Source organism: Chlorocebus sabaeus, chromosome X (assembly GCF_047675955.1).
Source record: "Chlorocebus sabaeus isolate Y175 chromosome X, mChlSab1.0.hap1, whole genome shotgun sequence".
Classification (NCBI taxonomy): Eukaryota; Metazoa; Chordata; class Mammalia; order Primates; family Cercopithecidae; genus Chlorocebus; species Chlorocebus sabaeus.
The window spans coordinates 128,788,557-128,892,462 of NC_132933.1; the positions used below are offsets into that span (position 1 = coordinate 128,788,557).

The 103,906-nt window shown below is 43.5% G+C and overlaps 1 protein-coding gene across 4 annotated transcripts; it reads left to right on the plus strand.

Annotated features, from left to right (window-relative positions):
* Nucleotides 1-25,674: 25,674 nt before the first annotated feature.
* KLHL15 (kelch like family member 15) lies at nucleotides 25,675-73,085 on the plus strand. Of its 4 annotated transcripts, none has more exons than XM_037986412.2 (4): nucleotides 25,675-25,697; nucleotides 26,267-26,468; nucleotides 46,821-47,532; nucleotides 69,059-73,085. In XM_037986412.2, exons 3-4 carry the CDS (start codon nucleotides 46,828-46,830, stop codon nucleotides 70,166-70,168), a joined length of 1,815 nt encoding a protein of 604 aa, XP_037842340.1. In that variant the 5' UTR covers nucleotides 25,675-25,697; nucleotides 26,267-26,468; nucleotides 46,821-46,827; the 3' UTR covers nucleotides 70,169-73,085. The 4 variants fall into 4 exon arrangements, with proteins under 4 accessions (XP_037842340.1, XP_007989500.1, XP_037842339.1 ...); XM_007991309.3 differs by lacking the exon at nucleotides 25,675-25,697 and adding an exon at nucleotides 26,655-26,717 and having other exon boundaries at nucleotides 26,018-26,468; XM_037986411.2 differs by lacking the exon at nucleotides 25,675-25,697 and adding an exon at nucleotides 26,018-26,183.
* The last annotated feature ends 30,821 nt before the right edge of the window (nucleotides 73,086-103,906 follow it).

Genomic DNA, 103,906 nt, shown 5'->3' on the forward strand with positions numbered 1-103,906 from the left:
TGAATACCGATTTCTGTAATTTAATAAGGCGAGATCGGCTCGGGGTCCGCGCCCACCTATGACGGGGCTCTTGGCTGGGAAAAGGCCGCGTGCTGAGCCCCGGCGGGTGGCGGGGCGGGCGCCCCCTCGCGGAAGTTTGGTGAAGGGCCCAGAGGGGCAGGGCTAGCAAAATCAAAGTCCCTAGCTTGTTCCCAGAGAGTGATTTCTAGGGCCCGGGAGGTGGGCCTTGGTGACGTTAGACTGCGTTCCCAGTGAATTTAGCTAGGTGTCGTGAGAGCATCTAAAGTGCGCTGTTTTGTTTTGTTTTTTTTTTCTTAAAGAAGTAGGTCCAAAAAAACCTCGATTACCGATAAATCGGTATTTTAAAATTTAAAATTTTTTGACACCTTAACCCACTTTTCGTCGTGTTGAAAAGCAGTTGAGTGATTTTTTTTCTCTGTGCATTTCTATAGAAATTTTGTCATAAACAGCTATTTCCTTTTTTGTTTGCAATAAATTTATTTACATAAAAACGTGTGAGACAACTATTATGCAAAATTATAGTAAAGAGAAGTGAAAAGATAATATGAAAGCCACAATGACGAATACTGAGAAGCCAAGCTCACTTTACAATACTTGTAAGTAGTCATCAAGTTAGCTTTTAGGAAATAAATATTATTAATGAGGCCGGGCACGGTGGCTCACGCCTGTAATCCCACTACTTTGGGAGGCCGAGGCGGGCGGATCACGAGGTCAGGAGTTCGAGACCAGCCTGGCCAATATGAAACCCCGTCTCTACTAAAAATACAAAAAACACACACACACAAAAATTAGCCAGGCGTGGTGGTGGGTGCCCGTAGTCGCAGCTACTCGGGAGGCTGAGGCAGGAGAATGGCGTGAACCCAGGAGACGGAGCTTGCAGTGAGTGAGCTGAGATGGCGCCCCTGCACTCCAGCCTGGGTGACAGAGCGAGATTCCATCTCAAAAATTATATATATATATATATATAATAAATGAAATAAAAGGGAAATTGGGGGAAATGAGGGGCAATATGAGAAGTGAAGAAAGAAATTCATTAAGGTGATAATTTCTCTGCTACCTCTCTTTTTTTTTTTCCCGACTTTTAAGTTCAGGGGTGCATGCGCAGGATGTGGAGGTTTGTTACATAGGTAAACTGTGTGCCCATGGTGATTTGCTGCGCAGATCATCCCATCATCTAGCTGTTAAGCCCAGCATCCATTAGCTGTTCTTCCTGATGCTCTCCCTCCTCCCACCCCCAACCCTCGGACAGGCCTCAGTGTGTGTTGTTCCCCCGCATACGTCCACGTGTTCTCACCATTCAGCTCCCACTTATGAATGAGAATATGCGGTATTTGGTTTTCTGTTCCTGCGTTAGTTTGCTGAGAATAATGGCTTTTGGCTCCATCCATGTCCCTGCAAAGCATATGATCTTGTTCGTTTTTATGGCTGCATGGTATTTCATGGTGTATATGTACCACATTTTGTTTATCCAGTCTATCATTGATGGGCATTTGGGTTGATTCCATGTCTTTGCTATTGTGAATAGTGCTGCAGTGAACATATGCGTGCATGGATCTTTATAATAGAATGATTTATATTTTGGAGGCTATATACCTAGTAATGAGATTGCTTGGTCAAATGGTATTTCTTCCTCTAGGGCTTTGAGGAATTGCCACTCTGTCTTCCACAATGGTTGAACTAATTTACACCCCCACAAATAGTGTAAGAGCGTTCCATTTTCTCCACAACCTTACCAGTATCTTTTGTTTTTTGACTTTTTAATGATCACCATTCTGACTAGTCTGAGGTGGTATCTCATGTGGTTTTGATTTGCATTTCTCGAATTATCAGTGATATTGAGCTTTTTTTCCGTGTTTCTTGGCCGCATGTATGCCTTCTTTTGAGAAGTGTCTGTTTGTGTCCTTTCCCCAATTTTTAATGGAGTTGCTTTTTATAAACAGCTATTTCAAACCAGAAAAAAAATGTAAGGACAGGTGAATAAATAAGAATTTAGGTTTTCTGGGCCAGGTGCGGTGGTTCACTTCTGTAATCCCAGCACTTTGGGAGGCCGAGGTGTGCTGATCAGTTGAGGTCAGGAGTTCGAGACCGGCCTGACCAAAATCCTGACCTGGCGAAAACCCTTTCCTAAAACATAGAAAAATTACCTCGGCGTGGTGGCACGTACCTGTAATCCCAGCTACTCGGGAGGCTGAGACAGGAGAATCGCTTGAACCCGGGAGGGGGAGGTTGCAGTGGGCTGAGATTGAGACATTGCACTCTAGCCTGGGCAACAGAGCCAGACTCCATCTCAAAAAAACAAAAAACAAAAAAAATAGAATTTAGGTTATCTGTGTGTTCATTGAATACTTAAGTAAAATTTATATGAATACGTGTTTTATATCACATAAATTTTTAGTACAACAATTTACCTAAAATAGGAAGTTATGTTTCAATAAATGCATGCATTAGTTAAGTGATGGTGAAAACTGGAGGTATTCACTTTAATCTTACATTCTTTTTTTTCTTCTTCTTTTTTTTGAGACAGAGTTGTGCTCTGTCACCCAGGCTGGAGTGCAGTGGCACAATCTCAGCTCACTGCAACCTCTGCCTCCTGGGTTCAAGCAATTCCCGTGCCTCAGCCTGCTGAGTAACTGGGATTACAGGTGTATGCCACCACGTGCAGCTAATTTTTTTGTATTTTTACTAGAGACAAGGTTTCGCGTTGTTGGCTAGGTTGGTCTCAAACTCCTGACCTCAAATGATCTGCCTTCCTCCGCCTTCCAAAGTGCTGGGATTGCAGACCTGAGCCACCGTGCCCCACCTTAATCTTACATTCTAAATATTTATACCAGCCAATTACGAAAACCCACTGAGGTGATTAAAATGTTGGGGTATTATATAGTGGTGATGATTGCGCATCTTTGTAAATATGCTAAAAAACAGTGAATTGTACGGTTTAATGGGGCAAATCTTAGGACATGTGAACTTTATCTAAATAAAAAAAATCCGGACAGGCTTGGTGGCTCACGCCTGTAATCCCAGCACTTTGGGAAGCCAAGGCGGGCAGATCACGAGGTTAGGAGTTTGCGACCAGCCTGGCCAACATAGTGACACCCGTCTCTACTAAAAATACAAAAAAAAATTTGCCGGGCGTGGTAGTGTGCACCTGTAATCCCAGCTTCTTGGGAGGCTGAGGCAGGAGAATCTCATGAACCTGGAAGGCAGAGGATGCAGTGAGCCCAGATTGCACCATGGCACTCCATCCTAGGATACAGTGTGAGACTCCGTCTCAAAAAAAACCACAAAAAACAAAAACAAAAACAAAAACAAAACACTCCAGCGAGATCGTGCCACTGCGCTCCAGCCTGGCTGACAGAGACCCTATCTCAGAGAAAAAAAAAAAATTCAGGCCAGGCGTGGTGGTTCATGCCTGTAATCCTAACAATTTGGGAAGCCAAAGCCAGAGGATCTCTTGAGCCCAGGAGTTCCAGACCAGTCTGCGCAACATAGGGAGACCCCCATCTCTACAAAAAATACAAAGATTAGCTAAGCGCAGTGAATCACGCCTGTAGTCCAAGCTACTAGGGAGACTGAGGTGGAAGGATCGCTTGAGCCCAGGTTGTTGAGGCTGCAGTGAGCTGCGATCGAGCCACTGCACTCCAGCCTGGGCAACAGAGGAGACGCTGTCTCAAAAATAAAAATGAATAATAATAAAATCCATTGTTAATAGACAGAATAATAATATGCTTCATCGTCAGAAACATTTATTGGAAGTAGAAACGTCACAGGAAATAAAATGTTTATTAATAAAAATAATATAGTTAACAATTACTGGCACCAGCCAAACAAGTATTAACATTAATTCTCACAAAATCCAATGGGATAGATACTGTTATTCCCATTTTACAGGTGAGAAAACAGTCCTAGAAAGATTGAATAACGGCTAGGCACGATGGCTCACGCCTGTACTCTCAGCACTTTGGAAGGCAGAGGCAGGCAGATCACCTGAGATCAGGAGTTCGATACCAGCCTGGCTAAGATGGTGAAACCCCGTTTCTACTAAAAAATATCAAATATATATATATATATTAGCCAGGCATGGTGGTGGGCGCCCGTAATCCCAGCTACTGAGGAGGCTGAGATGGAGAATCGCTTGAACCCAGGAGGCAGGCAGAGGTTGCAGTGAGCCAGGATCCCACCACTGCACTCCAGCCTGGGTGACAAAGCGAGACTCTGTCTCAAAGGAAAAATAAATAAATAAAAGAAAGATTGAATAACACGCCCAAGATTCTACAGCTAGTAAGCAGCAGACCTGGGATTCATAGTCAAGTATGAGTATACTCTTAAAAAAAAAAAAAGAAAAGCTTTTTGAGATGAAATTTACATATTATAAAATTCACCAATTTTAGGCTGGGTGCAGTGGCTCACACATGTAATCCCAGCACTTTGGGAGGCTGAGGAGGGTAGATCACCTGAAGTCAAGAGTTTGAGACCAGCCTGACCAACATGTTGAAACCCCGTCTCTATTAAAACACTAAAGAAATTAGCCGGGTGTGAGGCGCGCCTGTAGTCCCAACTACTCAGGAGGTAGAGGCAGGAGAATTGCTTGAACCCAGGAGGCAGAGGTTGCAGTGAGCCGAGATCGAACCATTGAACTCCAGCCTGGGTGACAGAGCGAGACTCCGTCTCAAAATAACAAAAATAAAATAAAATAAAAATTAAAAAGACCGGGTGTGGTGGCTCAGGCCTGTAATCCCAACACTTTCGGAGGCTCAGGGGGGCGGATCACCTGAGGTTGGGAGTTCCAGACCAGCCTGACCAACATGGAGAAATCCCTCTCTACTAAAAATACAAAATTAACTGGGGGTGGTGGCACATGCCTGTAATCCCACCTATTCGGGAGGCTGAGGCAGGAGAATCACTTGAACCCGGGAGGCGGAGGTTGCCATGAGCCGAGATCCCGCCTTGCACTCCAGCCTGGGCAACAAGAGCGAAACTCCGTCTCAAAAGAAAAAAAAAAGGCATCCAAAGTTCGCTGTATTTTTTTTTAAAGAAGCAGATCCAAGAAAACCCCGATGGGCGGGCGCGGTGGCTCACGCCTGTAATCCCAGCACTTTGGGAGGCTGAGGCGGGCGGATCACGAGGTCAGAAGATCGAGACCATCCTGGCTAACACGGTGAAACCCCGTCTCTACTAAAAAATACAAAAAATTAGCCAGCGTGGTGGCGGGCGCCTGTAAGTCCCAACTACTCAGGAGGCTGAGGCAGGAGAATGGCGTGAACCCGAGAGGCGGAGCTTCCAATGAGCAGAGAGAGCACCACTGCACTCCTGCCTGGGCGAGAGCGAGACTCCGTCTCAAAATAAAAACAGAAACCAAACCAAAACAACAACTACAAAAAAAAAAACGATTACTGATCAATCGGTATTTTTAAATTTTTGAGACATTCTTAAACCACTTTTCGTCATGTTAAAAAGCAGTTGAGGCCGGGCTCGGTGACTCACGCCTGTAATCGCAGCACTTTGAGAGGCCGAGGCGGGTAGATCACGAGGTCAGGAGTTAAAGACCAGCATAGCCAAGATGGTGAAACCCCGTCTCTACTAAAAATACACAAATTAGCCAGGCCTGGTGGTGGGCGCCTGTAATCCCAGCTACTTAGGAGGCTGAGGCAGAGAATGGCTTGAACCCGGAAGGCGGAGGTCGCAGTGAGTCAAGATCATGCCACTGCACTCCAACCTGGGCGACAGAGCGAGACTCTATATATGTATATATATATAATTAAAATAAAAACAGCTTTATTGAGATTAAATTTACATACTATAAAATTCACCAATTTTAGGCCGGACGCGGTGACTCATACCTGTAATCCCAACACTTTGGGAGGCCCAGGCGGGCGGATCAGCTAAGGTTGGGAGTTAAGAGACCAGCCTGACCAACATGGAGAAACCCCGTCTCTACTAAAAATACAAAATTAGCCGGGCGTGGTGGCACATGCCTGCAATCCCAGCTACTCGGGAGGCTGAGGCAGGAGAATCACTTGAACTCGGGAGGCGGAGGTTGCTGTGAGCCGAGATCCCGCCATTGCACTCCAGCCTGGGCAACAAGAGCAAAACTCCATCTCAAAAAATAAATAAATAAAGCGTCCGAAGTTCCCTGTATTTTTTTTTTTTTAAGGAAGCACATCCGGTATATACCCAAAGGATTATAAATCATGCTGCTATAAAGATACATGCACACGTATGTTTATTGCAGCACTATTCACAATAGCAAAGACTTGGAATCAACCCAAATGTCCATCAGTGACAGACTGGATTAAGAAAATGTGGCACATATACACCATGGAATACTATGCAGCCATAAAAACGGATGAGTTCAGTCCTTTGCAGGGACATGGATGAAGCTGGAAACCATCATTCTCAGCAAACTATCGCAAGAACAGAAAACCAAACACTGCATGTTCTCACTCATAGGTAGGAATTGAACAATGAGATCAGCGGAAGGGGAACATCACACACCGGGGCCTATTATGGGGAGGGGGGAGGGGGGAGGGATGGCATTGGGAGTCATACTTGATGTAAATGACGAGTTGATGGGTGCAACACACCAACATGGCACAAGTATACATATGTAACAAACCAGCACATTGTGCACATGGACCCTAGAACTTAAAGTATAATTAAAAAAAAAAAAAAAAAGAAGCAGATCCAAGAAAACCCCGATTACTGATCAATCGGTATTTTCAAATTTAAAGATTTTTGAGACATTCTTAAACCACTTTTCGTCATGTTAAAAAGCAGTTGAGGCTGGGCTTGGTGACTCACGCCTGTAATTGCAGCACTTTGAGAGGCCGAGGCGGGTAGATCATATGGTCAGGAGTTAAAGACCAGCCTGGCCAAGATGGTGAAACCCGGTCTCTACTAAAAATACACAAATTAGCCAGGCGTGGTGGCGGGCGTCTGTAGTCCCAGCTACTCGGGAGGCTGAGGCAGAGAATTGCTTGAACCCAGGAGGCGGAGGTTGCAGTGAGCCAAGATCGCGCCACTGCACTCCAGCCTGGGTGACAGAGCGAGACTCCGTCTCAGAAAAAAAAAAACAAAACCAGTTGAGTGATTTTTTTTTTGTTTATCGCCATGCATTTCTGTAGATTTTATCATAAAGTGCTATTTCTTTTGTTTGCAATAAATTTATTTCCATAAACACTTATTAGACAACTATTATGCAAAAGTATAGTAAGGAGAAGTGAAAGGATAGTATGAAAGCCACAATGATGAATACTGAGAAGCCAAGCTCACTCACTTATAAATACTCATCAAGGTAGATTATTTAGGAAATAAATATTATAAACGAAAAAACGAGGAAAATTAGGGAAAGTGAGGCGCAACATGAGAAGTGAAGAAAGGAATTCATTAAGGTGATAATTTCTCTGCTACCTCTCTTTTTTTTCCCGACTTTTAAGTTCAGGGGTGCATGCGCAGGATGTGGAGGTTTGTTACATAGGTAAACTGTGTGCCATGGTGGTTTGCTGCACAGATCATCCCATCATCTAGCTATTAAGCCCAGCATCCATTAGCTGTTCTTCCTGATGCTCTCCCTCCTCCCACCCCCAACCCTCCGACAGGCCTCAGTGTGTGTTGTTCCCCCGCATGTGTCCACGTGTTCTCATTCAGCTCCCACTTATAAATGAGAACATGCAGTATTTGGTTTTCTGTTCCTGCGTTAGTTTGCTGAGAATAATGGCTTTCGGCTCCATCCATGTCCCTGCAAAGCATATGATCTTGTTCGTTTTTATGGCTGCATGGTATTTCATGGTGTATATGTGCCACATTTTCTTTATCCAGTCTACATTGATGGGCATTTGGGTTGATTCCATGTCTTTGCTATTGTGAATAGTGCTGCAGTGAACATATGTGTGCATGGATCTTTATAATAGAATGATTTATATTTTGGAGGGTATATACCCAGTAATGAGATTACTTGGTCTAATGGTATTTCTGCTGTAGGGCTTTGAGGAATTGCCACTCTGTCTTCCACAAAGGTTGAACTAATTTACACCCCCACAAATAGTGTAAGAGCATTCCTTTTTCTCCACAACTTTGCCAGCATGTGTGGTTTTTTTTCTTTTTCTTTTTCTTTTTCTTTCTTTCTTTCTTTTTTTTTTTTTTTTGTGACTGAGTCTTGCTCTTTCACCAGGCTGGAGTGCAGTGGCACCACCTCGGCTCACTGCAACCTCCACCTCCTGGGTTCAAGTGATTCTCCTGCCTCAGCCTCCCAAGTAGGTGGGACTACAGGCATAGGCCACCACGCCCAGCTAATTTTTGTATTTTTGGTAGAGACGGGGTTTCACCACGTTGGCCAGGATGGTCTCCATCTCTTGACCTCATGATTCGCCCGCCTTGGCCTCCCAAAGTGCTGTGCTTATAGGCATAAGCCACCACTCCCAGCTGTTTTTTGACTTTTTAATAATCACCATTCCGACTGGTGTGAGGTGGTATCTCACTGGGGTTTTGATTTGCATTTCTCAAATGATCAGTGATGTTCAGCTTTTTTCTATATGCTTGTTGGCTACATGTATGTCTTCTTTTGAGAAGTGTCTGTTCATGTTCTTTGCCCACTTTTTAATGGGGTTGTTTGTTTTTTATAAACAGCTATTTCACACCGGAAAAAAATATAAGGAGAAGTGAATAAATAAGAATTTAGGTTTTCTGGGCCGGATACAGTGGCTCGTGCTGTAATCCCAGCACTTTGGGAGGCCGAGGCCGGCCAATCACTCGAGGTCAGGAGTTTGAGACCAGGCTGGCCAACATGGCAAAATCCCGTCTCTACCAAAAAATACAAAAATTACCTGGGCGTAGTGGCACGTGCCTGTAATCCCAGCTACTCGGGAGGCTGAAGCAGGAGAATCACTTGAACCTGGGAGGCAGAGGTTGCAGTGAGCTAAGATTGCACCACTGCACTCCAGCCTGGGTGACAGAGCGAGACTCCATCTCAAAAAAGAAAAAGAAAAAGAATTTAGGTTATCTGTGTGTTCGTTGAATACTTAAGTAAAATTTAAATGAATATGTGTTTTATATCACGTAAATTTTAGGTACAACAATTTACCTAAAATAGGAAGTCATGTTTCAGTAAATGCATGCATTAGTTAAGTGATGGTGCAAACTGGAGGTATTCCGTTGAATCTTACATTCTTTTTTTTTTTTTTTTTTTTTTTTTTTTTGAGACAGAGTCGTGCTCTGTTGCCCAGGCTGGAGTGCAGTGGCACAATCTCAGCTCACTGCAACCTCTGCCTACTGGGTTCAAGCAATTCTCGTGCCTCAGCCTCCCAAGTAGCTGGGATGACAGGTGTGTGCCACCAGGCCCAGCTAATTTTTTTTTTTTATTTTATTTTTAGTAAAGACAAGGTTTCACATTGTTGGCCACGCTGGTCTCAAATTCCTGACCTTAAGTGATCCGCCTGCTTCAGCCTCACAAAGTGCTGGGATTATAGGCGTGAGCCACCGTGCCAGGCCTTAATCTTACATTCTATATATATATATTTTTTTTTGAAACGGAGTCTTGCTTTGTTACCCAGCTGGAGTGCAATGGTGCCATCTCGGCTCACTGCAACCTCCACCTCCAGGGTTCAAGCGATTCTCCTGCCTCAGCCTCCCGGGTAGCTGGGACTACAGGCGTGTGCCACCACGCCTGGCTAAATTTTTGTATTTTTAGTAGAGATGGGGTTTCGCTGTATTAACCAGGATGGTCTCGATCTCCTGACCTCGTGATCTGCCCGCCTCGTCCTCCCAAAGTGCTGGGATTACAGGCATGAGCTACCGTGCCCAGCCCCATTCTAAATATACCAGCCAATTACAAAAACCCATTGAGGTGATTAAAATGCTGGGGATTTATATAGTGGCGATGATTGTACATCTTTGTAAATATGCTAAAAACCAGCAAATTGTACAGTTTAACCGGGTGAATCTTACGACATGTGAATTTTATCTATATATATTAAAAAAAAAAAAAAAAAAAGTCCGGCGAGACCACGCCAGTGCACTCCAGGCTGGGTGACAGAGTGAGACCCTGTCTCAGAGAAGAAAAAAAAAAAAAAAATCTGGGCCAGGCATAGTGGCTCATGCCTGTAATCTTAGCAATTTGGGAAGCCAAAACCGGAGGATCGCTTGAGCCCAGGAGTTCCAGACCAGCCTGCGCAATATAGGGAGACCCCCATCTCTACAAAATATACAAAGATTAGCTGGGCGCAGTGTTTCACCCCTGTAGTTCCAGCTACTAGGAAGACTGAGGTGGAAGGATCGCTTGAGCCAGGTGGTTGAGGCTGCAGTGAGCTGTGGTCGAGCCACTGCACTCCAGCCTGGGCAACAGAGGAGACCCTGTCTCAAAAATAAAAATGAATAATAAATAATAAAATCCAGCTGGGTGCAGTGGCTCACGCCTGTAATCCTAGCACTTTGGGAGGCCGAGGCAGGCGGACTGTCTGAGCTCAGGAGTTCCAGACGAGCCTGGGCAACACGGTGAAACCCCAACTCTACTAAAATACAAAAGAAATGAGCCGGGCGTGGCGGTGTGCGCTTGTAGTCCCAGCTACTCGGGAGGCTAGGGCAGGAGAATTGCTTGAACCTGGGAGGCAGAGGTTGCAGGTAACCGAGATTGTGCCACTGCACTCCAGCCTGGGGGAGCGAGCGAGGCTCCGTCTCTACAAAGATAATAATAATAATAATTATAATAATAAAATCCGTTGTCAATAGGCAGAATAATAATATGCTTCATCGTCAGAAACATTTATTGGAAGTAGAAAAGTCATAGGAAATAAAATGTTTAGTAATTTAAAAAATGGTTAATTATTGGCACCACCCGAATAAGTATTAACTTGACTTCTCACAAAATCCAATGAGGTGGATATTGTTATTCCCATTTTACAGGTGAGAAAACAGTCCTAGAAAGTTTGAATAACATGCCCAAGATTCTTTTTTTTTTTTTTTTTTTTGAGACGGAGTCTTGCTCTGTAGCCCGGGCTGGACTGCAGTGGCCCGATCTCAGCTCACTGCAAGCTCCGCCTCCCAGGTTTACGCCATTCTCCTGCCTCAGTCTCCGGAGTAGCTGGGACTACAGGCGCCCGCCACCTCGCCCAGCTAGTTTTTTGTATTTTTAGTAGAGACGGGGTTTCACCGTGTTAGCCAGGATGGTCTCGATCTCCTGACCTCGTGATCCGCCCGTCTCGGCCTCCCAAAGTGCTGGGATTACAGGCTTGAGCCACCGCGCCCGGCCCCAAGATTCTATAGCTAGTAAGTAGCAGAGGTGGGATTCATAGTCAAGTATGAGTATACTCTTTTTCGTTTTTGTTTTTTTTTTTTTTAAACAGCTTTATTTAGATTAAATTTACGTATTATAAAATTCACCAATTTCAGGCCAGGTGGAGTGACTCACGCCTGTAATCCCAGCACTCTGGGATGCCGAGGTGAACAGATCACTTAAGGTCAGGAGTTGGAGACCAGCTTGGACCAACATGGTGAAACCCCATCTCTACTAAAAATACAAAAATTATCCAGGCAGAGTGTCAGGCGAGTGTAATCCCAGCTACTTGGGAGGCTGAGGCAGGAGAATCGCTTGAACCTGGGAGATGGGGGTTGTAGTGAGCTGAGATCGCCCCACTGCACTCTAGCCTGGGCAACAGAGTGAGACTGAGTCTCAGAAAATAAACAAAATAAAATTCACCAATTTTAAATACACAATTCCATGATTTTTAGTGAGTTTACAGAGTTGTGCAACCATCACAAAAATCCAGATTTGGAACATTTCCATCACCCCAAAGAAATCCTTTGCATCTATGTTCATTCAATTCCTGTTCCCACCTCCAGTCCTAGGCAATTACTAATGGACTTTCTTTCTCGAAAGATTTGCCTTTTCTAGACATTTTGTTTAAATGAAATCATATAATATGTGGTCTTTTGTGTCTGACTTCTTTCATTTAGCATAATGATTTTGAGGTTCATCCATGTTGTAGCATGTATGAACATGATGTTGAATAAAATTTCATATCACATTTTATTGATGCATTCACCAGTTGAATAGATATTTGGATTGTTTTCAGTTTTTGGCTACTGTGAATAATTCTGCGAATGAACATTTGTGTGCAAGTTTTTATGACAACATATTGTCATTTTTCTTGGTAAATATCTAGTTGTACAATTGCTAAGTCCTGTGTTAAATCTAGGTTTAATAGTTTGAGAAACAGGCTGGGAGCAATGGTTCACCCGTGTAATCCCAACAGGCAGGTGGATCACCGGAGATCAGGAGTTCAAGACCAGCCTGGCCAACATGGTAAAACCCTGTCTCTACTAAAAATGCAAAAATTAGCCAGGTGTGGCGGTGGGCATCTGTAGTCCCAGCTACTCTGGAGGCTGAGGCAGAAGAATTGCTTGAACCCTGGAAGTGGAGGTTGCAGTGAGCCAAGATCGCGCCATTATACTCCTGCCTACGAGACAGAGTGAGACTCCATCTCAAAAAAAAAAAAAAAAAAGAGTTTGAGAAACATTTCAATTGTTTCCCAAAATGGCTGTATCGTTTTACATTCCCACCAGCAGTATATGAAGAAGACTCAGTTTCTCCACATCCTCATTCACACTTGTTTTTTGTTTTGTTTTGTTTTTGAGACACAGCCTTGCTCTGTTGCCCAGGCGGCAGTGCAGTGGTGCAATCTCAGCATACTGCAACCTCGGCCTCCCAGGTTCAAGTGATTCTCCTGCCTCTCGAGTAGCTGAGATTACAGGTGTGCACCACCATGCCCTGCTGTTTTTTTTTTTTTTTAATATATATTTTTAGTACAGACGTGGTTTCACTATGTTGGCCGGGTTGGTCTTGAACTCCTGACTTCAGGTGATCCACCTGCTTTGGCCTCCCAAAGTGTTGGGATTACAGGCATGAGTCACTGCACCTGGCCCCTCACCAACATTTGTAATTGTCTCTTCGTTTACTATAGTCATTCTAGTGGCTTTTTTTTTTCTTTATTATTATTATTATTTTTTGAGACGGAGTCTTCACTCTGTCGCCCAGGCTGGAGTGCAGTGGCACGATCTCGGCTCACCGCAAACTCCGCCTCCTGGGTTCACGCCATTCTCCTGCCTCAGCCTCCCAAGTAGCTTGGAGTAGCTTGGATTACAGGCACCCACCACCACACCCGGCAAATTTTTTGTATTTTTTAGTAGAGACGGGGTTTCACTGTGTTAGCCAGGATGGTCTCGATCTCTTGACCTCATGATCCACCCACCTTGGCCTCCCAAAGTGTTGGGATTATAGGCGTGAGCCACCACCGTGCCAGGCTTTTTTTCTTTTTTAAAGGAAAGGTGGGGTCTTGCGGTGTTGCCTCCGCTGATCTCAAAATCCTGGCCTCAAGCAATCCTCCTGCCTTGGCCTCCCACAGTGCTGAGATTACAGGCATGAGCCACCATACCAGTTCAGTGTGGTTTCAATTTGCATTTCTTTAATAACTAATGCGTGTTCAGCATCTTTTCATGTACTCATTAAGCCATTCATATCTCTTCTTTGGTAAAATGGCTATTCAAACATTTCGCCTACTTTTATTTTTATTTGTTTTTTTTTTTTTTTTTAGAGAAAGGACCTTGCTCTGTCATCCAGGCTGGAATGCAGCAATCATAGTTCACGGCAGCCTTGAACTCTTGGGCTCAAATGATCCTCCTACTTCAGCCTCACAAGTAGCTGGGAGTTCTGTCATCCAGGCTGGAGTGCAGTGGTGCAATCATAGCTCACTGCAGCTTGAACTCCTGGGCTCAAATGATCCTCCCGCTTCAGCCTCACAAGTAGCTGGGAGTACAGAGGCATGCCACTATGCCCAGGCAATTTTTTTATTTGTTTTGTAGAGATGGGATCTTGCCATATTGCCCAGGCTAGTGCCCTTTTCTTTTTCGTTTTCTGGAGACAGAGTCTGGCTCTGTCACCCAGGCTGGAGTGCAGTGGCATAATCACGGCTCACTGCAGCCTCAACCACCTAGGCTCAAGTGATCCTCCTACCTCAGCCTCTCAAGTAATTGGGATCACAGGTGTGTGCCGCAATGCCTGGCTAATTTTTAAGTTTTTTTGTAGAGACAAGGTCTCGGTATGTTGCCCAGGCTGGTCTCAAACTCCTGGGCTCAAGTGATCCATCTGCCTCAGCCTCCCAAAGTGCTGGGATTACAGGTGTGAGCTACTGCACCCAGCTGGGTGCCGACTTTTTTTTTGAAAAATTTAAAAAATTTTTTGAAATAGAATCAGGGTCTCACTATATTGCCCGGGCTGGTCCTGAACTCCGGAGCTCAAGCAATCCTCCCGCTTCAGCCTCCCAAAATGTTGAAATTATAGGCATGAGTCACCGCACCAATCCCATTTTTAAATTGGGTTATTTGCCTCCTTAATATTGGCTTGCAAGAGATTTGTTGTTGTTTTTTTTTAATATTCTGGATACAAGTCCTTTATCAGCTATTTGATTTGTAAATGTTTTCTCTGTCTGTAGTTTGTCTTTTCATTTTCTTACTGGTGTCTTTGAAGAGTAAAAGTTTTTAACTTTCATGAAGTCAATTTATATATTTATATTCTTTTTTATGGATCATGCTTTTGGTATCATATATAAGAACACTTTGGGCCAGGCACGGTGGTTCACACCTATAATCCCAGCACTTCAGGAGGCCGAGGAGGGCGGATCACGAGGTCAGGAGTTCGAGACCAGCCTGGCCATCATAGTGAAACCCAGTCTCTATTAAAAATACAAAAAATTAGCCAGGCATGGTGGCAGGCACCTGTAATCTGAGCTACTTGGGAGGCTGAGGCAGGAGAATCTCTTGAATCCGGGGGAGGAGGTTGCAGTGCGCTGAGATTTTGCCACTGCACTCTAGCCTGGATGACAATGTGAGACTCCATCTCAAAAAAAAAAAAAAGGAACACTTTGCCTAACCCAAGGTCACAAAGATTTATTTTTATGTTTTCTTCTTAAAGGTTTGTAGTTTTAGCTCTTACATTTAGGTATGTGATCCATTTTGACTTAATTTTTGTGTATGGTTTGAGGTGAGGTTTTTTTTTTTTTCCTTTTCTTTTCTTTTGAGACGGAGTCTGGCTCTGTTGCCCAGGCTGCAGTGCAGTGGCGCAACCTCAGCTCACTGCAACCTCCACCTCCCGGTTTCAAGTGATTCTCCTGCCTCAGCCTCCCGAGTAGCTGGGATTACAGACGTGCATCATCACGCTCAGCTAATTTTTGTATTTTTTTTTAGTAGAGACGGGGTTTCACCATGTTGGTCAGGCTGATCTGGAACTCCTGACCTCAGGTGATCCGCCCACTTTGGCCTCCCAAAGTGCCTGGATTACAGGTGTGAGCCACTGCACCCGGCCAAGGTGAGGGTTTAAGTCCATCTCTCTTTTTGCCTGTGGATATCCAGTTGTCCCAGCACTATTTGTTGAAAAGACTACACTTTCTCTATTGAATTGCTTTGGCACCTTTGTCAAAAATAAATGGACCATTAAAAAAAGAGTTTATTTCTGGACTGTCAATTCTGTTCCATTGATCTGTAAGTCTATCCTTATACCAGTATCACATTGTTTTGATTTTTGTAATTTTATATCACATTTTGAAATGGGGAAGTATAAGTCCTTTAACTATGTTCTTTTTCAAAATTATTTGGTTATTTTTGGGGCCTTTGCATTTCCATATCTATTTTAGGATCAGCTTGTGAATTTCTATAAAAAAGCCTGCTGGAGGCAGTTGGGACAAAACTATAGAGCCCAGAAGCAGTCCCTGAATGACCAGGCCAGTGTTGCCCCTGGTGTCACTGAGTGGTCCCCTGCTGGTTTGCTGGGAGTGAAGGGAATCCAGGCTGGCAGAGCTGGAGCCAGTTGGGGAGCAGGGTTCTGGGAGCTCTGCAAAATCAGTAGCAAGTGCCGGGAAAGGCGCATGCTGGAGACACTTAGAGTTCCCAAGACTTGCTTGAGGCTAGCCCAGTGAAGAAAAACCCAGAGACTCATGTTTCCAGAGGTCAGTGTGTCAGGCAGGAAGGACCCAGGGTTTGAACCCAGCTTCAGTCTGCAGGCTCTGAGGCTGCTCAGGCCGGGAAAGTTCAAGGAAGGGACCTGGTGGTGCTCCACTTCCAGTTCTTTAAAGAATGTTGCTTTTTATTCTCTTAACCTCTTCAAGTGGGTGCAGACTTCTCATAAGGAGCTGGAAGACATTCCTCCCACACTACCCTTCCTGGCCCAACAGAGCATCCAGAAGGCAGTAGGACCTGGTTTTTCAGGTACTGGGAACAAGGGGCTTACTGCTTGGACTCTGCTTAGAGTAGGGATGGTAATTATCCTGCTTGCATGGCTTTACCTTCCCTCTAATCCCAAAGCAGGCATGTTCTGGTTGTCACAGAGTTTCATTGAGCCCAGCTGCAGCCACGTGGCCATCTGGAGCTGGTGCTGTAGGTGACCATCTGGTACATTGAGGGGACCAGTTTTCCTCCTTCACTCTATAAGCTGTCATCTTGGGAGACAGGGAAGAGAAGGTGGTGGGCCAGTCCTGTGTCTTCCTCCACTTCCCATGCCCCCACGTTACCCATCTGTGTCTCCTCTGCAAAAGGAGAGGAAGAGGCATTAAGGGATGAAGGGTGATTATGTATTACTTATACATTTCTGAATAAACATTTGTTATTCAAAAAAAAAAAGAAGAAAAAAGCCTGCTGGATTTTCTTTTATTGTGGTAAAAATTTACCATCGTAACCATTTTTAATTGTACAGTAGTGTTAGTTTTTGTTTTTTTTGGTTGTTTTTTTTTTTTTTTGATGGAGTCTAGCTCTGTCGTCCAGGCTGGAGTGCAGTGGCATGATCTAGGCTCACTGCAACTTCCGCTTCCCAGGTTCAAGCGATTCTCCTGCCTCAGCCTCCCAAGTAGCTGGAATTACAGGCATCTGGCACCATGCCCAACTAATTTTTGTATTTTTAGTAGAGACGGTTTCACTGTGTTGGCCAGGCTGGTGTCAAACTCCTGACCCCGTGATCCGCCTGCCTCAGCCTCCCAAAGTGCTGGGATACAAGCGTGAGCCATGGCACCCGGCCAGTAGTGTTAGTTACATGTGCATTGTTGTGCAATTGACCTCTAGAACCTTTTCGTCTTGCAAAATTGAAACCCTGTAGCCATTTAATTTTTAAGACAGGGTAACGCTATGTTCCCCCCAGGCTGGCCTTGAACTGGGGTTTAAGGGATCCTCCCGCCTTAGCCTTTTGAGTAGCTGGGACTACAGGCGTGTGCCATCAAACCCAACTAAGTTTTACCCTGCTCTCCTGCTGGATTTTTTTTGTTTGTTTGAGAGGGAGCCTCGCTCTGTCGCCCAGGCTGGAGTGCAGTGGCCGGATCTCAGCTCACTGCAAGCTCCGCCTCCCGGGTTCACGCCATTCTCCTGCCTCAGCCTCCCGAGTAGCTGGGACTACAGGCACCCGCCACCACACCCAGCTAATGTTTTGTATGTTTAGTAGAGTCTGGGTTTCACCGTGTTAGCCCGATGGTCTCGATCTCCTGACCTCGTGATTCGCCCGCCTCGGCCTCCCAAAGTGTTGGGATTACAGGCGTGAGCCACCGTACCCGGCCATCCTGCTGGATTTTTAATGGGAATTGTTTTGAATCTGTAGATCAATTGGGAAGAACCATCACTTGACAATATTGACACCTCTGACCAGGCGCGGTGGCTCACATCTGTAATCCGAGCACTTTGGGAGGCCCGAGGCGGGCGGATCACGAGGTCAGGAGATCCAGAGCATCCTGGCTAACACAGTGAAACTCTGTCTCTACTAAAAATAAAAAAAATTAAAAAATTAAAAAAAAAATCGGGGCGTAGTGGCGGGCGCCTGTAGTCCCAGCTACTGGGGAGGCTGAGGCAGGAGAATGGCGTGAACCCGGGAGGCGGAGCTTGCAGTGAGCCGAGATCGCACCACTGCACTCCAGCCTGGGCGACAGAGCAAGACTCTGTTTCAAAAACAACAACAACAACAAAAAACCTCCAATCACAGAGGGCTATCCTGCCTCACCTATGCTTAACATTCTCACCTCCCTCACCAAGACAGTGCTGCCTCTTCTCCCAAGTCCCTAAGACAGCATGAAATTCACCCCTCCTTTTGTCCAGGCCTGTGCCCAGACGTCTATGTGTGAAATCATACCCCTACTTTCTCTTCCGCTACCCACACACAAAGCTGAGGAGGCCAGAATTGACTTACCTAAAGTCCCTCTCTGCCCTGTATCTAGAAAGAAATTCTGTCTTAGAGATAGTTTTGCAATCACTAGGTTTTTATTTTTTTTGTTTTGTTTTGTTTTTTGAGACAGAGTCTCACTCTGTCACCCAGGCTGGAGTACAGTGGTGCAGTAACGGCTCACTGCAGCCTTGACCTCCCGGGCTCAAGCAATCCTCCCACTTCAGCCTCCTGAGTAGCTGGAACCACAACTTCACAGCATCACGCTGGGCTAATTTTTTTGTATTGCTTGTAGAGATGGAGTCTCCCTATGTTGCCAGGCTGGTCTCAAACTCCTGGGCTCAAGCCATTCGCCCCCCTCAGCCTCCCAAAGTACTAGGATTACAAGTGTGAGCCCCTGCACCCAGCCTCACTGTTTTTTAGTTTTTTAAATTTAAATTTAATTTTTTTGAGACGGAATCTCCCTCTGTCATCCAGGCTGGAGTGCAATGGTGTGATCTCGATTCACTGCAACCTCCGCTTCCTGGGTTCAAGCAATTCTCCTGCCTCAGTCTCCCGAGTAGCTGGGATTACAGGTGCCTGCCACCACGCCCAGCCAATTTTTTTGTAATTTTAGTAGAAACGGGATTTCACCATGTTTGCCAGGCTAGTCTTGAACTCCTGACCTCAAGTGATCCGTCCGCCTCTGCCTCCCAAAGTGCTGGGATTACAAGCATGAGCCACTGCGTTTTTGTTTTGTTTTTTAGATGGAGTCTCACTCTGTCGCCCAGGCTGGAGTGCAATGGCATGATCTCGGCTCACTGCAACCTCTGCCTCCCGGTTCAAACGATTCTCCTGCCCCAGCCTCTTGAGTAGCAGGGATTATAGGCGCTCGCCACCATGCCTGGCTAATTTTTGTATTTTTAGTAAAGACGAGGTTTCACCATGTTGGCCAGGCTGGTCTCGAACTGCTGACCTTGTGATCCTCCTGCTTTGGCCTTCCAAAATGCTGGGATTACAGGCGTGAGCCGCCGTGCCCGGCCATCACTGCATTTTTAAAATAACTTAGTTTTACAATCAATAAATAACCTAAGAGCCTACATTCAATCTTGTCTCTATCGTTAACCACAGTCCCCAAACCCTGAAGTTGTGCTGCCGGCAACAGTAATTACTGGAGTGAGTCCGTCCTTCCGTCCGTCCGTCCGTCCTTCCTTCCTTCCTTCCTTCCTTCCTTCCTTCCTTCCTCCCTCCCTCCCTCCCTCCCTCCTTCTTTCTTTCTTTCCTTTCTTTTTTCTTTCTCTCTCTCTTTTTCTTTCTTTCCTTCCTTCCTTTTCTTTCTTTCTTTTCTTTCCCTCCCTCCCTCCCTTCTTCCCTTCTTATTTTTCCACTTCTTTCGTCATACAACACCATGTAGCAGCTCTTTATTCCTGCTACTCACCTCAACTCTGGCACTCACACTTAGAATGTGTGTTTGGGTACACATCTACTGAAATGCAGTACTTAAGAACATTTAGCTTGGGCTGGGCATGGTGGCTCACGCCTGTAATCCCAACACTTTGGGAAGCTGAGGCAGGCAAATCACCTGAGGTCAGGAGTTCAAGACCAGCTTGGCCAACGTGGTGAAACCCCGTCTCTACTAAAAATACAAAAAATAAGCCGGGCGTGGTGGCGGGTGCCTGTAATCCCAGCTACTTGGGAGGCCGAGGCAAGAGAATCACTTGAACCCAGGAGGCGGAGGATGCAGTGAGCCAAGACTGCACCATTGCACTCCAGCCTGAGCAACAAGAGCGACACTCCATCTCATAAAACAAACAAACAAACAAAAAGAATATATGGCTCGTATCTTGAGGCTTCTAAACCATAGTGCTATTTTTCATTGGTTCATAACTTAAAAGTGATTAATTTTGCTGGGCACAGTGGCTCAAGCCTGTATTTTGAGCTACTCAGGAGACTGAGGCAGGAGGATCCCTCGAGCTCAGCAGTTCGAGGCTGCAGTGAGCTATGATCACTATGATCACACCATTGCACTCCAACCTGGGCTACAGAGGGATACCTCATCTCTTTTTTTAAAAAAACTTTTTTAATGATTAATTTTGGGAAAGGGGGTATGTTACTCCTTTTAACATTTTCATTTACTAAGAGGCATTGTGTACGTTGCATTTCAAAGTAAATAGATTTAGTTAAAATGGTGACATTCATTTCATCTTTCATTGATAGTGATAGTGGATGTTTAGCAATTACAGTATTTTTCTATCTGGCTTAGCATAACACAGTCTTTGTCTTACTCTTATCTCACTGGCTACTCCTTCTCTGTCTCCTTGACAGTCCCCTATCTTGTCCCAGATGACTCCCTCACATTGCTGTGCCCCAAAGCCCAGTCCTCGCTGTACACTCAGCCCCTTGATAATCTCATAACTGAAGCTGAAGCATAATGTTATTTTTCATTGGTTCATAAGGAGCACAAAGATTATTACTTTCTTTTTAAGGTTTTCATTTACAAGGGGGCATTGTCTACACCATGTTTCAAGGTAAATATATTCCATTAAAATGGCAATATTCATTGCATCTTTTATTGATAGTGGATGTTTAGCAACTTCCAGTAACTTTCTCTGTAGCTTGTAGCATTCCAAACTCTTGTCTGATCTCCTAGAACCAGTTCTCTCTGTTCTCCAGGATGGCTCCCTAGCCCAGGCATGCCTCTGGGCCCAGTCCTTGCAGCTTTTCCTTCCTCCCCACTCCCATCAAAACTGATCCTCCTGAGGTCTTTGCGATGTCAGGAAATGACAATTTCATCCTTCCAGTTGCTCAGGACGGAAAACCTTGATGTTATCCATGACTCTTCTCTTTCCCTTATCCCTACCTCCAGGAAATCCTGTTGGCTCTTCCTCCAGAATATTTGCAAAGTCTAAGCACTTCTTACCATCTCCACTCTTGCCTCCATCCCATTCCATTCCATTATCGTAATAGTCTCCTAACCCATTTCCCTGCTTCTGCCCTAGTCCACCTAAATTCTGTTATTTACATAGCAGTCTGAGTGTCAAATCATATTGGTCCTCTTCACAAAACCTTCCAGTGGTTCCCAATTTCTCACAGGCCAAAGACCTTACAATTGCCTACCAGGCTTTATACACTCTGGTCCCTAATTTCATTCAAGTCAAGGCTCAAATGATACCTCCTACTTTGATCATCCCAGTTAAAATTGGAACACCCTTCCCAAGCTCTGTTATTTTCCATAGCATTTATCACATTCTGATTGGGGGAATAGATGCCACAGAATTAGTCCAGGCTGACCACCACACAAACAACAAATCTAAAAATAGCAAACCCCACCACCACCTGGATTGGGAGTGGGTTAATGAAGAGTCCAGAGTTGCTACAACATATTATCTAAAAGAAACAGGATGTACAAAGAAACAGCAAAGTGTGACCCATACTCAGGAAAATAAGGAGTCAACAGAAAACTGCCTCTGAGGGGTCAGTGTTATTGCGATCAGTGCAATTACAGTTTTTTTTGTCCTGCATTTTCACATAAGATTATATTAGAAACAATTTCATAAGTCATTAAAACTTCTATGAAAATAATATATATATATTTTTTGAGGCAAAGTCTCCCTCTTTCGCCCAGTCTTCTGGGTTCAAGCACTTCTCCTGCTTCAGCCTCCTAAGTAGCTGGGATTACAGGCATGCGCCACCACGCCTGGCTAATTTCTTTGTATTTTTAGTAGAGATGGGGCTTCCCATGTTGGCCAGGCTGGTCTTGAACTCAAGTAATCCACCCACCTCAGCCTCTCAAAGTGCTGGGATTACAGACGTGAGCCACCGCACCCAGCCACATTTACCACATTCTAACAGGCCACATAATTTGCTTATTTATTTTGTTTATTGGCTGACACGTGTAATCCATACAAGGGCTAATTTTCATATGTTTTATTCACTGATGGATCCCCAGTGGGTAGAACAAGACTTGGCATGTACTAGGCACTCACAAATACTTATGGAATGAATAACTAAATAGTATAGTAGATTGCAAACCAACAGTTTATGGAATTAAGTAGGAATAAACATACAACGATGTGAAGATCATTTACTATGTTAATTAATATAATAACATGATACAGTGGAAAGATCATGGGGTGACTGGGTGCGGTGGCTCACACCTGTAATCCCAGCCATTTGGGAGGCCAAGGTGGATGGATTACTTGAGGTCAGGAGTTTGAGACCAGCCTGGCCAACATGGGAAAACCCATCTCCACTAAAGTGACAAAATTTAACCGGGTGTGGTGGTGTGTGCCTGTAGTCCCAGCTACTTGGGAGGCTGAGGCAGGAGAATCACTTGAACCTGGGAGGCAGAGGTTGCAGTGAGCCGATCATGCCACTGCACTCCAGCCTGGGTGATAGAGGGAGACTCCGTCTCAAAAAAATCAATAAATAATAAATAAATAATAATAATAAAAAGTAAAAAGAAAAGCGATTACCAAGACAACTACTGCAGACTGGGAATTTCTGAAAAGCCTCAACTTTATTTATTTATTTATTTTGAGACAGCTTCTAGCTCCGTTGCCCAGGCTGGAGTGCAGTGGTGCAATCTCCACTCACCGCAACCTCTGCCTCCTGGGCTCAAACCATACTCCTACCTCAGCCTCCTGAGTAGCTGGGACCGCAGGTCCGCGCCACCACGCCAGCTAATTTTTGTATTTTTAATAGAGATGGGGTTTCACTATGTTCGTCAGGCTGGTCTCCAATTCCTGACCTCTAATGACCCCCTGCTGCACCCTCCCCCGCCCCGCCCCGCCCGCCTCGGCCTCCCAAAGTGCTGGAATTACAGGCGTGAGCCACCACGCCCGGCCTGAATTTCTTAAAAAACAAAAACAGGAGGGAGGAGGAGGGTATGCAGTATCCTAAATCCTCAGAACCCCTGGGGAGGAACCTTATTCCAACTCCACCGGCACTCCCAGGCCCAAGCCTCTAGCATACTTCCGACCTCGCTGGCTGCTAGATAGCTATTGAGGAATGTGTATTCTCAAATACTTAGGCTACAGGGCTAAGAAAAGACTGCTTCCATCTGCCTCAGTGGGACTCTACCAGTGTGAAAGGATACTCTCAAGGTATCTAACGACTCCCATTACAGTCCAGAAATTGGTGGGGAAAGTTAAAATATCTTATCTTTTCTTTTTTTTTTGAGACGAAGTTTTTGCTCTGTTGCCCGAGCTGGAGTGCAGTGGCTCACGCTTGTAATCCCTGCACTTTGGGAGGCCAAGGCGGGCGGATCGTGAGGTCAGGGGTTTGAGACCAGCCTGGCCAACACAGTGAAACCCCGTCTTTACCAAAAATACAAAAATTAGCTGGGCGTGGTGGCGGACGCCTGTAATCCCAGCTACTCGGGAGGCTGAGGCAGGAGAATTGCTTGAACCCGGGAGGTGGAGGTTGCAGTGAGCCGAGATGTGCCACTGCACCCCAGCCTGGGCAACAGAGTTAGACTCCATCTCAGAAACAAACAAACAAAAACAAAAACAAACAAACAAACAAAAAACAAGAAAAGTTAGCCGAGCATGGTGGGACGCGCCTGTGGTCCTAGCTATTCGGGAGGCTGAGGCGGATGGATCACTTGGGCCCGGGAGGTCAAGGCTGCAGTGAGCTGTGATCATGCTTCTGCCCTCCACCCTGGCCGAGAGTGAGACCGTCTCAAAAAATAATAATAACAACATGAAAATAAGAAATAAGAGTGAAAGAGGCATCATTGATTGAAGATAACTTTGGGGGGGTGTTATATAGTAAACGTATAGATTGACTGAAAGACACAGCAGTTTTAGAAACTACAATAACTATCCAAAAAAGCACATTTGAAATTCCCCATATGAGACCTTGCAATGTCAAAATAAGGAGGGGTGGGGGGCACGGTGATCACACAATGGCTATGACATCACTCACTACATTTATACCTGGTACACAGAGCGCAGAAATGTTTCAGCTCTTGCTTGACTGAAGAACAGAAGCCTCTCTTTAGACAGGTCAGTGCCAGATAGTAATGTATAGCTTAAAATGTCTGTTAGTTAATGTACAAAAATCCAAATTCAGCGTTTAGATGTTCGGGAATACTGTATAAAAATTTAAATATTCAGAAGTGGGATGTATGCATTTTTAAAGTTTATGGTTTAATTTTAAAAATTTTGTTGTAATGTGATAAATTCTGGGGTAATTTGTCATGTAGTCACAGATGCAAATACAGCAAGCAGGGATTTTAAAATAATGAACAGAAATATCTTAAAGGAGCTATTGGAAAAGATGGAAAGAAAGTGTGAACAACTTGGGAATTTCTGTGTCTTAGTTTTTTTTAAGCTTGTAAGTTTAAATCGGAATAAGGAAGCTTATTTCCAAAAGATTGAGGTGATTCTGTTTATCTCTCCCACGAAGTAGTCTACTTCAGCAAAACAGTACACCGTGTGCTATTTTGGCCTCGGGAAAGATAGAATGTTCGAGTTTGCTAGAAAGAGATAATGATCGCTTTTAGCGACACCTCTCACGGAAAGTTCATCGGGATATTGGTCTAGAGAGAAAATGGCGGCGGGGGGTGGGGGTGGGGGAAGCCGAAATACCTCACTTTAGGATCTGCTATGGGCAATGGATGCCCTAATTTAAGGTTAATTGTAGAATCACGGGCTTCCAACTGTGTATTTCCGTCATCTACACTTTTCCCACAAAGAGATGCCATAATAAATTTACAAACCAGTCCTATAGTTTTATATTCTTAAGTCAAGAAAAGGTAATATTTAAAAAGTACTAGCTAGAATTCTACAGCTGATGTGTTAAAAATGAACAACAAAAATCACTGCCCTCTGAATGTTCGTTCTTATTTTGACGCCAAGTGGAGACAGAACAGCTTTTTTAAATCCGGCATTATCTCCGGGTGGTGCAGACATGCAATTTTTTATGAATTTTCCCACCCCTGGGAAATCTATTTCTGAAACGTGTAATTGTTGTGCAGCAAGCCAAGTGGACAGTGACGCAATAATCCACTGCAAGTTGCCTTACAAAAATGATGTCATTTGGCGCAGATCTAGTCACTTTTATAACAGGTAGCTATGGAAAAGCTCCCTCCACGTTGTTCCCGATTCCCCCACCCCCACCGTGGCCAAGATGCAAAAAGACACTTTCCTGGCTTCCTAGCCCTCAACTTGTCGAGGGTGGGCGCACCTCAGTGGCTCGGGGCCCATCGCTCGTGCAGGCGGAGAGGGACCAAGGAGACGAGGACAGCTGAGTGTCCTCAGCCCCGACGGCGGCGCCGCGGGGGAAGCTGCGTCGGGCCCAGTCCGGGGCCGCGACGCCCGGTCGCCTGTTTTCCTCGGTGGGAAACCGCTGGCGTGGCGGGCCGGCAGCCGGGACGCGAGGCGCCGCGGGCGCGGGCGCGGGACAGCCTTCCCCGCCAGCCCCCCACCCCCGTTCCCACACCCGCTCCCGCTCCCGTGGCGCCGGAAGTGACGCGCTTTAGGCTGAAAGATGGCGGCATTGGCGCTCGACCAGGGGGAAGGTAAACACCCGCCAGGCCACAGGCTGGCCCCCTCGGGGCGCCAGCAGGGGCCGAGGGGGGCCTCCTGGGCCAGCTCCCCGCCCCCAACGGCTTCCCACCCTCCGCCCTCTCTCCCAGCGTGGCGGGCTTCCGCATCAAGACGATGGCGCACGGGGCCCCGTGCCGGCCAGCCCCGCCTCCCTGGGCGGGCCCCGGGCGGCTCCCGCGGCCCGCAGGGGGCGCGCGGCCCGGAGCGGCCCCCGGCTCGTGGCCCCGCACGCCCCGCCCCTTCCCCGCCCCTTTCCCGCCTTCCTCCACCCCCGGCGTGGGTGATCCCGAGGCTCGGCGCGCTTCGGGGCAGAAGCCCGGAGACGCCGTCTTCGACGCTACGTTGTCTGGTGCTTCTGTCTCTGCCTGCTGCCCCCCAGCCCTTTCCCCCGCCCGCGGCCCCAGTCGGCCCTCCCGCCGAGCCCCGCCGGGTGCTGCGAGGCCCCCGGCGTTGGCAAGGTCGGTCCGGGCCCCGACGCCGCGCCGCCTCGTGCAGAGCCCGACTGTCTGGTTTCGCGACTCAGCGCTGTCTTCTTTCCCAGGACTTATCCAGAGGGTGCTGCAGGCGAGCACGCTCGTGCCCCGCCGGAGCGACCCGGCTCGTGCCGGCAGCGGCCGCTCTTAGACGTCCGAGGAGCCTGCCGAGTGCCGTCCCGGCGCCCGACCGCCCACCCATCGGCCCGCCGGCCCGGTTCTTCCTGATGCAGACTGCCGTCCACTAGAGGCTGGACAGGACCCCCCGAGGTACGTAGCCGCCCCTGGCCGCCGGCCTGCGGAGCCCGGGCTTCGCCCGCGGCCCCGAGCTAGGTACGAATTCGCCGGCCCTCTCTACACGGACCCAAGTCAAACATTGGGTAGACGCCGGGACCTCATTTGTCTTTGAGTTTACTTAAATTGTTTGAAATGTAATTTTTTTTTTTTTTTTCCCAGAGAGAGCGAGAAAGAAAAAGGAAGAAGCATAATTCAGCCATTTTTTGCAGCACACAGCTGCAGGTACCATGATTATTTTTTCCCTAACCCGTTCCTTCCCTTTAACAATTCAATTTATGCCTGAAATAGAACTATGCGAAATGCGAGGCATAAAACTAGGAATCGGAAGGTCTGGGTTCGACTTGGGTGACTCTGAGAAAAAATCGCGTACCGAGCCTCGGTTTCTTATCTATGAAATATAGTCGGTAGTACCAACATCGCAGGGTTGAGAGGACTATATGAGGTCATATATGTGAAAATAATCCTTAACTGTAGAGTGTTGTAAGAATTCAAGGCCGTTTTTTAAGTAACCTTTGCTAGAGTGGTTAATGTAGTGGCTAACTGTTGCTGCCTCTTTATTTCTATATTACAAATAAAAGCAAATAAGTACGGAATAATAGTAAAGCAGTGCTGTGAATCCATAGATCTATAATAGTCACGTTGCTTGGCCTTCCTCTACGAAGTGCTAACTGCTTATTTAAATAACGGTATTCTTTAATTCAAATGTAACGTTACTGTAGGCGCTTTGCTTTTCATCGTTCTAGGCCGCTTTAGGCCCCTTTTCTTACTCTGAATATTTAGTTAACACCTTACATTTGTTTAGTCTTTTCTGTTTTCCGAATTTATTTGCCTTTGTTGATCTGATTAAGTGGTAATTTAGAAAATGCCTTGCAGTCATATATACCCTAATTTTAATGCCTGTTTTTCATATCTAGGGAGCAGGATGCTCTAATAGTTCTACTAATTTGAAAATTGGTTAAGAGCTTATCAATGCATACATGTTTCAGTAATCCTTAATAGATCTAGAAATGTATAGAACATTTCAACTTTTTAGCACTTAATGTAATTATATAATTTGATTCTCATTTTTAATCATCGCAACATGTAGGTGCTTAGAGTCACAGTTTATCAGTGGTAGAGGATGTTAACTTGCACTCTTCATTGCTGATTAATTTGGGGAAAGAATAGGATAGTAAATATTTGTGGTTTGAAAATTGAATTTATTTTGCCAGAATTTATATGTGTAACAGATCAGTATGGATCATTTTTACTTGGCACATCAAAAATATAGTATGGTTTGGCTTAAATGGTCCACAAAAAGTGAAAAAGAAGCAATTTTGGGTACATTGTTATTTTTAGCTAACAAATGGTTTTGAGTAGTTAGGTGTTTTATTAAATTTATAATCGTCTAGTCCAATATCAGTTGTCTTTTCAGAGTATGCTTTTGTGTTTTGTAAAAAGGCAGAATAATAGAAGTTGGACAGGATTAACATAGTAAAAGGAAGAGCCTACCTCAAAGTGGTTGGTTTTATAGATTGGATTTATCACTTAACTTGAAGATAAAATTTTGACAAATCATTGCTTTATTGGGAATTTGAAGGTTTGACCTCTCTACCTCGAGTCGGGTTATCTCAGAAACCTAACCTTGACCAGGGCAGGCTTGCCTTCATGGATGTTCAGAAGGGCCCCACACTTGGTTTAATAATCTGCATGTAAAACTGGGATTGTACAGTATAAGGGTGAATGGTAAAAGTCATGCTAATTTAAATTTTTAATTTTCCTTTACTCAGAACGACATTAAACATAAAATTTAAAAAACACCCGGCCGGGCGCGGTGGCTCACGCCTGTAATCCCAGCACTTTGGGAGGCCGAGGCGGGCGGATCACAAGGTCAGGAGATCGAGACCATGGTGAAACCCCGTCTCTACTAAAAAATAGAAAAAAAAAATTAGCCGGGTGCAGTGGCGGGCGCCTGTAGTCCCAGCTACTCGGGAGGCTGAGGTAGGAGAATGGCGTGAACCCGGGAGGCGGAGCTTGCAGTGAGCCGAGATTGCGCCACTGCACTCCAGCCTGGGCGACAGAGCGAGACTCCGTCTCAAAAAAAAAAAAAAAAAAAAAAAACACCCGTGAGAGCCGGGAGCGGTGGCTCACGCCTGTAATCCCAGCACTTTGGGAGGCCGGGAGTTTGAGACTAGCCTGACCGACGTGGAGAAACCCCGTCTCTACTAAAAATACAAAATTAGCCGGGCGTGGTGGCACACGCCTGTAGTCCCAGCTACTCTAGTTCCAGCTACTCTGGAGGCTGAGGCAGTAGAATCTCTTGAACCTGGGAGGCGGAAGTTCTGGTGATCCAAGATGGCGGCATTGCACTCCAGCCTGGGGGACAAGAGCAAAACTCCGTCTCAAAAAAAACGCCATGAAATAGTCGAGAGATACAGAAGAAAGGAAAAAGCTTTATATTTTACTGCTTTTAACGACGTTTTTTTTTCTTTTTTTTTTTAAGACAGAGTCTTGCTCTGTCGCCCAGGCTGGAGTGGAGTGGCGCGATCCTCGCTCACTGGAACCTCCACCTCCTGGCCTCAAAGGATTCTTGGGCTTCAGCCTGCTAAGTAGCTGGGATTACAGGCATGCGCCACCACGCCCGGCTAATTTTTGTATTTTTGGTAGAGACGGGGTTTCACCACGTTGGCCAGGCTGGTCTCAAACTCCTGGACTCAAGTGATCCGCCCGCCTTGGCTTCCCAAAGTGCTAGAATTACAGGCGGGAGTCGCCGCACCCAGCTTTTTTTTTTTTTTTTTTCTCTTTTGAGACAGCCTTGTTCTGTCTCCCAGGCTGGAGTGCAGTGGCGCCATCTCGGTTCACTGCAACCTCCGCCTCCTGGGTTCAAGCTATTCTCCTGCCTCAGCCTCTCTGGTAGTTGGAATTACAGATGCGCGTCACCATGCTCAGCTAATTTTTGTATTTTTAGTAGAGACGGGGTTTCACCACATTAGCCAGGCTGGTCTCGAACCACTGACCTCAAGTGATCCGCCTGTCTCGGCCTCCCAAAGTGCTGGGATTGCAGACGTGAGCTACCGCGCCCGGCCATCGCCCAGCCTTTCGCCCAGCCTTTTTTTTTTTTTTTTTGAGACGGAGTCTCGCTTTGTCGCCCAGGCTGGAGTGCAGTGGCCGGATCTCAGCTCACTGCAAGCTCCACCTCCCAGGTTTACGCCATTCTCCTGCCTCAGCCTCCCGAGTAGCTGGGACTACAGGCGCCCGCCACCTCGCCCAGCTAGTTTTTTGTATTTTTTAGTAGAGACGGGGTTTCACCGTGTTAGCCAGGATGGTCTCGATCTCGTGACCTCGTGATCCGCCCGTCTCGGCCTCCCAAAGTGCTGGGATTACAGGCTTGAGCCACCGCGCCCGGCCTCGCCCAGCCTTTTAACGCCATTTTTCCCTGATTTTGAACAAGAGTCCCCGCAAATGATGTAGGTGGCCTGTTGTCAAGCCTGGCCTTTTCCAGTGCAAATGTTTTGAGAGTGAATAATGTTAACTGTGAGGAGAATGAATCTTTAGCTTAGAGGAGGTGGATTACTGTATTAGCATCTATTTTCTCTGAATTGGAGTGCTATATCTCATGTGTTTTTTATTGAAGAGAAATGAAAGATGGAGCAATGGGTGAGGCATTGTAGAACAGTGTTTAATCAGGAAGGCTCTGCAGTCAGGCGGACCCCAACTTCACAACTTACTAATAATTATATAGCCTTGGGCAAGTTACCTAACCTCTGAGCTTTGATGTTCTCGTCTTTAAGTCAGGGATGGATACAAAACATGGAAGGTTGTGAGGATTAAATTTATCCGTCTTTCCAACAATTATTAAGCACTTACTATGTGCCAAGCACTGTTTTAGGTGCTGGAGATGTAACAGTCAATGAAGCAAAACCGCCAAATTGAAGCAGAAAGGAAACTTAAGTAAAATGGATAGCCTGTATTGCCATTTAGTATACTGCAGAGAAAAATAAAGTGGAGGAGCATGGGGATTGTCTGGGGCAGATGGAGTTTTGCAACATTAAAAGAGGGTGTTTGAGGAAGGCCTCACTGAAATGACACAAAAGACCCTAAGGGAACCATATATATCTGGGGATAGTGTGATCCTGGCGGAGGGAACAGGGTGTAGAGAGGCCTTAAGTTGGGAGTGTAGCTGGTTTTCAAGGAACAGCAGCACCAAGGGAGATAGTAATATAAGATTATTATTATTGCCATTTTAAGAATCATTGGAAAGGCTCTCATAGGTCATCTCTGCCAAGGGTATATGTTGTATTGCTGCTGGTCCAAAAGTGGAAGGCCTTTTCAGAATTTGAAATTTTAACTTTGGAAACAAGAAATTAGGAAAGGCAAAATATGTTGTCAGGTTTTCTGTTTTGTTTTTTTTTTTTTTTTTGAGGCGGAGTTTCGCTCTGTCGCCCAGGCTGGAGTGCAGTGGCCGGATCTCAGCTCACTGCAAGCTCCGCCTCCCGGGTTCACGCCATTCTCCTGCCTCAGCCTCCCGAGTAGCTGGGACTACAGGCGCCCGCCACCTCGCCTGGCTAGATTTTTGTATTTTTTAGTAGAGACGGGGTTTCACCGGGTTAGCCAGGATGGTCTCGATCTCCTGACCTCGTGATCCGCCCGTCTCGGCCTCCCAAAGTGCTGGGATTACAGGCTTGAGCCACCGCGCCCGGCCAGGTTTTCTGTTTTTAATGTAAGACCCTTAAAACCCATCAGGCTCAATCACTGAAATATATAAGAATGGATAGAAAAAAATATTCTTTGCTCTGATAAGATCTTTGAATTTAGTTAATGATATATATCATAGACTTTAATGATTTGCAGGAAATCTGTATCATAACAGCAAGACCTTCGAAAATATTTAGTTTGGTTGTATAATTCTTTTTTTTTTTTTTTTTTTTTTTGAGGCGGAGTTTCACTCTGTCGCCCAGGCTGGAGTGCAGTGGCCGGATCTCAGCTCACTGCAAGCTCCGCCTCCCGGGTTCACGCCATTCTCCTGCCTCAGCCTCCCGAGTAGCTGGGACTACAGGCGCCCGCCACCTCGCCTGGCTAGATTTTTGTATTTTTTAGTAGAGACGGGGTTTCACCGGGTTAGCCAGGATGGTCTTGATCTCCTGACTTCGTGATCCGCCCGTCTCGGCCTCCCAAAGTGCTGGGATTACAGGCTTGAGCCACCGCGCCCGGCTGGTTGTATAATTCTTATGAGGAACTTTAACATTACAGTATTTGTGATTTCATGTTAGAATAGAACTTAGATGATTTGGGGTTTTATTCCCCAATAGAGGCTTTTCCTAGAATTCTCACTGGATCCAATCTCTAAAGGCTAAGGGAAGCTGTTTTCCATGACATCACTCTTGGACTACTACTAGTCATAGTGTGGAATAAGCAGAGAAGCATTAAATTAAAGTCTTCTGATGAAAAATAGCATTCAAGCAGGAGTGTTTTTTTCTTATAAGGCTTCTTGTATTATAGGATGACTAAATGCTAAACATACCTGAAAAGTGAAGTAATTTGGTGCCAGTCTGGAGGCTGGAGGACCCAGGGCCCTCCTAATAGCTTAGTTAAATGGTCATTTGCAGTTTGGTCCTGAGTTACAAAAATATTTTGATGACAAGCAAGAATTTCCAGTATTAAACACATTAAAGTTAGCTTACACAACTGCTCCTCCCATATTCAAGTGAGTTTTCAATTTGAGTAGTGTATTGAGAGTAAAGTGACCGCTAATAGAGCTAAAAATTTAGTCTGTCTTTAAATTTGTCTTTTGTTTTAGATTGGTATGTTGAGTTGAGAAGTTGGCTGCTTTGAGATTGTCGAATTTACATTTTTTTGCTTTATAGGTTACAGAAGTGAGAAATGTTATGACTCAGAAATTAATTCTGTTTTTATCCGTAGTAAGCCTTTGCATTCTCTTTTCAGTATGCAACTGTGGCATTTTCTGCATAGGCATCAATTTTGGTAGGAGAACAGTTTGGGGATGAAGATAGTATGAAATTATTTAAATTTTTCATTGAGGATAAGTATATTATATCAACCTCTGAGAATCTAGCTTTTGCATTGAATACGTTAAGCTTTTGTATGAATTTTCAAGCAGCTGTGGAAGGAATGTGAAAGCAATAAATTATTGCTTATGGCATAAACATAGAGGTTAATTTTGAAATGTCTCTTAATTAATTGCCTAGAATTTTGCCTTCACATCAGAATGGCAGCCTCATAACTGAAAAGGAAGCATTTAATTTATTTGCCTTTAATTTCCAGTCCAGTTGTACCCCCACCAAACTTCTTTTTTTACTGGTCACTAGAGAGTTTGAAGTGTTCAAAATTTCTGTGACATAAATAGCAGTAATAGTCTTCCAGGGCACAGGTAGGAGTAGGAAGAGGTTGAGGTTTGTGCGTGCGTGTGTGTGTGTGTGTGTGTGTGTGTGTGGTCACTTATCTCTTATACTTTCAGTTCTCAAACCTGTGGTCTCAGTACTACTTTTTACTCTTAAAAATTAGTGGGGGCCAGGCTTGGTGGCTCATACCTGTAATCCCAGCACTTTGAGAGGCCGAGGCAGGTGGATCACTTGAGGCCAGGAGTTCAAGACCAGCCTGGGCAACTTGGTGAAACCCGGTCTCTACTAAAAATACAAAAATGAGCCAGGCGTGGTGGTGGGCACCTGTATCCCAGCTACTCAGGAGGCTGAGGCAGGAGAATCGCTTGAACCCCGGAGGCAGAGGTTGCAGAGATCATGCCACTGTACTCCAGCCTGGGTGCAGAGTGAGACTGTCTCAAAAAATAAAAACCAAGATTAGAAAGTTAACAACATTTCTCTAGGTCACACAGTAAGTACTAGTAAGCACTCTGATTTCAGAGGTGTTGCTCTTTCCGACCACACTATTTTGTATTTTTTGGAAATAGAATCTAATCTTTTTAGGTCTGTTACATGGTAACCTAAATAACTTTTTTTTATGAAGAATAACTTTTCTAAAACAGTTAAGAACTTGGTGAAAAGATTAGCATTGTTTTAAATTTTTGCAAATCTCTTTAATGTCTGGCTTAATAAAAGCCAATGAGCTTCTCATCAGCTTCTGCATTCAGTCTGTTGCAATATCACATACCATGTGTAAACCTCTGGAAAACAGAATGAAAGTGAAAAAGACAAATAACTATTCTTTATTTGTGTATTTATTTTGAGAAGGAGTCTTGCTCTGTCGCCCAGGCTGGAGTGCAGTGGCGCAATCTTCATTCACTGCAACCTCTGCCTCCCGGGTTCAAGCAATTTTCATGTCTCACCCTCCTGAGTAGCTGGGATTAGAGGCACATGCCACCACCCCTGGCTAAGTTTTGTATTTTTTAGTAGAGATAGGGTTTCACCATATTGACCAGGCTGGTTTCGAACTCCTGAGCTCAAATGATCAGCTCACCTCTACCTCCCAAGGTGCTAAGATCGTGGATGTGAGCCACCGTGCCTGGCTGACCAATAACTTTAAAAAAATTATTTTGATAATAATTTTGACATTGGGAAGCCCCTTTAGTGGGGACTGGAATCTTTTTTTTTTTTTTTTTTTTTGAGACGGAGTCTCGCTCTGTCGCCCAGGCTGGAGTGCAGTGGCCGGATCTCAGCTCACTGCAAGCTCCGCCTCCCGGGTTTACGCCTTTCTCCTGCCTCAGCCTCCCGAGTAGCTGGGATTACAGGCGCCCGCCACCTCACCCGGCTAGTTTTTTGTATTTTTTAGTAGAGACGGGGTTTCACCATGTTAGCCAGGATGGTCTCGATCTCCTGACCTCGTGATCCGCCCGTCTCGGCCTCCCAAAGTGCTGGGATTACAGGCTTGAGCCACCGCGCCCGGCCGGGACTGGAATCTTTTAGGACAACTGGATTCACTTGTCCCCAGATCATGCTTTGAGAATCCCTATACTATTCATTCTTAGGCACAAAAATGTGAGGCTTTCTTTTATTTAGTCAGTACCAAGTTAATGAAACAAGATACATTCGTCAGTATTTCTTTCCTGGTAGTATAAGTATGCTTTGTCATTTGGTCTAATTTAGGTTGGTTCCCCTCTTGGAAAAAAAAAAAAAACCTACCATTTGAAATTCTGAAGGCCATGTATAAAATGTTGATAAACCTATATGTGAAAAGTAAGGATACAGAATTTTTGTACATTGAACATTTCGTCAGTAAATGTTTTTTTCTCAAAGCCTCTTAAATTTTTCCTCCAGCACTCACTGATTTAAAGAGTTCTTGTTTAAGGTTTTTGTGTTTTACAATGATTCGTTTTCTTTTGGGAGAATGGGGCTATGCACTTCTTGTTGAGCATGCTGCTGCTGCCGCCGCTCTCTCTGCCATTGCAAAGTAGTTCTTATAATAGTTTTCTTCCTTAAAATTGATGTAATTCTGTACTTACATTTCTGTTTAGAGACAGGGCCTTGTTCTGTCGCCCCGGCTGGAATGCAGTGGCTTCATCGTGGTTCACTGCAGCCTGGACATCTTCAACTCAAGAGATTTTCCTGCCTCAGCCTCCCAAGTAGCTGGGGCCACAGGAGCATGCCACCAAGCTCTGCTATTTTTTTAAAAATTTTTTTGTAGAGAAGAGGTCCAGCCACGTTGCCCAGGCTGGTCTTGAACTCTTGTATCAAGTGATCCTCGTGCCTTATCTCCCAAAATGTTGGGATTACAGGCATGAGGCTGCTGCACCCAGTTAAAGAGTTATGTACACAGTTGTTTTTTTTTTTTTTTTTTTTTTTTTTTTTTTGAGACATGGTCTCACTCTGTTGCCCAGGCTGAAGTTCAGTGGTGGATTATAGCTCAATGCAGCCTTGGCCTCCCGGGCTCAGTTTATCCTCTGACCTCAGCCTCCTGAGTAGCTGGGACTACAGTCACACACCACCACATCTGACTAATTTTTGTGTTTTTAGTAGAGATGGTGTTTCGCCACTTTGCCCAGGCTGGCCTCGAACTCCTGGGCTCAAGTAATATGCCCACCTTGGCTTCCCAAAGTGGTGGGATTACAGACGTGAGCCACCACACCTGACCCTGATCTGTTATCAATCTGCATTATGATAAACCTTAGGGAGGCATGGGATTGGTAGAGAGGAGATTGAGGGTTCTCACTTAACGTTAATTCATTTATTCACCACCCTAACTTGATAGTAAGATGACGATGATGATTATTAGTAATGTATGGATGGAAACCAAGATTAGGAAGTTAACAACATTTCTCTAGGTCACACAGTAAGTACTAGTAAGCACTCTGATTTCAGAGGTTTTGCTCTTTCCGACCACACTATTTTGTATTTTTTGCAAATAGAATCTAATCTTTTTTTTTTGAGACAGGCTCTTACTCTGTTGCCCAGGCTGGAGTGCAATGGCACCATCTCAGCTCACTGCAACCTCTGCCTCCTGGGCTCAGGCAATTTTCCTGCCTCAGCGTCCCAAGTAGCTGAGACTACAGGCACACACTGCCACGCCCAGATAATTTTTGTAGAGACAGGGTTTTGATATGTTGCCTACGCTAGAATCTAGTCTTAACTTTATTTCTAACTACTAGTTTTATGACCTTGAATAAAAAGTCAGTTCACCCGTGGACATTACAGTCTTTATCTGTGGAGTTAGAGTTGACCTGGGTCCTGAGTCCTGAGAAACTATACTCAAAATGTGGGCTGGGGAGTTTCTTCAGAGTTAACTAGATCAGGCCTACTATTTTGGCTCTAGTAGCACAACATGAAGGGGCATGATAATAAGCCTTAATGTTACAGTGTACTTAAGGTCCATGCACCGTTCTGAGTGCTTTACATCCTTTAATTCATTTAATCCTCACAGCAACCTGTAAGGTAGGTTCTATTAATGTTAGTACCCCAATTTTTTTTTTTTTTTTTTTTGAGACAGGGTCTCACTCTGTTGCCCAGGCTGGAGTGCAGTGGTGCGATCTCTGCTCACCGCAACCTCCACCTCGTGGGTTCAAGCAGTTCTCCCACCTCAACCTCCCGAGTAGCTGGATTTACAGGCGTGAGCCACCGCACCTGTCCAAGTACCCCAATTTTTTTTTTTTGAGACGGAGTCTCACTCTGTCACCCAGGCTGGAGTGCAGTGGCGCCATCTTGGCTCACTGCAAGTTCCGTCTCCCGGGTTCATGCCATTCTCCTGCCTCAGCCTCCCGAGTAGCTGGGACTACAGGCACCCGCCACCATGCCAGGCTAATTTTTTTTGTATTTTTAGTAGAGACGGGGGTTTCACCATGTTAGCCAGGATGGTCTCTATCTCTTGACCTTGTGATCCGCCCGCCTTGGCCTCCCAAAGTGCTGGGATTACAAGTGTGAGCCACTGCGCCTGGCCTGAAGTACCCCAATTTTAAAGTTTTCAATTTTATACTTTTTAAATTAATTAATCAATTTGAGATGGAGTTTCACTCTTGTTGCCCAGGTTAGAGTGCAATGAACTGATCTCGGCTCACTGCAACCTCCGCCTCCCAGGTTCAAGCGATTCTCCTGCCTCAGCCTCCCAAGTAGCTGGGATTACAGGTGCCAGCCACCACGCCTAGCTAATTTTTGTATTTGTAGTAGAGATGGGGTTTCACCACATTGGCCAGGCTGGTCTAGAACTCCTGACCTCAGGTGATCTGCCCACCTCGGCCTCCCAAAGTGCTGAGATTATGGGCGTGAGCCACTGCGTCGGGTCCAGATTTTACATTTTAGAGCACAGAGAGGCTGAGTAGCTTGCCCCAATGTCACAGAGCTAATAAGAGGTAAAACCGTGCTTCAAACCTAGGCATCTGACTCCAGACCTATACCCTTACTTACTACTTCCATCTAGAGACTATCATGTTAGTCACTTAATCACTGAGTATTTCACTGTTTTCTACTTAATACATGGTTACCATGAAAGTAAAATACTGCTGCTGCTCTAAAGTTGTTAATCTTATCAATAAATGCACTGAGCTTTTTAGGTAGAAAATAAGTTACTGCATATGTCTCAGCTATCGCAGATTAGTTTTAGAAATCTGTTTAGATCAGGTAAACTTCACAAATGCATTGCTGATACTTTAAAAGTAACTATAGTTTATTTAACTGGCATGCGTATTTAGTGCATTGCATATTTACAAAATCATATGAAAAGAATGAGAATTTTAAGACTAAAAATATTTTAGGGATCATGTCTAGTGCTCTTGTTTTTACAGATGCAGAGAGAAGGCCAAGAAAGTTTGAGTAGGCCGGGCGTGGTGGCTCAAGCCTGTAATCCCAGCACTTTGGGAGGCCGAGACGGGTGGATCACGAGGTCAGGAGATCGAGACCATCCTGGCTAACACGGTGAAACCCTGTCTCTACTAAAAAATACAAAAAACTAGCCGGGCGTGGTGGCGGGCGCCTGTAGTCCCAGCTACTCGGGAGGCTGAGGCAGGAGAATGGCGTAAACCCGGGAGGCGGAGCTTGCAGTGAGCTGAGATCCGGCCACTGCACTCCAGCCTGGGTGACAGAGCGAAACTCCGCCTCAAAAAAAAAAAAAAAAGAAAGTTTGAGTAACTTACAGTATTTCTGTTCTAAAACTATTAGTTAGGACCCTTGGTTATAAGTAGGAAAAATCAACCTAAGGTAGTAAAGAGGAAGAATTTATTCTAAGAATGTAAGGCTCTCTCAGAACCCAAGAGCAGACATAGAACTGGGTCTAGCAACTGGGAGAATGAGGTGTTCAGGAACGCTCCCTGTCCTCCTTTTGGCTTTATTCTTTCTCAGTTGACTGCCTTTCTCTGATCTTCAGCCCACATGGCAGACAGAAGTGGGTGCCCACAACTGCTCTTTGACATGTTCCAGTTCCCGTCATACACAGTCAATACACGTCTCTTTCTTTTTCTCTGTTTCTCTTTTCTCTCCCCTCGCCTTTGCTAAGTTTCTGTTCATCTTGATTCATATTTCCCACTCCTGTATGACCATGAGTGACTGTGGCCAGGATCACAGAGTGGGAGGCTGCCTGCTAGGAATCCCTCTCGGCAGGCTGGGTGCCCAGAGGAGAGTGCTGTATACTCAGGCAGGAGCTGTCTTTACGTATGTCTTTGGGGTCTTTTGACTCACAGTTTACCAATCCTCTTCCTCCTCCTCCTGTTTTTTCCCCCGCTGCTTCTCTGCCTTATAATATTTCTACCATATTAAGTATCTGGAACCTTGATTGTTGGTTGTTTTTTTGTTTTTTGTTTTTTTGAGAAAGCATAGTTTCTCCTTTTATAAATTTAGATGGAGTATTTTTCAGAAATATGAATATTAACTGTTTTAGACCTTTTCAGGTAGTGATTAACTGTTGAATAGAGAGGGTGACTTTGACATGAAGTATGGTATTTTTAGGCATTGTCAAAATAACAGATTAATGAAGCACAAAGTAGTTTACTCTCAAGTATATGAACACTAATTTCCAGCCTTCTATTATTAAATCTACATTAAATGTGACCAATAAATCTTTATTTTTTCTTTTAGATTTGGGTCTTGTTCTACTGCCCAGGCTGGAAAGCAGTGGCATGATCATGGCTCACTGTAGCCTGAAATTCCTGCCTCAGCCACCCGAGTAGCTGAGACTAGGTGCATGCCACCATGCCCATTTGATTTATTTTTATTTTTATTTTTTTAAGAGATGGAGTCTCACTCTGTTGCCCAGGCTGGAGTGCAGTGGCACCATCTCGGCTCACTGCAAGCTCTCCCTCCCGGGTTCACACCATTCTCTTGCCTCAGCCTCCCGAGTAGCTGGGACTACAGGCACCCACCACCACACCTAGCTAATTTTTTGTATTTTTAGTGGAGACGGAGTTTCACCATGTTAACCAGGATGGTCTCGATCTCCTGACCTTGTGATCTGCCTGCCTCGGCCTCCCAAAGTGCTGGGATTACAGGTGTGAGCCACCGTGCCCGGCAGATTTTTTTTTTGTTAGAGATAGGATCTTTGTTTCTCAGGCTGTTCTTTCAAGTGATCTCCTGCCTCAGCCTCCTGAGTTGCTTGGATTACAGGCATAAGCCATCACTCCCTGCAGACCAATACAGCATGACAAGGCAGAGTGATCGTTGGTGACCATAATGATCCTGAAAAAAAAATGTAATGTCAAATTTTTCATCTGGTTTAATTTGTTGTTTTTAATTCTATTTTTTTTTTCTATTATTACTTTTTTTAGAGATGGGAACTCACTATGTTGCTTAGGCTTGTCTCAAACTCCTGGGCTCAAGCAATCCTCCTGCCTTGGCCTCCCAAAGTGTGGGATTACAGGTGTGAGCCCCACACCCAGCCCTATTCTAATTATTTGGAAAACTGGTAATTAGTGTGATGTTGATAGCCCTCTTAGACTGGTTATTCACACACCACACTGTATGAGATTCCTTTTGTTCCCAGTATGCATTTGTGTATGTAGGAAAATTCTAAGCTCATAAATTTTACGTTTAAAAATAATTCAAGCCTGGGCGTGGTGGCTTATGCCTGTAATTCCAGCACTTTGGGAGGCCCAGGCAGGCAGATCTCTTGAGGTCAGGAGTTTGAGACCAGCTGGCCAACGAGATGAAACCCTGTCTCTACTCAAAATAAAAAAAAAAAAATTAGCTGAGCCTAGTGGCGCGTATCTCTAACCCCAGCTACTTGGGAGGCTGAGGTAGGAGAATCGCTTGAACCCAGAAGCTGGAGGTTGCAGTGAGTGGAGATCGCACCACTGCACTCCAGCCTGGGCAACAGAGTGAGACTCCATCTCAAAAAAAAAAAAAATTTTTTAAGCTGGTTGCAGTGGCGTGCCTACTCAGGAGACTGATGTAGGAGGATCGCTTGAGCCCAGCAGTTCAAGACCGTTGTGTACTGTGATCATGCCTGTGAATAGCTACTGCAGTCCAGCCTGGGGAACCTAGCAAGACTCTGTCTCTAAAAACTAAATCAGTAGTTCAGATAAACAAGACCAAACTTGTAGCTTACTTTGATCTTAAATGTATTAGTAAAGGTGTTTTGCCAAGCATTGATTACAGTTTCCAGAATTTATTTTTTTCCACATTATAGATAGCCCTCTTGTGTTCTACCTTTCCAAATGAAATGATACAGCTTTCGATTAATGGAGTACTAATAAAAATTTGTTATTAATTTCATCTTTTACATACTTTGCGGTCTTAGATAAGTGAACCTTTAATGTGGTAGAATTAGTAGGACTTAAAGGTAGGTTAGGGGAGAGAAGGGAGGAAAGAGGGAACCTCAAATGCCTCTTGAGAAGATGGGGGAATACTGGAAAATCTGATGTGGGGGCAGAATAGAATTATGATTGTTTAGACATGTTGCTTTTGAGATGTCAAAATGAGATCATCCCAAAATGGAGCACCCAGAAGTGTCTACTAGGCAGTTGATTCCACATATATATGGACTGGAGTAAGGATGGAGATCTGGACAGAGATTATCAAGGTATTGGTGAAAGTGCATATAAGTAGAAACCATGGATTTAGGTGAGCTCATTTAGGGAGACATAGTATTTAGATGAGAAAAGAGGTAAGAACAGAATCCTGGGGAATACCAATGTTTAAAGGGTAGCTCAAGAAAAGTGAGCTCATGAAGGAGGTTGAGAAATGAGCAGCCCAGGACTAGGAAGAGAATCAGGAGCACAGTATCATGGAGCTGAGAGTGTGATGAGCTGAGCATAATTTATGCTACAGAAGGATCCAGGGAAATGGGGAGTAGAATGTAACCTCTGAATTGGACCAATTAGGGCCTTTTAAAGAGATTTTTATGAACTTTTTAAAAAGCAATAATACAGTTTTCTTGGAAATAGATTAGAAAACACAGATTAGCAAATAGGAAGGGATAAAAGTAAAACTACCTGTTTTATTTATCTATTTTTATTTATCTGACATTTTTTATTTTTTATTTTTTTGAGACAGAGTCTTGCTCTGTCATCCAGGCTGGAGTGCAGTGGTACAATCTCAGCTCACTGCAAGCTCCACCTCACAGGTTCAAGCGATTCCCCACCTCAGCCTCCCCCCACCCAAGTAACTGGGATTGCAGGCACCTGCCACCACACCCAGCTAATTTTTGTATTTTTAGTAGAGACAGGGTTTCGCCATGTTGGCCAGGCTGGTCTCGAACTCCTGACCTCAAGCAATCCGCCCACCTTGGTCTCCCAAAATGCTGGGATTACAGACGTGAGCCAGCACACTTGGCCTACTCTACCGTTTTAATGTTTTCGGCATTCTATCCTTTTATACTCTTTTTTCTTTTTTTGAGACAGGGTCTCACTGTGTCATCCAGGCTGAAATGCAGTGGCATAATCATGGCTCACTGCAGCCTCAACTTCCTGGACTCAGGTGATTCTCTCACCTCAGCCTCCCAAGTAGCCGGGACTACAGATGTGAGCCACCGTGCCGAGATTTTTTTCTTTTTTTTTTTTTTGAGATGGAGTCTTGCTCTGTTGCCCAGACTGGAGTGCAGTAGCACAATCTTGGCTCACTGCAACCTCCACCTCCCAGGTTCAAACAGTTCTCGTGCCTCAGCCTCCCAAGTAGTTGTGGTTACAGGCATGTGCCACCACGCCTGGCTAATTTTTGTATTTTTAGTAGAGATGGGGTTTCACCATGTTGGCCAGGCTGGCCTGGAACTCCTGACCTCGTGATCTGCCTGCCTCGGTCTCCCAAAGTGCTGGGATTACAGGCATGAGCCACAGTGCCTGGCCCCCCACTCCCCCGCCCCCTTTTTTTTTTTTTTTTTTTTTTTTTTTTAAAGAGACTGTCTCACTATGTTGCCGAGGCTGGTCCCGAACTTCTGGCCTCAAGCAGTCCTCCTACCTTAGCCTCCCAAAGTGCTGAGATTATAGGCATGAGCCACCATGCCTGCCTTTTCTTATTTATTAGAAAGGGTTTTTTGTTTTGTTTTGTTTTGAGATGACTTTGGGCTGGGATAACTATTGAATAAATGGGTTAATCTGTCAGGAAGTTGAATAAAGGGTATCATGGACAACATATTGATAAAACAAAGTAGTAAATCTAGTGATAGTTTATTCATGGGAGTGGAGAAGTGGCATCTTTTTAGTGCGTACATAGATGCCACCTTTTCCTTCTCGGCAACTGAGGGCTCAGCCAAACCCAGAGTACAGAGGGATTCCCAAATGGCACTTACCTCCATACCTAACAGTACCTGGCACACAGAAGGGCTCTTCCTTTTAGTAAATGAAATGAGAGGGCATTGACAGAGTGGTAACACTGGCAGTGACAGCCTCCCTGAAAAAGGAGGTAGAACAAGTGACAGCAGTTGACTGCAGTGCCAGCTGCTTCTCTGGACGGCTCGGGGTCCATCCAAACACCTAACCAGGGGAAAGACAGAACTTGGGAGATTAGGTCCCGCAGTGTCACTGGTGGAAATTCAGAGCCGTAGATGTTGGCTGCCACATCCTTAGTGCTCTTTTAGGCTGGTGTGGTTTATAGATCGTGTTCTAGCAAATACCTCCAACATATGATCCCAAGTCATGAGGTATTCTAGAAGGTGCTTAATAAATGGCTGTAGTATCCCAGAGATTTGTCCATATCTGTTGTTCTTAGTTTGGGAACATCTTTCATAGTGCATCAGTGTTATATCAGCAGGGAATGCCTCACAACTGTTTGGTGGATGAAACTGCCCAGAGGCACTGAAGATTGGCCCAAGATCAAAGGGTCAGTCAGCATAGTTTTTGTTTAGCAGGGCAGGGATGGAGGCCCTAGTTAGAAAGTGATTGCTCTGATATGGGAAGGTCTAAACTGGAGAAGGACAGAGGGTAAAGTTAGATGATAGACCAAGTGAAAGGAGAGTAGGAGGGTTAAGTGGGAAGTTGACAGTTAAGATTTCAGATGTAGACCAGTTCTGGATCAGGGACAGGTCCAGGTGGGGTGGGAGTAGGGTTTGCAGTGGAATAAATGGGGAGGTTGTAGGAGTTGAGATGGTCAGGTAGTTTTGACTTACAGTTTTTGGATGGGTGATCTTACGTGAACATTGAAGAGGTGAAAGATGACTTAGCCAGGTGTTGAAGTCTTTTTTTTGTGTGTGTGTGATGGAGTCTTGCTCTGTCTCCCAGGCTGGAGTGCAGTGGCGTGATCTTGGCTCACTGCACCCTCTGCCTCCCGGGTTCCAGCGATTCTCCTGCCTCAGCTTCCCAAGTAGCTGGGATTACAGGTGCCAGCCACCACGCGTGGCTAAGTTTTGTATTTTTAGTGGAGACAAGGTTTTGCCATGTCGACCAGGCTGGTCTTGAACTCCTGACCTCAGGCGATCCGCCCTCCTAGGCCTCCCAAAGTGCTGGGGTTATGGGCGTGAGCCACTGCACCTGCCCCCTTTTTTTTTTTTTTTTGAAATGGAGTCTAGCTCTGTTGCCCAGGCTGGAGTGCAGTGGTGCAGTCTTGGCTCACTGTGACCTCCACCTCCTGGGTTCAGGAGATTTCTCCTGTCTCAGCCTCCAGAGTAGCTAGGACTACAGGCACCCACTACCATGTGCAGCTAATTTTTGTATTTGTTTTTTATTTTATTTATTTTGAGACGGAGTTTCACTCTTGTCGCCCAGGTTGGAGTGCAGTGGCGCAATTTCGGCTCACTGCAACCTCTGCCTCCTGGGTTCAAGCGATTCTCCTGCCTTAGTCTCCTGAGTAGCTGGGATTACAGGGGCCCGTCACCACGCCTGGTTAATTTTTATATTTTTAGTAGAGATGGGGTTTCACCATGTTGGCTAGGCTGGTCTCAAACTCCTGACCTCAGGTGATCCACCCACCTCGGCCTCCCAAAGTGTTGGGATTACAGGCATGAGCCACCACGCCTGGCCTTTAATTTTTGTATTTTTAGTAGAGACAAGGTTTTACCATGTTGCCCAGGCTGGTCTTGAACTCTTGACCTCAAGTGATCCTCCTGCCTCAGCCTCCCAAAGTGCTGGGATTACAGATGTGAACCACCATGCCTGGCCCAGGTGTTGAAGTCTTCATCAAATGTTTGAGAGTGATTGATCAGAAGATGTGTATGGAAGTGATACGGGGTGACAGAAGATGAATTTTTATCTGAACAAAAGGCCAGATTTTAGAAAAAGAACAATAGAAAGCTAAGAGAGAGAAAGCTTGGAAAGTAGGTCTGTAAGCTCTAACAGCTTTTTTTTTTTTTTTCTAACATGCGTGGGAGTAGGGATAGAGGTTGGAGGCAGGAGGCCTGGAAGCTGTGACTTTTAGGAAAACTATGTCTCATTTAAATAAAGTTGAGGAGGGAACTTTCTGTGACCAACCTGAGCATGTAGGGGAGTTTGTTTACATTGAAGTAAGGTTCCACGGGGCACAGTGGAAAGGTTTGGGAGGGAATTCAGGGATGGAGGATGGGTCATTGGGGAAGAAGCTGGGAGCTGTGTAAGGATGAGAATTAAGAAGATAGATGGCCTGGGAGGGGGTATGTAAAAAGGAGAAAATTAATTTGCTTCATAAATAGCCCAGTAGACTGAATTAGTGACTGGGCACAGTGGCTCATGCCTGTAACCCCACCACTTTGAGAGGCCGAGTCAGATGGATCACCTGAGGTCAGGAGTTTCAGACGAGCCTAGCCAACATGGCGAAACCCGCCTTCGCTAAAAATAGAAAAATTAGCTGGGTGTGTGGCAGGTGCCTGTAGACCCAGCTACTTGGGAGGCTGAGGCATGAGAATCGCTTGAACCCAGGAGGTGGAGGTTGTGGTGAGCCGAGATTGTGTCACTGCACTCCAGCCTGGACGACAGAGCTAGAGTCCGTCCCCAAAAAAACAAAAAAGTAGACTGAATTAGTTTATTCTGCTGTATTTAAGAGATCTAATTATAGTTCTCTGCTGTTTCACCTTCATTTCTCTGATACTGAAAGATTTGGTTTAATTTCCTTTAAAATTATATATCTGTATTTTTAAATATATATGCATCACATCATTATTGTTTTTCAAAGTAAGGGTAATGAGGTAAATGAAAAGAAAGCCTCTCCTGAAAACCCACTACCCAGGGACATTATTTTGGTACATATTTCTCCAGACTTTTTCTCAGCTAACAAATAATATGTGTGTTTAGTTTTTGAAGATGTACTCAGTATACTGCGGTCACTTGCTTTTTTTTTCCATACAACGTCTGGTAAATATTCTTTGTAAAAATAGTTAAACTGTTGGCATCATTTTAAATTGTTAAAGTAATTTATTGTAGGACCGTATCATGTTTTAATAATTTGTTATTAGACTTTTGAATAGTTTCTAATTTTTTAATAATAAGCCTAGATAGAAAAACCTTATATGTACAACTTGGCTATTTATTTGAATATTTCCTTTAGGTAAATTTCTAGGAGTTTTCAGGTATACTTTTTAGTTTCATTTTTGTCCCTTTTCTCATAATTTAGTGTTTGGCTGTGAAATCCTTTTTATGTTGCTAATTTTGGAACATATTTAAAGTATATTTGATTAACAGTATGAAATCAATGGAATAGGCATATATTATTTGTAAGATACCAATTTACCATTGTTTGACGTATATATGTGTGTGTGCGCATATATATTTATATATATTTTTTTTTATTTATTTTATTTTTATTTTTTATTTTTTTTTTTGGAGATGGAGTCTCGCTCTGTCTCCCAGGCTGGAGTGCAGTGGCGTGATCTCAGCTCACTGCAACCTCCACCTCCCGAGCTCAAGCGATTCTCCTGTCTTAGTCTCCTGAGTAGCTGGGACTACAGGTGCATGCCACCACACCTGGCTGCTTTTTGTATTTGTAGTAGAGTCGGGGTTTCACCATATTGGTCAGGCTGGTCTTGAACTCCTGACCTCAGGTGATCCACCCACCTCGGCCTCCCAAAGTGCTGGGATTACAGGTGTGAGCCACTGTGCTTGCCCGACATATGTACATATTTTTAAGAGATAGGGTGTTGCTCTGTTGCCCAGGCTGGAGTGCAGTGGTGCTATGATAGCTCACAGTAGCCTCAAACTCGTGGGCTCAAGGGATTCTCCCACCTCAGCCTCTGAGTAGCTGGGGCTGCTGGCAGTGTGCCACCATGCCTAGCTACTTTTTATTACTATTATTATTGTTTCGTAGAGACAGAGATTTGCCATCTTGCCCAGGCTGGTCTCCAACTCCTGGGCTCAAGCAATCTTCCTGCCTTGGCCTCCCCAAGTGCTGGGGTTACAGGCATGAACTATTGATGTATCTTTAATAGATTCTTTTCCTTAGGTAGGGAAGCCAAAAACATTAGTCTGCAAACCTTCAGTTTGTCTTCTCCCAAAGGACTTGTACATTTTGGACTTAGGTAGTGGAATTGAGATAATAGCAAAAATTGTTAAAACTCCAAGTTAATATTCTCTTCTGAATGCATGGAAGTGTTTAACATTGTTGTCTTTGATTACTTTTTTTCCAGGTGATTCATGGCAGGGGACGTGGAAGGATTCTGTTCCTCCATCCATGACACCAGTGTCTCTGCTGGGTTCAGAGCACTGTATGAGGAGGGATTGCTTCTTGATGTCACTCTGGTTATTGAAGATCATCAGTTCCAGGCCCATAAAGCACTCTTGGCCACCCAGAGTGACTACTTCAGAATTATGTTTACTGCAGACATGAGGGAACGAGATCAGGACAAAATTCATTTAAAAGGTCTAACAGCTACTGGTTTCAGCCACGTCCTGCAATTTATGTACTACGGTACTATAGAGCTGAGTATGAATACCGTTCATGAGATTCTTCAGGCAGCCATGTATGTTCAACTTATAGAAGTGGTGAAGTTCTGCTGCTCTTTTCTCTTAGCGAAGATCTGCCTAGAAAATTGTGCAGAAATTATGAGACTCTTAGATGATTTCGGCGTAAACATCGAGGGAGTCAGGGAGAAGTTGGACGCCTTTCTGCTAGACAACTTTGTGCCACTCATGTCTAGGCCTGACTTTCTGTCCTATCTGAGCTTTGAGAAGCTCATGTCTTATTTGGATAATGATCATCTGAGCAGGTTCCCAGAGATAGAGCTGTATGAGGCTGTGCAGTCTTGGCTGCGGCATGATAGAAGACGCTGGAGACATACCGATACCATCATTCAGAATATCCGGTTTTGCTTGATGACCCCAACCAGCGTTTTTGAGAAGGTTAGTGTGTTTGAAAGCAATAGACGGTACTCATCATTTAGTTAAGGCAGTGTGTGTCTTTATAGATAAGATTCACAGACTTAGGAGCCAAGAATGAATAACTTATAAGAGTACTTTATGTGTAAGAAGCCTGATTTGTTGTGCATTTAGGTTTTCTAAAATACATTTTGTGGGTGAAAGAAACCACATAGGTAGTAGAATAGTTTTATTTTAAAAGTACTTTTAAAGTTGAAGCATAATTATTTTATGCAAAATATTACATGTTTGCTGTAGCTTTTCATTTCACAAATTAAATCGGAACCGAGTCAGACTAGGTTTCTTTTTAAAAATAAATTTAAGTAATACATGCAGAAATTGGCATTGAGAAGAGTTCTGCATGGTATACATTAATAGAGTTTCTTATTCTTCTAAAATATAGCAAGGACATACAAAATAGCTCTTGAAAACCAATAGGCCCTAATGGTGATTTTCTTCCCTACTCTTACTTTCTGATTTTCCCTGTTCTACTGTGAATAGTAACTAAATTTGACAATGAAAACATGTTATGTGTCTAAAAACATCATTTTGGCACTTCTAAACAAGTAGACTATAAATCCTCTGTCTACATTGATCAACCATCCCTGGGCACATTCTACCATCTCTTAAAAATAGTCTTTCTCTGAAACAGCCTTGCCCTTTTTTTGCATGTAAGCATGTTCATTTTTATATGAGAGTTTCACTTGTGATCCTTTCTTGCCCAAAGGTCATAGAGCAGTTTTAGTAATTGCTTAATAACTTAATTGGTTTCTAATCACATGGTTACCTCTGGGGCTCTGTTTACTTCTTGCATCTTCTCTTTTTTCTAGAAAGCACACTGAAAACTTGGTCGGTCACCTTTCATGTTAAATAGTTCCTCAGCTTTAGTTATTAGACCTGGTTATAAAAATATCTGCAAAGGAGGGTTGTTTATGCCATTTGAAAAATAAACCCTGGGCCGGGCGCGGTGGCTCAAGCCTGTAATCCCAGCACTTTGGGAGGCCGAGACGGGCGGATCACGAGGTCAGGAGTTCGAGACCATCCTGGCTAACACGGTGAAACCCCGTCTCTACTAAAAAATACAAAAGACTAGCCGGGCGAGGTGGCGGGCGCCTGTAGTCTCGGCTACTCGGGAGGCTGAGGCAGGAGAATGGCGTAAAAACCCGGGAGGCGGAGCTTGCAGTGAGCTGAGATCCGGCCACTGCACTCCAGCCTGGGTGACAGAGCAAGACTCCGTCTCAAAAAAAAAAAAAAAAAAAAAAAGAGACCTGCTGCACAACATTGTGCCTACACTTAACAATATGGTATCGTGTGCTTAAAAATCTATTAACAGGGCTGGGTGCAGTGGCTCACGCCTGTAATCCTAACAGACAGAGCAAGACTCCGTCTCAAAAAAAAAAAAAAAACCCATTTGCGCCTTTGAATAACAGCAGCCTGACATATTTTTTTTCCTCCAAAATGCTATGAAACTGAGAAATCAGTTTTGTGGATTTTTATCTTTTATTCTCAGAATGTATTGATATAGCAAAAATAATTGAAACTAAAGTATGTGTATATATATATAATTTTTTTTTAAATTCGAGATGGAGTCTTGCTCTGTCGCCCAGGCTAGAGTGCAGTGGTGCGATCTCGGCTCACTGCAAACTCCGCCTCCCGGGTTCAAGTGATTCTCTTGCCTCAGCCTCCCGAGTAGCTGGGATTACACAGGTGCCCGCCACTGCGCCTGGCTAATTTTTGTATTTTTAAGTAAAGACAGGGTTTAACCATCTTGGCCAGGCTGGTCTCGAACTCCTGACCTCATGATCCACCTGCCTCGGCCTCCCAAAGTGCTGGGATTACAGGCCTGAGCCACCCCCCGCCCGGCCAAGAATATATTTCTTAATTATTTTTGGTTTGGTGATAATCAGCCCCCCATCAATTATGTAAATCATTTGTCTCTGATGTTTTGATTTTTTTTTTCCTTTTGTTTTTATTGCTCTCTTTCCCTGGGGAATCCTGTTTTGTTTTGGTTTTTTTTTGGTTTTTGGTTTTTGTTTTTGAGATGGAATCTCACTCTTGCCCAGGCTGGAGTGCAGTGGCGTAATCTCGGCTCACTGTAGCCTCCACCTCCTGGGTTCCAGCGATTCTTCTGCCTCAGCCTCCCGAGTAGCTGGGATTACAGGTACCCACCACCACGCCTGGCTAATTTTTGTGTGTTTTTAGTAGAGATGGGGTTTCACCATCTTGGCCAGGCTCGTCTCAAACTCCTGACCTCAAGTCATCCACCTGCCTCGGCCTCCCAAATTGCTGGGATTACAGGCATGAGACACTGTACCTGGCCCCTGTTTTGTCTTTATACATTAAGTGCAAATTCTTTCCCACTACTAGAACAAAACCCCTCCAACCTCAGTCTAGATGGAAGGTACTATGAAATAAAAGGTAAGATTTTGCCTCTTGTCAGACAATATGATAGATAATTGATAGCAGTAGATTTTCTTTTTTTGAGACGGAGTCTCGCTCTGTCACCCAGGCTGGAGTGCAGTGGCGCTATCTTGGCTCACCACAACCTCTGTCTCCCAGGCTCAATCGAATCTCACGCCTCAGCCTCCTGAGTAGCTGGGATTACAGGCGTGAGTTACCGTGCCCGGCCATAGTAAATTATTTTAAGTGCTGAGCTTCAAAGCCTTCTTATAGTCCAGTGATCAGTTCAAGGCAAACAAAAGTGACAGTAGCTGAAAATTAACACTAGACTATCAGGTAATTTTGCAAATTGTAAAAAACGTCAGTTATATCTACTGGTGGATTCCTTTGGCATGTGCAGCATAGGAGGTGGTTATTTCCCATTGGCTAGACATTGGGAGTTATCAGAATAGACATGTTGTTAAGGCTTCCTTCTGGAATTATTTTCTTAGGAAAATTTAGTAAGGACCTAGCCACAGAGAGATAATTGTTTTTTGTTTTTGTTTTTATTTTTGGAGACAGGGTCTCGCTCTGTCACCCAGGCTGGAGTGCAGTGGCACGATCATGGCTCACTGCAGCCTCCCTCTCTTGGGCTCAGGTGATCCCCTCACGTCAGTCTCTGAGTAGGTGGGACTGCAGGTGTGCATAACCATGCCTGGCTAATTAAAACAAATTTTTTTTTTTTTTTTTAAGAAATAGGGTCTCACTATGTTGCCCAGGCTGTTCTCAAACTCCTGGCCTGAAGTGATTCTCCCAACCTGGCCTCCCAAAGTGTTGGGAGATACGAGCCACCATGCCTGGCCTATGTCTCTTTTAATCTATGAGGATGTTCAAACATACAAAAAGTCGAGTAAATAATATAATGACTGCTTGTACAGCTATCACTTAGATTCAAGAACTGTTAACATTTGCTGTATTTGCTTCCTATCGATTTTTTTCTGGGTCGAACATTTGAAAATAAGTTATAAACATCACGACACCTCCTCCTAAATACTTAACATGCTTCTCCTAAGCATAAGAACTTTTTCCTACTTAAGTACAGTACTAAAATACTATTCTACCTAGGAAAATTAGCAAGACGCTAATAAGGTTATCTAATCTTTCTTCATCTAGAACAGTTCTTCGCTCTTTTTTTTTTTTTTGAGACCAGACCACCAGTTGCCTCAGTGTGTCCTACATTCTGGATGTCTCTGATAACTTCCTTGTGTTGGTGTTAACTTAGTTCTTCTATTCCCTTTATTTCCTACTAACACATCTTTTTAGCACCATGTTTTTCAGGAACAGTTGCGGGAAAATGTTGACTGCCAGAGAAAAACTTGGAAAACTAATCAAAGTAACTAAGTAGTTTCTATGAACTTTGTATTATGAAGCGAAGTAGCCCAATTCTAGGACTAAAATCAAGAATTTTGTTCATACTATTCGGTATTAGGTTTCTTTTCGATTCCTAAAATCTCCTCCCTCTTTTTGATTTAGAATACTTCCATTTAATGTATTGGGATTAAAACTAGCTGAAGTGTCAGTGACTCTTGAACTGAATTGTTCAATATAGTCATCACTTGTGGCTCTTGAACACTTGAAATGTGGCTACTCTGAATTGAGATTTCAAAGACTAAGATGATAAAATGAATGTAAATTACCTTAATAATTTTTACATTGATTACATGTTGAGATTATATTTTGGATATATTGAGTTCAACAACTATATTATTGAAATCAACTTCACCTTTAAAATGTGGCTACTAGAAAATGTAAAAATTGCATCTTTGACTCACATTTGTGGCTCAGATTCTATTTTTATCTCACAGCCCTGCTCTAGAAGTTAAGATGTGTTGTTCAATAGAAACTGTCTGAATGTGCATACGGTAAATAGCCTTTCTCACATACTTAACCCTTCTCCCAGAGTTCTAGCCTTTAGAAACGTTATGTACAGTTAGTGTTAAATGAACTTTAACCTACCTGATGATTCTGTGGATTGGCTGGTGAAGATAACTGTTATTGAGTATAGCATCTTTTTGTCAGGATCCACCACGCACGGCTAATTTTGTATTTTTAGTAGAGATGGGGTTTCTCCACGTTGGTCAGGCTAGTCTCAAACTCCTGACCTCAGGTGATCCGCCTACCTCAGCCATGGAAAGTGCTGGGATTACAGGCATGAGCCACCGCATCTGGCTGGAGATTCTTAATTCTTCCTTTGGTGGTAACAGATTTGAGCAGTGACTCAATAGTGTAGGGAAGGGGGCATTCTGCCTTTACCCAAGGAAAAGCCCCCATTCATTCTAGGGACTCAAGTCATGTGCTCTAGCTGTGCTGAAATCTTTGGGTTTATCCTTCTGCAGTATCTATGTAGTTCTCTACTGGATTTTCTCCTTAGGTGAGATAAGATTGTCTTAACTTTTTTTTTTCTTTTTTTTAGTACACTTTTTTTTCTTTTTTAATATTTAACATTATTTTTGTAGAGATAGGGTCTCACCTATGTTGTTCAGGCTGATCTTGAGCTGGCCTCAAGTGATCCTGCTGCCTCGGCCTCCCAAAGTGCTGGAATTATAGACGTGAGCCACCGTGCTTGGCCAGATTGTCTTAATTTTTGTACTAAGTATTCTGTGGAACCATCCCTGAAGAGGTCAAGGCTTCCAAATTTCCTGAGTTCCTTAGAGGCAGCAATACTCTTTATCTGAACACTATGTGCGCGCACGCGCACACACATACATTTATGCTACGTCATGCACTGAGTGCTCTACTGTACATATAGGTAGCATCTACATGTTATCCCCATTTTGTAGATAAGGAAACAGGCACAGAAAGGTTAAGGATCTTATTCCAGACCAAGTGGCACTGTCCAGGCTGAAAGCCAGGGCAGCTTGCTTCCCAATCTGGGACTTCCTGTTACAGCTAATAGAATAGGGAGAAGACCCTGAAGTGCCAGAAGCATGCTGTTAACCTGTGGCCCAGCCCGGGTCATTCAGAAGTTGTTACAAAGCTATGAAAATTCTAAGCTGTTTACATTAACAAAACATAGCCTAAGGGGCAGGTGTATGTTACAGAGTTGTAAAAATTCTAAGGTGTTTACATGAGCAAAACATAGCTGAAGGGCCAGGAAGGGTGGCTTATGCCTATAATCCCAGCACTTTGGGAATCCTAGGCAGGAGGATCATTTGAGCCCAGGAGTTGGGGACCAGCCTAGGCAACATAGGCAAACCTGTCTCTACAAGAAATTTAAAAATTAGTTGGTTGTGGTGGTGCATGCCTGGAGTCCCAGCTACTGGGGAGTTTGAAGTGGGAGGATTGCTTGAGCCGGGGAGGTCGAGGTTGCAGAGGTTGTGCCACTGCATTCCAGCGTGGATGATAAAGTGAGAACTTGTTCCTCCCTACCCCCCCTCCCAAAAAAAAGAAAACATAGCCTAGGAAATTTAATGGCACTGAAAAAATATATATAAAGTGTGGGAAAACTTCGATATGAAAGCACAAATCTTAGGTTTTCACTGAAATAATCAAATTGAAATTTTAAGGATCTTGTCCTTTTGACATAGTTATTTAAGGGTTTTTATGACTTATTTGATCTATAGTGGATTCCTAGTTTTAAAACTAGACTACAGTTTCAGTTTTTACTTATGGAAATGTCTATGGCATGTATTTTTTACTAGCTCTGATGGTCTTTGCACATGTTAACAGATAAAGCCTGACATTTGTCATTCTGAATTTCAGTGATATGAAGATTTAAATAGTTGAAACTGCTTTCTTTGGTCTTTGGTTTTTAAAAAACAATTATTGTTTTATTGAAAACATTGTATGAAGTAAATGTATATTTGGCAAAATGCATATTATACCTGACTTTTATTTATTTATTTTTGTTTTTATTTATTTTTTCTTTTGAGACCAAGTCTAGCTCTGTCACCCAGACTGGAGTGCAGTAGCGCGATCTCAGTTCACTGCAAGCTCCGCCTCTCGGGTTCACGCCATTCTCCTGCCTCAGCCTCCCGAGTAACTGGGACTACAGGTGCCCGCCACCACGCCCTGCTAATTTTTTTGGAGATATATATTTTTTCCTTTTGTTTTTTTTTTTTTTTTTTTTTTGAAACGGAGTCTCGCTCTGTCTCCCAGGCTGGAGTGCAGTAGGGCGATCTTGGCTCACTGCAACCTTCGCCTCCCAGGTTCAAGCGATTCTCCTGCCTCAGCCTCCCAAGGAGCTGGAATTGCAGGCATGTGCCATCACATCCTGCTAATTTTTGTGTTGTTAGTAGAGATGGGGTTTTGCCATGTTGGCCAGGCTGGTCTCAAACTCCTGACCTCAAGTGATCTGCCCACCTTGGCCCCCCAAAGTGCTGGGATTACAGGCGTGAGCCACCGCTCCCAGCCTATACTTGACTTTTTGTGCATAAAATATTTTTTAAATAAAATTGTTAAATTATTCATTAAAATACCCATATGTTGATTCTCTAGTACAGTGACATTTTAATATTTTTGAACCCAGGGTATCTTCAGTATCATAAATATGCATAAGGTAAGATTCAGCATCCCAGTGATCCCCTTAGACATTGTATTAATATGTAAAATACAGTGTCTTCATAATCATAAAATCTTTCAATCTCTCAAAGGGAAAGAAATCTATTTTAAATCCTATAAAGATAAAAAACACATTAGTTCAGCTTTGTATTTAGGATTTTATAGTTCATTTTTCATTGGCTATTAAGGAAGTAGATTATATAGAAGTATTCTGCTTTAAATAAAGCCATCATGCTTATTAAAAATATTTTATTTTATAAACTGGCTCATGATAGATCCCCGAATGTACTTTTTTCCCCTGTCTGTCAAATGTAATTCAGTATATCCCCCCAAAATTGGATTTCTGTAACTTACAGAGAATTTGTTATGAGAATATTCACAACTTTGAGATAATTTTGATAAGTGATAAAGATGACTTCACTATTTCGGAAAACCTAAGCATCTGTAAAAATTAATGCCTCAGAAAAGCTTTTTATTTATTTATTTATTTATATATTTTTTTGAGATGGAGTCTTACTCTGTTGCCCAGGCTGGAGTGCAGTGGTGTGATCTCAGCTCACTGCAACCTCCGCCTCCCGGGTTCAAGCAAGTCTCTTGCCTAAGCATCCCTAATAGCTGGGATTACAGGCGTGCACCACCACACCCAACTAATTTTTGTATTTTTAGTAGAGACGGGGTACCATGTTGGCCAGGCTGGTCTCGAACTCCTGACCTCGGATGATCCATCCACCTCGGCCTCCCAAAGTGCTGGGATTAACAGGTGTGACCCACCGTGCCTGGCCGGAAAAGCTTTTTAACATTAAAAAATATATATATCTAATTTAGGGAGCAGAATTAGTTTTTTGTTGTTGTTGTTTTTTGAGATAGGTTCTTGCTCTGTCACCTGGGCTCAAGTGATCCTCCCACCTCAGCCTCCCAAGTAGCTTGGACTACAGGTGCACACGACCATGCCTGGCTAATTTTTTGTAGACATGGAGTTTTGCCATGTTGCCCAAGCTGAATCTGTGGCTTTAAATGCTACATTTTAAAATGAGGATTAGGTGTCTTGGACTCACCTTGAAACTGACAGATTTAAAAAATGACAAATTAGGCATCCAAAGTACACATTACTTAGAATGCAGTAGCTCTCACAACTGGTCTTCACAAAACACTAATAATCTTCCACATATTTTCTCTGTGAGCATAGTTGATCTATATAGTATTAACAATAGCCTATGACACATAAGGACATATATTGTCCTTAATATAATCTCATGCTTAGGTGGTATGCTGTTCTGGTTAATTGAGGCACAACCCATTTGGTAAATGAAACTGCCTGGGCAAAGCCACATCTATGTAAAGCGTAGGTGGTGTATGCCCCTCCAGAATTCCTTCACTTAGGCATTGGAACATGTTTTGACTAATCCAGCACTTGACCAATGCAAAATTTCTGTCCAGGAACCAAACTGTCTCCTGCAGTGTTACCATAATTTAGCCAAAAACTCTTTGGAGAAAAACAGTTCATTTATATCTAATGACTTCAGCTAGAGCCAGATAAATCTAGAGAAGTAGAAATTTCTCTCTAACCCTCAGTTTTGGAAGTACATGAGAAATATAAGCTCGCAGTTTTAGAAGTACGTAAGAAATATAAGCAGTGCTGTGTTTGACAGTAACAAACTTTTTTTTATTATTTATTTATTTTGCGATGGAGTCTCACAGGCTGCAGTGCAGTGGTGCAATCTCGGCTCACCGCAACCTCCAACTCGCTGGTTCAAGCGATTCTCCTGCCTCAGCCTCCTGAGTAGTAGCTGGGGTTATAGGCGGGCACCACCACGCTCTGCTAATTTTTGTATTTTTAGTGGAGACAGAGTTTCACCATGTTGGCCAGGCTGGTCTCGATCTCCTGACCTCGTGATCCGCCCTCCTCAGCCTCCCAAAGTGCTGGGATTACAGGTGTGAGCCACCGCACCCAGCTGGGCCAACTTTTTTAAAGATAGTAACCTGTGTTTCAAATGTGAAATTTGATTCAAATTTCTAATAAGCTTGAGTTGTTTTTGAAAGTTTCAAATCTCCTTCAGATATCAGCTAGTACACAGCTAGAACTTGAAATTGCTTAAATTAACAACTCACCTCTTGGAGTGAAAGCATAGAGATGAGCAGGTTTTCTATTAGAAACTAGGTCAGTGGGTTAAGTGTACTTTCTCAGTTAACTTAATGTCTTTTTCTGCATCAGACTCCTTTTTGCCAACTCTTCCTCCCCAACCCCATGGACTTGGAAGACTGTAATTAACGCATGTTCAGTTCTTGAGAAATCATGCCAGGTGTTTTTCTTCTCTGAAGTTTTCTGCCTTTTATGTGTAGATGTAGAGTGCTCTTATTTTCTGCCTTTGACTTGCATTCACTCCAGATTCACAGATTCCTGAAGAGTGCCTGTAATCTAGGTGTTGACTATATTAGTGTCCTAGGAAAGATAGGATCTTGGGGAGTGTATTAGACAAACAGGAACCTGTTGAAAATCGGAGTGTAAAAATTCAGTCTTACTTGCTGATTCTCTTTTTAAATAAAAGATAGATGAAAACAAGCATAGGACAATTGGAAATTAAAAAGGAAGGTGTGGAACAGGGACAGCTTTGTTGACATTTAAAAGAAGAAAACCGTGGCCAGGCGCGGTGGCTCAAGCCTGTAATCCCAGCACTTTGGGAGGCCGAGGTGGGCGGATCACCTGAGGTCAGGTGTTTGATACCAGCCTGGGTAGCATGGTGAAACCCCATCTCTACTAAAAATACAGAAAAATTAGCTGAGTGTGGTAGCAGATGCCTGTAATCCCAGCTACACGGGAGACTGAGGCAGGAGAAGTCGCTTGAACCCAGGAGGCGGAGGTTGCAGTGAGCCGAGACCTCGCCATTGCACTCCAGCCTGGACAAGAGTGAAACTCTGTCTCAAAAGAAAAATTTTTTTTTAAATGAGAAAACTCTTTTAAGAAATTGGAAGGAAAAAGCAGATGATAAGCAGAAATTGAAAAGGATCAGAGAGTCTGGAAATGACTGGAGAAAAGGTTTGGAGCAGGAAAGGAAGAAGGGGGAAGTACTATGAGTTAAGTTTTATTTTCAAATTTATTATTCAGAAAATACCATTTGTGTAATAGGTAAGCATTGTTCATTGAAAAGTTAGTTTTAGGATGAAACCTTTTACTTGGCTTTCCTGTTCTATCAGAAATAGGAAAAAAAAATAAGTTGTGAATTCTAGAACTTAATTGTACTATCTAAATATTAGTATAACCAGAAAATAAAAAGATGGTGCTAAGTCTTTTTTAAAAATACATTATTAGGCCTGGTGCGGTGGCTCACGCCTGTAATCCCAGCACTTTGGGAGGCCGAGGCGGGCGGATCATGAGGTCAGGAGATCGAGACCATCCTGGCTAACACGGTGAAACCTCATCTCTACTAAAAATACAAAAATTAGCTGGGCGTAGTGGCGGGTGCCTGTAGTCCCAGCTACTCGGGAGGCGGAGGCTGGAGAATGGCATGAACCCGGGAGGCGGAGCTTGCATTGAGCCGAGATTGCACCACTGCACTCCAGCCTGGGCGACAGAGCAAGACTCCATCTCAGAAGGCACGGTGGCACACGCCTGTAATCCCAGCACTTTGGGAAGCCAAGGCGGACGGATCACAAGGTCAGAAGTTCAAGACCAGCCTGACCAACATGGCGAAACCCTGTCTCTACTAAAAATACAAAAATTAGCCGGGCCATGGTGGCACGTGCCTATAATCCCAGCTACTTAGGAGGCTGAGGCAAGAGAATTGCTTGAACCTGGGAGGCAGAGGTTGCAGTGAGCTGAGATTGTGCCACTGCACTCCAGTCTGGGTGACAGAGCGAGACTCCGTCTCAAAACAAAAAAAATAACAAAAAAATATTATGTTCTACCTTTGAGGTTTATTAGGGTTTTTTGTTTGTTTGTTTTTTGGTAGGGATGGAGTTTTGCCATGTTGTCTTGGCTGGTCTCAACTCCTGGCATCAAGCCATGCTCCCATCTCAGCCTCCCAAAGTGCTGGGATTACAGGCGTGAGCCATGGCACTTGGCTGAGGCTTGTTAGTTTCTTTTTCTAAAATTAAAACAAAAAAAACAAAAAAAACACCTTTTTTTTTGTTTTTTTTTTTGTTTTTTTAGAGTCTCACTCTGTTGCCCAGGCTGGAGTGGAATGGCACAATCTCAGCTCCCTGCAACCTCCATCTCCCGGGTTCATGTGATTCTCCTGCCTCAGCCTCCCGAGTAGCTGGGAGTACAGGGGCACACCACCACGCCTGGGTAATTTTTGTATTTTTAGTAGAGATGTGGTTTCACCATGTTGGCCAGGCTGGTCTTGAACTCCTGAGCTCAGGTGTTTGCCCACCTCCCAAAGTGCTGAGTCTATAGGCGTGAGCCACCCTGCCTGACCAGAAGTTGTATTTTTTTAGAGATGAGGTCTAGGTTTGTCACCCAGGCTGCTGTGCAGTGGCACCATCATCGCTTACTGCTGCCTTGAATCCCTGGGCTCAAGTGGTCCTCCCACCTCGGCCTCCTGAGTAGCTGGGACTACAGGGGTACACCACTATGCCCAGCTTTTTAAGTTTCTAATAGTGTTCTATTACTATTGCACTGAAATTGGAAGGAAATTAGATTTTGTAAGCACATTTATTTTTTAAATATTTTCTACTCTCTAGAAGGGTTGAAGGGATAGAGAACTTCACCAAATTGTGCTGAAGCTCTTAGAATCTTGCCCTGAGGGGGCGTCTCTCCCTCACCCCTATTTACCCTGGTCACTTTACTTCTGAAGTTCAGTTCACTTTTGACTTTGCCTGCTTGGAGAGAAGAGGGTGAGTAAATTCTTACTACAATTTGTCTTCATTTACCATTTGGTATTTGACTATAAATACAGTATTACTGAAAGGATTTGTGCTTAGCATGAACTGATTTTTCATAGCTTTATCCTTGGTCATTAACTCAGTTTTTCAGGACAAAGGGATTAATTAAAGGCATATTACACCTAGCTTTTTTTGTGATGATTTTGTTTTACGTAAATCAATATAAGCTTTAGTTCTGAGCAAGATTTTACAAATAAAGATATCTTATACTAGGGTAGATAGTTTTGCAATATAGCAAACATCTAAACATGCAATGTAGGAACATCTAAAGACTTCCATGTTTTACTGAGAATCAAAATTATATCAAATGTAGCTGACACAGGGGTTTTTGTTTTTGTTTGTTTTGTTTTGTTTTTTGAGATGGAGTCTCCCTCTGTTGCCCAGGCTGGAGTGCAGCGGTGCAATCTCGGCTCACTGCAACCTCTGCCTCCCGGGATTAAACAATTCTCCTACCTCAGCCTCCTGAGTAGCTGGGATTACAGGTGCCCCCACCACTCCCAGCTAATTTTTGTATTTTTAGCAGAGATAGGGTTTCGCCATGTTGGCCAGGCTAGTCTCGAACTCCTGACCTCGTGATACGCCTGCCTGGCCTCCCAAAGTGTTGGGATTACAGGCGTGAGCCACCGCACCCAACCTGATATGGTTTATTTCAGCATTAAAGCACCATGATAGTAACTACTTGGGAAGATTGCATCATGGTGGAGAGGAGATAAAACTGACAACCAAGACTCAGTCTTGATCACCTCTTTTATAGTGCCAGGCACCATCTTAAGTTCAGGAATTGCTCCCCAACTCCCACCCCTTCTGATAGACAAACTAATAAAAGGTATTTTGTTTCTTTGGCTTAATATATTGGATATTTTAAAAATTATTTCGTGGCCGGGCGCGGTGGCTCATGCCTGTAATCCCAGCATTTTGGGAGGCCGAGGCAGGCGGATCACCTGAGGTTAGGAGTTTGAGACCAGCCTGGTTAGAATGGTGGAACCCCATTTCTACTAAAAATACAAAAAATTAGCCGGGCATGGTGGCATGTGCCTGTAATCCCAGCTACTCAGGAGACTGAGGCAGGAGAATCCATTGAACCCAGGAGGTGGAGGTTGTAGTGAGCCAAGGTTGCACCATTGCACTCCAGCCTGGGCAACAAGTGAAATCTGTCTCAAAAAAAAAAATTTTTTTTTTTTTTTTTTTTTTTTCCAAAAAGTGTATCTTAAATTGGCTGGCTAGGCCGGGCACGGTGGCTCACACCTGTAATTCCAGCACTTGGGGAGGCTGAGGCAGGCAGATCATGGTGTCAGGTGTTCAAGACCAGCCTGACCACATGGTATTCAAATTCTTAAGTTTTAAAAGTAATTTGTATATACCTTCCTTAATTTTGAGAGAATTAAAATGTAACTTGCAATATCATTAAAATAGGGATTTCCACAGAGTTTACTATTTGATTAAAAAATCTGGAATTGGCCGGGCGCGGTGGCTCAAGCCTGTAATCCCAGCACTTTGGGAGGCCGAGACGGGCGGATCACGAGGTCAGGAGATCGAGACCATCCTGGCTAACACGGTGAAACCCCGTCTCTACTAAAAATACAAAAAAAAAAAAAACTAGCCGGGCGAGGTGGCGGGCGCCTGTAGTCCCAGCTACTCCGGAGGCTGAGGCAGGAGAATGGCGAGAACCCGGGAGGTGGAGCTTGCAGTGAGCTGAGATCCGGCCACTGCACTCCAGTCCGGGCTACAGAGCAAGACTCCGTCTCAAAAAAAAAAAAATCTGGAATTAAAAAAATATATACTCTAACTGGCTACAGTCTAGAATTATTTTAGGATTTTAGCCAGCCTTTTTTTTTTTCTTTTTTTTTTTTTTGAGACGGAGTCTCGCTCTGTTGCCCTGGCTGGAATGCAGTGGCGTGATCTTGGCTCACCACAACTTCCACCTTCCGGATTCAAGCGATTCTCCTGCCTCAGCCTCCCGAGTAGCTGGGGTTACAGGCGCACGCCAACATGCCTGGCTAATTTTTGTATTTTTAGTAGAGACAGGGTTTCGCTATGATGTAACATTTTGACACTGAATGGAGAAACATGAAATTTTTCCCCAGCAGTAATGGCTAGTTATTTCTTCAACTTCGTGTGTGTGTGTGTGTGTATGCGTGTGTGCGTGTGTGTATACCTATTTACAGGAACTGTATTCAAAATTATTTATCACACTTCATTGTCAACTATATGCATACGTGCATACACAATTAACATTAAAATAAAAGATGTTTAGATAAAATAGCCAATTTACATTTTCAGGCTGGGCATGGTGGCTCATGCGTGTAATCCCAGCACTTTGGGAGGCCGAGGTGGGAAGAACACTTGAGCTCAGGATCTTAAGACCAGCCTGGGTAGTATAGTGAGACCTAATCTCTATTTTATTAAATCAGTAAATTAAAAAAATTTTTTTCAGACCACTGAAATTATATGTATAATTATATAATATATTCAGAATAAGACAAAATGTTTTTCATTATACAATTTTTTAAAGTATCAAAGCAACAAAAGTGGTAACATTATTCTTTCCAAGCTTAAAAACATGACAGTTATTTAATCCTATGAAAGGCAAAGGAAAGTAATTCAGATCATGAAAGAAATGTCATTCTTTCCATACCTCTTTGAGAGTACCTGATATACAGATAGTTAAACTGTTATGTGAGAAATGAAGGATGGGAGAAGTGCCTTCTCTATGAAAAGATGAGCCATGTAAGAGCCACGTACTGTTCTATAGTTTTCTCATTTAACATTTTGAATATCTGTGTTAGTGCATATGGATTAACCTCACTCTTTTTCACAGCTGCATATGGTATATTACCAGAGTATATTCAACCAATGTGTTATTGATAGGTGATTGGAGTTATTCCCAGGTTTTGTGCTCTTACAAACAATAATGCAACGAGTATCCATTCTCTTGACAGTTCTTACTCCAGAACTTTTTCTTACGTTGGTGTAAAATCTTCCTCTTAATGGTCCTGAAGATAGTTGCCATCTTTCTGAGTCTTCTCTTGTGTTGAAACATTCCTCACCCATTTGACCATTCTCCCTTTGGATCCCTTCACTGTCTTCCAGATGTGGTCCACTTTGTCAGTGTTTAATAGTATAGTGATATAACTTAGCACTGTCTTGGTTGTGGTTTTACCTGAATGGAGAGTGTGGGCTTGCCTATTTTCTTTTATTTTCTTTTCTTTTTTTTTTTTTTTTGAGACAAGGTCTCACTCTGTTGCCCAGGCTGGAGTGCAGTGGCACTATCATGGCTCACTGCAACCTCACCCTGAGCTCAAGCTATTCAGTTCTCTCACTTCATCCTCCCAAGTAGTTGGGACCACAGGTGCATGCAGCCACCATGCCTAGCTATTTTTTGTATTATTATTATTTTTTTTTTGTAGATATGGGATTTCGCCATGTTGCCCAGGCTGGTGTCAAACTCCTGAGCTCAAGTGATTTGCCTGCCTCAACCTCCCAAAGTGCTGAGATTACAGGTGTGAGCCACTGTGCCCGACCAGGATTGTCTATCCTTTTACTTTAGTTTACAGTTTTGTTAGTTCCTACAGCTGCCATATCACTTTAGTTCATTTTGAGGATAGTCAGTTGAAGCTTTACATATGGAGTTCGTGGCTCCCTGGAGCACCTGATAAAAACTGTGGACTTCCAGTCACCTCACCCTACCCCCGAAATGGATTAACACACAATTATTGCTGCAATTTCAGGTGGTTCATGGGTCCCTGGTGTTTCTCTTTTCTTTATGATTAGACCTTGTTGATTACTGAAGTCATAGGTTCTCTCATTCTCTTCCAGTGCTGTTACATCATCAAAAATTAAACAGGAAACTGGGTCAGCCTTGGCATTACCCAGTGAGGTCATGCTGCCTCCAAGTGTGGGGCACTTTTTTGTTTTGGAGGGCTATTTTTCAACAATACAGGGTCTACCTCAGGCTAACCAGTCTGTAGTTCAGGAATCTGTCTGGCTTCTAGTCCTCTCCTATTCATCACAGTTCCACACAGATTGCAAAAAGCAATTAAGCAGCCTTATCTACGAAGCCTCAGGATCCCAGGACATGATTTGTGAGATCCAATGACTTGAACTTGCTGAGAATAACTAGCTAGTTTTTCTTTTTGTTCTCAACCATCTTGGATTTAAGTTTCTTCTTAGTAATTGTATTTAATCCTCAGATTAGAAAGAGTAAGACATTATTAGCTGAGAATGGAAATAAAATAGGGGTAGGGTTGTTTCTCTTTGTTATTTGTTAATACATTAACCACCCCATGGGATGGGGGTGGGCTTCACTCTTCCTTTAACGTATAAAATGCCATTTATTCCATGTCTCTTACTTCGTCAAGTCACAGTTCATCCTGAGGCTTTAGCTTTATTCACTATATTCTTACAGCTCTATTTCACTCATTATAATACTTGTTTTATGTGCCCAATTTTTACCATCTGTTGTAAGTGGTTTTTTAACATCTGAATTCCAGAAAGCTCTCTGTGCAGCACATCAGATTTTTTAGATACATTCCCCTTTTCTTCCTCTTATCAGTGTATTTTGCAATTATGCAGTCAGCGTTATGCTTTTGAGAGCTTCCAAGCCTTCTTGAGCTTCCTTGCACAGTTTCTGATCTTGGAATTGATCCTAATTTTCCTTTGAAAAACTTGAAATCTGCCTATCCAATATGTGCAGCATTCTCCTTCCTTTGTTTCTTGATCTCCAAACAGCATGGCTTCTTTCTGTAAAGCTTCCTCCCATTTGTACATTACCAGTCATGTTTCACCAGTGAGGATAGGTCCAAAGTAACTGTTTCTCTCATTTCTCCTCAATCTTCTGAAAGACTAAATTTTTACACAGACAAAAGCATGTCATGAGAAGCACTGATTTAAGCTGAGTGACACTTTCACAAATGTCCCCTGGTCATTAATAATAGCTAATAATAGCTGATACTTTTTGCACACTGCCACATGACAGGCACCATACTAAATCCTTTTCATGTACTCTCACTTATATCATAGGGTTATGAATGTGTTATCCCAATAATACAGTTGAGGATATGGGCTTAAAGATATTGAGCTCTGTGTCCAAGATTGCCACAGCTCATGAGTGCCAAAGTCAGAAATTTCCTAAATTGGATCCTTAATCACCAGACATGGTGCTTAATTACCATGCTGGACAGGATTCTATTACTTGAAAACCTGTGTAGCTCTCAGACCACTGGCTGTGCACAGTAGTCACTTAAATATTTAATTTGAGGTTTATGATTCTTGCTGATTTTCGGAGTATTTTGTTTTCAGCTTCTACAACTCAATAAGAAAAAGATGAGAAAAATGGGCAAGGCACACTATTAGGCAATTTATAGAAGAAATGAATGGAAAATGCTATTTTGTTTTTTGTTTGTTTGTTTTTGGGTTTTTGTTGTTTTTTTGAGATGGAGTCTTGCTATGTCACCCAGGCTGGAATGCAGTGGCATGATCTCAGTTCACTGCAACCTCCGCCTCCCAGGTTCAAGCGATTGTACTGCCTCAGCCTCCCGGGTAGCTGGGATTACAGGCAGGCGCCACCACGCCCGGCTAATTTTTGTATTTTTAGTAGAGACAGGGTTTCACCATGTTAGGCTGTTCTCGAACTCCTGACCTTGTGATCCACCTGCCTCGGCCTCTCAAAGTGCTGGGATTACAGGCATGAGCCACCGCACCCAGCCTGTTTTTTTGTTTTTGTTTTTTGGAGATAGAGTTTTGCTGTTGTTGCCCAGGCTGCAGTGCGATGGCGCGATCTTGGCTTACTGCAACCTCCACCTCCTGGGTTCAAGCGATTCTTCTGCTTCAGCCTCCCAAGTAGCTGGGATTACAGGCATGCACCACCACACCCAGCTTTTTTTTTTTTTTTTTTTTTGAGACGGAGTTTTGCTCTTATTACCCAGGCTGGAGTGCAATGGTGCAATCTCAGCTCACTGCAATCTCCGCCTCCCAGGTTCAAGTGATTCTCCTGCCTCAGCCTCTTGAGTAGCTGGAGTTACAGGTACCCGCCACCATGCCCAGCTAATTTTTGTATTTTTAGTAGAGACAGGGTTTCACCATGTTAGGCTGGTCTTGAACTCCTGACCTCAGGTGTTCTACCCACCTTGGCCTCCCAAAGTGCTGGGATTACAGGTGTGAGCCACCGTGCCCAGAGTGTTTTTTGTTTTTTGTTTTGTTTTGTTTTTTGAGACAGAGTCGCGCTGTGTCACCCAGGCTGGAGTATGGTGGCACGATCTCAGATCACTGCAGCCTCTGCCTCCTGGGCTCAGGTGCTCTTCCCACCTTACCCTCCCAAATAACTGGAACTACAGGCCTGCTCTACCACACCCAGCTAATTTTTGTATTTTTTGTAGAGACAGGGTTTTACAGTGTTGCCCGGGCTGGTCTCAAACTCCTGGGCTTTTAAAATCATTTTGATGGAGAACCATTTTTGAATGGCAAGAACTCTTTCTGTTTATAAATATGATATATAAAAAAACAAAGAATGCAAAAATGTTGGTGTGAGCTGTGCCCAGCCCACTTTTTTTATGTGTGAAGTAAAAGTAGTAAAATGGAAGATCTTAGGTTGTTCTCACCTTTTTTCCTTTATTATATTATTTGTTTTATTGAAGTTACTTGTTTACTAGTATTCATCATTTGCTATGATTTTTCCAGAGTTACTGTTTTTGCTCGGAAGAATTGGGCTGGATGCCCAATCACTGTGATTCATATGACTTGATTTTTTTTTTTTTATTAAGAGCAATTCTACTGTCTTTTATTTGAGAAGGGTCATTAGGCTCATTCATCGAACATGTTGTTTTAATAAATGAGTATATAATGTAAAGATTTTTCTAAAGAATAATGGAAGCTGTGTTGTAACGTTCTGGAAATTACATGAACTTTGAAGTAAAATTGTCCTCATTCAAGGTTCAGATCACAACTCTACCAGTTGTAGTTACATAAACAATTTGGGCAAGTCACTTCACATTCTAAGCCTCAGTTTTCTTATCAGGAAAATGGGGATGGTTATTGCACTCTCACAGGAGGAATAATTTAATGTGAGATGTACATGTAAAGCACCCAGTGCAGTAACAATGTTAGTTTTTTTTTTTTTCTATTGGGACAGCCTTACTCTGTCGCCCAGGCTGGAGTGAAGTGGTGCAATCTCAACTCACTACAACCTCCATCTCCCAGGTTCAAGCCATTCTCCTGCCTCAACCTCTCGAGTTGCTGGGATTACAGGCGCACGCCACCACAGCCAGCTAAATTTTGTATTTTTAGTAGAGACGGGATTTCACCGTGTTGGCCAGGCTAGTCTTGAACTCCTGAGCTCAAGTAATCTGCCCGTCTTGGCCTCCCAAAGTGCTGGGATTACAGGTGTGAGCCACCGTGCCTGGCCAATGTTAGTTTTCTCTCTTACGTGATTGGACAAGGGGTTCTCAGCCTTTTTTTGTGCTGTTTACCCCTTTGCTGATCTTGTGAAGCCCATGAAAGGACCCCTTCTCAAAATAATGATTTTAATGATAAAATGCCTGATACTACAAAGGAAACCAGTTATATTGAATACAGTTATCAAAATACTTAAAACAAATTTGTGGTGCTTTTTGTTTGACCACTGTTTTGGACTAAGGTGAGGAATAAATTAATGAATGGGCTAAAGAAAGGAAGGAGGAAAGGAAAGAGAGGAGAAGGAAGTGGAGGAAGCTCTTAAATATATACACCTGGTTTTGACTCCCTCCCAAGCTGTCCTCCCAGATTTCCAACAGGCTCTTAGACATTTCCACCTCAACATCCTACCAGGGAAGTTGAATACCTCTCTCAAACCAGCTCATCTTCCCTGCTTTCCCTATTGATACCACCACTCTCTCCATCACCTCAAGTCTAAATACTCAAATCACATTTGAGTCCTCATTCTTTCACCCTATTTCAAATCAGTCATGGTTGTTTGTAGATTTTACCTCTACGCTAATTCCTGTTACCCAAATTTAAGACCCTCTTATCCTTGTCTTATTATGACACAGGATTTTTCTGCTTAGTCCCCTACTTATTACATCTTCCACAAATTATCTCTTGAATGTCTTGGGCCAGTTTAATATAATCTTTATCTCTAATTCTGCCGCACTCACAGATGTGCTGTTTGGCTTCATACCTAATTGCCACCTGACTCATTTACCTATTGGTAAATTTGTATTTGTTTCCACTTTCCCAAATACATTCTAGGTTCTTTAAGGAAATGGATCACATCTTAATTTTGTTTCTCCCTGTAGCACTTAGCACAATACTTAAAAGTGCTTTATTTTAATTTTATTTTATTAGTTTTTGTAGAGGTGAGTTCTTGCTTTGTTGCCCAGGCTGGTCTCAAGTGATCCTCCCACCTTGGCCTCCCACAGTGCTCGAATGACAGGCATGAGCCACCGCACCTGGCCAAAAGTGCTTTATAAAATCTTGGTAGTCATCATAATTAGGTAGCTCCAGCTCCAGAATCAAAAAGGAAAATGTTTGCCAGGCACAGTGGCTCACACCTGTCATCCCAGCAGCTCAGGAGACTGAGGCAGGAGGATCACTTGAGCCAGGAGTTCAAGACCAGCCTGGGCAACAGAGAAAGACCCCCATCTCTAAAAATACATAGTAATAATAATTTTAAAATAAAATTTTAAAAATTAAAAAGTTTGACCCAATATCTATTGAATTCTTTTTTTTTTTTTTTTGATGGGGTCTTGCTCTGTCACCAGGCTGGAGTGCAATGGTGCGATCTCGGCTCACTGCAACCTCCACCGCCAGGTTCCAGCGATTCTCCTGCCTTAGCCTCCTGAGTAGCTGGGATTATAGATGCCCATCACCATGCCTGGCTAATTTTTGTATTTTTAGTAGAGACGGGGTTTCACCAAGTTGGCCAGGATGGTCTCGATCACTTGACCTTGTGATCCGCCCGCTTCGGCCTCCCAAAGTGCTGGGATGACAGGCGTGAGCCACTGTGCCTGGCCTGAATTCTTTTAGAAGTTAATATCAGACCAAGTCTTTATGTCAAAACCCCGAAATTTTACATGTATTTAAATTTTCACTTAACTCCCCAAATGATTCAGTCACAGCTTTATGGTGTTACTTGTGATTAAGAAAACTGAATATAGTTTCCTCTACTGTGAAGCCCTGTAGTTTTCCTCATATTCCTTCCTTGTAGCCCAGGGCTTGACATAATAGGTGCCTAATTGTTTGTTTACTCTTAAAAGCTTGGGAATGTGCATAGATCATTACAAATTAAGAAAATGGAGGCCGTATGTGGTGGCTCACTCCTGTAATCCCAGCACTTTGGGAGGCTGAGGCGGGTGGATCATGAGGGCAGGAGTTCAAGACCAGCCTGGTCAAGATGATGAAACCTGGTCTCTACTAAAAATAAAAAAATTAGCCGAGCGTGGTGGCAGGCACCTCGGGAGGCTGAGGCAGAGAAGTGCTTGAACCCGGGAGGCGGAGGTTGCAGTGAGCCGAGTTCGTGCCAGTGCACTCCAGCCTGGGCGACAGAGCGAAACTCCATCTCCAAAAAAAGCTTTGTAGAAAACAAAAGAAAGTAGGTGATCTTAGCAGGAAAAGCAGTTTTAGTAAAGTGAGCCTAAGATGATCGTGTTAGTTGGCTTTGATAATTTGTTTGTCGCTGATGCTTTTTCCTTTGGTTAAATTCTTTTTCTTGTGTTCTTAGGTTAAGACATCAGAATTTTATAGATACTCCCGACAGCTCCGTTACGAAGTTGACCAAGCATTGAATTACTTTCAGAATGTTCACCAGCAGCCTTTGTTGGATATGAAGTCAAGCCGCATTCGTTCTGCAAAACCACAAACTACAGTATTTCGAGGAATGATTGGACACAGCATGGTTAACAGTAAAATACTTCTCTTAAAGAAACCAAGAGTCTGGTGGGAACTAGAAGGCCCACAAGTACCTCTGCGACCTGACTGCCTTGCTATCGTCAATAATTTTGTGTTCCTGTTAGGTGGGGAAGAGCTGGGCCCGGATGGTGAATTCCATGCTTCTTCCAAAGTATTCAGGTATGACCCGAGACAAAACTCCTGGCTGCAGATGGCAGATATGTCTGTACCACGCTCTGAATTTGCTGTAGGTGTTATTGGGAAGTTTATTTACGCTGTAGCAGGCAGAACCAGAGATGAGACTTTCTATTCAACTGAGAGATATGACATCACCAATGATAAATGGGAATTTGTGGATCCTTATCCAGTTAACAAATATGGACATGAGGGGACAGTGCTCAATAACAAGTTGTTTATCACTGGTGGAATCACCTCATCTTCCACCTCCAAGCAAGTGTGCGTGTTTGACCCCAGCAAAGAAGGGACCATAGAACAACGGACCAGGAGAACTCAAGTGGTTACCAACTGTTGGGAGAATAAGAGCAAGATGAATTACGCGAGATGCTTTCACAAGATGATTTCTTACAATGGCAAGCTTTATGTCTTCGGTGGCGTCTGTGTGATCTTGAGGGCCTCTTTTGAATCTCAGGGATGCCCTTCTACAGAAGTATACAACCCAGAGACTGATCAGTGGACCATCTTGGCATCCATGCCGATTGGTAGAAGTGGTCATGGTGTGACTGTGCTGGACAAACAAATAATGGTTCTTGGAGGCCTTTGTTATAATGGTCATTACAGCGATTCCATTCTCACTTTTGATCCGGATGAAAACAAGTGGAAGGAAGATGAGTACCCTCGGATGCCCTGCAAACTGGATGGTTTACAAGTATGCAACCTGCATTTTCCGGACTATGTACTGGATGAGGTCAGGCGTTGCAACTAATGACATCCTTCTCCCTAAAAGAGGCAAACAAAGTATTTGTTTGTGCAGAGTAGTTAATTAAAACATATAAAGAAAAACCTCACCAGTTTTACTATCAAAGCCATTGGTCTAACATTGTAAGAATTTTTCATTCTGTGCTAGCATCCTTTTTTTCTTTTCTTTTCAGTGGCCTCAAACTCATGCAATAAGTTAATTCTAAGTGCTAGCTCTTGAAACTACTTCCAGAAGCAGTTTAATAGAATGCTCCACTTATCTGGGAAATTGATTTTCTGCTTTAAACATTTCTTTCAGATGTTAGCGTAGGAGTCATGTGTCTTCTAAGAGAAGACCTGATAAGTGTCACTGGATGTGATTTCAGTCCCTGTCTCTATCTGAAACCTTTTTGAAGATTTATTTCAGTGTATTTCAATCTGTTATACTTTTTGGTTTTATTATTTAAAAGTTTAAAACTCTTGACCTTTTTGCATGGCTTTTTGCTGAAAATGCAAAAATATAAATTTTCTACAAAATTAACTTTTTATATTCAAAACACTATTTCTAAGCTGCCTTCTCCTATCCGCATTGTGTTAGTGAAAGCATATTCATACTCGCATACAACCTATAAATACACAAGGCACATCCCTTTTATGCGTGGTTAGGATTCTATATTTTTAAGCTAGTGCACTTGCACACACAGTTCGCCATACTTGTTGAATTTTAGATGTAACGTCTTTTCACATATTAACATTTTTAGAAAGTTAAAATAACTGGAGTCCTCATTTGCTATCAAAGTAGCCTATCTTCAGTCCATACTGATTCAGTAATATTTGAATTCCTTATATTTCTGAAACATGTATGGTTATGAAAACTAACATTTTATAGTTTATTTTCAAAAGTAAATGTTAGTGTTCTTTGTCGATGTATGTCTTTTCTTTTTGAAACTGTTTTTCTTTGCAGTCTGTTTAACATTGCCCTGTTTTTAGTGAGAATCGGAGTGGTATGTGACAAGTTCTGGCCCTGCAGCATGCAAGCACTTTTAAAGAGCATTTAGGTAATACCATACTCCTAAATCAAGGCCCCTTAAAAGTAAGTGCAACTCCCATTTTTTACATTCAGTAAGGCTGCTGCATTTGTTATTGAATGGAAGGTAGAAACAGAAAATTTGAGCTCAGTTTTGACTTAGAGGTAAGAAATAGAATTATAATGTTACTGGTTTTATCTACTTGTTTATTTTGTACAAAATACCCAGTGACACTAGGGATGTAAGCCCTCAGTTTTGTTTTATTTACTGAAAGCTATTAGCATGAAGGATAGTAACCACAAAGTTCAGAATGGATCAAGAATAGCTGTTTAAAAGCATTTATAGTAAGTGTTTTAGGATTAGCTGCACCTTTCAACTCTTTAAATGCAGAGGAAAAAACAGTTGACAAAGTTAAGCAAGAATAGCCTGGGAGTGGATCATTAAAATTGATGCCATTTTCACATGAGTAGTCTATATCTGATACAGACTAGATCTATACTGGCAAAGCTTGCCAGATCTTAGAATATTGGTGCAATATTGCAATGCCTTCTATATGGCTGCTGATGTATAAATTTTCTAGTTACACTTTGTTCGTTTGGTGTGTGTGTGTTTGTTTGTTTGTTTGTTTGCTGCTGCCACCATTGAACATAAAATGGAAGTGTGAAGTTGTGGAAATGTGAAGACTTTGGTTTTTGGGGGTTTTTTGGGCAGTTATTAGACATACTATGAGATTAAACCTGATCTTCAAACTCCAAAATTGGAGGCATTTGGGTTTAAGAAAGTCAGGTACACAAGTAGCTTTTGAAAAAACCATTGGCATTGATTTCAGAAATCAATAATAATCTTATTTTGTATATGAAACTTAAATTTCCATTAACTAGTCCTATCATTTACTTAAGAGTTTCCAAACATGAAATTTGGTATCTTGTTTCCCATGGTAATATGGGTAAAAAGTCTTTTTCTACATTAAAAAAAAACTATTATTTTATTTTTGAAAGCTAGGAATAAGTTAACCATTTAATTTTTTTTCTACTACATTAGTTTAGTGGCTTTGTATGTGTGCTGTTTTGCTTTAAAGAAAATAACGTCTTCATTATTTTCCTCATTGATGTCTTTTGCTAGAAAAGACCAAGAAAGAGCCATCAGGCCAGGTATCCACATCAAAGGCTTTACACTATAGTGGTGGTTCTCTTTAATTGCTTAGATATGACTTTATGGCCCTAGTTAGGGTGACATTTGGGCGAACATTTGAGTATTCTTGGTCTTCAATTTTAAAGACAGAGGCCAAGATCAAAGTTCATGTTTTGTAAAATTCGTAAAATCTTAACTTGAACTAACTCTGGGTTCAGCTTCACGTAAGTCACGTCGGACCTGATGTTAGCTGTAATCAGTTTTGAGCTTTAAGAACAGTTGCTGTTGCTTGGGTTCTGAATGTATGAGAAAACTCCCTGTTTATATGTAGTTCTAATTTAGGTTATTTTAAATCCGTGATTAACTTACATTCCCTTTTAAAATTATGGTTTAATTGCTGCAAGAGATTTATTTTTGTTATACTAAACTATGGAAAAGTTTTTCATAGCATTTTTTTCAAGTTTATTTTTTGTGTGCTTCATCTGGAATTTTTGTTTATATACTTTGCGCTCAAAAAAGTAGTTTTTCGAAAAATTCAGTAAGAGATTTGAATCTATACAGTTTAACTGTTACGACCTTTATGCGTGTTGTTTTCACTTTATATCTTAAATGCCAGAGTTCACAAAAATAGCTGATCTTCATTAATTACATCTTAATTAGAACTATTTGTTCTCTTCCGTGTCTTTGACCTTCTAAGTTTTGATTTTAAAGAAATTCCTTGCACTACAACCTTTTCTTAAAATGCAAGATTCTCACATTGAAGGTTTTGTGTTGGAAGAAATGCTACTGGTTTTTAAAAAACAAAGCTTAACTAATAGAATTACTAGCTTTTCTTGAGACAGCTTTCTGTGTCCTCATTACTCTGCTCTGTGTGAGTGTTACTAGAATTTGTGAAATACTGACTGAGCCCTTCACTTATCTTTTCTAAAGCAGCACCTTTGGACACCTCATTCTGGGAAGCCTGCTCGAGTCATAGTAAAGGACACACGCTTTATGTGGGGAGAAGTGGTAAAATGGAGTTTTGTCTTAATTACATGAAACTAAGCTTTAAAATATTTTATAACAGATTATTTGAGCTGCATAATCTAAACATGTCAAACGTTCAGTGGGACTATTTTTATATATGTATATGTGGGTGTAGGTCATAACATTTCAGTTTATAATATAAATTGTTATTTCAGTTTATAAGCTATCTCTCAAAGGAGACTAGCTCTTTTGAGAATTCATAATTTAAAGTTTTAGACTGAAGTAAAATACAACATAGATAATAGTGTAAATCAGATATAATTGAGGGCTATATGGCAGTAAAACTGCTAGTGCCAGTTTTCTTGTTTGCCTGTTATACATTTTTGATTTTTGTTTTGTATTCTGAACATTTTGAGAGATCATATGTTTGTTCAATTACATTTAGAGTTGGTTTGGGAATAAATATCTTCTAAAAAGAGATTTATCTTAAAAATGGAAGTCCTAAAAATTAGTTTATCCAGAGTTTATAAAGTCAAATATTCACTAGGCATAGACTGGAATAGATAAATTCATGGAAATCATATCCTTTCAGTACACCATATAACTTCAATATTACACAAGTAACATTGAGGAGAATGCCATCAGCTTTGTTCTCCCTTAACTTCTTAGGTTTTCTTTTTACATTTTGGGAACAAGTACATTGAAAATGTTATTAATCAGTATATAGTAAGGATTAGGTGTTTGCTTTCTGAAGGAATGGTCCAGTGAGGTGATTGGGAGAGGTTATTTTCTACCTAACTTGTATATGCCCTGTACCTCTTGGGCATACTTTGTCTATAGAAAAATATTTTGACCTTTAGGTACATTTTGGGCCAGTAGTCAAATAATCCTAGGGCCGATATAAAAATCTTAGAATAATTTAAGGTTTGCCTTTTATACCTGTTTTGAAAGCCTTTACATTTTTGTCAGGTAATTTTTCCCAAGCCGTGGATATAATCTATTCAAACATGTTTATGCTATCCATTCTGTTTTTAAATTGAAAAAAATGTTAAAAGTGTTTATGAAGAAAAGTTTAAATAAAATATTTTTAATCTTTAAAATATACCTCTTTATCTCTGATTATTTGCTATTTTTTTTTATATAATCCATCACTTTCAAAGTCACTAATGACTTGATTAGCAGAATACATTTTGTTTTCCTTCAACATGCCAAGGAAGTGCCATGAAAATGTGATTTCTGCCAATGCTTTCAGCCGCAGATTCAAATGAGAGCATTAGAGTGAAATTATTTATACTCTTATATGCAATGGAAATTTTATAATGAAGCCAAGTAATTAAAGTTCTAACAGAGTTTTGCAGTCTTGCAAAAGGAAAATATAGAACTGAGAAAAAGCGTTTACAAGCCTCAAGCCTTAGTTTGGTGATTTTTAGATTTCCTTTAGCATTTTTGATTCATTGGTCTTCCAGGCATTTCTGAAATTCAGAACTTGGTGGAGGCCTTGGGTATACATCGGCACATGTGTGCCATCTTTCAAACGGACACCTAAGAAACCGCAACAGGATTCCCAAGCACCTAGATCCTGGCCTCAGGTAACCTTTCCAGCCTCTTTCTCTCCACCACTTCCTACACTCCATTCTGTTGTGATCTTTACGTGTGTTCCTTTCCAGCCTAAAATTACTTGCCTTTCTTTCCCCTGCCCTGCTTGTTAAAATCCACTTATTTTTGCAAAGTCCAACTCAAATGTTTCCCTCTCCTCCTGAAAGCTGCGTTAGCTCTTCTGTTGAATTAATTGCCTCTTCTACACTCAACACACTTACAGTTTCTATTTAACTTCATTTTGCATAATAATTGGGCATGATTCTTTCTCCACGACTAGATCATAGTCTCCTTGGGTGAAAGGATTTTTCATTCTTTGTACCCTCATATCTAGCATTTGTACACAGTAGGCACTGAGCTAAATGTTTATTGCAGCATATGACAAATTCCATATGTAACAGACAAATGGTATAGGTATTCAGATGAGAGATTACAGTGCCCTGGGGTTTTTGTCTCTGCCTGCTTTTCAGTATACACACTCTGTACTATCTCATCCATACCTATACCTGTGGCTTCATCTACAACTGTTACTCTTTTGTTTTTTTGAGACAGAGCCTTGCTCTGTCACCCAGGCTGGAGTGCAGTGGTGCAATCTCAGCTCACTGCAATCTCCATCTCCTGGGTTCAAGTGATTCTCCTGCTTCGGTGTCCCAAGTAACTGGGATTACAGGCATGCGCCACCATGCCCAGCTAATTTTATATTTTTAGTAGAGACGGGGTTTCACCATGTTGGACAGGCCGGTCTCGAACTCCTGACCTCACATGATGCACCCGTTTGGCCTACCAACGTGTTGGGATTACAGGTGTGAGCCACTGCACCCGGCCTACAACTTTTATTCTGATACCCATCATATCTGTATTTCTCAACGCAGAGTTCCAGCCATCTCCTGAACATCTCTCACGTGTTGTATTGGAATTTCAAACTGAACAGGTGCAAATCTGAATACATTATCTCCTCCCCCAAAACATGCCCTTTATCTTCTCTGTATTATCTGGCTTTACCATTGCCTATGATTGTTCATGTATAACCTTGGAATGCCTCTCCCACTTAACCCCAACATCTTAGTTCATCCAGTTCTAGCACTTTAAATTCTCAACTGCCCTCTCCTCTCCATACTGTCCTAGTTCAGACCCTTGTCCATCTTGCTGGCCTTCTGGAGCTTTCTAATCATCTACCTCCATCATCCACTTTTTTTTTTTGAGACAGAGTCTCACTCTGTCCCCCAGGCTGGAGTGCAGTGGTGCAATCTCAGCTCACTGAAACCTCCACCTCCCAGGTTCAAGCGATTGTCCTGCCTCAGCCTCCCAAGTAGCTGGGATGACACTCCCGGCTAGTTTTTGTGTTTTTAGTAGAGACGGGGTTTCACCATGTTGGCCAGGCTGGTCTCAAACTCCTGACCTCAAGCGATCCACCCACCTCGGGAACCTTTTACTGATCTCCCTTCACCCTGAGACTAAGATCCAAATTCCCTAGCGTGCGTGCCACACAAGGCCCTTTGTGCGTTGCTCTCTTTGTACCTGTTCAGTTTGTTTTACATTCTGTCCTCTAGCTATGCAAACTAATTGTAGTTCCTGAATAGACCGTGTTTTCTTAAGCCTCTCTGTCTTTGCACACATGCTTCCCCTCTTCCATTCCTGCCTAACCCTTTCTTGGCCTTCAAGAGCCAGCCTGGGTATCATGCCCTCTGTCAGGTTTTGGGTTTTTTTTAACCCCTTGGGCCAGGTTAACATTGTCCCCTTGGTCTTACCATAACACTTGGGGATACCTAGACCCCATCTCCCCTAACACGTGATTAGAACTGTCTTCTCCATCCCACCCTTAACTGTACTCCTTGAGAGCGAATACTGTGTTATTTTCCAAGAGTCTGACTTAATGTCTGGTACATGGTAAGTCCTCCTTAAAAACAGAACCCAGAAACTTGGAATGTTGCCAATGAAAAGTTCCGGGTGAGGGGGTACCTGTATTAGAGAGCTTGATTGTCTGCCAAAGTTGACCTCCCCGAGGAATTTCCCTCCATTTCCACTACCACTGCTCCTGTGTCTAGAAGGGTAATGCATACAGCTCTCACAGCTGTCAACAAATACTTCTTCCCTGAACATCTCACTGTTTGTGATCTAGGCTGAAAATATCAAGACAGACCAAGGGTGTTTTTGCAGAACATTAATCCCATGAAATGCTCTGTTGGGGGAAGAAGTGTTCAGTGGTCACAGTAATCTTGGGAAACACTATGCTTCTCTTCTTGGAGAATCTTAACCAACATTAGCATATTAAAGGCTCCCAGAAGTCCTGTTGTTAACTCATTTTGATTTTGTTTAGCTCAGTATAAACCAAACATTTGACTATTTGTAAACCAGTCCAAGAGCTGAGCTCTTTTTCATGGAATATGTGTGATCCATGAATGCTCTTGAAAAAGCCTTGCTAAGGAATAACTGAAAGAAAACAACCTAGGTACTTGGGAGGCTGAGGCAGGATAGTTTGAGGCTGCAGTAAGCTATGATCACGCCACTGCACTCCAGCTCAGGTCAGATCTCGTCTCTAAAAAGAGAGGATTTCACCATGTTGGCCAGGCTGGTCTTGAACTCCTGACCTCAAGTGATTCTCCCACCTCAGCCTCCCAGAGTGCTGAGATAACAGGCATGAGCCACTGCACCCGGCCAGTATAATTAATTTTTACAACTCGTATGGTTTGAGGAGCAGTGCTTCCAAGAAGGCCAAGTAAGGAGCTCAGCGAATCCTCTCCCTAAAAAGCAATGACAAAACTGAACAAACTTGTCAAAAAAAAAAAAATTTTAAGACTGGACTGGAAGTTGACCAAAGGCATACAGCAAATTGAGGAGTGTTTATTCAAGAAAAGCTACTGAAGCCCCCTATAAGAACAGCGGGAGTCTGTGATGTTTTAACCTGGGGCTGCTCCCATCCCAACTCCCTTCTCCCCAGGCTCTGTCACAGAAGTTCTAGGGCTGTGGGAGGGGGCTGACTTTATTTGGAGTAGAGTGTGGAGAATCCCATATCTCAGTGTGGCCAACATTGCAGCTAGCCTGAGGTCTCAAATCGTGATTTGGGTTAGCAATAGAGAGGCAGACAGCAGCAAGCAGTTTAACAGGGAGGTCTTGGGAATGTGACAGCAAAATAAGCTTGATAAGATCCTGCTTATCCCTAGTGGTCCAGAAGGCTATGCTCATCATGTGCAGGGCCATGTGCACCCAAGAAGAGACCTAAAAGGGCCCTAGCAAGCTACTTGTCCCTGCCTGCATGTGAAACCTTGCAAACAAAATCAAAACTGGAATAAATAGACTTGGAAACTGCTCTGACTTGAATGCATTCCCCAGGTCACACGCATTCATCAGCAGGTGAGAGCTTTACTGGCTCAAGGTGTTTAAACACAACTTCTGACCAATCATTGGCTGACCTATGCCAACTAAGAAGTGATCCCTCGGAATCGAGTCTTAAAAACAAGAATTTCAAAAACAGCAGAGACATCAGTGGCTGTACACTGAGGAGTGGGGAGAGTGAGTAGGGAATAGAAGCCACAGAGTTAGTCCAGGCAGATCACTAAACAAACAACAAATCTAAAAATAGCAAACCCCACCACACCTGGATTGGGAGTGGGTTAATGAAGGGTCCAGAGTTGCTACAACATACTATCTAAAAGAAACAGGATGTACAAAGAAACAGCAAAGTGTGACCCATACTCAGGAAAATAAGGAGTCAACAGAAAACTGCCTCTGAGGGGTCAGTGTTATTGAGATCAGTGCAATTATAGTTTTTTATCCTGTATTTTCACATTATATTAGAAACAATTCCATAAGCCATTAAAATTTCAATGAAAATAATATATATATTTTTTGAGACAGAGTCTTGCTCTGTTGCCCAGGCTGGAATGCGGTGGCGCAATCTCAGCTCACTGCAACCTCTGCCTCCCAGGTTCAAGCGATTCCCCTGCCTCAGCCTCCGGAGTAGCTGGGATTACAGGCGTGTGCCACAACACCTGGCTAATTTTTGTATTTTTAGTAGAGACAAGGTTTCTCCATATTGGCCAGGCTGGTCTCAAACTCCTGACCTCAGGTGATCCACCCACCTCAGCCTCCCAGAGTGCTGGGATTACAGGCATGAACCACCATGTTCAGCCTGAAAATAGTATTTTTAGTGATTACTTAGTGTTCCCTAATATGGTTATACTGTCATTTATCTAACCATGCCCCCATTATGATAAATACTTTTTTTAAATTATTTTTATTTTTTTGAGATGGGCTCTCTCTCTCTGTTGCCCAGGTTGGAGCACAGTAGCACAATCTCGGCTCAGCGCAACCTCCGCCTCCTGGACTCAAGCGATCCTCCTGTCTCAGCCTCCCGAGTAGCTGGGATTGCAGGCCTGTGCCACCACGCCCAGCTAATTTTTGTATTTTTGGTAGAGACAGGGTTGGTCTTGAACTTCTGAGTTCGAGTGATCCGCCTTCCTCGGCCTCCCAAAGTGCTAGGATTACAGGCGTGAACCACCACGCCCGGCCAGAGTTGGTAGAATTCAGATTTAAGTGTTTGCACTTAGAAATATGGAGTCACAGTGTAGTGTCCTCAGGCTCCAAACAAGGGGAAGGTCGAAACATCCTGTTCTTGAGTTGCTAGCAGCCAAAAATGAAGAGGATTTGTGCCAGGGGAAATTGCATGGGTAAATGCAGAGTGGAAAAGCATATGGAATGCTTTGGGAATGATGAATTCCTCACTGACAGAGCTATGGGAGCAGATGTCAAGCAAAAACAAAATCATATTCATGAATATTCTGTGGATCTGCAGATTACTTTGTTAAAAGAGGATAAGAAAAAATAGGATCTTACAGCCCCCCATTGAAATGCCTCACAGCTTTTCACTAAAATATCCCATGACCTTATAGGAAAAGAAAAAAAACCGATTAAAATAGAGATTGACAGAAACATCATATAAAATTGTGAGCTGCCTCGAAAATAATTTTAAGGCCAGCGGAGTTAGACTGAGAGAAGCAGATCCATAGTTCACCTTATGGAATACCCAGGCTTCCCTTCATGAGAGTAACTGGAGAAAGACTTTTTTTTTGGCCAGGCGCCGTGGCTCACGTCTGTAATCCCAGCACTTTGGGAGGCAGAGGTGGGCGGATCATGAGATCAGGAGTTCGAGACCAGCCTGGCCAACATGGTGAAACCCCATCTCTACTAAAAATACAAAAAATTAGCTGGACGTGGTGGCGTGCTTGTAGTCCCAGCTGCTCGGGAGGTTGAGGTGGGAAAAATCCCTTGAGCCCGGGAGATCCAGGCTGTGGTAAGCTGAGATGGCACCTCGGCACTCCTGCCTGGGTGACAGAGCAAGACTGTCTCAAAAAATCTTGGGGCAGCCAAGAGACTGAAAGAGAACCAGGGCATCTAGTTGAGGTAATTTTAAAGAGAACCAGGGCATCTGGTTGAGGTAAGGAATACAGAGAATGTGATGGAAGATGAGATGGGAGAGGAACTAAGGCCAGAACATCCAGGATCACATAAGGGGCCATGAGGAGTGTATTTTATTCTAAGGCAAGTGGGAAGTCATTGAAGGGTTCTAACTAATAGGTGACTGACGTAATTTATACTTTTATTTATTATTTATTTTATTTTTTTGAGACGGAGTCTTGCTCTGTTGCCCAGACTGGGGTGCAATGGTGCTCCACTGCAGCCTCCGCCTCCCGGGTTCAAATGATTCTCTGTCTCAACCTCCCAAGTAGCTGGGATTACAGGCACGCACCACCACACCCAGCTAATTTTTTGTATTTTTAGTAGAGATGGAGTTTTGCCATGTTGACCAGGCTGGTCTCGAACTCCTGATCTCAGGTGATCCACCCGCCTTGGCCTCCCAAAGTGCTGGGATTACAGGCGTGAGCCACCACACCTGGGTTTTTTTTGTTGTTTTTTGTTTTGTTTTGTTTTTTGTTTGTTTGTTTTTAGACAGGGTCTCACTCTGTTACCCAGGCTGGAGTGCAGTGGTATGAGCCTGCCTCACTACAGCCTCAACCTCCTTGGGCTCAGGTGATCTTCCCACCTCACCATCCTGAGTAGCTGGTACTACAGGTTTATACTACCATGCCTGGCTAATTTTTAAATTTTTCTGTAGAGGTGGATTTTACCGTGTTGCCCAGGCTGGTCTCGAACTCCTGGGCTCAAGTGATCCGCCCACCTCTGCCTCCCTAAGTGCTGAGATTACAGGTGGGAGTCACTAAGCCCAGCTGCAATTTACATTTTAAAAGGTCATCTGGTCCCTGAAGGGAGATAAGGATAGAATTGGGAAGCTCATTGAGGGGGTCAGGGCAATGTGAAGGGTGATGATGCCTTGGACAATGATGGTGGCTTACACCGCAAAAAAGTGAATGGAGTTAGGACATGTTCTGGAGGTTAAGACTGGCAGAACGTGGTGATAGAGTGGATATCAGAGGTGCTGGAGAGGAGAGACCCAAAACAACTCCTGTATTTCCAGCTTGAGCACAGGGCATGTGATGATGCTGTCAATTAAAATAGGAAAGATGGGGAGAAGAGCAATTTGGGAAGCAAATAGCAAGAGTATGGGTTTAGGTGTGATATGGCTTGGCTGTGTCCCCACCCAAATCTCATCTTGAATTCCCACATGTTGTGGGAAGGACCTGGTGGGAGATAATTGAATCATGGGGACAGGTATTTCCCATGGTAAATATCTTTCCCATGCTGTTCTTATGATAGTAAGTCTCATGAGATCTGATGGTTATTATAAGAGGGAGTTTTTCTGCACAAGCTCTCTCTCTTTGCCTGCTGCCATCCATGTAAGACGTGACTTGGTCTTCCTTGCCTTCTGCCACGATTATTAGGCTTCCCCAGCCACGTGGAACTGTAAGTCCAATTAAACCTATTTCTTTCGTAAATTGCCCGGTTTCCGGTATGTCTTTATCAGCAGTGTGAAAACAGACTAATACGAGCTGCATTAGGCCTCCAGTGCTTGTGAGGTGTACAAGAGTGAGGAGGTCGAAAAACTCCTAGATCTATAAATCTGGATGAAGCTCAGAAGAGAGGTCAGAACAGGAGAGACACATTGGACAGTCACCCACTATTACAGATAGTACTTCTTTATTTTGGTTTTATGTACTTTTTCCTTATGGAAATAGTCAAACACAAAAGTAAAATGATATAATGATTCTCCATACACCCATCATGGTACAAGTAATATTTTCCCATGAGAATTGTAAAGTCTCCTAAAGAGAAGGAGCCAACTCCCACTTATTACTCCAGCCTGAATTTCCTCATCTGCAAAAGGAATATTCCAATCTACTGCATAGAGTTCTGGTGAGGATAAAGTGAGATTAGCCATGTCAATGATGTACAGTAACCAATGTCAGCCAGTAATATTTTGTTATTGTTGGGGGGTGCAATATTGATCCAATATGGGAGAAAGAAAATATATCAAGGTTTGTGGGCACAAACAAAATGAGTTAACTTTTTAAACTTGGAGGAAAGTATTCGAATCAGTGACTCTTATAGACAGAAGAATAAAACAGAAGCTGCTAACACAACTATGTCATGTCTCGGTATTCTCACAAGGGAGAGGCAAGCCAAAGTACCCAGTAACAGAGACCAAGTAGAATTAAGGTTTCAATGAACTCTGAATTGTGCATACGTGACTACTAGGTGCCCTGGCAACGAAGCCCTCACTTCATAGTAATAAGAGTAAGGGAAAACATCACATGAAAACGAAGTAAACGTCAAAGTGCCCTGGCAACAGACCTCTCACTTTTTGGTGATAACATTATATTTTTCTTAAGAATTTCTGAGTTTTGACTGGGCGTGGTGGCTCACGCCTGTAATCCCAGCACTTTGGGAGGCCAAGGCAGGTGGATCATGAGGTCAGGAGATCGAGACCATCCTGGCTAACACGGTGAAACCCCGTCTCTACTAAAAATACAAAAAAATTTAGCCGGGTGTGGTGGCACATGCCTGTAGTCCCAGCTACTCCGAAGGCTGAGGCAGGAGAATGGCGTGAACCCAAGAGGCAGAGCTTGCGCTGAGCCAAGATTGCGCCACTGCACTCCAGCCTAGGCGACAGAGCGAGACTCCGTTTTAAATTAAATAAATAAATAAAAATAAAAACATTATATTGAGGGAAAATATCACATGAAAATGAAATAGGTATTAATAGTAAAGACGGTATTATGTGATCTGGTCTGGTGAGGAGCTGAGGGTTTTCACTGTAAAGAATGACTTCGAGAGGCTGGGTGCAGTGACTCACACCTGTAATCTCAGCACTTTGGGAGGCCAAGGCAGGCAGATCACCTGAGGTCAGGAGTTCAAGGCCAGCCTGGCCAACATAGTAAAACCCCATCTCTACTAAAAATACAAAAACTAGCCAGGCATGGTGGCATACGCCTGTAATCCCAGCTACTCGGGAGGCTGAGGCAGGAGAATTGCTTGAACCTGGGAGGCGGAGGTTACAGTGAGCCGAGATCGCGCCACTGCACTCCAGTCTGGGTAACAGAGTGAGACTCTGTCTCAAAAAAAAAAAAAAAACTTCATAGGTAGACAAAAGATGGTTTATGAAAAAGGTTAAACTGAGCCTGCACCGTGGAGCAGAGCTTCTGAAACTTTGATGTGCACACAAATCACCCACAGATGTGGTGGAAATGCTCGTTCTGGTTCAGGGGTCCAGGCCGGGGCCTGAGAGTCTGCGTTTCCAACAGGATCTCAGGTGCGGCCTTTGGAGCTGCTGGGCTGCACAGCAGGGGTCTCTGGGATCCTGCAGAGCTGTTGCGTTTCCCGCTGGCTTTGCAGAGAGTCTATCACCAAGTCCTATATCGCACACACCTGCCAGCACCACTGCTAGAAAAACAATAGGGGACCCGGACGAGGCAGAAACCCATTCCCCCGGGTGACCTGTGGGAAGGGGCTGAGGCAGGTGGTGGCTTAAGATTCCTCCCCTGTCCCTTGGATGGCCCTTGGATGGAAGGTTGGGGTGGAAGAAGGAGTCAACTGCTCTCATAATTAATACTTTCACCAAGGCCAAGCCCTGAGGAATTCCCACATTCGGAGGTGGAGGAGAGAGAAAATTGTGAGAGAGATGACAGATACGGAGAACAGAGAATGCGGCACCAACACACAGATAGTTACCATTCCTGGCCAAGAGATGCAATCATGAAAGAGCTTTGGAAACAATTTTCCTAAACTTAAGAAAGATCAGTATCTGCAGACTGAAGGAATTTACCACGTTTCAGGAGAATCAGCTATCTACACGTACATACATTTGGCAACAATTGTTTTTTACTTTTTTATTTTTGAGCAGAGTCTTTCTCTGTGGCCCAGGCTGGAGTGCATTGGTGCCATCTCGGCTCCCTGCAACCTCCGCCTCCCAGGTTCAAGCAATTCTCCTGCCTCAGCCTCCCAAGTAGCTGGGACTACAGGCACATGCCACCACGGCTGGCTAATTTTTGTAGTTGTAGTAAGAGACGGGGTTTCATCATATTGGCCAGTCCTGGCCTCAAGTGATCCTACCTTGGCCTCCCAAAGTGCTGGGATTACAGGCATGAGCCACTGCTCCTGGCCCAACAATTTTTAACTACAAGGAAAAAAACTCCTGCAATCATGATGACAGGAGGAAACAGATCGTCTTTTCTTGAGGACTTGCCTTGTGTCTGACACATACTTGGTGCTTTACACGAATTCTCTTATTTAAACCACACAGCATCCCAATAAAGGGGCGGCGCTGGCCCGGAAGTTGGCTGGATGCAGGAACTCAACCGATGTTGTCCGGGTCCCTCTGCTCTCCAGCTGCTCAGCTCCGGTTGGTTCTGTGTGGTAGCCTGAGCCTCTCCTACTGCAGACAGGCTTCCAGGTGAGGCCCGGGCAGCTCCAGGTTCACATAATCCTAGCTCAGGAACCGCAGAAGGGAGAAAGAGTCTCCCTCCTGGTTTGCCCATAGCAGGACTCCTATTGTCTTCAGGGTACACGCTCAACACTTAGATCCAGCACAGTGGCCAACAGAGTTCAGTGAGATATTGGTCAGGGGGTGAAGCTACTATGATTGCAAATCCCACCTGAATCAAAAGGTGGGAGTGAAAAAAACCCAAACAACTAAAAGGGAGGAAGGATGGTTTGGCCAACAAATGCAAAGGGTCCACGAAAGGGAGGGTCTATGAGTGGCCCCACATTACAGGAGAGATCAACTTGTCCAAGGTCACACATCCAGTAAAATAGGAAAGCCAGGACTCAAACCAAGGCAGTCCAACCCCAGACTCTTAACCACCCTGCTCTAAGGAAACAAAGCCTATTTGGTTTCAGAATTCTCTGCAACATTAGCTTTCAGAAGAAAACGGAGCAACAGCTGGACTTTCTGGAGAAAAAGATTGTAACTGAAGATTCATACACTCTGCCAAATTGTCTTTCACAATTTCAGGATCCCTAAAAAGCATTAAACACACACCATGTGACAGGCACTGTTCTAAGTGCTTTATATGTATATTGAGCCATTCACTCCATGAACAACTCTATAATACAGGAATTATCCTCGTTTTATAGATGAGAAAACCAAAACCCAGGGAAGGAGATAACTTACCTAAGAGTCAGGATTGAGCCTAGGCAGTCTAATCTTCTGAGCTATGCTGTGAATTGCTATGATGCTAGGATTAAAAAGCATATAATCGGCCAGGGGCGATAGCTCACGCTTATAATCCCAGCACTTTGGGAGGTCAAGGCGGGCAGATCACGAGGTCAGGAGATTGAGACCATCCGGGCTAACATGGTGAAACCCTGTCCCTACCAAAAATACAAAAGCAAAATTAGCCGGGTGTGGTGGCGGGCACCTGTAGTCCCAGCTACTCAGGAGGCTGAGGCAGGAGAATGGCGTGAACCCAGGAGGCGGAACTTGCAGTGAGCTGAGATTGCGCCACTGCACTCCAGCCTGGTGACAGAACGAGACCGTCTCAAAAAATAAAAAATTAAAAAATTAAAAAAAAATACATATATATATAAAATCAATGCCCACTTCTTGAAAAAAATCTAGTAAAAACATACACCGCAATAAGAAGAAATCAAGAAAACTAAGCTGGGTATGGTAGTGTACTCCTGTAATCCCAGCTACTCAGAGGGCTGTGGGCTGGAGAATCACTTGAGTCCAGCAGTTTGAGACCAGCCTGGGCAACATGGCAAGACCGTGTCTCTACAAAAAATACAAAAATTAGCTGGGTGTAGTGGTGTGCGCCTATAGTCCTAGCTACTCTGGAGGCTGAGATGGCAGTCTAGGCAATAGAAGGAGACCTTGACTCAAAGAAAAAGAAAAAAGAGAAACTTGTGCAAACTTCAAAGGCAATTTTAAAAGTCTAAAAATAATCTGTGTCTAAATCTAAGATTTTATTAACAAAGAATGAGGAAAGTAAAAAGTGAGCTCAACACAGCCAAATGAGGAGGAACTAAAAAGTTACCATTTCATTTTTAAAATTCTGACAATTTAAGAAATATAGGCCGCAGAATGCTTTTTAAAAATTATTGTTGTTCTCATGGAACTGGAGATTATTATGTTAAGTGAAATAAGCCAGGCGCAGAAAGACAAATATTGCGTGTTCTCACTCACATGTGGGAACGAAGAAAGTGAATCTCATGGAGGTTGAGAGTAGAACGATAGACACTAGAGAATGGGAAGGGTAGTTGTCAGGGGATGAAGAGAGGTTGGTTATCGGGCACAACATACAATTAGATAAGAGGAATAAATTCTACTGATTGATAGCAGAGTAGGCTGACTATAGTTAAACAGTATATTGTATATTTCAAAATAGCTACAAGAGAGGACTTGAAATGTTCCCAACACACAGAATGATAAATGCTTCACGTGATGGATACCCCAAATACCCTGAGTTGATTATAACATATTCTATATGCCTGTAACAAAAGATCACATCTACCCCAAAAATATGTACAAATATGTCACAATAAAATTATTGTTTTTCTGCTTAAATATTTTATTCAGCAGTTTTCCAAATAGAGTTTGTGACATAAACTTATCTAAAGGAAACAATATGTTGTTTTACAAAAGGTAAACAATAAGTGGTTCTTTTCTGGTAATATTATGAACTCACAGACTCACACTTGCTTGATGTGATTCAATCGACTGCAATTATCTCTTTATTTATTTATTTATTTGTTTATTTATTTTTGAGCCAGAGTCTTACTCCGTTGCCCAGGCTGGAGTGCAGTGGGGCAATCTTGGCTAACTGTAACCTCCACCTCCTGGGTTCAAGCGATCCTCCCCCCGCCTCAGCCTCTGTAGTAGCTGGGGCTACAGGCACGGCGCCACCAAGCCCGGCTAAGTTTTGTATTTTTAGTAGAGACAGGGTTTTACCATGTTGGCCAGGCTGGTCTCAAACTCCTGACCTCAGGTGATCTGTCCGCCTTGGCCTCTCAAAGTGCTGGGATTACAGGCGTGAGCCACTGCGCCCAGCTCCCACTGCAATTATCTCTATTGATGCTCAAATTATTCCAACTGTGGTTAGTGGGAACTTGTTTAAGTTGGCTATTGAGTCATTTTGCCATGGCCTAGTAGTCTTTGATAGCTTTCTTGCTCTCGAAACATCTCATATGTGTTCTTCCCCAGACTCACAGAACACTTAAAGTCATACTTGCTAGTCCTAAAAGGAATATATGTTCTCCGTAGTAATGAAGAAGATAAAAGCAACGAAAATACTCATAAGAGAAAAAAATTATAAAACAAAAGAAATGACAAAGAAGCATTAAAAATACTATTAAAAAGATGAAACATAATAAACTAAATGTAGTAGTTATAATGATAAATATAAATGGAGCCTACTCCTGTATTTAAAAACAAACATTCCTAGATTGCATTTTAAAAAATCAATTATATGTTATTTAAAAGAATTGAACAGTGGCAAAAAAAATCAAGGTTAGAGAATGGGAAAAACACTATATACAAAACAGATCCAAATTAAGGGAAACCGAAGACTAAAACACTTAAATTGGTACAATCTGAGATTTTAAAAACCCTGCATAAAATGGCATTGAAATGTATAAAGCGAAAACATGAAGGATAGAGACTCACTTAGTAGTACGATTAAAAAGGCTGGCTTAATAGCTTCCTGGACAGAAGCATGTACAGCAGACAATATAACCTTTTTTTTATCTAGTGCCCTCGCAACAATTATAAAAATAGACTATATAGCTGCACTAACAGTGGCACTTAAAAACAGGGTTCAATTGCTAAAGAAGACTCACAGGACCCAAAATGATGAAGCTTACAAGTCTACGCTTTATTACAGGGAAAGGACCCACTATAGCAAGAGCATGAAAGTCAAGGTATACACCAAGCAGACGACTCCAAAAGGGGCCTGGAGAGGCCAGGTGAAGCCTCCCATTATCCTCTCCGTAGGGCCAGGCCAGATGTCTCCTGGATCCGGAACCACTAATGTATGCATAGAACACTTCAGAACCAGGGAGACTAAAATGATGTCTTTGCAGAGGTGGTTTGTATTTTGCAGGTCTGATGTATAACCAACAGAATCCTGGGGAGGAGAAGGAGGCTACGGGGGAGAGGTATCACATCAAGACCAGGTGCTACTCTTCCATCTCATTGTTATCAATAAACAATGCTGACAAGCTCGATCAAACTGCGCTGAAAACTCTTCAGGCTCATGGCTACATAGAGACAATATTAATATGTTTTGGCCAGACACGGAGACTCACGCATGTAATCCCAGCACTTTGGGAGGCCAAGGGGGCCAGATCACAAGATCAGGAGTTCAAGACCAGCCTGGCCAATATGGTGAAACCTTGTTTCTACTAAAAATACAAAAATTAGCTGGGTATGGTGCTGGGAGCCTGTAGTCCCAACTACTTGGGAGGCTGAGGCAGGAGAATTGCTTGAACTTGGGAGGCAGAGGTTGCAGTGAGCAGATACCAGGTCACTGCACTCCAGCCTGGGTGACAGAGTGAGATTCCGTCTGAAAAAGAAAAAAAAAATCAATATGTTTAATGCTTTGACCAGGAGTCAGTGTCAATCAGGAGCTTTATCCAAATAGCTCAGGCTAATTACAGACCTGCTGTGATTAACCCTTACAGCACAAGAGCAAGACACTAAGACTCTCAATAATTTCCAAAAAGCTAAAACTGTATAAACTCCATTTTTGGACTATAATTCAAAAATTGAATGACTATGATGAATAAAAAGTAATCAAAATTGCAAATTAAAACAAGGTACTTTTTTTAGAATCTAAGTCTGATTAAAATGAATGTTAATATCCAGTGTCAGCAAGGATCTAAGGGAAAATAGGCCCCTTTATTTACTGCTCTTGGAAACAAATTTGTAGACTTCTCAAGTACATCTCGGTAATCAGTATGAAAATCCTTAAAAAGGTACATTACATATGTGGCATTTTATCCTGAGGAAATAATTGCAGATATAGGCTGACAAGGATGTTTATTGCAGCAAAGAGGATAACAGCAAATGTTGGAAACAAAACAATGTCCAGTTATATGGTTTGGCTGTGTCCCATCCAAATCTCATCTTGAACTGTAGTTCCCATAATTCCCACGTGTTGTGGGAAGGACCAGGTGGGAGATAATTGAATTATGAGGGTGGTTTCCCCCATACTGTTCTCCTGGTAGTAAATAAGTCTCACGGGATCTGATGGTTCTTTTGCTTGGCTCTCGTTCTCTCTTGTCTGCCACCATGTTGTGAGGCCTCCCTAGCCACATGGAATTTGTGAGTTCATTAAACCTCTTTTTCTTTGTAAATTACATAGTCTTGGGAATGTCTTTAGCAGCAGCATGAGAACAGACTAATACAGTAAATTGGTACCAGTAGAGTGGGGCGCTGCTGTAAAGATACCCGTAAATGTGGAAGAGACTTTGGAACCAGTTCCAAACAGGCAGAGGTTGGAGCAGTTTGAAGGGCTCAGAAGAAGACAGGAAAATGTGGGAAAGTTTGGACGTTTCTAGAGACTTGTTGAATGGCTTTGACCAAAATGCTGACAGTGAAATTCAGGCTGAGGTGGTCTCAGATGGAGATGAGAAACTTGTTGGGAACTGGAGTAAAGGTAACTCTTGCTATGTTTCAGCAAAGAGACTGGCATCATTTTGCCCCTGCCCTAGAGATCTGTGGAACTTTGGACTTGAGGGAGATGATTTAGTGTATCTGGCAGAGGAAATGTCTAAGCAGCAAAGCATTGAAGAGGTGATGTGGGTGTTGTCAAAAGCATTCAGTTTTAAAGGGAAACAAAGCATAGAAGTTTGAAAATTTTGCAGCTTGAAGATGCGATAGAAAAGAAAAACTCATTTTGTGAGGAGAAATTGAAGCTGGCTGCAGAAATGTGCATAATTAACAAGGAGCCAAAAAGTCCCGAAAACAATGGGGAAAATGTCTCCAGGGCATGTCAGAGATCTTTATGGCAGCTTCTCCCATCATAGGCCCAGAGGCTTAGGAGGAAAAAAATGGTTTCGTAGGCCGAGCCCAGGGTCCCCTGCTGTGTGCAGCCTAGAGACTTCGTGTCCTGTGTCCTGCGTCCTAGCTACTCCAGCCGTGGCTAAAATGGGCCAATGTGCAGCTTGGGCCATGACTTCAGGGTGCAAGCCCCAAGCCTTGGCAGCTTCCACGTGGTGTTGAGCCTGCAGGTATAGAAGTCAAGAATTGAGGTTTGGGAACCTCTGCCTAGACTTCAGAGGATGTATGGAAATGCCTGGATGTTCAGGCAGAAGTTTGCTGCAGGGGCAGGAACCTCATGGAGAACCTCTGCTAGGGCAGTGTGGAAGGAAAATGAGGGGTTGGAGCCCCCACACAGAGTCCCTACCAGGGCACTGCCCAGTGGAGCTGTGAGAAGAGGGCCACCATCCTCCAGACCCTAGAATGGCAGATCCACTGTCAGATTGCATCATGCACCTGGAAAAGCCACAGACACTCAACACCAGCCCGTGAAGGCAGCCAGGAGGGGGACTGTACCCTGCAAAGTCACAGGGGCGGGAGGTGCCCACGACCATGGGAACCCACCTCTTGCATCAGTGTGACTTGAATGTGAGACATGGAATCAAAGGAGATCATTTCGGAGCTTTAAGATTTGACTGCAGGCTGGGCGCGGTGGCTCATGCCTGTAATCCCAACACTTTGGGAGGCCAAGGTGGATGGATCACAAGGTCAGGAGATGGAGACCATCTTGGCCAACATGGTGAAACCCAGTGTCTACTAAAATACAAAAAATTAGCTGGGCGTGGTGGCATGTGCCTGTAATCCCAGCTACTTGGGAGGCTGAGGCAGGGGGAATTGCTTGAACCCGGGAAGTGAAGGTTGCTGTGAGCTGAGATCACGCCACTGCACTCCAGCCTGGTGACAGAGCAAGACTCTGTCTCAAAAAAAAAAAAAAGATTTGACTGCTGTGCTAGATTTTGGACTTGTATGGAGCCTGTCGCTCCTTTGTTTTGGCCAACTTCTCCCATTTGGAATGGCTGTATTTACCCAATGCCTGTACCCCCATTGTATCCAGGAAGTAATTAACTTGCTTTTGATTTTACAGGCTCATAGGTGGGAGGGACTTGCCTTGTCTCAGATGAAACTTTGGGACTGTGGCCTTTCGAGTTAATGCTGAAATGGGACTGTGGCCTTTTGAGTCCCTTGGGGGACTGTTGGAAAGGCATGATTGGTTTTGAAATGTGAAGACATGAGATTTGTGGGGCCAGGGGTGGAATGATATGGTTTGGCTATTTCCCCACTCAAATCTCATCTTCAGTTGTAGCTCCCATAATTCCCACGTGTCGTGGGAGGGACCTGATGGGAGATAATTGAATCATGGGGGCGGTTTCCCTCATACTGTTCTCGTGGTAGTGAGTAAGTCTCACAAGACCTGATTGTTTGTTTGTTTGTTTTTGAGATGGAGTCTCACTCTGTCGCCAGCCTGGAGTGCAGTGGTGCGATCTCAGCTCGCTGCAACCTCCACCTCCCGGGTTCAAGCAATTCTCCTGCCTCAGCCTCCTGTAGATCTGATGATTTTATAAGGGGTTTCCCCTTTCGCTTCTCATTCTCTCCCGTCTGGTAAGACGTGCCTTTTGCCTTCCACCATGATTGTGAGGCCTCCCCAGCCATGTAGAACTGTGAGTCCACTAAACTTCTTTTTCTTTATAAATTACCCAGTCTTGGATATGTCTCTATCAGCAGCATGAGAACAGACCAATACATCCAGCAATAAAGGGACTGTTTTAGTAACTTACATCTGTATTCAATTATTCAAAAATATTTGGTAGGCCGGGCGCGGTGGCTCACGCCTGTAATCCCAGCACTTTGGGAGGCCGAGGCGGGCGGATCACGAGGTCAGGAGATCGAGACCATCCTGGCTAACACGGTGAAACCCCGTCTCTACTAAAAAATACAAAAAACTAGCCGGGCGAGGTGGCGGGCGCCTGTAGTCCCAGCTACTCGGGAGGCTGAGGCAGGAGAATGGCGGGAACCCGGGAGGCGGAGCTTGCAGTGAGCCGAGATTGTACCACTGCACTCCAGCCTGGGCGACAGAGCGAGACTCTGTCTCAAAAAAAAAAAAAAAAAAAAAAAAAAAAAAAAAAAAAAAAAAAAAATATTTGGTAGAGGTCTATCTTATGGCAGACTCTGTTCGTTGAAGGTCTAATATCCTTTCCTCTCTTCTATGCTAACAGCACCCAGATATTGCTCAGGGCAGCAATGTTCACTGCTCAAGGCACAAAATTAGGACAATCCTGATCCCGCTTTCCCAGCTTCTCTTACAGCTAGGAGTGACCATGTGGTCCAGTTCTAGTATTGAGATGTATAGAGAGGTCTACTGGGGGCTTTTGAGAAGGATTTTTGCTTTCCTAATGACAGGGACAGATGTCGATGCCCACAATCATCTACTGCACACTTTATGTTAAATGAGAAAAATTAAGTATTTGTTAGGAAAGGGGGTCAGTCGTATTTTCTGTTATTTGGAGCCAAGTGTCCCTAAGCATGGTGGATTCTGTGATGTGCTGCCCAGGTCTCCCTTCAAGGCTGCCAGATACTTGGAGTGCTGTGGGCTATTTCCTCTGGGAGCTACCTCTAGGAACTGCACTCAGCTGTAGCCCGCTGCCTTGCTCAATGTAACCCTGAATCCCTTCCTGGGAGCATCCCAGCAGGAGTATAAAGGCCCAGCCTTCTTTCTTCAATTCCAGACAGCTCTGCATCGCCCTCCCAGCTTCCCCTCTGCCTAATCCTACTTGATTCCCTTCCGCGGTAGGTGTCGACCTCAAGAGCACAACCTAATAAATTTTGTGCTCACAAATCTCTGTCTCAGAGTCTGTTTCCTGGGTAACCCCACCCACAACAGCAGTGACATATTTATTAATGTAAAAAGATGTTCAAAATATATTGCTAAAGGACACAATGATAGGTTATAAAGTAGTATGCATGGTGTTTTCTTAGTATACAGACTATATATCTGCATAGAAAAAATTTCTGAAAAAGAATGCACTTTATATTTTAATAGCAGGACTTCTGTTTCCAACAACTTGTTGAAATGTTCAGAGAAACTCCTTCTGGTTCAGAACATTAAATACCAAAAAAAAAAAAAAAAGGGTTTTGTTTTGTTTTGTTTTGTTTTGTTTTTGAGACAGAGCCCCACTCTGTTGCCTAGGCTGGAGCACAGTGGCGCAATCTTGGCTCACTGCAACCTCCAGTTCTGGGGTTCAAGTGATTCTCCGGCCTTACCCTCCCAAGTAGCTGGGATTACAGGCATGCACCATCACACCTGGCTAACTTTTATATTTTCAGTAGAGACGAGGTTTCACCATGTTGGCCAGGCTGGTCTCAAACTCCTGACCTCAAGTGATCCATCTGCCTCGGCCAACCAAAGTGCGGGGATTACAGACATGAGCCACTGTGCCCAGCCAGAAGAAGTTTTAATATTTTAATATGTAGGGTAGTGGCAAGAAAGTATGGACATTCCTGGGAGGCCAGAAATGATAGGAGAGCACAAATCCATGAGAGATGCAGACCATATTTACTCTGGAGCTATCTGCTGATTCCTATGGTTCTGGCCCCAGGTTTTAATGAGTCATTCCTGTGGAGGACAGGAGATAAAGCCTAGAGTCCAAGCACTGTACGAGGTCAGACTGGAGATCCTTGCAGGAAGGCAGGAGAGCCAAAGAGCAACATCCTCAAGAAGTTCAACTGGGGCCAGGCATGGTGGCTCACGCCTATAATCCCAGCACTTTGGGAGGGCAAGGCGGGCAGATCACTTGAGATCTGGAGTGTGAGACCAGCCAGGCTAACGTGATGAAACCTCGTCTCTACTAAAAATACAAAAATTAGGCCGGGCGTGGTGGCGTACACCTGTGGTCCCAGGTACTTGGGAGGCTGAGGCAAGAGAATGGCTTGAAGCTGGGAGGTGGAACTTGCCGTGAGTGGAGCTCATGCCACTACACTCCAGTCTGGGTGACAAATTGCGACTGTCTCAAAACAAAACAAAACAAAACAGAAACAGAGACATTCAACTGGAAAGAGCCCATGCTGCTGATGGAAGTGATGGAAGTAAACTCCCCGAGACTAGCCAAGCACAAGCAAACTCACACCAGCATCGGACAGACCTAAACCTGAATTTCTGTGGCCCCAAATAAACACTATGCCAAAAATAGAGTTCAGAGTGGTCCTTGGTAGAGAAAACCACCAGAAAAACAAACAAACAAAAAAATTCTTTGGAGGAATGCACTTTACAGACTTAAAAGAATTGCTATAAAGTTACAAATTCAGGATTTAAAAAAAAATCACTAAACCCATGGGGAAATACCTCATCATTAGTGAGAATAAGCCGAAATATCAATTTCAGAAAAAGGCACACACAAAAACTTATAGCGAGACTTTCAGATATAGAGTATAAAATAACATTTATAGTGTGTAAAGAATTAAAGGGGCTGGGTGCAGTAACTCACATCTGTAATCTCAGAACTTTGGGAGGCCAAAGCGGGCAGATCACAGGAGGCCAGGAGTTCGAGACCAGCTTGGCCAACATGGTAAAACCCTGTCTCTACTAAAAAGTACAAAAAACTTAGCCGGGCGTGGTGGCACACGCCTGTAATCCCAGCTACTTAGGAGGCTGAGGCAGGAGAATCGCTTGAGCCTGGGAGGCAGAGGTTGCAGTGAGCCAAGAGTGCATCACTGCACTGCAGACTGGGTGACAGAGCAAGACTCTGTCCCCTACCCAAAAAAATTATTTAAATTAGAAATTCAAAAGATGTTATAAACAGCAGATAGAACTGAAGAGAAAACAGAATTAGAAGATAGACGTAAATAAATTATCAATATAGGACAAAAAAGACAGAATTACAGAAAATATTAATTAGGGGTTAAGAGAAATGGAGCATGGAGCATAGTGTGAGAAGGTCCAATATATGTACCAACTAGAGTTCCGGAAGGAAGGAAGAAAGATAACAGAGGGAAAGGTAATATTAAAGAGATAATGTTTCAGAAATTATGGGCCGGGCACACTGGCTCACACTTGTATTCCCAGCACTTTGGGAGGCCAAGGCAGGAAGATGGCTTGAGTCTAGGAGATCAAGACCAGCTGGGCAACATGGCAAAACCCTGTCTCTACAAAACTACAAAAATTAGCAGGGCATGGTGGCACCTGCCTGTAGTCCCAGCTACTCCAGAGGCTGAGGTGAGAGGATCACCTGAGCCCAAGGAGGTTGAGGCTGCAGTGAGCTATGACTGTGCTACTGCACTCCAACCTGGGTGACAGACTGAGACCCAGTCTCAAAAAAAAAAAAAAAAAAGAAAAGAAATTGTGAAAGACACCCATTTTCAGATGCAGAAACCCAAGAAATTCCAAGCAGGATAATTAAAAATAAATTTACGCTTAGACACATAGTAATAAAATGTCAGAATATCAAAAACAAGCAAGAAGACATTCCAATAATGGTAGCTGGAAGACAATGAAATAGGTCCTTTGAAGTGGCAAGAGAAGTAACTGTCAACCTGGAATTTTACACCCAGCAAATAAACTTTTATGAATGAGGGTATAATAAAGATATTTTCAACCATAAACAGACATCATTAAAATAACTTTTGGCCGGGCACAGTGGCTCATGCCTGTAATCCCAGCACTTTGGGAGGCCAAGGTGGGCAGATCATGAGGTCAGGAGATCGAGACCATCCTGGCTAACATGGTGAAACCCCGTCTCTACTAAAAATACAAAAAATTAGCTGGGCATGGTGGCGGGCACCTGTGGCCCCAGCTACTCGGGAGGCTGAGGCAGGAAAATGTTGCGAACCCGGGAGGCGGAGCTTGCAGTGAGCAGAGATCGCGTCACTGTACTCCAGCCTGGGCGACAGAGCGAGACTCTATCTCAAAATAAATAAATAAATAAATAAATAAAAATAACTTTTTTTTTTTTTTTTTTTGAGACAGAGTCTTGCTCTGTTGCCCGGGCTGGAGTGCAGTGGCCGGATCTCAGCTCACTGCAAGCTCCACCTCCCGGGTTTACGCCATTCTCCTGCCTCAGCCTCCCGAGTAGCGGGGACTACAGGCGCCCGCCACCTCCCCCGGCTAGTTTTTTGTGTTTTTAGTAGAGACGGGGTTTCACCGTGTTAGCCAGGATGGTCTCGATCTCCTGACCTCGTGATCCGCCAGTCTTGGCCTCCCAAAGTGCTGGGATTACAGGCTTGAGCCACCACGCCCGGCCATAAAAATAACTTTTAAAGAATATATCCAGGCCGGGCATGGTGGCTCACACCTGTAATCCCAGCACTTTGGGAGGCCAAGGTAAGTGGATCACCTGAGGTCAAGAGTTCGAGACCAGACTGGCCAACATGGTGAAACCCCGTCTCTACTAAAACTACAAAAAATTAGCCAGGCATGGTGGCACTCACTTGTAATCCCAGCTACTTGGGAGGCTGAGACATGAGAATCGCCTGAACCTGGGAGGCAGAAGTTGCAGTGAGCCGAGATCGCACCATTGCACTCTAACCTGGGAAACAAGAGCAAAACTCTGTCTCAAAAAAAGAAAAAAAAAACAAAAAAAAGGCCGGGTGTGGTGGCTCAAGCCCAGCACTTTGGGAGGCCGAGATGGGCGGATCACCTGAGGTTGGGAGTTCGAGACCAGCCTGACCTACATGGAGAAACCCCATCTCTACTAAAAATATATAATTAGCTGGGCGTGGTGGCGCATGCCTGTAATCCCAGCTACTCAGGAGGCTGAGGCAGGAGAATCACTTGAACCCCGGAGGCGGAGGTTGCGGTGCACTGAGATCGCGCCATTGCACTCCAGCCTGGGCAACAAGAGCAAAACTCTGACTCAAAAAAAATAAAAACAAAAAAAGAATATATCCCAGAAGGATAAACATGATTCTAGGTGGAACCTCTGGGATGAAAGAATAGTGATCATTGCCGGGCATGGTGGCTCATGCCCGTAATCCCAAGACTTTGGGAGGCCGAGGCTGGCAGATCACCTGAGGTAAGGAGTTCAAGACCAGCCTGGCCAACATGGCAAAACCCCGTCTTTACTAAAAATACAAAAATTAGCCAGTTGTGGTGGCGGGTGCTTGTAATCCCAGCTACTCGGGAGGCTGAGGCAGGAGAATCACTTGAACCCGGGGGGCAGAGGTTGCAGTGAGCTGAGATCACGCCACTGAACTCCAGCCTGGGCGACAGGGTGAGACTCCATCTCAAAAAAAAAAAAAAAAAAAAAAAAGTGATCAATATTCAACATTGTATTTGGAAGTCCTAGTCAACAAAATAGACAAGAAAATGAAACAAAGGGTATACAAATCAGAAAAGAAGAAATAAAACCATTTCTATTAACAACCAGTCTATGTAGAAAAACCCAAAGAGTCTACAAAAAAAGCTACTCAAAGCAGTAAGTGGGCTAGTCAAGGTCACAGGATATAAGGCCAATATGCAAATCAATTTTATACAAAACTAGCAATAAACAATTAGAAATTGAAATTTTAAAACAGTGCCATTTACAGTAGCACCGGAAATATGAAATCTTTAGGCATAATTCCTATAAAATATGTGCAAGGTGTGTACACTGAAAACTACAAAACATCAATGAAAAACTTAAAGAAGGCCTAAATAAATGATACATTGTGCTCCTAAAGTATCCTAAATTTTTTGTAGTTTTAGTAGAGACGGGGTTTCACCATGTTGGCCAGTCTGGTCTCGAACTCTTGACCTCAGGTGATCCACTTTAGGAAGACTCACTGTTAAGATGTCTGTGGTAGGCAGCCTTTAAAATGGTCCCCACTGATCCCTGCCTTCTGATATTCATGCCCTTGTGTAATCTTCTCCCCATAAGGGTGGGCTGGACCTAGTCATGCACTTGTAACAAACAGAATAGGCAAAAATGATGAAATGTCACTTCCTCGATTAGGTTGCAAAGAGTCTATGGCTTTTGCCTTGAGCACTCTTTCACTCTCTTGTTCTGAGGAAAGCTAGCCGCCATGTAGTGAGGTGCTTTACAGAGAGGCCCACAAGTCAAGCAACTGAGGGAGGCCTCCAGCCAACAGTCAGCAAAGAACTGAATCTTGCCAACAACCACACGAGTGAGTTTGGAAGCAGAACCTCCCCCAGTTGAGCCTTCAACTCAGCTTTGGCTGACAACTTGATTGCTTGCAACCTTGTGAGAAACCTTGAGACAGAGGCACTGAGCTAAGCTGCACCCAGATTCCTGACGCACAGGATCTGTGAGATAATAAATATTTGATGTTGTAGGCTGCTAAAATTTGGGCTAATTGGTAATGCAGTAATAGATAATACAATGTCGATTCACCCCAAATTGATTAATAGATTCAATGCAACCCTAACCAAAATCCCAGAAAGATTTTTTGTAGAAATTGTCAAGCTGGCTTTAAAATTTACATGATAAAGCAAAGGAACTAGAATAGTCAAAACAATTTTGAGAAAGAAGAGCAAAGTTAGAGAACTCACAGTACCTGATTTCAAGAAGTAGTATAAAACTAGAGTAATTAAGATAGTGTAGTATTGGCAAAAGGACAGACCCATAGATCTGGAACAGAGTCCAGACACAGACCCACACATATATGGTCAATTGATCTTTTGGCAAGAATGCAAAGGCATTTCTTTTTTTCTTTTGAGACTGAGTTTCTCTCTTGCTGCCCAGGTTGGAGTGCAATGGTGCAATCTTGGCTCACCGCAACCTCCGCCTCCCGGGTTCAAGTGATTCTCCTGCCTCAGCTTCCCGAGTAGCTGGGACTATAGGCGCCCGCCACTACGCCTGGCTAATTTTTTTGTATTTTTAGTAGAGACGGGGTTTCACTGTGTTAGCCAGGATGGTCTCGATCTCCTGACCTCGTGGTCCGCCCGCCTCGGCCTCCCAAAGTGCTGGGATTACAGGCATGAGCCACCGCGCCTGGTGAACTGCTGCTTTTTGAAAGAACATTATTAAGAAAAGGAAGGAAAAAAAATAAACCACCTTGTGGGAAAAATATTTGCAAAACATATCTTGGATAAAGGAATTGTAAGCAGAATACATATACAACTTTCAAAAGTCAATAATAACACAAACAACTCAGCCAAAAAAATATGCAAAATATTTAAAGACACTTCACCAAATAAAATATACAAATGGGAAATAAGCATATGAAAAGATGCTTAATATCCTTAGTCATTAAGGAAATGCATATTTTTTTTTTTTTTTTTTTTTTGAGACGGAGTCTGGCTCTGTCGCCCAGGCTGGAGTGCAGTGGCCAGATCTCAGCTCACTGCAAGCTCCGCCTCCCGGGTTCACGCCATTCTCCTGCCTCAGCCTCCCGAGTAGCTGGGACTACAGGCGCCGCCACCTCGCCCGGCTAGTTTTTTGTATTTTTTAGTAGAGACGGGGTTTCACCGTGTTAGCCAGGATGGTCTCGACCTCCTGACCTCGTGATCCGCCCGTCTCGGCCTCCCAAAGTGCTGGGATTACAGGCTTGAGCCACCGCGCCCGGCCAGGAAATGCATATTAAACCACAGTGAGATACTACTTCATATCTACTAGAACGGCTAAAATATAAAAGATTGACAATATCCAGAGAAATGAAAGTCTACAACCACACGGACTGCTCGTAAATGCTCAAAATAGTTTTATTTGCAATAGTTAAAAACTGGAAATAACCCAACTGTTCATTGTCAGGTGAATGGATAAACAAATTGTGGTATATTGAAACAATGGAACGCAACCTAGATGAGCTTTTGATACATGCAAAGATATAGGTGGGTCTCAAAATAATTATATTGCGTGAAAGAAGCCAGCCCCCCCGCCCCCCGCCAAGAAAAGCATATGCTAGTTGATTCCACTTATATAGAAAATGCAAACTATACTGGCAGAAAGATGAGTGGTCACTTGGAAATGGGGGCTGGGAAAGACAGAAGGAAGGGAGGGACTAAAGAGGCATGAGAAAATGTATGGGGATCATTATCTTGATTGTGGTGATAGTTTCATATGTCAAAACTTATCAAATTGTCCTCGTGCAATATGCGTAATATACTGTATGTCAATTCTACCTTAATAAAGCAGTTAACTTTAAAAAATTATTTTATAATTTTCACATTGTATTGAGAATTTTTTCCCTGGCCCATTTTTACAAGGGAAGATGATATCCATAGTCATGCTTGACTAGGCACTCACCAATTATCAGAAACAGAAAAACAGGGATTAAAGGATTAAATGATTTTTTTTCCTCTTTGAAAATTATGATTCTTTTTACTTGCAGAATTCAGCTTCTTCAATTAATACACTTCAACATTTGGCTGAAATGTGGAGCGTTTTAGTAAAGGCAGGAAGGAAATAAATGAAAGATAAGAAAACATTATATTTAAAATAATTACCATACTGTTTTGTTCATTATCATTGTTGATCTCTTATGTCAGTCTGACCAAAATACTAGTAAATATTATTAATTTCGCTACTGTGGAACTTCAAGTCTGGAGCCAAATTATAGAATAAACGGAGTTCTGTCAGAAAAGAAATGTGACTCTTATTCAGTTCCTGATCCAGCTTTTTTTTTTTTTTTTTTTTTTTTTTTTGAGACCAAGTCTCACTCTGTCACCCAGGCTGGAGTACAGTGGTGTGATCTCGGCTCACTACAACCTCCGCCCCTGGGTTCAAGCAATTCTCCTGCCTCAGCCTCCCGAGTAGCTGGGACTACAGGCGCGTGCCACCATGCCCGGCTAATTTTTTGTAGTTTTGGTAGAGACAGGGTTTCACCGTGTTAGCCAGGATGGTCTTGATCTCCAGAACTCGTGATCGACCTGCCTCAGCCTCCCAAAGTGTTGGGAATACAGGCGTGAGTCACTGTGCCCGGACTTTTTTTTTTTTTTCTTTTCTTTTTTTTTTTGAGACCAAGGCTCACTCTGTTGCCCTAGGCTGGAATGCAGTGGCACGATCTTGGCTCACTGCAACCTCTGCCTCCCGGGTTCAAGCGATTCTCCTGTTTCAGCCTCCAGAGTAGCTGGGATTACAGGCTCCTGCCACCACACCCGGTTAGTTTTTGTATTTTTAGTAGAGATGGGGTTTTATCATGTTGGCCAGGTTGGTCTCCAACTCCTGAGCTCAAGTGATCTGCCCGCCTCGGCCTCCCAAAGTGCTGGGATTACAGGCGTGAGCCACCGCGCCCTGCCCTGATCCAGCTATTTTTCATGTGTAAAGGCAGACATTTTCAGACATTTCAGGAGTCATGTCCCTCTCTAAAAAGATAATTGGAAGCAATAATATAATGCCATAGAAATATTAATCAGAATCAAGTAAGCTCTAGATATGAGAAACATTGGTAAGCAATGAATCCAACAAAAGCAATAAAAATACATACCTTTTAATAATATGATTGTGATAAAAAGCAATTTTGGAAAAAAGGTAAGATAACAAAATTAAAACTTGCCAGGTGCGGTGACTCACGCCTGTAATTCTAGCACTTTGGGAGGCCAAGGTGGGTGGATCATGAGGTCAGGAGATCGAGACCATCCTGGCTAACATGGTGAAACCCCATCTCTACTAAAAAATACAAAAAATTAGCCAGGTGTGGTGGCGGGTGCCTGTAGTCCCGGCTACTTGGGAGGCTGAGGCAGGAGAATGGCATGAACCCGGGGGGCGGAGCTTGCAGTGAGCCGAGATCGCCCCACTGCACTCCAGCCTGGGCGACAGAGCAAGACTCTGTTTCAAAAAAAAAAAAAAATTCAAACCCAGATATTTCAACAACATATTTGATATATGGATAGGGTTAAAGTGTGTTAAATTTCCTGATGGGCATGGGGTGGGGTGGGTGTAATCTTTACTTCTCATGATTAATTCAAATAGTAAATAGTTTCAAATACGGAATTAAAATTAGAAATTAAGGAAAATAACAGTAGAATAAAAATAATATACAAGTCTCACAAATCCTAGAGGAAAAATACAGATCAATGAAAACTGAATAACCCTAGCAAAAGTCAGAAAGGAAAAAATGAAACACCAAGAACACAGGGGCCAGGTGCAGTGGCTCTATCCCATAATCCCAGTACTTTGGGAGGCCAAGGCAGGAGGATAGCTTGAGCTCAGGAGTTCAAGATCAGCCTGGGCAATATAGCAAGACCTTGGCTTTACAAAAAATCAAAAAAATTAGCTGGGCATGGTGGTATTACTTTGGAGGCTGAGGTGGGAGTATCACTGGAGCCCGGGAGGTCAGGGCTTCAAGTGAGCTGTGATTGTGCCAATGCACTCCAGCCTGGGCAACAGAACAAGACCCTGTCTCAAAAAACAACCTCCGCCCATCGCCTGCAAAACAAAGAACACACAGGAAGCAGCAAGCATAAAACAATATAAATAAGACCAAAAGTAAGTTGTCACAATAAGCATAATAGGGTAAATTTCTTCTTTAAAAGACAAAAGACTTTCATATTGAGGAAACAAAGAAAAACACAGCTATATGCTGTTTATCAAAGACACAAATGACAAGCAAATGTTAAAAATAAAATTTGGGGCCAGGCATGGTGGCTCACACCTGTAATCCCAGCACTTTGAGAGGCCAAGGCAGGTGGATTACCTGAGGTCAGGAGTTTGAGACCAGCCTGGCCAACATGGTGAAACCCCGTCTCTACTAAAAATACAAAAATTAGCCTGGTGTGGTGGCGGGCGCCTGTAATCCCAGCTACTTGGGAGGCTGAGGCAGGAGAATCGCTTGAACACTGGAGGCAGAGGTTGCAGTGAGCCGAGATCGCACCATTGCATTCCAGCCTGGGCGACAGAGTGAGACTTGGTCTAAAAAAAAAAAAAAACATAGCCAAAGCTATACCAAACAAATTCTGATGAAAAAGAAAGAGTTGTGGAAATTTTAATAATAGGCAAAGCAGAATTCACGGCAGCAAACATTTGATAAGACAAAGATGGATATTTTATAATTATATAATATATAGTTGATGAACGTTTCTGTACTCCCAGTAGTGGCAAAATACAGACAGAAGAGCAGGTAGAAACACAAAGAACAGTAGAAAAGGCAGAAAAGGTTGTGCCCTGTGAGAGTATTTCCACCCCAATAGGCAGAACAAACTCTTCTCCTTTAAGCTTCAAGAATACTGTTTTTTTTTTTTTTTTTTTTTTTTTGAGACGGAGTCTGGCTCTGTCGCCCAGGCTGGAGTGCAGTGGCCGGATCTCAGCTCACTGCAAGCTCCGCCTCCTGGGTTTACGCCATTCTCCTGCCTCAGCCTCCCGAGTAGCTGGGACTACAGGCGCCGCCACCACGCCCGGCTAGTTTTTTGTATTTTTTTAGTAGAGACAGGGTTTCACCGTGTTAGCCAGGATGGTCTCGATCTCCTGACCTCGTGATCCGCCCGTCTCGGCCTCCCAAAGTGCTGGGATTACAGGCTTGAGCCACCGCGCCCGGCCAAGAATACTGTTTTATAATGATGTGTAATTCACATTTTAACTCACACTAACGTGCTTACTGTCCTAGGACATTATATTTTAAAGAACACCATTTCTAATTGTGAGTTAAATATATTTTTCTCTAATTAAAGAGCTTTTCCCACGTTAGTGAGCTGGGGAAAGGCTCACTGGGCAAGAATACAGTTTGTCCTGTCAGTACACCTGCTTCAGTC

Bases quoted from the DNA above. Each gene is read 5' to 3' on its own strand.
- KLHL15 (XM_037986412.2), top strand. From the start codon at position 46,828: ATGGCAGGGGACGTGGAAGGATTCTGTTCCTCCATCCATGACACCAGT. The intron at 47,533-69,058 runs GTTAGTGTGTTT...TTGTGTTCTTAG, and splicing joins CAACCAGCGTTTTTGAGAAG to GTTAAGACATCAGAATTTTA.